The sequence below is a fragment of the Capricornis sumatraensis genome, chromosome 2 (genome assembly GCF_032405125.1).
Source record: "Capricornis sumatraensis isolate serow.1 chromosome 2, serow.2, whole genome shotgun sequence".
NCBI lineage: Eukaryota > Metazoa > Chordata > Mammalia > Artiodactyla > Bovidae > Capricornis > Capricornis sumatraensis.
The window spans coordinates 220,338,989-220,442,121 of NC_091070.1; the positions used below are offsets into that span (position 1 = coordinate 220,338,989).

Below are 103,133 nucleotides of genomic sequence, written 5' to 3' on the forward strand. Positions count from 1 at the left end.
GGCTGCAGTCCATGGGGTCATGAAGAGTCGGACACGACTGAGCGACTTCCCTTTCACTTTTCACTTTCATGCATTGGAGAAGGAAATGGCAACCCACTCCAGTGTTCTTGCCTGGACAATCCTAGGGACAGGGGAGCCTGGTGGGCTGCCGTCTATGGGGTCGCACAGAGTCGGACATGACTGAAGTGACTTAGCAGCAGCAGCAGCTTAATATAGCAAATTAGAATGATTAGCTCTTGAACTGAGCTTGCATTCCCAGAATAAACCCAACTAGGTCATGGGGTACTAGCCTTTCTATGTACCCCAACATTCAATTTAGTGTGTGTTGCGTGCTACGTCGCTTCAGTCGTGTCTGACTCTCTGTGACCCCATGGGCTGTAGCCTGCCGGGCTCCTCTGTCCATGGGATTCTCTGGGCAAGAATACTCGAGTGAGTTGCCATGCCCTCAGTGAAATGTTACTGAAGGTATTTGTTCCTGTGTTGAGGAAGGACATTGGTCTGCGGTTTCACAGAACGTCTTTGTCCAGTTTTAGTGCGTAACACTGACTACGTGAAAGGACGTGGGTCTCGTGGTGCAGGGCCGGTGCACCCGAGGGCACCTGGAGCTGCTGGGACAGGCGCCGCCAGTGCGGAGGGAAGCAGGGACACACCCCCGTGATAAACGCCACCGCGCACCTCCCACCCCTCAAGCCTCTCTGCCCTCCCTGCCTGGCCACTGGGAGGCGCGTGCTATCTCCAGACACTGCTGGACAGCTGGCCCTGCGGCTATAAGGCCCCAGCAAACAGACCAACGCACGAGTAAAGCCAAGCGGGCACCCACGTGTCTGGGGTTGCATAAAGAGCCATTTTATTTCTTAATTGGACAGAGCTTAAGTGCACACACACGGGACAGGAGCCGAGAGCCTAACACTTGGGTTCAGGACACCAGGGGGACTAGTCGTTACGTCAGGATGGCAGTCACGGTGCAGGGACCACACAAGCACATATGTACAAGCCACGGGGGACTCGGGGGCTGGCCGGCCGCAGGAGGCCTGGGTCTGTCCCAGGGCATGAAGGAGGGGAGGGCTGGCGGGGACCGGCGTGGCAACCCCCTGCACGCTGTAACCTCGGAGACGTTCAGGGACCCTCCTTGGGTGTCTTGCCTCATCCGGCCCAGAGGCGCTGAGGGGGACCAGGGCTGACAGGGGATCACCACAATCACCCTGCTGCGCACGTGTGTGTGCGCACGTGTGTGTGTGTGCGTGCGTGCGCACTGTCAGAGAACAAAACGCTGGCTTATTACGAATAGTCACTCAGAGCACCGAGGCCTTGAAGCGGACAGGTCTCAACACCCGCCTCTAGCCCCCAGCCTGGTCAACGGGGCCCAGACTCTCCCTCCCGGGGCTCCACCCAGGGCCGCTGTGGAAGGCATGCCTCCTCCCTGGAGGAGCCGCCGCCAAACTCACGGCAGCTGCAACCCGAGCAGCCTCAAGTGCCCAAACAAAACCTGTCTGAGAGAGGTGGCTTCCGGCATGCTTCCCTCCCCTCGAGGACACAGCTCGACCTCACACCTGACCTCCCCACCTGCGCCCACCCCCTGGGGACCCCCGGGGCCTGCAGGCGGCCCCCCGTGTCACAGATGGCCACCTCTGCTGGCTCCAACGGCACCCGGCCCAGGAGAGCAGCTTTCCCGATGCGCAGATGGAGCTCTTGGGCCCAGGCCAAGAGGAGCTGGTGTTGGGCAGGGGACACCCTGAGTGTCAAGTCCCCACCGGGAAGGCAGGAGGCCAGGACACAGTGGCCGTGGGGGCCCCCGTGGCCGTGGGGGCCCTGGACACGGGCGAGTGCCTCAGGCCTGCCCTGCGCAGCAGGGGCTCTGCAGGCTGGCTGGCCCCAGGCACCCTGCCCCCAGACAGGGCCATGGACGCTGACGAGGCCGCGGCCTCAGGCTGGCTGACCTGAGGGGCCGTGGCCCGGGCCCTGCGCCTCAGTCTCCCCGCAGGACAGCGGGGTGCTTGGGACTGATCCCCAGAGCTCACCCGCGCGTCCTCCCCTGCCCGCAAGCTTGGCTCAGTGATGGTTCTGGAACGGCGTGCTCTCTGCGTGGCCTCTGGGGGCCCCGGGGGGGCTCAGGGCCCCAGTTTCTGCACGGCGTTCGGTCCTAGTCTAGACCCTACGCCTCTGCCACCTGCTCCGGGCGCTGTGGAGTGGCCGGGCCTTGTGCTACGGCTGCTCTCCCCTGAGCTGAAGAGGGGCTGGCGTGTCTCTGGGAGGAGGAAGAGCTCCTCAAAGACCCCGGGCCAGTGGGTTCCCCGACCAGACCCTCAGCCCGGGCAACCCTGCATGGTCCTGGGTGACCCTCAGGCACAGATTCTGAAGAGGGGACGAGACAGGTACTGTCACAAGAGGCCAGAACCAGACCGGGCGACACCCTAGGACACAGGAAAAGGTGTCTGGAAGATGAGTGGCCCAGCACTGGCACTGGCTACCCACACTGACCGCCTGGAGTCTCCCCACCGGGACCCCTGAACACTCCTCTCCTGGAAACAGAGAGGCCCACGGCCTCCTCCCCACGGCGACCCGTGGCTCACCCCGAGTCTCGCCCCTGCCCACGCTGCCCACAGCTCCTCGCCGCCCGGAGCACTCGTAGACCCAGCCCCGCCCCCGGCCGGCCCAGACACCAGGCACCACCCTGACCCTCTCACCCCAGACCGGGCGCCTGGGCACCCCCGCCCGCTCCCAGGGATGCGCTGCCAGCATCCCCGACGGTCGCGGCTCAGGGGCTGCCTTCTGGGTGAGATGCACGCCCTACTCCTGCTGGAAGGGACACACCTGCGCTGCTCGGCCTTCAGGCGTCACACCCGACACATGTGCACACACGCACACACACGGGCCCCGGGACCAGGCCTCAGCTCCGGCCGGGGCAGTGTATCCCCGTGGCTCCCGGAGGGCCGCCCCGACCCGTCTGTCCCCAAGAGGCTTGGGAGGTGTGTGTGGGAACAAGGGCGCGGGTCTGTCTGAATCCTACAGGTCTACGTGAAGGCATTAGAAATAAATACTTATAAATAGAACACAGTCTTATCGTTAATGTCTGAGGGGACTGTCTCAACGTCACTAACTAGTGTATGTTAATTATAAGTCTGTCTATGCTTAAAAAAATATGAGAACGGCAGCGACGCCCCGTGACTCCTGCCCCCCGTCTTTCCGGCACCTCCCAGCTCCTCCCACCCGGGGCGCCTTCTGCAGAAAGAAAGGACGACACGCGTGGCCTCTGCTGGGACAGGTCGTGTGGCAGGTCCCAGGCAGGGCGGGCGTCCCAGGAGGCAGGCGGGGCTGGGCGGCACTGACAGATGGTGACGATGACGGGAGGCGGGGCCGGGCCTGCGGGTGGCTGGGCTCAGACCCGCATCTGGGCAGACCTCCTTCTGGACAGCTTGGACCTGCGGGCCGGGAGGAGCAGCGGTCAGGGGGCCATGGGCGCCCTCAGGCTGGCGTGAGGGGCATTGCAGGCACGCCCCTGCCTCCCCAACCGCCCGGGAGACGTACCCTCTGACTCCTTCCCCTGGGACTCGGTGGGAGCAGCCCCCCTGCCCCCACAGCCTCCTTTGAAACGTCCCCCGCCAGGGGCAAGGCTCGCCCACCCGGAGCCTGGTGGTCCCAACACAGAGGGCACCTCCCACTGGCCCTCCATGGGCGCTGGAGGCCTTGGGGACCCACATGTGGGGTGGCCCTCCATGGGCGCTGGAGGCCTTGGGGACCCACGCGTGGGGTGGCCGCCCGTGGGCACTGGAGGCCTTGGGGACCCATGCAAGGGGTGGCAGCCTGTGGGCACTGGAGGCCTTGGGGACCCACGCGCAGGGTGGCCGCCTGTGGGCACTGGAGGCCTTGGGGACCCACGCGCAGGGTGGCCGCCTGTGGGCACTGGAGGCCTTGGGGACCCATGCGCAGGGTGGCCGCCTGTGGGCACTGGAGGCCTTGGGGACCCACACGCGGGGTGGCTGCCCGTGGGTGCTGGAGGCCTTGGGGACCCACGCGCAGGGTGGCTGCCTGTGGGCACTGGAGGCCTTGGGGACCCACACGTGGGGTGGCCACCCGTGGGCGCTGGAGGCCTTGGGGACCCATGCGAGGGGTGGCCGCCTGTGGGCACTGGAGGCCTTGGGGACCCACGCGCAGGGTGGCCGCCTGTGGGCACTGGAGGCCTTGGGGACCCACACGTGGGGTGGCCGCCCGTGGGCGCTGGAGGCCTTGGGGACCCACACGTGGGGTGGCCCTCCATGGGCGCCAGAGGCCTTGGGGACCCACGCGTGGGGTGGCCCTCCGTGGGGGCCCGTACCGTATGGTCCCGGCCAGCAGGGGGTTGAAGGCGTACAGCCAGTCGTGCATGTCCTTGTCGCTGCTGGCCTGCAGCAAGATGCCCCGGTGCTCCGTGCACACCGCGAACGTGTTGGGGGTCTGCAGAGGGAGCCGCCGTGAGGGGCGCCAGGCCTCCCCGCTCAGCCCGGGGCGGCCGCGGCTCCTCGGGGGTCGGAGGGGGGTGGTGTCGGAGAAGGGGCAGAGAAGGAGGCCCGCGGGAGGGCCAGGGTCCTGACCTCCCGTCCAGACACCCCTGCAGGCGGGCCACCCTGTGCCTCTTGCCCCGTGGCCACGCCCCGGGCGGCCTTGTCACTGTTTTCCGTCCCCAAGGGCCCCTCCCCAGGCCCAAGGCTCAGCTGTGTGCTCGGCCCGTTAATCCCTCCTCTTCTCTGAAGCCTGAGCCCTCGGCAGGGTGGGTGTGGCGGTCAGGCTGAACTCACACCCCCCACCTTGGGGAACCCCGGGCCCCAGCCGGGAGGACTCAGAGCTCCTCACACACAGGCCCAGGCCACCGCCTGCTCGGAGAGGACCTGGGCAAAGCCCAGGGGCAGGAGGCTGCTCTTCTGGGACCCGTGCCCTGCTGGGCCTGCAGGGCTCCCGACACCCTCTGTGGGTGTCTCTGGAGGAGGAACTGTGTCATTAGCCATCAGATGGGGCATCCTTGGGACCAATGCTCGACCCACCCCTCACTGGTGGTTGTCACCAGGACGGCGCGCCCCACGGGTAGGCAGAGTGACCCCGGAACGAGAGAGGCTGACCCCGACACCCCCACCCGTGAAGTCCAGCCACACTGCTTCGGCCGAGCAGTGAGAGGACGCGGCCTGCGGGGGACTGGGCCCGGCTCCCGCCCTCCCCGCCAGCCCGCGGCCGCGGCACACCTTGAGCATCGCCTGCTGATCCTCACTGTACTCCACCTGGGCGGTGGACAGGTTGAGCACGAACCGCTCCACGGCGTCCTTGTCACTATTGTACATGTAGGCGTAGGGCCGCCGCACCACCACGAAGCGCTTGGCCCAGCCGGCCGTGTGCGGCTCCAGGAAGTGCAGGTAGCCCTTCTTGGAGACGATGGGGCTGCAGGGTGGAGACGAGTCAAAACTACCTCTCCAAGGCCTCCCACCGGCCCCGCCCCCTCCGCAGCCTCCCACCGGGCAACACCCCCCACCACGCCCCTTCCACAGCCTCCCACCGGCCCCCACCCCCGAAGCCTCCCACAGGCCCCACCCTGTCCACGGCCTCCCACCGGGCCCATCCGTCCAGGCTCTGGGCCACCCTCCTGTCCTCTGTATCAGCTCGTTTTCCACCTCTGCCCTAGGTTTGTGGGGGGGCTTAGTCTCCTGACTACAGCACAGAGCTGCCCCTGCCCCACATGAGGTGGGTTGGGTGGGGGGGTCTGCTTGCCCCCAGCACTGCCCCTGGTCAGGGCATGGTCTCCTGACGCCCTGCACTGCCCCTGCTCAGGGGTGGTCTCCTGGCTCCCAGCACTGCCTCTTCTCAGGGGTGGTCTCCTGGCCCCCAGCACTGCCCCTGCTCAGGGGTGGTCTCCTGGCTCCCAGCACTGCCTCTTCTCAGGGGTGGTCTCCTGGCCCCCAGCACTGCCCCTGCTCAGGGGTGGTCTCCTGGCCCCCAGCACTGCCCCTGGTCACGGCATGGTCTCCTGGCCCCCGGCACTGCCCAGGTCGGGACGGCTGCTGTCCCTGCAGGAGGCAGAGCTGGGGTCCTCAGGAGCCAGCTGGGCAGGGCCCTCACACACCTGACGCGGATTTCCTGGATGTCAGGCACCAGCAGGCGCTGGGGCTCCTTGTCGGCTTCTGCTGCCCGGGCAGGGGAGGGGGGCTTCTTGGCATCCACCTCGGGCAGGGGCTCAGGCTCCGGGCTGGCTGGCCGGGAGCAGGGTTGTGGGGTCCTGGGGGAGCAGAGTGAAGCCCCTGCAGCTCCAGGAGGCACCTGGAGGGCCGGGGAACCTCGGCCAGGCTCCCCAGGGGCCAGCGCCACCCCCGGGGCAACCACTGGGGCACCCACCGGGGCCCACCCGCCACCGGCTCCTTCTCCAGGGGCACCCTGGCCCCCCACCCCCTCCCAGGAAAGTGGCTCCCCGTCTCGCCTCAGACCGAGGCTGACTTGGCTTCCTCAGGGACCATCTGCATGGAGGGAGTGGGTGGTCTGCGGCCCGGCCAGCGGGGCCGACGTGCTGGCCGAGGCGGCCTGTCTCAGGATGGGGCCCAGAGGGCTTCACGCCTTTCTCAGTCAGAGGAAAAAGACCCCAAGGAGCTACAAGATCTGGGGGTCAGACACGAGTGGTGTCAGCAGGGGGCCCCCACGTCAGCAGAAGTCAGTGGACCCAAAGGGCCCCAAGTCTCTGCTTTGTCACCCTATTCCATCTGCCGCTGGAAAGGGCTTTCGCTGAGTGTTTTGACCTGTTCCCAGCCTCATGGAAGAGCGTATTTTAAATTTACTCTTTAGCAGAAAGTGGCCTGGAGGGGCAGCAGGAGCCCTGCCCCACTGTGTGGCTGCCCCCAGATGCCAGCGCCTCGAGCTGCCCCGCCCCCGCCGTCCAGCCCCCTGACCCCCGCCATCCACGCCTGGAGCCGTCCCACCCCCACCCCCGCCGGCCGTGGTCCACTCATGCAGGCCCGGCCCACACCTACCTCAGGTCGGCAGCCCCATACCGGCCCTCGATCAGGGAGGGGCAGGTGGAGGAGGGGGTGAGCGTGGTGGCCCCCAGCGGGGACATGGACGGGTCCCGCAGCAGGGTGACCGACATCTCGGAGAGCTGCAGAGGAGACGGTGTTCTCTGAGCCAGCGTGGGGCCCCCGTGGGGGTCACCCCCCACCTCAACTGCAGGCCAGACCCTCCTGCCCACCCCACCCAGGGCTTCGGGCTCTGCCTTGGGGGAACCAGAGGACGCCTGGGTGAGGACCGAAGAAGGTGCAGCCTCGGAGCCCCAACGTCAGCACGTGTAGCCCCATGGCCAGGGCAAGAGGAGCTCCGGGCAGAGGGAGAGGCCAGCGAGAGGGCAGAGGGCAGGCCGCCCGCAGGGCAGAGTGAGGGCGTGGGCAGGACCCCCCGGAGGCTCCGTGCAGGGCAGCACAGGAGCCGGGGGGACAGGCCGGAGGCTGCCGGCCCCGATGCGCCCCCGGGTGAGGACTGAAGCCAAGGAGGGGCTGGACTCGCCCAGGACAGGCGCAGTGGGGTGAGGCCAGGGCGGGCGGGGCTGCTACTGGAGACAGTGGGCAGAGGAGGGCACCTCGCTCCTGCCCTGCACGGGCCCTGGCCTCCAGCCCTGAGCTCAGAGGCATCCCTCTGGGGTGGCAGAGGGGTGTCCCTAAGAAAACCCGAGTTCCCTCTCGGCGCCGACAGTCCCGCGGGCGCCCCACCCCGTGCCCACCTTGCTCTCGCTGGCGCTGATGCAGACGTGGCTGTGGGTGTACTCTCTGTTGAAGGAGTGCGTGAGGAGCCGTAAGCACTGTGGGCAGAGCAAACACCCGGTCAGGGGCCCCCGGGACCTGGCTCAGACGTGGACGCAAGTGACTGGCCGAGGGGCTGGGCACCCCAGGAGGAGGTGGGCAGCACCCCACCTCTCCCAGGGGGTAGGGCCATCTGAGGAAGCCTCCTGCGGCAGGCTGGTTAGTGCTTGGGCAAAGGAGGGGGTGGGGGCACACGAAGTGCAGGAGGTCTTCCCTGTGGCCCACCCAGCGGCAGAAAGGGCCAGCTCTGGGGGAGGTGGTGAGTTCCCCGTCAGTGTAAGTATCCAAGGGGGGAAGCAGGTCACCGCCTGGGGGAGGAGGCTGTAAACAGTCCCTGAGTCCCAGTGTGGGTGGGGCTGGGTGGGGACGAGATCAAGGTGACTCCGAGGCCCTCGTTCTCCCAGGTCCCCCGCCTGCAGGCCGGCTAGCCACCCACCTTGAAAGCCAGCTCCCGCTGCCGCTCGCTGGGCGCCTCTAGGGATGCCGGCCGGGCCTCAGCCGTGAGTGGGGAGGAGGCGCTGGAGGAGCCGGGGGCCTCGGAGTCCTCGCTGGAGGCGGGGGACAGTGCCTCAGGGCCGGGCCGCTGGGCCGCCTCCAGCTTCTCCCGCAGCAGCAGGTAGTGCCTGGTCTTCTCGACCTGCGTGGGGCATGAGCACGGCTCACCCTGCGCCCGCCGGGTGGGGGGGGGGGGGCAGCATGGAGCCCGCAGACCTGCCCGCGCCCTAGCGCAAGCGGACGACAGGCTCCGGGGGCGCACCCTCGGAAGGACCCAGAGCGTGGAGGGATGCGGACCCGACGCCCTCTTTCCACCCGCTGCCCCAGCCGGCGGCCAGTGCCTGCTGCTGGATGCGGGCTGTCCTGACCGGGGCCACCGGAGGGCCTCGCTGCCCCCAATTCTCTTCCCAGTGTCTTTCCCGTCTCCGCTGCACGCCCCCAGTCTGCGGCTGGACCAAGAGCGAACGTTCCACCGGAAGCTGGAGGCCATCATGAGGCTCTGAGTCCCGTGACAAGCGGGAGAGCTCGAGAGTGCGGTTGGGGCGGGGGCAGGGATCCGGGGGCTGCCGGGGGGCCCAGCCCTCACCTCCTGCAGGAGACTCAGCTTCTCCAGCTCCCACTGGTGGTCCAGGATGAGGCTGTCGCTACGTGGCCGCCAGCCCGCCAGGTTTTCCTCGCCGCGGACGTAGGCCACGGACGTGTCCAGCACTCGCCGGCGCCGCCGCTGCATGCCTGCACGGGCCGCAGACATGGTGTACCCTGCGGGGGCTGTGCCCACCCCCACCGTCCTCCAGCCCCACAGGGTCTCCGGGTGAGGGGCTCCCCACACAGCAGCATAGCCAAGGTCACCCGAGTGTCCCCTGTGGACCCTTCTCTCTGACCCCCACCAGCAGCTCCCCCGGCCCCGGCCCCAGCCCCGGCCAGAGGGCGCAGGGCAGAGGGTGCAGGCCAGAGGGTGCAGGGCAGAGGGCGCGGGGCAGAGGGCGCGGGGCAGACACCTACCTGGGCTGCCCGCGTCAGCCACGTGGCACAGACTCAGCTCGTACACGCCCGTCACGCGGTTGCTGCGGAGGGGGCGTTGTTACCCGCGTGGTGACGGCCGGGCACCCGTTCACCATCATGTGCACTCTGGGTGCGAGCCCTATGGCCGCACGGCAGGCAATGGGGGCTGTGGTGTCAGGGTCCCCGTCCCAGACCCCCGCTAGGCCCCCTTTGTCTTGGGACCTCTGACTCTGCCTAGGGCACCCCACTAACACGCTCATGGAGGGGTCCCACAATCCCAAGGCGACCTCCTGGATGACAGGGTCATGGGGTCATGGCCATCCAGGCCCCCTACGCTCTTTCCTCCCGGCTGTGGCCCCCAGGGCGGCCGCCCACAGCACAGGGTGTGCGGGTATCACTGAAGGTGACCAGCAGGGACCCTGGGTGTCCCTGCTCCTGGGGCGGGGTCCCTCCACTGCCTTCCTCCCCTCCCCCAGGAATGCAGAGAGCGGTCAGAGTGCGAGAGGGCACTGGGCCTGGGGTCTGACCTCCGGGGTGCTGGGAGGCCTGGCTCTGCACACGTCCCCGGGGACGTGCCGTCCAGGGTCCCTCTGTCCCCACCCACCCTGTGCTCAGTGTTCACCCTGCCCAGCGACAGGGCCCCACGGCCGCTGGGGAGGAAGGTCACCCAGGACCACCCATGGGAGCCCCAGAGTGGACACACAGGCCTTCCTGCTGCACCTGGCAAGCAGACCCCAGCTCTCTCCTGCCCCACAGCACAACATCCGTGTCCCCACAAGTGCGGAGGCCTCCCCCGCTGGTCCAAGCGAGATGGGCTAGAGTGCGCTCCTGGCGGGCTCACCTCTCCGAGGCCCGCAGGCTTCCACTGCCGAACAGGTTGCGGATGGAGCGCGAGGCGGGCAGCTTGGCATCTCGTGAGTAAAAGACCATGCAGAAGTCCTTGGTGATCACGGCCGGCTGCGCGCAGCTCTCCATCTGCAGGGCGGGGGGCTCAGCACAGGCTCGCCCGGGCCGGCCCAGCCTCTCCTGGGGCTCAGCACAGGCTCGCCCGGGCCGGCCCAGCCTCTCCTGGGGCTCAGCACAGGCTCGCCTGGGCCGGCCCAGCCTCTCCTTCCGGGGCTCAGCGCAGACTCGCCGGTGCCGACCCAGCTCCCTGGCCTCTCCTTCTGGGGGAGGCCCAAGAGCTGCACCGCCCGCAGCCCCAGACCCTCCCCTCCCCCATCCCCGGGGCAGCCCCAACACAGGTGAGAGTCTCTGGCCCCGTCTTGAACCAACTCCGGCTGGAGATGCCAGGTGTCCCTGCAGGACACCCCGACATCCCAGACACGGGCCTCAGTCTCCTCACCATGCAACTGGGATGACACACTGCCCAAAATGTTTGTGAAGATCTGACTGGACCCTGTCTGTGCACCCATGGGTCAACCCTAAAGGCCACAGGAGTGCGCTGCTGTCTCAAACAGCAGGTTCTTTTGTTTTCCTGAAGCTCCAGGGTGACAACTGACACAGCGGACGCGTCCTGGGGTCCTGCTTCAGTGATACCCTGCCAGTGTTTGCTCAGCCTGAGCAAACCTCATCCCATGGGGCAGCCACACTGGTCCCCACGTTACAGCCACAGTAGCTAGACTCTGGGGGCAGGGAGGCAGGGTGGCTGGGTACTTCTGTCTCTACCACCCCGCTGGCTGCTGCGCCAGTGAGAAATGCCCACAGCCCCAGCTTCCTCCTATGCTTCCAAAGGAGTCGCAGCCAGAGACCCTTGCGATGGGGAAAAGGAGGCTTCTGTTCTTGTGCTGTCTGGAACACAGATGCAATGTCTGGTGCTGCTGCACCCGTCTTGCAACCCCAAGAACAAACCCACACGCTAAAGGTAGAGGAATTGACTAATTCTGAGCATTCCCACTAAAAGCACACAGATTTAACTCAAGGACTCAAGAAGCCCTCTGAGAAAACAACAGGGTTGACTGGGGTTGTGTGGGACTAACAAGCACCCTTACTGTCCGTTGTCCGGCAACTCAGGCTCGGGGAGGGGGGGACAGGTGATTTGAGGGGAGGCCCTGGGCATAGGTTTCTTGCCTCGATATAAGCAGAGAGGGTCATGTAAATCTTCTCTCTGTAAGGGGTGACCCGGTTCAGCAGGAGGGAGTTGTGCATGGAGCTGTCCCACGCAGCCTCAAACTGGTAAAAGGTTCTAGAAGGAAGCAGAGATGAGGTAGAAAGATGACGGAGCGTGGTGCGCTCTCAGCGGGGACAGGGACATGCAGACGGACACACAGAGACAGACGGACATGTGGGCCACCTCCAGGGCGAGCCGCTGGGGGCCAGGGTCCAGGGAGGACAGACCCCTCCTTACTCAGGACGAGGCTGGGTTGGGGGCCCTAGAGAGCTCTGGGCGCCACCCTGGGGGATGGGAGGTTTCAGTCCAGGGCTCTGGAGCAGAGGCGGGAATGGGAGGGTGGAGGGGAGGAGAGGCGAGGGACCTCCTGAGCCTGAGTAAGGAGGCACACGGCCTCTCCCTGGACCCGAAGGGAGCCTGCCGGGTCTGTAGAGCTCTCTGCGGCATCTCCTCCCCAACTGACCGCCCTGGGGGATGATGCTGGGGGTGGAAACCGGGGCGGCCCCCTGAAGACAACACAGCCTCTGTGGCCGCAGCCAGACCCCACAGAGCAGGCCGCGAGTGCTTCTGTCTGTCCCCAGTGTCTAAGTCAGAAAGCAATGACCAGAGCAGGAGCAAGCGGCCAGGAGCCCACGCTGCGGGCGGCTGGGGGCAGCCTCAAGGGCCAGACCAGTGGTGGCCTCCACTCCTGGCCGGCTTTCCTGTTACCCAACAGTAACAATCATCCTAAACCCCTGCCTCACTCCCGGCCTAAGAGTCGAGGACTGTCACTCATGAGCTGGGAATCTGCCTCAAGCCCTAGCGTGGCCGCTCTACGAGCCCTGGCAGCCCCAGATTCTCCGGTTTCCACCCCGCATCTCCACGAAGACACGGCAGAGAACAGGTCAGCGCAAGCGGGGCGCCGCACACGCCCCCACACGGCCAGCCCCGCCCAGGGGTGTGGACGGCAGGGCAGCGAGGCCGCGAAGGCGCCGCCCCTTCTCCGCGGCACAGTCCGGGGGCACGGGATAAGCAGCGGGACAGGACAGGGCCAGCGCCGGGCATGTCACGGAGGCAGACCCACGGGGAGGAGGTGAGGACAGCGGGGGGACCGGAGGGCGGGCGGGGACACTGAAAACCAGAGAGGGCGGGCCAGCGGGCACGGAAGAGAAAAGTGAGCTGTACCTAGTGTCACTTCCGAACGAAGCGCTAAGGCGGAGGCGGCCAGGACACACGGACACACACAGAAAAGACCACACGTCAGAGCGGGCGCCGCCACCCGGCCGGGTACACGCCGACTGGCCTGGAGCAGGCAGGCGCTGCACCGCGCTGCCCACGGGGCTGCTGCCCACCATGCCCGGGGCCAGACACCACCCCGGGGGGCCCACTGAGTCCACAAGGGTGAGGGGGCCCACGCTGAGCACACGAGGATCGGCGGTCCACTCTGAGCCCGGGGGGCCCCACTCTGAGCACACGAGAGTGGAGGGGCCCATGCTGAGCACACGAGGCTGGGGGTCCACTCTGAACCCCCAGGGGGTGGAGGGAGCCCACACTGAGCACACGAGGGGAGGGGCCCACTCTGAGCACACGAGGGTTGCGGGGGTCCACTCTGAGCCCCCTAGGGGTGAGGGGGCCCACGCTGAGCACACGAGGGTCAGGGGTCCACTCTGTACCCCCGGGGGGTGGGGGAGCCCACGCTGAGCACACGAAGGTGGGGGGCCCACTCTGAGCCCCCGGGGGACCCCACTCTGAGCACACGAGGGTGGAGGGGCCCACTCTGAGCACACGAGGGTTGCGGGGGTCCACTCGGAGCCCCCTAGGGGTGAGGGGGCCCACGCTGAGCACACGAGGGTCAGGGGTCCACTCTGTACCCCCGGGTGGTGGGGACCCCACTCTGAGCACACGAGGGTGGGGGGCCCACTCTGAGCACACGAGGGTTGTGGGGGTCCACTCTGAGCCCCCGGGGGATGGGGGGGTCCACTCTGAGCCCCCGGGGGGTGGGGGGTCCACTCTGAGCCCCCGGGGGGTGGGGGGTCCACTCTGAGCCCCTGGGGCTGGGGGGAGCCCACTCTGAGCCCCCAGCCTGGGCAATGCAGATACCCCCTTCCCCATGTCCTTGGGTTTGTCCCCAGCAGGACCAGCTGGGCCAGAGAGATGCCCTCTGTCCCCGGGGCCCCCAGATGCCCCAGCTCTGAGAGGCTGGGCCAGTGGACAGAGCCAGAGGCCCATGGCAGCCCAGCTCGAAGCAAGATGCCACTTCACAGCACATGACCTTGGGCCGTCAGCAGACACACCACTCCCTGCTTCCTGGTCGGATGGTGGTGGTCACTGTCCTGCCGGCTAAGTGAGCCGGTGTGGAGCAGAGGACAGCGCCTGCGCAGTGTGGGTCACTAGTCCTCGCCTCAGACGCTCCCACTGGCTCAGCACCTGGCTCAGTACTGCCCCGTCAGCCTGCCTCACATTTCGCTGAAGGGCACCGAGGGCTTCCTTCCCTCGGCAAGGGCTGGGGTGTGAGGGCCCAGCCCGCCCCAGCAGGGGTGACCAGGCGGTCACACAGGGGCCCCTGAGCTTGCTGGACAGGCTATGGGAGGCACTGACTCGTGCCCCCTCAATGAGATGGCAAGAAGCTCAGACCCAGCGGGCTCAGAGGGAGCCACGGTGTACCCAGGCGGCAACTGGGAGGTGGGCTGACCCCTGCCGGCCCCCGTACCCGAGCAGGCATCAGGCCACCCAGGAACTGCCATCCCCCGGCCCACAGCACTGCTCCAGCAACACTCAGCCAAACCCCGGTGCCACTTTGAGGGGGATGGGTGGCCCAGACATGGGGACTCTGGAGCCACAGCGTCCGCTTCACTGAGAACTGGTCAGGAAAGCAGATTCTGGGGCCCTTGCACAACGGAGGCAGAGATGCCGGGTGGGCCGCCTCGAGGGCAGAGAGTCAGCGCTTCACGGTCAGCTCGCCCATCATCCCGCAGACCCTCTGCACCCAGGCATCCTGGGGAAACTCTGAGCCACAGCAGGGCCAGTCCAGCCGCTCCCTCGGCAAGGCCACAGGGCCTAGTCTGCCCTCCCAGCCATAGGCTGCGCTCCGGACCCCGCTTCCAAAGGGGCGGGCGCGCAGGCTGCACCAGCAGAGCCCCCCGCCGTGCGGAACGTCCCCACCCGCACAGCCGTGCAGTCTGCACGCTCCTCTGTCCAAGACCCGGAGGCTCGGCTGACTTCCTGACCCCAGGTGAGCCCTCCAGGCGGGGAGGAGGTCCTGGATGAGGGGCCCTGCCTGGTAGCCTAAGGGGTCAAACAGGGACCGGGCGACAGGACCACCCCAAGTTTAATTCTGGGACAGACAGTGTGAGGCTCAAACAAGCAAGGACCCACATGGGGAACACTGGAAACTCAGAAGTTTTGTTGGGACTTCCCTGGCGGTCCAGTGGTTAAGACTCTGAGCTTCCACTGCACAGACACTGGTTTGACCCTGGTCAAGGAACTAAGATCCCACATGCCAGGTTGTAGGGCCAAAATATAAAAATGATTAAGAAGTTAAAAAAAAAAAATTGTTGACAAAGAAAATGTCATGTGTTGCAAAACATCCTCTCCATCTCATTTCCTGTTCAAACAGTGTGACTTTGTGGCCTGCCAGACAGGGTTCCATTCTCCCGGGTCTGTCATGGGAGCTCCTTAGCCCTGCCTCTGCACCCTCTCAGCATATTAAAAAGCAGAGACGTGACTGTGCCAACAAACGTCTGTATAGTCAGTTATGGTTTTTCCAGTAGGCATGTATGGATGTGAGAGTTGGACCATAAAGAAAGCTGAGAACTGAAGAACTGATGCATTTGAACTGTGGTGTTGGAGAAGACTCTTGAGAGTCCCTTGGACTGCAAGGAGATCAGTCCTGAATATTCACTGGAAGGACTGATGCTGAAGCTAGTGCTCCAGCAATACTTTGGCCACCTGATGGGAAGAACTGATTCACTTGAAAAGACCCTGATGCTGGGAAAGACTGAGGTGGGAGGAGAAGGGGACAACAGAGGATGAGATGGTTGGATGGCATCACCGACTCAATGGACATGAGTTTGAGCAAACTCCGGGAGTTGGTGATGGACAGGAAGGCCTGGCATGCTGCGGTCCATGACGTCGCAAAGAGTTGGACACAACTGAGTGACTGAACTGAACTGAACTGCACCCTCTTGGGGCTGGAGGCCCTGGGGTGCTCAGAGGCTTAGGGGCTGCCCGGGGGGAGGTAAGAGAATCTCAGGGCTCCCAGCAAGACCCCCTGGGCACTCTGAGTGTGACCACCACCCCTGCTGCGATGGCCTGACAGGGCTCATTCAGACAACTTCTGACAGGCGTCACAGCCGTGGGCGCCCACGGGCAGGCCCAATGGGCAGCCTAGTGCGAATGGGTCTGCTGAGAATCTGCACATGAAGCCCCTCCCTCGAGGTGTCAACCAGAAACGCCTTAGGCTCTGGGAAGTACATTTCTTGAAAGAGTCACCTTTAGAAGTGGCCTAGGACTCAGGGAAGGAGATCCGAGCCCCTTGAATCGCAGCCCTCCTATCCAGTGGGGACCGTGACCACAGGGCGCAGCCAAGCAGCTAAGAGCAGGGGGGCGGCCTCAAACCTCAGAGGCGCAGCTCTGTGTCTGGATGCGCGTTTCGCGCAGCCGAGCGGCGTCTCCTGCCACGCAGAGCAAGCACTCTGACCAGAGGGACGGAGGGAAGGCAGGACCGAGGGGTGAGGGGACAGATGAGCTCCTCAGCAGGCTCTGAGCCTCCTGCAGACAGACTCCTGTTCAGTCTTTAATCCTCCTTTCGAACAATCGCAGAACGTGGCTCACATGTGACGGATGAATGAGTGAATCAGTGAGTGGGGTCGTGTGCCATGTGACGGGTGAATGAATGAATGAGTGGAGTCGTGCCCCGTGTGACGGGTGAATGAATGAATGAATGAGTGGGGTCATGTCCCATGTGACGGGTGAATGAATGAGTCAGTGGGGTCGGGTCCCATGTGACGGATGAATGAATGAGTGGGGTAGTGCCCCGTGTGACGGGTGAATGAATGAATGAGTCAGTGGGGTCGGGTCCCGTGTGACGGATGAATGAATGAGTGGGGGTTGTGCCCCGTGTGACGGATGAATGAATGAGTGAGTGAGGTCGTGTCCCATGTGATTAATGAATGAGTGAGTGGGGGTCATGTCCTGATCACGGGTGAATGAATGAGTAGGGTCGTGTCCCGTGTGACAGATGCATGAATTATTGAGTGGGATCATGTTCATGTGATGAATGAATGAGTGAGTGAGTGGGGGTTGTGCCCCATGTGATGAATGAATGAGTTGAGTGAGTGGGGGTCGTGCCCATGACGGATGAATGAATGGGTGGGGGTCGTGCCCCAGGTGATGAGTGAGTGAGTGGGGGTCGTGCCCTGTGTGATGAATGAATGAGCGAGTGAGTGGGGGTCGTGCCCCAGGTGATGAATGAATGAGTGAGTGAGTGGGGGTCATGCCCCAGGTGATGAATGAGTGAGTGGCGGTTGTGCCCCAGGTGATGAATGAGTGAGTGGCGGTTGTGCCCCGTGTGATGAATGAATCAGTGAGTGAGTGGGGGTCGTGCCCCAGGTGATGAATGAATGAGTGAGTGAGTGGGGGGTCGTGCCCCAGGTGATGAATGAATGAGTGAGTGAGTGGGGGTCATGCCCCAGGTGATGAATGAGTGAGTGGGGGTCGTGCCCCAGGTGATGAATGAGTGAGTGGCGGTTGTGCCCCGTGTGATGAATGAATCAGTGAGTGAGTGGGGGTCGTGCCCCAGGTGATGAATGAATGAGTGAGTGAGTGGGGGGTCGTGCCCCAGGTGATGAATGAATGAGTGAGTGAGTGGGGGTCGTGCCCTAGGTGATGAATGAATGAGTGAGTGGGGTCGTGCCCGTGTGATGAATGAATGAGTGGGGGTCGTGCCTCGTGAGGGATGAATGAATGAGTGGGGTTGTGCCCCAGTGTGATCAATGAATGAGTGAGTGGGGGTCGTGCCCCAGGTGATGAATGAGTGAGTGGGGTCGTGCCCGTGTGATGAATGAATGAGTGGGGGTCGTGCCCCAGTGTGATCAATGAATGAGTGAGTGGGGGTTGTGCCCCAGGTGATGAATGAATGAGTGAGTGAGTGGGGTCGTGTCCCGTTGATGGTGCAGCAAACAGGACAGAGAGGAGACTCTGCAAGTTCCCAACCCGGGCCTGTCCCGGGAGGCTGGGGCAGCCCTCAGGGCACCTGAGCCATCTGTCTGGAGAAATCCGACCCTGTGCCTGGTGGGAGGGGTGAGGGTCACCGTGGACCACCCTCCTCCCCAGACTCAACACCGCCTTACTTTGGAGGGTCTCGCGGCCCCTTTCTGCCCCGGGCACTGGGACCCCCGGGGCAGGAGAGTGAGCCCAGGTAAGATGCATGGACGGGGTGGAAGGTGGAAGATCTGGCCTGCTCTTCGTGGGTGAGGCTGGATCACAAGCTCTCCTCCTCGCTCCTCACTGTGAGAGTGAGATCCCCGCATCTCAGCAGGGCTCCTCTGGAACACGGGTGTGGTTAGCATTTTAAAACCTAGGCTCTTTGCTGAGGAGGTTTGTGCTTTAGGAATGTTTCAAAGTAAATGCTAAGACTCTAGGGAGCCCTTTGGACTGCAAGATCAAACCAGTCTATCCTAAAGGAAATAAACCCTGAATAGCCATTGGAAGGACTGATGCTGACGCTGAAGCACCAATACTTTGGCCACTTGATGCAAAGAGCTGACTCACTGAAAAGACCCTGATGCTGGCAAAGACTGAAGGCAGGAGGAGAAGGGGTCGACAGAGGATGAGATGGTGGGGCGGCATCACTGACTCCATGGACAGGAGTTTGAGCAGGCTCCGGGAGATGGTGAAGGACAAGGAAGCCTGGTGTGCTGCAGTGCATGGGGTCGCAAACAGGTGGACACAACTGAGCGACTGCTCAGTTGGCATGAAAATAACCACACCACACACGTTAATGACGTTCTGCCTGCAGGGCCCCTCCTCAGAGCTTGTCCAATTCATCTCATTTAGTCTCACACGCTGAGGCAGCCCTCACAGAGTCCCTGGCCTAGGAGATGGACCGCAGGCTCCAGAAGTCCTGCCATGCGTGCACATTCTCATAGCCAGCCCGGCCAGCTGGTGCAGACATCCGGGATGGAACCCTCTGCTCATCCCCAGAACCTCCCACCAGAGCAGTTTCCTGCTGCATGAGGCAGACCCTAGCCCAAGGCTCAGGGCTCTGACCCCTTGCCCCTCCCAGCTCTCTGGGCCTCGTCTTGCAGGCCAAGGCCACTGGGGGCCCACGAGCCCAGCTCTGCACTTGGGGGCTGGAGTGAGGCCCTTCTGCAGCCTGGGGGCTGGTGCTAAGGCCCTGCTGAGTAGGAGTCCCCATCCCCATGGCCGTCCCCTCCTGGCCACGGGGAATGTTTCTACTTCATGATGTACCTGCAGGGGGCGTCCTGGACCAGCCTGAGCACGTCTCTATCACACGGGGCTGGCTGTGGACACGCAAACTGGAACAAAACGCTCACACCCCTCTGTGATTGTACTGATGGACTCATCAGGGAAACAGCCCCGAAGTCTGGTCCCCTTCAGGGAAGAACCCAGAGCTCTCTGACAACAGGCAGACTGCAGGCTGCAGCCGCCATGGTGGGCCCAGTTTGCTTCCAGGACCAGCTGGCAGGCTGCCACCTCCAGGAAGCCCTCCAGGCTGCCCAAGAGGGGCAGGTCCCTGCTCTCTGGGCCCCGCAGGGATGTGACCCTCCTCTAGGGCAGCCTCACCGCAGGTCTTCCTTGACAGAGTCCCCGCCACAGCCAGCCGCCTGTGCCCAGGGAGGGCCTGATCCTGCCCTGGGTGCGTGTGCCCTGGGGACACGCTGACAGGAACCACAGCCTGCTGACCACCCCTTGGGGCCTCAGCTAGAGCTGCCCAGGGCACAGAGGGACCTTCCGGACCAGCACCTCGCGCCACACCTGACCTCGGCAGGCTGGCTGGCGCCCCGCCCTCTGCCCTGGGCACCCCTAAGAAGGGGCAAGAGTTGCCCCGCGCCCCTTCGAGGACCAGGTGTCCTCACTGGGGGCCTTCTGCTGACCCCCCTCCTCTTCCAGAACAGAGACCCCAGGGCACCAAGCTCTGGCCACAGTCGACAGGGCCCAGAACAGACTGCGGCCTCAGGGACAGGGTCCGTAACAGGGACTGCAAGACCGTCCACCCTGGGGGCCTCCAGGACCCTGCACCCGGCCACCAAGCCCAGAGCCCAGGTGGGGAGAATCTCCATGCCCGGCCCAGGAGCCCGTGACTTGGGGGCTGGTCCTGGGACCACCCGGGCGAGTCCAGAGCCGGGCCCTTCGCCCCTCACCACCCACCCGCGTCCAGAAGGGCGTGTGGCGGCCACGCCAGGAGCCTGGCTGGGCGAGGGGCCACACCCGGGGCAGTGGGGCAGAGCAGGGAGGGCTGGGCAGGGCCGGGCCTGTCCGCCCCCTGTCCTGCACCCACTACACACCCCCTTTGCTCTCTCACTGTGCGGGCAGGGGGCCGGCCAGCCTGCATGCGGGCGCCTGCTCCTGCTAGGGCGAGGAGGGGGCATTGGCAAGGCTCGGGGGGCGGGGAGCGGGAGGCCAGCCAGCGTCTACGAGGGCAGAAACTACCAAAGCAGCCAGGATCAAGAGTGGAGGACCGGTGGGGGGGTGCTCAGCCACGGGGGAGGGTGATGGGGAAGAAGCGGTGTGACAGGGAGAGGAAAAAGGAAATAAGACGGGAGGAGAAGACGGCAGAGACAGACGAGGAGGTGAGCGAGTGTGGAGGGGCGCCCAAAGCTGGAATGAGATCTCGGGGCTGTGGAGTGGGGGCAGGCTGAGAGAAACCAGGGGCACGGATGGTACCTAGGCATGTCCGAATCAAGAAACTGCCTGCAAAACACAAACAGTCACAGGTTAGTGGGGGCGGGGGCCGGGGGGCAGCGGCAGCGGAGCAGGCGGGGGCAGCGCGGAGGAGTGTCCGCGGCGGGCGGCGGCCCATCGGAGCCGGGCGGCCGCACAGCGCGGGGACCCTGAGCGGGGGTCGGGGGGTTGGGGGGCCGTGGCAAAGCGGGTGGGCAGCTGAGGCGCGGGACCCAAGGCTGGCCTGGGTCTCCCAGTGGGGAGAGTGCCTGCCCTGTCACCCGCGGAGCTCTGAGGGCGTCAGCCGGGGTCCGGGGGACAGGAGGGTCCTTGAGGGGGCTGCTGGGAGGCCAGCCAAGCCTCCGCACGCTGCCTGCCTGGGGCCGCCTGCTAAGGGGGTCCCCGAGACTCTCCCCTGGGTGGGGCTCGGGTCAGGGCCGTGCTGGGGTCTGACAGAGGAGGAGGGGGAGCCGAGCAGGGCCAAAGCAGCTGCGGGCAGGGACTCTGGTCTGGGGCTTCCTGTCGCCCCCAGGGGCCCTGACATCCAGCACTTGAGCTGGCCTCTCGTCCTGCCCAGGGCACAGGCCGGGCCCGGCAGCGACGGGTGCTCTGACTTCCAGGAGCAGGGCGAACCTTTTCAGCCAAAGCCCCACTGACCTGAGGTCCAGCTCCCTAAGCTCCCCAGGACGTGCCCCGCAGCCACTGTGCCAGCCGGAGGACAGGAGCCCAGAAACACGGTCCCAGAGGCACCCACACCCTCCTCCTCTCTGGTCCACGCGCCTTCTACCCAAGAATGGAGGCGTTGCCAGGACAAAGGGAGGGTCAGAGGCTGGGGGAACACTGAGGTCACTCTCCAGGTCCCCAGGGGCACTCGGCATGCCAGAGCCCTCTCTGGTGACACGGGTCCCCTCAGCCCTACCCCCGGGTCCCAGTCTCGGAGGCCCATGTCCCCACAGGCAGCCTACACGGAGGGTGCTGGGCTCTCTGCCACGACCCCAGGGTGCATCCTCACAGCGACGGGCCTACCATACGTGCTGTACCCCACTTCCCATAAGCCCAGCCTGCCTGTCATGGTGCCCCCACCCTCGAGAGAACACCTCTCAGCATCCTCATCCAACCCTCCCTCCTCTGGACACGAGTGCAGGCTGTGTTTCCTATAGAAGGTTCTAGGGCAGGGCTGGAACAAGCCACACCTGCCCCTGCGGGTCACTGCCCACTCTCCGGGGAGTCTGCAAGGAAGCCCAGCTCTGTCTGGACCAAGACCCTTTATCCTTACGGATCCAGCTCCCCTGGCAAAGGGGGCCCCACCCGCTCCAGCGCACCCAGCCCTCAAAACACTTCCTGCAGACAGCACAGGAGCCCATGGAGACGCCCGCAGCTGGAGCTCGGGGTCAGCTCTCGGCTTCTGCCTCTTAGGCCAGGTCAAGCCTTCAGGACTCGGGAGCCCCCTCCCCATGTCCCCACACCCCCAGAAAGCAGTGTCTCAGACAGAGCCAAGCTTACCAACGTCCCCCCAGGAAGGTGGCTCTGGCAGGGAGCTGTCCGCCCCAGCCTGGCCCCCAGAGGCCTCGCCCCCAAAACCCCCAAGCCCGGCAAACCCCGTGAGGAGGAGTGTGTGCCAAGCCATGCCGTTGGGCACATCCCCACCCCAGGATGCCAGACCACTGGCCAGCTTCTCCCTGAGCTCCTCCAGGACCCTGGGCCGCAAGGACGCCTGCCAAAGGGGACATGGGCCCACAGCAGTGTGGCTGGGAAGTCCGGCCCGTTCACCTGCTCACTGCCCCATGCTGCCTCCTGCCCGTGAGAGTCCTGAGGACAGGACCCAGCTCCTCCGCCGGCAACGCCCACGTGCCTCTCCATCTGGTGACCGACCGACAGCTCGCCAGGGGCCCCTCCCTGCACCACCTCCTGGAGGGCCAGGAAGAAGGGCCTGGAGAGCTCAGGGCCCAGTGCAGCCAGGCAAGCCAGGTGGGGGGCTGAGAACACACTCCGGGCCCTCTTCCAGACAGCACCGACCCCGAGCGGACTCACCGGTCATCCTGGGCCGGGCAGATGTATCCGGATGAGAGGATGCTGAGCGACAAGATGTTAGGGTCGATCAGGGACTCGTCCGTTTCCGGGGTGTTTCGGATGCGACCTGCGGGGAGGGGGGTGGGCCACACGTCACTTCCCAGGAGGGCAAGCAGGCACCAGGTCCCCGCTTTCCATCTCTGCCTGGGCTGGAGCTTCCAGCTACGAGGCCGTGCCACAGGGTTCCCCACACGGCCACAGGGGCACCTGGCTAAAGGCAACACCGAGAGGGGCAGGGAGGCCCACGCAGGGTCTGCAGTTGGAATCAAGACTGATGGGAGAATACCAACAAGCTCAGAGGCGCAGGTGACACCACCCTAGTGGCAGAAAGTGAAGAGAAACTAACTAGCCTCTGGATGAGGGTGGAAGAAGGTGGTGAAGAAGCTCTCTTGAAACTCAGCATTCAAAACACTCAGGATCATGGCAACTGGCTCCATCACTTCACGGCCAAGAGAAAAAGTGGAAACCGCAGATTTTATTTTCCTGGGCTCCAAAATCACTGTGGATGGTGACTGCAGCCATGAAATTAAAAGACCCTTGCTCCTTGGAAGAAAAGTTACGACAAACCTAGACACCATATTAAAAAGCAGAGCCATCACTTTGCTGACAAAGGTCTGTATGGTCAAAGCTGTGGTTTTCCCAGTGGTCATGTAGGGACGTGAGAGCTGAACCATAAAGAAGGCTGAGCACCAAAGAATCTATGCTTCTGAACTCCAGCGTTGGACAAGACTCTCGAGAGTCCCTTGGACCGCAAGGAGATCCAACCAGTCCATCCTAAAAGAGATCAACCCTGAATATTCATCGGAAGGACTGATACTGAAGCTGGAACTCCAGTACTCTGGCCACCTGATGTGAAGAGCCGACTCTTCAGAAAAGACCCTGATGCTGGGAGGGATTGGGGGCAGCAGGAGAAGGGGATGACAGAAGATGAGATGGTTGGATGGCGTCACCGTCTCGATGGACATGAGTTTGAGCAAGCTCTGGGAGATGGTGAAGGGCAGGGAAGCCTGGTGTGCTGCAGTCCCTGGGGTCGCAGAGTCAGACGTGGTTCCATGACTGAACAGCGCCCCATGCGGGGTCTGCAGCTGCGCACGGTGCTGCCTGTCAGTGGGCGTCCTCCCGCAGCCTAAATTCTGAGCTTCTTGGTTTCTCAGCCATAAATAACTCTTGCAATATCTCCCCGCCCCAGCTGATAGGTTCCAATCACCCAGCCTGGGACTCACAGGCCCTCCTACTCGTTGGAAGAGGACATCTTGACAAGATGAGAAGGAAAAAATGCTTCCACTCTCTTTATACTTAAAAAAAAAGAAGAGAAACACTATCTGAATCAAAAACGTCTCCTTGCAAGGGCTATTTCCAGCAAAGCCTTCTAAGACGCCTGTACTTGTGGTAGGGGCAAGGGGTGACTCTGGAACTGCCAAGAGTCAGGACTCCCACCTGCGCCTCCGTTTCCCACTTCTCGCCCGAGTGCACGTGCCCAGTCAGACAGTCGTGTCCGACTCTTTGTAACCCCATGGACTCCTCTGTCCCTGGGACTCTCCGGGCAAGCATACTGGAGTGGACTGCTGTGCCCCCCCCCAGGGGGTCTTCTCTCTCTTATAGCAATGGTTAATTTGATCACTCCGCCTCCTCGAGGAATAAACAAGTAGCACTGAGTTTTCTCTCTTAAGTCAGAGAGGAGTCACTGGGCCTCTCCCCAAGACCACATCTGCAACAGGGGTGTGTGCGCTCATTCTGTTCTTCTGATTTGTGTGGAAAGACAGCACGGAATAGCTGAAATGAAACGTTTGTCCCGGGGATCCCAGAACCCTGCGGTCTGCGATCCTGACCTACTGACTCAGGACGACGGGCCCCCGTCACATCCTTGCTACTACACCCCCAGAGCCACTCCCCAGCCCCAGGGACACTGCCCTTGGGCTAATGCCCACGGCCACAGCAATGCCCGGGGCGAGGCCTCGGAGGTCCCTCAGCTCCAGGGCCATGGGGTGGGGAGGTGGCTTCATGCTGAGAACAGATGGCAGTCCGTCCTGGGAGGGATGGCGGTCCCTGTCTTTGAATGGAAACTGGGAAGACAGATTCTTTGCAAAGAGTCAGTAAAGGGAACATTTCCAAGATGGAAGAGTTCACGGCAGGAAATTACAGACCAAAAGCATCTAAGCCCCTGGCACTGTGAGCTGAATTGGGTCCCCTCAAAGAGATGTGCTGTGGTCCTGACCCCCAGAACTTCAGAACGTGACCTCATATGCAAACAGGTTCTTGACAGATGAAAGCAGTTGAGACGCTGTCATGCTGGACTAGATGGGCCCTCATCTAAGTATCAAGCCCCGTGAAGACAGAGGATTGGGGTGACGCGTCCACAAGGGGTCCCCACAAACCACCAGAAGCTGGAGGTGGGGAGGAAGGACTTCCCCTGGGGCTTCAAGGAAGCATGGCCGAGCTGCTGACACCCTCATCACAGGACTTATCCACGAGACGGGATCAACTTCTGTGGTTTCAAGCCATCCGGAGTGCGTGACTTCCTCACGACGGCCCTAGCAAGCTAGCGCGGTGATTAAACAGAAGTCTGGAATCACCACCTGAGCCCCTGTGCCCCTCTTCAGGTGAGGGGCTGAGGCACACGGAGGTGAAGTGGGTCAGCGAAGACTGTACACCAGCAGCAATGGGGCCGGGTCTGGGGCTGAGCGCGGCCCGTGTTCCCCCCGCCCACCCAGCCCACACTCACCCACCACCAGCTCCCGCACTTCCTTCCAGCGGATGTGGCTGCCCGTCTCGTGCAGAAGGGTCACGGTGATCCGTCTCTGGATGCCCTGCCAGGCACCAGGGGAGAGGACACGGTCAGACGGCTGGACGGCCGGGAGGGGCGGGGGTGGGGCCGGGGTGGGCTGCGGGGTGGGCGGGGCATTGAGGTCTCCGCACCTGGTGGAGCAGGAAGGTCCCCATGCACGGCATCCCGCCACGGTGGTCCACCACTGCCGGGATGTAGCTGGGAGAGAGGTGGCAGGGCTGAGGGCGTGCCTGGCCGAGCCCTGCGAGCGCAGCACAGACAGCCGGCCCCCCGGGCGGAGCAGAGGGCAGGGAAACACCACCCGCTGCCCTAGGGCCCCCCCTCCCCGCACGTCCCGCGGACCCCCGCCCAGCCCTGCGTGGGCAACACCAGCTCCGGACTCACTCGCCGTTGGCCTCCAGCTCGCAGATCTCGAAGTAGACCAGCAGGTCGTACTTGCAGTGGCAGGGGCCCGGGCAGGGTCGTGCCAGCGTGCTGAGCTTGGTGGCTGGCACTGGGGGGACCGGGAGAAGACGCAGCTGCAAACTGGCCGCTCGCGGCTGAGGGTGCGCAGAGGAGGCGGGGAGCAGAGCCCCAGCAGCGGCGAGAACATCACCCTCCACGGGGACGACCGGCAGGCTCCACCCCGGGGTGCGGACGGGCCTCGGCCACCACCCCGGGGGGAGGGCGTGACTGCGGCTCATCCATGCCAGGAGGGAGAAGCCAGCAGCCCCACGTACCTGGGCACAGGTGGTGGCTGGAGCCACACCTGCTCTGAGGCCCCACGACCCACCCAGGACCCCTCGGCCACGCCAAGCACCTGCTTCCAGCACAGAGAGGCCCCAGCCCTGGGCCCCTGCCCTATACGTGTGGCCGCTCCCAACACACAGGCTCCATGCCCCGGGTGCCCAGCCACTTGTGCCCACAGCCCCTCTGTTATGGGTGCCAGGTGCAGGCTGACCTCCCAGGGCCCTTCCTCCAGGGACCTCCCGGGCTCACCCACCTCCAGCCTCCCCCCGCCCACCCCGGGAAGCAGCTTCCGGGCCGGCCTTTCCTCTCAGACCGTGTCCATCCTGCAGGTTCAGTTCACAGGGCCCGGTCCCCTGGGAGTCCCCGGCCCTCATCCCCAGCTGTGGGCAGCCTCCCGGATGTCCCTCTGTGGCCCCCGCTCTGTTATGGAGTCCTGACTCCATGGGGCCTCCGGAGGGCCAGCGGCGGGGGGAGGGGGCAGGGTGGTGCCAGGAGGCTAGGGGGCAGGGACGCCCCCACAGGACTGCACTCCGCCAAGGGCAGCCAGCCCACACAGGCACCCCTGCACCAGGGAGAGCCCCACCTACCTGGCTTGGACAGCGGCATGACCCGTGGGAAGTGGCGGCGAGAGGGCCTCAGGGGGCTGTGCGGACAGAGGTGGGGAGAGTGACCATGAGTGACCAGAGGCTGGTGCCCCTCCCACGGGGCCTGGGAAAGGCCTGATCTCAGGCCTCCACCAGCCAGGGAGGAGGCACCCTAGAACCCGAGGCCCCCCGGGACGCCCCAGGAAGCCCTGGGGATCCAGGCAGGCCCCTCCCATCCCCAGGACAGGCGAGTCCTGGAACCAGCCCCTTTGGCCTGCCCTGCCGACACTCGCCGTGGGTCCTGCACGTCAGTGCAGAGGGTGCCCAGAGGCAGCAACAAGGGCCGCCGCTGCCCTGAGGCCTACGGGCTGCCCTCCCCACACACATGGGGACCCACCCTGAGAGCCCCAGGCGGGGGAGGGAGCAGGGCCAGTTGCCCCCGTCCCACTTGGGGGGTGGAGGACGCAGGAACAGGGCACGGGGTTGCCCTCACCAGCCCCGCGTGGCTTCCCTGGGCCCCGGGACACGACCGAGGTTCTGACAGCGCCCCTCTGAGACCCCTCCTCAGCCCTGCAGGGCCGGCCACAGACAGGGAGGTGTCGGGGGGGCACACGGATCCAGAACCAGCACACCAGGCCTGTCTAGGGTGCAGGTCAGGCCTGCCGGCTGGGAGGCGAGAGGCCCCGACCCCCTGCAGCAGCCCGGCCGGGCCGGCCTCCTGACCTGAGCACGTCCTTGCAGAGGGGCGGGAATGGGTGCTGCTGGTAGTGCCCGAAGACCTCGAACACGAGGGGCTGGCTCTTGATGTACTCGATGAAGGACCTGGTCACCTCCACCGCGATCTGGTCGGGGGGCGGGACAGTCAGGGAGGGGAGAGCTCAGCCTCTGTGGAGCACCCAGCACCCCAGGCTCAGACCGGAGAGCCTGGGGCTGACCTCGCCTGGGTCTGCCCAGCCTGCTCCTCCACAGGTCCTGTGGACCAGCCACTGCGGGCCGGCCCAAGGGCTCTGGCCCCAGGACTGAAGGGCTGAGGGCCCCTGGGCTCAGCTGCTCTTTTAGATCACAGAGCTGGAGGATGGGCCTCTGTGACCCCCTTCGGGGTCTTGTCCACTCGCCTGGCGTTGTGGGTTGAACTTTGTCCCCCCTTCTCCGACCCACCCCCCACCACCCGCGTCCCATGCGTTAAAGCATGTGTGTTACAGAGGGGTCTCCACAGAGGTGACTGAGCTAGAATGAGGTCGCTGGGGACCCACAGGCCCAGTATTCTTGTAGGAAGGGAACACTTGGGCACAGGCCCGCACGGGACACGACGTGAGGCTACCAGGGAAGGCGGCCATCTACAAGCAGGTGGCAACTGGTTCTCATCACAGCCTCAGAGGGAGCGCAGAGCCCACCAGGCTCTCGGTCTTAAGCCTCCGGGGCTGAGAGGTGGGCGGCCCCTGGTTGAAGCCCCTGGGCTGACGGGCCCTGCTGGGCCACCAGGGAAGGAACCCGTGCAGCACCCTGGCAGAGCTGGCCCCGCCTTCCTGGCTTAGAGACCACCAGAGCCCCTCGTTCCTGAGGGGCAGGACGGGCCACAGTCCACAGGCCCTTCTGAGCCAGGTCGGGCTGGCTGCTCAGGGCACACCCATAGCGCAGGTCCAACTCACACTGGCCGGCTGGGCCCCTGAGGCCTGGCGACCCAGCGGCTTCGGTCAGGGCTGTTTCCCCGCCTCACAGCACAGTCCCCTGCTCTCCTGACACCTGGCTCGAGTTGCGGGTTGAACCGTGCCCCCACCGTCTGCCAGTTCTTCCAGGCTGGGGGTTCCCTGGCCTCTCCGGCTTCTGCCTGGGCACCCCGTGGCCCTCCATGCGCCCTACCCTGCCTTGCCTCATCCCCAGGACCAAGCCAGGGCGGCCTCACTGGGCCCCCAGACCCTTCACATCCACATCCAGCGGAGGCTCGCGGCAGGGGCCCTCGGGGGCTCTGGGCTGCCCCCACCTCCAGTCTTAAGCCCCCCAAAACCCCTACTGCCCAGCAGGAGCACGCGTGCCCCCACCTGGAGCCTGAGGGCCTGTGTCCTCACGCCCAGCCCAGGGTTGGTGCGCAGGAGAGGGAGAAGCTGGGACCGAGTGAAAGCAACTCGGGGGTCTCAGGGAGGCCTGCAGAGCCAGGGCCCCGGGAGGGCGGGTCACAGCGGGGGTCGGGGGCCCTGAGGACGTACGTTTTGGACGTGGTAGAAGCCGAGCGGGGGTCCCCTCCCCGTGTTCTTCAGGGGCTCCGTAGAGAAGGCCTCATCATGGCGATGGATGAAGCTGTGAACCGGAGGAGGTGCGAGGTGGGTGCAGGGCCTGGGCATGGGCACCTCAGCCTCCAGGGGGCCACCATGTGCCCCCACCCCCTGGACCTTGCCAAGGCCCACCCGCACAGCCTGGGTACGAGGCTCACTTGAACTGGCAGAAGATGTCAGCATATTCAGCAGAGATGCTGGACGCTTGCAGGACGGTCACGCGGAAGGTGAAGGTGCTGCCCAGGCCGAGGTGGTCCAGGGCGGCGTCCAGGGGCCCGTCCAGGGCGGCTTTCTCGGGACTGTCCAGGAGGCTTTCCGGGGTCACCGCTGCTGGGAGCAAAGGGCAGAGGGGCATGGAGGGACCCGAGGGGCTGAGCCCGGGCTTGGGAACTGGCCTGCAGCACGCGTGCCGGCCAGGAGGTGGGCCGCGGAGACCCACCTGAGCAGGTGTTGTTGTTGACCTCGTCGGCTGAGGGCCCAGAGTCTGCAGCCTGGCCCTGGCCTTCCACAATCCGCAGCTCCTCCTGGGAGGTCCCTGAGCGGGACATGCCCACCCCAGGGCAGGACTCGGCCTGGAACTGTGCAGGAGGGGGCGGGGTTGGACAGAGTGCTGCCGGGGAACCTGAGCACCCACCCAGGCCCGCCTCTGCCCACCCAGGCCCGCCCCTGCCGTGGGCGTACCCCTCCCCAGGCCTCGTTCTTCTCAGGGCTATGTTAGTCTAGGAAGCGGGAAAGGAAGGTGGGACACGTCTCTGGGGTTCAGCTCTGCCCCCACCCCGGCCAGGACCCCTCCCTCAGCTCCCCCCTCCCTCAGCCCCGCCCACCCCAGCCAGGACCCCTCCCTCAGCTCCGCCCCTGCTCCACCCCCTGCTCCCTGGCTGTCCTGGGCGGGACGCAGGGAAACTCCCCCAACTGCTTTCAGCGTCTGGCCAACCCCGCCACCAGTTGCCCACAAGGCCCCCACCGCCCCAACTCTGGGCCCTCCTGGCACTGCTGGACGCCCCGTGCCTCTCCTGTGAGGCCCAGCACTGATGACCTCTCTGAGAAGGACTGGGGGGCCCTGGGCCCAAGGCCTCAGAGCACCGAGGTTCAGGCAGCCGCCTGGGCTGGGAGGTCCCGGCTTGGGCCTCTCGCCCGAGGGCAGGAAGGGCGCCTGCAAGGAAGAAGCCATCCTCCCCCATCCCTGAGGCTGCGCAGGGCTGGCGGCCGGGTGGCATCTGTGGCTGCACCACTACCTTCTCAAAATGCTGGTCGTCAAAGGAGATTTTGGCTGTTCCCGACTGGCGGACGCCGGAGCCATAGTCAGGGGCCTCCTCATCAGCTGAAAGAGGATCAAGCAGAGGGTCAGGCCCAGCTTGTCCCCAGGCAGGAGAGGACATCCAGGCTGAATGCTGGCAAGGGTGACGCGGGAACCAGGTGGGGCTCCGACCTGCCTGGGGGCTCCCAGACATGGCCGAGGGGCCCTGAATGACCAGGGCGTGTCCCGGGCACCCTGACCGCCCGCCTCCGCTGCCCCAGGGCCCAGCGGCAGCCACGTTGTCCGCACAGCCGCTCTGAAGGGGCCGTGAACTCTACCTTGTCAGAGCCAAGCTTTCTACCTCTGCTCCCCACCCCTAAGTCCTGCCCCCAGACTCAGCTGCCTCCGGACCCCTCTTCCCCCTCCCCCATCACGCAGCTGGATACTCAACACCCCACACGCTCTCACACCCCCTTCTTCCCAGTGTGCAGGGTTCCCTACTGCCTGGGACAAAACCAAACCCTTCTGCCGCCTGAAGGCCCCTAGTTCTAGCCCTTCCAGGCCCCCTAGCCCCCAGCTCCAGCCACTGTGGCTAGACGCCACTGCAGGAGACTTCACAGATGCCAGGGGGCCCCGACCCTCTGTTCTGGGGCCCTGGCTGGGTGCGACCACCACCAAGGTGTGCACCCTGGCTGCCTGAGGGCCCAGGGCTCTCTCCCACCACCGCCCAGGGTGGCCCAGGGCTGGCACAGGAGGGCTCCTGCTACAGCAGGGGGACGAGGCAGGGGTGACCATCTCCTCCAGCTCAGCCACCACGTGGGGGACGTCGGGTGTGGCCCAGACACACGCAGCACTGACCTGTCTACGAAGCGGCCGGCCAGGTGGGCCTGCTCTACAGGGGCCGAGGGGTCAGGAAGGGCTAGGAAGAGCCCGAGGAGGACAAAGCACCCAGCGGGCCAGGGTGCCCTCAGGGGAGGAGGGCGGCGCTGGATGCCTCAGCATTGCCATCACCTGGCTCGTGCCTAAAGCCAGCCCACCCCCAGGCTCCCCTTTCCAGTCACGTCCCCAGGGCCCTCAGCACCGCGGTCACACGGCTGGAGGAGCTGGAAAGAGCGCTTGGGATCGTGGAGAAGCAATACCCACCACAGCGGTCGAAACATTCAGAGTGTGCACACACGGGCTACCCAGCGGGCGAGCAGGCCCCCCATGCTGCTCACGCTCGGTGCCCCCGTCCTGGCCTGGGCCCTTGACAGCCGCACATGGGGCACCCAGAGTGCCCGGGCCAAGCCTCAGGGAGGGGAGGAAGAGGCCCGAGGAGACACCAGAGGCTGGAGGCGGAGAAGGGAACACGGGCCACCACAGTAGAGGGACCCTCTGGCCGAGCAGTCCCCCACACATCCTCCAAGCATCTCTCCACACTCCTTTCTAAAAAGCTTCACAGAGGACCCACTTTCAGAGGAGCAAACCCAGCAAACCCAAAGCCCTCCTTGGGGTGGCTGTCCCCAGCCCGGAGGAGTGGCCAGGAGGGGACCGGGCAGTGAGGGGTGTCTGCTTCTCAGTGAGGGGCTGGACCAGCTGGCCGGCAGTGGGGAGGGGCTCACGGCCTCTGGGGACACAGGTCAGCACCTGACCAGCCATGTGCTCCAAAGGGGGCAGTGCTGTGGAGTTGGGAAGGCTGGGGGACCCAGGGCTGGAGTCTGCACACCCGTCCTGGGGTTAAGACCGTGGTGAGAGCTTGGGGGGCACTTCTGCACCAGGCTGGGTCTGCAGGCCACCTGGTGGGGCCCCGAGCCAGAGAGGGTTCAGCCAGCCCCGGGCTTAGCCCGCGAGACCCTGAAGGCCCCAGCCGACCAGGAAGAGCCCCAGGGGCACAAGCCGAGTACCGGGCAGCAGGGCTTCTCTCATGGGGAGAGACGGAGGAGGCTGGCTGCACGCAGACCACCACAAAAGGCCGCGGAGGTCTCCCCCTGCCCGGGTGTCCCATCGGGGGAGGGACAGACCCCGCCCAGGCCACCTGCACGCACCTGAGATGGCCTGGACAGCCACGCGCAGGAAGCCCTTCACCTCGCCCTTCTCGCTGACGACGGCCACGCGGTGCACCAGCGGTACGGGGTACAGCAGGTTGCTGAGGTACACGAAGGCCCTGGGGAGGGGAGAGGCTGCGGTCAGGGCCGCCCGCCGGGCACCGCGCCGGGCGGCGGCAGAGGCGGCAGGGCGGGCTCACAACACAACACTGCAAAGCAGAAGGGAGCGGGCAGCCAGGCGGGGGCAGCCGGGGGGGGGGGGCGGGCAGGAGCGGGCAGGGCAGCGGGGCGGGAGGACGCAGAGGTGAGGGGCGGTCTGAGCAGAGGACAGGGAGGAGGAGGGCTCAGCCTGCTTCAAGGACGACGACCAGGGACCACCTCACTGACCTATGACCCTCACGCTGGTGTCGATGTCCCCCCCCTGTCTCCCCTGCCCGTTTCCCGGGGGCCCCTGACACTCGTGGACCCCACAGAGGGCCTCGGATGACGAAAGGTGGCTCAGGGCTCCCTGTGAGCCTCTCCAGGAACACAAGGGGCGAGAGCTCCATGACTTCAGCCAGAGCCCAGGAGGAGGGCCGAACAGAGCCTCGAGAATGCGCCAGACACTGCAATGCTGCCTGGCACGGCCCCACCAGCCCCAGGGCCGAGAGCCCCCCTCTCCCGGCAGCTCAGCTGTGTGCCCAGCTAGTGCCAGGACAGGCGGGCCAGAGGCCACGTCACCCCGTGGCACCCCCTCCCTGAGCCGGTCGACCTGCGGGGTCTGACAGGCAGCGAGGACGGAGCCTGTGCTGCCCCGCGGGTGGGCAGCTGAGCACAGCTCCCTTCCGGTCAGGGTGTCCTCCTACCCTCCTTGGGCCATGCCCTCTTTGAGGTGTGTCCTCCTCGGGGGGACCCCCTCTTTGAGGGAGCACCCTGGTTTCCAGCTGCGCTCTGCCCTCCACTCCAGCCCAAAGGCACAGACCTGGCAACCCTGAGCTCCTGGGCTGGGGGGAGTTCGGGTGTGGTCCCGGGGGAGGGGCAGGGTTTGGAGCCCGATGGTGGGAGGTGCTGGAGAGGAAGTGCGGGGGGGTGGTGAGGGGCCCCAGGTGGGGACAGAGGTGTGGGCAGTTGAGGTGGGAGTCTGGGCACTGGTCTGGGTGGGGTGGGGGCGCTGGGGGACAGGAGGAGAGGTGTGTCGTCCGTCACCCCGCCCCTCATCCAGGCTGGGGTCCCCACTCTGGACATCCCATGGCCACAGGCGGGGGGTGGGGCTGCCCCCAGGGCCCTGCGTCCCCTCTCCGGTGGGCCCCTGGCCTGGCCACCACCGGCCTTCCCCCGCCGGAGGTCAGGACTCTGCGCGCCATCCTCGCTTGTCCCTCAGCTCTGCCTCAAGTCTCTCTGAAACCCATCACCCGGCCCATCAGCCCTGGCCTCCCTCCTCCCCCAAGGCCTCCACGGCTGCCAGAGGGGACCTGAGGCCCAAGCAGACGCCACCCGCCGCAGCCTCCGAGCTCTCTGCATCCAACAGACACCCCAGCCCCTGCTGTGGGCCCAGCCCGGTTCTGGCCTCACGGCCCGGTCTGTCTGCTCCCTCTGTGCATGGCCACCCACGTCTCAGCCTCCGGGCCGTTTTCTGCACAGCTCTCCCCATTGGCCCGAATTTACCAGTAGGCCCAACCTCTGTTGACTGGTTTTGCTTTCTGGGCCCTTGAAGGCTGAGCCAGGCCCCAGACGTCCCAGGGTGCGGCCTTCCAGGGCCTGCCACCGCAGCCCCCTGCCCCCCAGCAGGCAGAAGCCCCCTCCCTAGCACAGCGCCTCTCTGAGGACGCCCTGTGGCCCCTTCCTTCCGTGCGCTCTCTGGATGAGGGGCATCTCTGCCTGACTGGGGGCGCGCGGGCACTAAGGCCCACTGCGTGGAGCAGAAACCAGCAAGAGACGCTGGAGTCCGGAGAACGGAGGGCCTCGCCCAAGTCGCAGAGGGCATTGCCCAGCACCCACCTCAGACAGGATGGGGGGGCCTCCCCTCCCAGGCACCTGGGCTCCTGGCCCAGCTTCTCTGGTGAAAACTGGGGGTCGGAGGGGGGTGGCTGTGAAATGAGCCAAGTCACGGGGTCCAGAAGGGGAAGTGCAGGGCGAGAACTCAGGCACAGAGCCGGCTCAGCTCCCCCGAGGCCCAGCCGCCCCGCCCTGACCCAGAGGGCTGAGGGGACTGGGTGGGGCAGCCCCCAGGTGCCGGGCCCAGTCAGCGCTGCCCTCCAGCCCTGCCTGCCCCTGGGCACAGCCTGCTGCAGAAAGCAGAGCCCCAGGCGCCAGGCCGGGGGCCTGCCCAACCCCCTGCACCCTGCAGGGGCCCACAGGAGGACCCACGGGGAAGGCACGCTGCCTCGGTTGTGGGCTAGTGAGGGCACGATACCTTCCTGAGGCAGTGTCAAGCTGTCCAAGGGCCACCAGCCAGGAGGGTCCGCCAGACTCGGGGCCGCCTCCTGGAAGGCTCAGGGGGCAGCCCCCCAGGCACTGGCTCCCAGCTCCCTGATGGCCTCTCGCAGCGCCCTGCAGGGGACCCGGGACCACCCCGAGGGGCAGTGAGGGAGGGGAAGCAGATCAGTCCTCCTCCCTCCTGAGCCCACGGAGGCCAGGACTTAGGCAGTCACAGCAGGCCTGCGGCAGCCGGGCGTCCCCGCTCCCCGATGGCCCCGCGGCTACACACACCCCCTGCGGTCTCCCGGGGGCGCCTCCTGCCACAGGGCCCACGCATCGAAGGGGGCTGCACCCCGTGAGTCCTAAGGCTCAAACCACCCCACTGGCAGCCTGCCACTGAAAGCTCCAGGAGAGAAACTGTGCGTGACAGCCCCCACGGGCCCACCCGGCCGGTGCTGGAGCCCCCAGCACCACGCAGCAGGCGGCTGGGGTCCCCTCTACTCACACCTCAACACGGACGCTGGGGCTCCCTCCCCAATGGCATGCCTCAGCTGGACTGGGGGCAGCATCCTTCTAGGGGCTCAAACACAGCACTGGAGGTCTAAGCAGGGGTGCTGGGGCTGGCGTCTCGCAGGTGGAGACGGAGGCCCAAGGACAGCAAGGCTGGGGGCAGACGCTCGGCTGGGGTGGGACCAGGCTCGCTCCAGGACAGCCCCTGGCTGTGGGCACCACGCCCCAGCGCCCACCGGCTTACTTAAGGTTCGTTAGGTAAATCCAGTCTTTCCCGATCTCAGGGGATTTCCCCACATCGGAAAGGAAAGAAAACCCAGATGCTTAGGGTATGCAAAACGACAGGGCTGGGGGCTTCGAGGGCCCCCTTGCTTGGAGGTTGGGGTTTCACAGAGAAAAAGACGCCTGGAGTCCACCGCCACGCTCGCCCTCTCTGAACCTCACTGCCGGCTGTGGGGGGAACTGGTCCCCAGACTCCTGCGGGCACCAGGCAGGTTCGCACACAGATCAGACGCAGCCCTGGGCAAGGGCTTCCAGAGGGCACGGCAGCCTGGTGGGACCCTCTCTCCTTGCTGCCCTTCATCCTGGGACAATGACACCGCCTTCACCCCGAAGGGACCCCCGGGCTTGGCAGCCCCTGCCCCTGGTGCCGGCAGCAGCCTCAAGGGCAGGGGGCAGGAAGACCCCAGGCCCACCCTGACCAACGGGGAGGGGAGAGGGTGGGGCCCGAAGGGTAGAGGCCGGGCCCTCCAGACGCCCAAGTGGACAGCAGCGCCCACCACCCCGGGGGCTGGAGCAGCCTGGTCCTGTCAGGAGGACCCCTCCGGCCACGGCGCACACACCCGCACACGGCGGCCCGACGCCTTGCTGGAGACCATTCGGGCTGAGCGGCTTGGCCCGCAGAGCACACCCAGGGAGCTCGGCCTTGCCGGCCCAGTGCTTTTCCGCCGGACTCCTGGATCCTACACTTGGTGGGGGGCACGTGTCCTCCTTCCCCGGGACAGTCCATCCCAGACAGTCAGCCCCTCACCCTCCTCTCGCTGCGGCTTCCCTGCCCACCCCCCTTTCTGAGAGCGAAGGTCCAGGCGGGGAGGATCACGGGCAGACTGAGCCCACAGGCACCTCCTCACCCCGGGCCGGCCCACCCCACTCCCCAGCGCAGCGGCACACAGGCTGTCCCTGGACTCGGAGGAGGCCCCCGCCGGGACCCCGTGCTTGGAAGTGAGGGCACCTTGAAGCAGGCTGAGACCCGCCGGAGACAGAGGGGGCGGCAGAGGTGGGGGCCGGGGCGGAGCGTGGGGGAGCGGAGGAGGCGGCGCTAACCACGAGATTGGTGAGGTGCAGACCCATGCTGGGGCCACGGAAGCCTTTCCGGAGGGAGGCAAGAGTGGGCGCCCCAATTTTGCTTAAGCTTTGGAGACAGAGCCAGCGGCTACCAGGAGGATAAAGGGGACCACACACGGGTCCTCCTCAGGGCTGGGCCTGCACAGCTGCTGCGCGGGAAAAGCCAATTCTTGCCAAACCAGAAAAATCAGGACGTTTCCAAATGAAGCCCCTCGCAGACGGCCGCGTGGGGAGCTGGCCTCTCGTGCGGCTTTGGCTTTGGTTGTTTTGTAACATCCCAGATCACGGGGGGAGTGTCGGAAGGACCCAGCTCTTTCTGGCTGAGACTGCAAGAGCCCACCCCCGTTTCTCCCAGTGACCCCACACCTGCCTGACACCCGGCTGCCCTGGCCCGTGCGGCCAGGCTTTCTGAGAGGCCTGCATAGGGCCAGCCCCGGGGGTCACACCTTCGCTTGGGTCGGTGGGGCAGGAAGCTGGGCTGGGGCATCTTAGGAGACAGCCAGGGGGCCAGCAGCCCCCGGTCAGGGAGACCGAGTCAGAATAAATCTGCGACCCCCTCGACAGAGCCTGCTTCCTTCCCAGAGGAACCAGAGGAGCTTCACTCCAGCAGCTGCAGCCAAGGGCTCCCAGCACAAGCCCCGTTACCTGGGGGCCAGCCTCGGCACCGCTTCGGCACTGGTGTTCCAAGGCCAAGACTCCCAAAACCTCCCCTCAGCCTAGCCCAGGAAGCAGTCCCGGACTCCTACAAAGGCTGCCATTAAAGCTATCTTCCACCTCAGCAGGCAGACAGAAACGTATCAATTCAGTCTCTGTGAGCCGAGGTTTCTACTGCTACAGCTAGGTTTCTAGATCTCTCCTCGCTTCTGTCCCGTGGTGATAAAAACACAGACAGACTGTACTTGCCCCATCTGCCTGCAGAGTGAGCCCTGAGCCCCCTCCTGGACCTGGTCTCTCCCCTGTCGAGAGCCCTTAATCCCTGCCTCGCCTCCACAAAGGGCACCTCCCTGGAGGGCACAAGGCCAAGGGCGTGTCTCCAGTGCTGACAGCCTGAAGGTCAGGAGGAATGGGGTGTTCTCGATCTTAGATGGAGACTGGCTCAGAGAGAGGCCAGGCTGCCTGGGGCTTCAGAAGGAGGCCCTCCCACTGCCAGGCTCCGCCCTTCCTTCAGGAGTCCCCTGCCCCCCGACGGCCTCCTCCAGGTTCCGCTCCCCTCCCCACGACGGTGGCCGGGGGGCACTGGGAGCAGACCCGGCCCTCTGTCTCTTTTGGAAAACAGCAGAGGGACGGACAGCAGCCTCAGCTGCTGGGTGAGGGGGCGCAAGGGTGCCTGCCCCCACTTTTCCAAACGCCCCGAGGCCCCTGCATAGGGGTGGGGGCTCCCCCCCGGGGTTCCAGAGGCCGCTCTGCAGAGACGGGGCCCCTGCGTGGAGCCTGTGCCCCGGGGCGTCCTGCCTCCTCTGTCACTGGGCCCCCACCCTCCCGGGCTGGGCCTCCCCAGGACAGCCAGGGGCGCTCTCGTGACCTCACCCGCTCCCCGGGGGAGGCCAGGCCCTGCCTGCCCCGGCGCCAGGGTGGCGCCCTGCGGTGGCCCACCGTGCCCACAGCAGTGCTCCTGTGCAAAAGAGCTGGTTCCTTCCCAGCATGCCGTCCTCAACCTCACCAACCTTCCTACTAAACTGAACAGGGGGGGCCGGTCGTAAAACGGGTCCCGGCCGTCGCACAGCACGTGCTCCGGAAAGACGTCGTCCTGCAGGTCCTCCTCCTCCTCCTCCTCCTCCTCCTCCTCCTCCCCCACGCTCTGCTCCTCGGCAGGCTCGGTGGCGTCGGAGTCGGGGCTCGAGAAGGTGGGGGAGGGGGTGAGAGCAGCCATGCGCTCGCTCATGCATGTGTTGAGAAGAGGGTAGCTGTTGCAGCCAGAGACGACTGAACTGGGGTTAGTGCGACAAGACAGAGAGAAGTTAACACCGGCTCCTCGGGGGGGCGGGGCGGGGCGGGCGGGCGGCTGCGTGTGGCCCGGCCGACGCACAGACCACCGAGGGCGCCGCCTCCAAAGATGAGGTGGCCCAGGTCACACTGTCCCCAGGCGTGGACACACACGCACAGCCCCCCGTGGGGATGGTGTGCAGCCCCGGAAGGTCCCAGCAGGTCCCGGCAGGTGTGGTCCTGGCTAGGTGTGGCCAAGGTCGTGGCCGCGTTGAAGCCTCAGAAACCATGCCCCGTGGGGGCAGGGGCTAGGTGCAGCCCCCAGCCCAGGAGGCAGGGAACAACAGGCTGGACTCTGGGCTCTGGGAGCACTCACGCCCCACCGGTGACCCAGAAGGTTGACCAAGCCCCATTCTCACCCGTGGACAGGTGTTGCCTGAGGGCTACGGCCCCGAAGCGGGGGTGGGTGGCAATGTGGAGACCCCCTCCCCATCAGGGCCCACTGGTGTGTGGAGAGGAGGACGGGGTCGGGGGGAACTCAGACCAGGGAGCACCAGGGCAGGGGATTCGGCGTGGAGGAGGGCCAGCACCCACCTCGTGTCGGGGCCAGGGCCCAGGCCCTCGCCACCCACCAGTCTCCCAGCCTCTCAGCCCGGCCGGAGGTAGACACCCACCTGCCCACCAGCCGGAACCAGGGAAAGCGGTCGTAGAAGGGGTCTCCCCCAGTCACCACGTTGTCACAGTCCTCGATGACGCTGGAGGGCACCTCAGCCGCCCGGTCATACATCTCCCGCATCAGGTCCAGCCGCTGCCTGCGGGGCAGAGGTCAGCGTGGGCCCGGGCGGACCGTCCTGCTCAGGGTTGCCCTCGGCTCAAGAGGGTTTGCCAGACAGACCCTCCACGGCCCTCGGAATTGGCTGACCGTGGGCAAGTGGCTTGAGATTCAACACACGTTCACCACACACTTCTCAACCCCAGTGACAGCCGCAGGGACCAGCCAGGGCGGGGGGGACCCGGACTCGGGCATGGAGCCCCGGGAGCGGGTGAGCGAAGGGCAAGTTGTGACAGGACACGAGAAACAAGGCATTTCCCGTCATCACCCTGGAAAAGCAGCAGGCGGTGGGAGAAACACCTGTGAGGGATACTTCCCTCGGGGGCCCAGGTGCAACAGGAAGGGCCTGGGGGCACATTCATCTCCCAGGAGTGGCTGCAGCTCGGAGGACAGGGGCAGGTGCGCCTGTAAGCATACATGGTTGGTGAGCAAGTGCCAGCGGGCCTGTGTGTGAGGGTGAGCGGGGCCACGTGTGTAAGTGTGCATGGCTGCGCGTGTGAGTGCGTCTATGTTCTTCGTTTTCTGTGTCTCGTGGTGTTCTGACATCTCTGGGGCCTCACTGCCTGAGGAGATCCTTCCCCCACAGTGAAGACCCCCCCCGTTACCTGGCCCAAGCCCACTCAACCCGCCAGTTCCCCTGCCCTAATCTCCAGGTGCAGGGCCAGGCCACCAGGCAGCCCTGCCCCAAGCCTCCAGCACTGTTCTAACCGGCCGGTCCTCACCGTTCACCTTGTCCAGCTGTGCCCACGAGCGCCTCGAAGAGGCCGTAGTGAGACCCCCCTTCGTCCCCGACAGCCCTGTGCCTCCCTTGCATGCGGGTGTCCCTCCTTCCAGGGGAAGCTGAGCAATAGTAAACTTTTCTCTCGGGGCAAAGCCCTGCCCAGTCACCTTCACCCAGGAAGAGTCAGGTGCACGTGGCAGGGTGGGCGCGTGGGGCCCTGGAGGCAGATGGGAGGGCAGACTGGCTGTCCTCAGGGGACCTGCCCTGCTCTCCACCACCCCCAGGCTTTGCCTGAGGCGGAAGAGCCCCTGCCTTCCTACCCCCAGCCCCTCGCCGCCCCTTCCTCCAGCTTCAGCCTGGCTTTGGCAGAGCCGAACACAGATCCTTTAATAAGCCTGGATCCTGCATACTTTCTTCCAATTTAAAAAGACCCTGAAACAGGAAAACGAGCCGCCAGACATCCGCGTTCACTCCGCTTCCCGCACACCTGAGTTTCTCCAGCGTCCAGTAGTGGGTGGCCCCGTTCTTCTGGTCCTGGACCTCCACGGCCACGATGGTGCGCGGGAAGGGGCGAGTCTCTCGGTCTTTGGCGGCCTCCGGGGGCAGCAGGTCAGGTGGCAGCGGGGAGTAGAGTGTGTCCGTGAGGAGGACAAACTGGAACTGGACCTGTGCGCGGTGAAGATGGCACCTGTCAGCCCCTGGAGGTGGAGCCCAGCCCCAGAATAGCCTCCTGCCCGCGGCTGGAGAGGAAGCTCCGCTTCCCCCACGCTCCAGCCTGCCCACGCGCTCCCCTTGGTCAGTGCTGGCCTCCTTTGAGCCACCCAACTTCCTAGGGGTACAAGTCAGGGGCCTCCCGCCCCCTGGCAGGGAGGCAGAGCCGCTCAGCTGGGAGTCCTACGGGGCTGGAAAGGTGCCATCGAGGTGCAGAGGGCATGGTGGGGGCGTGGCGTAGCAGGGCGCGGGGCATGGCATAGCGGGAGCGTGGCAGGGCGTAGGGTGTGGCGTGGAGGGGGCGTGGCATGGCGGGGGCGTGGCAGGGTGTGGCGTGGTGTGGTATGGCAGGGCTTGCTATGGGGTGTGGTGTGGCGTGGCATGAGCGTGCTGTGCGTGACAGGGGTGTAGCGTGGGCGTGGCATCAGCGCGGCTTCATGGGCGCTCTGGGGGCGTGATATGGGGGTGGCGTTGCAGGGAGTGGCATCAATGTGGCTGCATGGGCGTGGCGTGGCATGGCGTGGGGCGTGGCATAGCGTTGCGGGGGCGTGGCATGGCGGGGCTGGCCCACCTTCTTCTTGAGCTCCACGCTGATGGCGTTGGCCTCCTTGAGGAATATGGCGTTGCCCCACAGCAGGTCCCGCAGCGATGTGAACTGGTACCACTTCCACTTTCGGAAGGCCCACAGTGCCAGCTCGCATTCCCGCTCGGTCCACTGGACTGTGCAGAGAGGCGGGCCTGGTCAATGGGGGGCGAGGGTCTCTGGCCCCCAGGGTCGCACCAACTGTCTGGGGCGTTCGGGAAGGGACCGGGCAGGGAGACTGCCTCAGGGAGCGGCCCTTGGGCCCCAGAGGGACCGCCGTGCCCCCGCCGTGAGCGCGAGGGCCTGAGGGTTAGGCCGGAGCTCAGCAAGGACTGGGGGCAGCAGTGGGGCGGGGGCAGGAGGACGGGCTGCGGCCTGGTACTCCGCCCTCCACCCAGATAGATGAGTCCAGACAAGGGCGTCCTAGTCACATCTACGCAAGGGGCCAACCAGCTGACCCAAGGCCGAGCTGGATGTGAACCCTGCCTGCGGGCAGTCCTCCGCCCGGCAGCTGCGGTCAGCGGCGGGCTGCCCAAGCAAACGCTCCCAAACGGAGCAGAGACCTTGTCCCGGGAGGAGCACTAGCGCCCCTCGGGCAAGACAGGCTGGGTGGACGCAAGGTGCCCGCACGGGACCCTGCCCCGTCCTCCTCGTGCTCCAGGCTGCCTCCCCCAGAACTGCACGTGTGTGCACACGTGTGTGTATGTGTGTACGCGCACAGGTGCCTTCCTGCTGCAGCACAGCCTCCCAAATCCTGCCTGCAGATCGGGGTCCCCCGGGCAAAGATGTGGGCCAGCCGACCTGCAGGGAGTGGCCCCAGGCCCCTCTCCTCAGGGAGACCCCTCCCCAGCCCCAGGCCGGCCCCGCCCGCCCCTGCGCCGGACATGACCCCTCACCTTCATCCTCGGGCTCCTCCTCCTCCTCGTTCACCTCGGGGTAGTACCTGGAGTCCATCTGCTTCTGCAGGGCCTCCAGCTTGCTCTCGTAGTCCTGGGCACAGAAGCGCGCCTGTGGCTCCGCGCGGAGACCAGCCCCCTGTGGCCCTCCCCACCGCACGTGGGCCCCCCAGCGCCTGCTCCAGCGGCTGCGCGAAGGGCTGGGGGAGCAGGGACCGCGGGTGGGGGCGCCTCACCAGCCGCTGCTGCTCCAGCAGGTAGGTGGCCTCCTCGCGCTCCCGGCGATACTGGTCCTCCAGCTCCTGGAGCCTGTAAGAGCACCGGGTGAGTGCGGGCGGCGGGCGCGGGCGGCGGGGCCGGGAGGGGCAGCCTCGCCCACCTCTGCTCCATCTCTAGCTTCATGTCGATGCCCTGCTTCTCCAGCAGCTCGCGCTGCGCGAAGGCCCAGTCCACGGGCTCGGCCGGCGTCTCCGCGCAGGGCGTGCGCTCGCGCTCCTGCCGCGCCTGCTCGGGGTGGTTGAACCGGAACACGTGGCTCTTGCCCATGATGATGCGGTTTCCTGGGGGACAGGGGCGGGGCCGAGGCCCGAGCTGAAGAGCCTTTGGTCTGGGGACCCTTGGAGGAGGGGAGGGGAAAAGGGAGGGATTCCCCCGAGGTCCCAGCATCACCCTCCCCAGGGGGGCCCCAGTTGTCTGGAGCCAGCCCACTGCCCCCTCTGCCCAGCGTCCCCCTCACCAGCCCCCCGCGGGGTGGCCTTCTCCCACACCAGGACCTGAAGGAGCCTCCTCACGCTCCCTGAGCCTCCGCTGGGCCCCGCCCCTCCCAGCAGCAGTGATGTCTGAGAACAGTCGTGGAACATCTCCACCATCCCATCCTCTCCACAACCCCGGACGTGCCACTCCCAGGCCAGCCTGGCCTCCTGCCCCGTGCCCTGGGCCCAGAATCCCCTATCTGAGGGCTAGGCTTGGCCCCTCTGCTGGGCACTTCCCTTCCCAGCTGGATGGCAGCAGAGCAGGGGCCGGCATGTTTCCAGAGCCAGGCTCCACCCTGTCGGCAGGACCCTCCCAGGCACACAAATGCCCCCAGGGCAGTGCCAGCTCTCCCGGGACTGTCCTGCCTGGAGGCAGGGATCTCTATAAACCTCCTAGTTTCCTTCTGACTTTCTCCAGGAATCACAGCTCTACTCTGGGGCCGCAAACTCAGCTCAGTCCCACTCCCCATAAGAGGCCCCCAGCTTGCAGGCGGCTTCTCCTCCAGCCCCTGAGATCCACTTCCCTCCCAGCCCAGGCCCTGCCCTGAGCCCGCGGGCACTGATCCTGAAGTAACATGGGAGACAGAAACTGCTCTCTGGACCTGCCCTTGCCTGGCTCAACCAAGCGGGGACGCCGGCCACGGGCGGCCCCACGAGGCCCCTGGGTCCAGGATGCATGGTGTGTCCCCCTCAAGGCATGCCAGGACCACAAGGGCAGGAAGGGCCGTTTGGAGCAGCCAGAGAGGTCTGGATGTCAGGCTTGGGGGTGTCCCCTCTGTAACCCCAGCTGGGGCAGAGGGAGAGTCCCTTCGTTCTTAGCAGAGTCACCAGACATGATGACACGACGGGCTGTCTCGTGTCAGCTCAGCCGGGGAGCCGAGCCGGGGAGAGTGCCCTCGTTCTCTGCAAAGTCACCCGGACACAGTGACACAACAGTCCATCTAACGTGGCAGCTCTGCCGGGGAGCCGAGCCAGGGAGAGTGCCCTCGTTCTCAGCAAAGTCACCCGGACACAGTGACACCACAGTCCATCTAACGTGTCAGCTCAGCCGGGGAGCCGAGCTGGGGAGAGTGCCCTCGTTCTCAGCAAAGTCACCCGGACACAGTGACACCACAGTCCATCTAACATGTCAGCTCGGCTGGGGTCCTGAGCCAGGGAAAGTCTCTTCATTCTTAGCAAGGTCACCCGGACACAGTGACACGACGATCTGTCCGTGTGTCAGCTCGGCCGGGGAGTGGAGCCCAGCAGTGTGCTCGGGCATGGATGTAGGCGCTGCTGGGTTGGGGGCATGTCTGTAGCTGGGGTGGCACCTCCAAGCGCGTGACCTCAGGACAGGAGACCACCCACAGGACGTGACAGGCCTTGCCCCTTGGGAAAAGGCCTTAAGAGCTAAACAGAGACGTTCCTGAGGAGAAAGTTCCACCCGCGGATTGCAGACCTGTCTGTCCAGCCCCCACCACCTCCTGAGCCAATTCCATGGAATAAATCCCTCGGTAGATGGACAGACAGATACAGCAGTATATACACGTGTGTGCGTGTGTGTGTACATATATCTTCCTCCTGCGTGTTTACACGTGTGTACATACATCTTCCTCCTGCGTGTTTACACGTGTGTGTGCATACATCTTCCTCCTGAGTGTTTACATGTGTGTGTACATACATCTTCCTCCTGCGTGTTTACATGTGTGTACATCTTCCTCCTGTGTGTTTACACATGTGTGTGTACATCTTCCTCCTGCATGTTTACACGTGTGTACATACATCTTCCTCCTGTGTGTTTACACGTGTGTGTGTGTACATACATCTTCCTCCTGTGTTCACACGTGTGTACATCTTCCTCCTGTGTGTTTACACGTGTGTGTACATCTTCCTCCTGCATGTTTACACGTGTGTGTACATACATCTTCCTCCTGCGTGTTTACACGTGTGTGTGTACATACATCTTCCTCCTGCGTGTTTACACGTGTGTACATACATCTTCCTCCTGCGTGTTTACATGTGTGTGTACATCTTCCTCCTGCATGTTTACACGTGTGTACATACATCTTCCTCCTGCGTGTTTACATGTGTGTGTACATACATCTTCCTCCTGTGTGTTTTATAACACCAGGGCACGAGGCCCATCCAGGGGGCCAGGGTGCAGGGGTTTGGCAGCCTACACCCCGGTGGCTGCTCTACCAAGGCCCCCCTGCATCCGGCCGGGGCACTGGGACAGGGCCCCTCATGGAGTTCCACCTCAGCGCTGCCGCCAACAGCCTTCGCCCACCACCTCCGACCCTACGGTGCAGCCGGGGCGCCTGCGAGCTGGCCAGGTGCCTGCAGCCCCACAGCCTGGGAGCAGGGGGACACAGGCGTGGGGAGTGGGGCGACCGCGCCCCCGCTGTACCTGACCGCAGGACGCTGGGCTCCGTGACTTTCTTGCCGTTGACATAGGTGTCCGCCCCTTCACAGGGCTCTAGGGTCACCACAGCTGCAGGACAGGTAAGGGACAGAGAGGAGGACTGTGAGGGGCTGACACCCTGGCTGTCTCCCCGAGTCCAGCAAGCTCTCAGTGTGGGGTGGGGTCTTGACCCTCCTGGGCACCTGGCACCCAGCTGTGGCCCCCCGCAGGCGCCTCCTTCCTGCGGCACCTCGATTTGGCCTCAAAGAAGCTGGAGGGGCATCTCAGCCCCTCACAGGCAAAGGAGGTGATACATGGCAGGGAGGCTCTTGTGCCCCAAGTCAGGGCCAGGGAGGCCGTGCCAGGCACCCACCCTGCCCTACGGGGTCTCCAGGAGGGATGGTCCTGGAGTCCCAGAACCCCTCCTGGCTTTGTGTCCACCCCCCGAGGGCAGGGAGGGAGAGGTCTGGGGACAGAATTCTGGGAGAACACAGAGAAGTCAGTGGTCTGCAGCCCCGAGGCCAGCCAGACGCCCATCAGGGAGCGTGCACTGAGCTTGGGGGCGTGGCTGCTGTGACAGCAGGTACCTCCCCGAAAAGGAAGCCTGGCAGCGGTGACAGAGACCCAAGGGCAGGCCGACCAGGCAGACGGGCAGATGGCCACTCCCAGCCCGCGGGAAGCTGCGGCCTGAGAACAGTTGTCCCCTTGATCTGGGCTCACTGCCCTGCCACCCATGAACACCCCGACTGGCCCCCAATCTGAGGAGGGAGCCCGGGTCCCCAGCCCAACTGTCCAAGCGCCTTTCGAACCGGGGTGGTTCCTGGCACGACTAGGAAGCTGGAGGGGGAGGCGGTACCTTCGCTTCCCCCGCGGGAATCGCTCCGGAAGACACAGTGCTCCTCCTTGATGAAGTGCCCGCTCAGAACAATGTCCTGCCGCTTCTCCGCGTCCTCCCGGCCCACCCTGCGTGCAGCGGGCCGTCAGCACCGCAGGCGCCGTGCACCATGACGCTGCCCACCGGCCCACACCGCCCCCGCAGCCTCCTGGACACCCAGCCCTTACAGGAAACGGCTGGAGAGCACACGAGCAGGGGCTCAGGAGACACCCCCGACACGGCCTGGCCGCGGGGAGCCACACTGCCCAGAGGGGCCCACAGCATCACCCCCAGTGCGCCGCCAGGCTCAGCGCCCCTCCCCGTGCCCCGCCGACCCCTACCTGGTGGTCCCGTCCTTGATGTAGTAGAGCAGACACTCGGACATGAGGGGGTCCTCGTTCAGGTTGACCAGATGCGGCGTCTGGGGAGACAGGGGCCACCTCTCTTGGGGAGGGCAGGAGCCTGACCCTGGCCGCCTGCTGCCCTCTCTCCCTGGGACCACCAGCCCTAGGCCCGGCCTCACGGGGACACAGTATCCTCCAGCCTGGCCGAGAGGACCGGAGGAGACTCTGATGGGGACCCCGGAGGCTTGGGGGCAGCACTCGGGGCCGCTGGACCTCTGGAGGGGCTGGGAGTCCAGCTCTGAGCACTGGAGGCACACGGGGCTTGGATGTGCAGGGCAAGCCTGGGCTCCGTGGGGCCTGGGCCTGGTCCTCCACTAAAACAGGACCTGAGGTCCCCCTCCCAACCCAGGGGCTGAGGCCCCAGGGGGACCCAGGAGCCAGGAAAGGGGCGAGGGTGCCAGGCAGTGGGGCTCGGGCCCTGGAGGCCGAGGAGCAGAGAGGCTGCGAGCCTGCCGGGTCGGACGCTCCCCGCCTGTCCTCACCAGGGGTCTACCAGAGCGCGAGTCACGGCCAAGGGGAGCGCGTCCCCCGCGGCCCTGTCTAAGCACTGCCCACCCCGTGCCCAGAGCAGCCGTGGCAGGCTCCGCTCCTCCTCCTCTGCTCTCCCTCAGAGTCTCTGGGCCCCAACACTTCCCGACCTCCACCCCATCCCAGCAAGGACTCTGCAGCATGGCAAGGCTGGACAGCTTCCTGCTTCCCACCTGGCTCCTTGGGGCCAGCTGTCCACACCCTCACTACAGACCCCTGGGGCCCCCCAGTGATTCAGCTCAGGGTCAGGGCGACCTGGTCATCAGACACAGGACAGACCATCTCCAGCCACCCTGTTCCCAGGAGGGTGTCCTGCACGTCTCCAGAGGAGACGTCTCGGGGGGCCTCCAGGGCCAGCCCCCTCCTGGGCAGTGTCCAGGCCTGGGCCACCAGCAAATCCTTCTGCCAACAACGAAGCCAAGAGACTGCACAACTGGTGCCCCGAGGGCATGTGTGCCCCAGCGCTGCACACTCCCCAGGGCAGCCCAGGGACGGGGCACCCCCTGTGGACGGGGCATACCCCAGGGATGGGGCAATCCCGCAGGGACGGGGAATCCCCCAGGGACGGGGCGTCCCCCCAGAGACGGGGAATCCCCCAGGGACTGGGCATCCCCCAGGGACAGGGCATCCTCCCATGGATGGGGCATCCTCCCAGGGACGGGCACCCCCCAGGGACGGGGCATCCTCCCAGGGACGGGGCATTCTCCCAGGGACAGGGCATCCTCCAATGGACAGGGCACCCCTCCCCAGGGACGGGGCATCCTCCCAGGGACAGGGCATCCTCCAATGGACAGGGCACCCCTCCCCAGGGACGGGGCATCCTCCCAGGGACAGGGCATCCTCCAATGGACAGGGCACCCCTCCCCAGGGACGGGGCATCCTCCCAGGGACAGGGCATCCTCAAATGGACAGGGCACCCCTCCCCAAGGATGGGGCATCCTCCCAGGGACGGGGCATCACACCAGGGACAGGGCATCCTCCCATGGACAGGGCATCCCCCCATGGACGGGGCATCCCCCCAGGGCCACGGCATCCCACAGGGATGGGGCATCCCCCCAGGGATGGGGCATCCCCCCAGGGAGAGGGCACCACTCCCATGGACAGGGCGCCCCACCGCAGGCAATGAATCCCAAACAAAACTAAAAACCTATCTGGACAGATGTGAAGCACCCCAGGGCGCCACTGGCCCCCGCCCAGGGCCGCAGGCACCCTCCCTCCTGCCTCTGGGCCTCCGCACATGCTGCTCCCCGGCTAGCGGGCAGTGCAGACACAGCCTGGGGGCCCGGCCCCGTCCCCAGGGAGCAGCCACCCTGAGGGATGGGCCTTCACATGGGCACCCGTTCTCCTCTTCCAGTGGGGCCCAGCGGCACAGCACTGGCTTCACGTGCCGCCAGCTCCAAGACAGGCAAACACAGGAGCCCTTTTGTGAGATAAAAAGTCAGCCAGGTGCTCCCTCGCTAGAGAAGTGGCAGGGCCAGGGCCTGAGCAGACTGCCACTGCCTCCAGGAAGGCTTCGGGGCTTGAAGCGTGGTTCCTAAGGGCTATAAGGGTCTAGCGATCTTTGGCAGGGGAGGGTGGGTCTGTGTGCTGGAACCACAGAGACTTTTCCCAGTGCTCGTGCACTGCCCCACCTGAGCTACGGAACAGGGGATGGGGCTTGGTTCCATGTGAGGTCCTGGGCCATGGGCAAGCCGGGCTAGGTGCAGAAGAGGAGTCCCTGCTGGGACAGCCGGGCTTATTTCGGCTAACCTCCAAGCGGACAGGTGGCTCCTGGCCCGTGTCCCCCAGCCCTGCCCTGCAGGCTCCTGAGGGGGTGCTGGCTCCCCCTGTTTCAGGAACCCGGTCTTAACCTAAGGGGCCCAGCCGACCCCTCAGGCAGCTAAGTGACCTCCCTGACATCCTTCGGCCAAAGAGACCTCCCATGGTGAGCAGCGGGAGGCGAGGGGCCACACAGGGAAGGAATGGCTGTGTGTGAGCGTGGCCGGGTCCCCAGAGCCCGCTTCCCTGCCCCCAGGAACAGACAGCTGCCGAGGGCTGCAGGTCCCCTTTCCGTCCACGCTGGGGCAGCCCAGAGAATGGATCGGCTCCTACCTTTTTGGGAGAGAACACCCCCAGCGTGCCACCGTCCTCCCGCATGGCCACGCCCATCTCGGCCAGCAGCGCTTCCCTGGGGGACAGAGTGAGGAGTCAGCACCCACACAGGCTTTCATCTGGGCTGTGGGTTCAGGTGCCCCTTGGAGGGACTGCTCCCCTGAGTGGGGGTCAGGTCAGTGGGGCCACTGGTGACAGGCATGGGACCCCTGACTGCAAGACCGCAGAGCTGGGCACAGTGTCCCAGCCCCCACCTCCCACCTCTTCATTGGGGGGCCAATCCCAGCCCGCAGCTCCCACCTCTCCATCAGATGGCCTGGTCCCAGCCCGCAGCTCCCACCTCTCTATCAGGTGGCCTGGTCCCAGCCCCACCTCCCATCTATCCATCAGATGGCCTGGTCCCAGCCCCCCACCTCCCACCTCTCCATCAGATAGCCTGGTCCCAGCCCCCCACCTCCCACCTCTCCATCACATGGCCTGGCTCCCAGCCCCCCACCTCCCACCTCTGCATCAGGTGGCCTGGTCCCAGCCCCACCTCCCACCTCTCCATCAGATGGCCTGGTCCCAGCCCCAGCTCCCACCTCTCCATCAGGTGGCCTGGTCCCAGCCCCACCTCCCACCTCTCCATCAGGTGGCCTGGTCCCAGCCCCACCTCCCACCTCTCCATCAGGTGGCCTGGTCCCAGCCCCCCAGCTCCCACCTCTCCATCACATGGCCTGGCCCCCAGCCCCCCACCTCCCACCTCTCCATCAGATGGCCTGGTCCCAGCCCCACCTCCCACCTCTGCATCAGGTGGCCTGGTCCCAGCCCCCCACCTCCCACCTCTCCATCAGGTGGCCTGGTCCCAGCCCCACCTCCCACCTCTCCATCAGGTGGCCTGGTCCCAGCTCCCCAGCTCCCACCTCTCCATCACATGGCCTGGCCCCCAGCCCCCCACCTCCCACCTCTGCATCAGGTGGCCTGGTCCCAGCCCCCCAGCTCCCACCTCTCCATCACATGGCCTGGCCCCCAGCCCCCCACCTCCCACCTCTCCATCAGGTGGCCTGGTCCCAGCCCCAGCTCCCACCTCTCCATCAGATGGCCTGGTCCCAGCCCCACCTCCCACCTCTGCATCAGGTGGCCTGGTCCCAGCCCCCCAGCTCCCACCTCTCCATCAGGTGGCCTGGTCCCAGCCCCCCAGCTCCCACCTCTCCATCAGGTGGCCTGGTCCCAGCCCCAGCTCCCACCTCTCCATCAGATGGCCTGGTCCCAGCCCCACCTCCCACCTCTCCATCACATGGCCTGGCCCCCAGCCCCCCAGCTCCCACCTCTCCATCAGATGGCCTGGTCCCAGCCACACCTCCCACCTCTCCATCAGATGGCCTGGTCCCAGCCCCCCAGCTCCCACCTCTCCATCACATGGCCTGGTCCCAGCCCGCAGCTCCCACCTCTCCATCAGATGGCCTGGCCCCCAGCCCCCCACCTCCCACCTCTGCATCAGATGGCCTGGTCCCAGCCCCCCAGCTCCCACCTCTCCATCAGATGGCCTGGCCCCCAGCCCCCCAGCTCCCACCTCTCCATCAGATGGCCTGGTCCCAGCCACACCTCCCACCTCTCCATCAGATGGCCTGGTCCCAGCCCCCCAGCTCCCACCTCTGCATCAGATGGCCTGGTCCCAGCCCGCAGCTCCCACCTCTCCATCCGGATGGCTTCCGTCCGCCGCAGCTTCTCCTCCCAAGTCTCGTTGAGCTCAGCGATGATCTTTTCTGTCTCCTGGGAAGGGAGACAGAAAAGAGTGAGGTCAGGGTGGGGGCAGGCAGTGCACAGAGGCTTCGGTGCCAGGCAAAGGGGAGATGAGTAGCCAGGGCCCGGCACCCCAATTCTGGTCCGTCTAGGCAGCACCAAGTCTGAAAGATCAAGGTGAAGGGCTGAGGGTCAGCGTGTGCAAAGGAGGCGCGTCTGTCCTGTGGACAGAGAAGAGCAGGGAGGCTGACTACACCTGGAAGAGAAACAAGCGCACGTAGAGACGCCGAGTCGCTGGTTCTGGGGCTCAGGTGTCCCCTGACCGCAGAGAGATGGATGACGCATCCCATTTCTGCGCCGTCTCCCCTCTCCCTTCCCATCCCCCAGCCACGGTGGGACCCCCACGTCCTTGGTGGAATCCCACACCGCAGGTGGAACCCAACACTCTGCTGGCCACCCAGCACAAGGGGGCCTACGCCCCAGGGTGACCACACGCCCCCTCATCAGCCTGGGTCTGGCCCCTGCGCCTTTGTCCCCTGAGTCCCTTCAGTCCCCATGGTCTGGGCTCACCGTCCACTGCTCACAGCTGGCACCAAGTACCCATCTGCTGAAGGAAGCCAGTAACCAGAACCCTACAAGCAGCTCACCTATGGCCAGCCGGGGGGTGGGTGGCCATGCCAGGGCGGGTGCGAGCATGGAGACCCAGGAGGGGGCGCAGAGGCCCTGGGACGTCCGCCCGCCCTGGTCAGCAGATGGGCCCCGTGATCCTGGACAGGGAGCACTGGGTCCCTGGGCGGGCACCAGCGGGTCTGAGGCCAGGATGCAGCCGCGCCCCCTGGCACTGCTCATGCTGGCTCTGACCCTCTGCCTGCAACTGTCCGAGAGGAGGGGTCTTGGGCCCCGTGCCCACTGCCCGAGCCCGGCCCTGCCTCACCTTCAGCCTTTCGATGGCCTCCTCACTGCCCGGGGCAAACAAGATGCGCTCGTGCAGGCTGGACACGGAGGCGGCGCGGCTCGACAGGGCCGAGAGTGAGGACGAGGGGCTCATGCCCACCAGGGCGTTGGTCACTGTGGAGAGATTGTCAGGGGCTGGGTTCAGCTCCACCCCGCCACGGTTACGGTTATTGTTCTCAAGGTCGGACACGTCTATGGGAGGAAGGAGGGCAGACAGACGGGAGGAGAGAAAAGAAAGACCAAGTTGGGAAAAAGCAGGAGAAGGGTGGGAGGAAGGCAGCACACGAGGGCCAGGGGCTGGGCGCCCAGGCGAGCGCATGCGAGGCCACCCCCGCCGCCCCCCGCCCCCCAGGGCCTCTGCTCCCCTACCCACTCGCCTAGGCCCCTGCCCTCCCGCCCCCCGCCCCCTGCTGTCCCCACCCGGCGGCGCCCTGAACCCAGGCCCTGGTGCTCATCCGCACCTGCTCCACCACCCCACGCGCCCACTGCGACCCCGAGCTGCGGGGGCCGGGCTGCGCTGTCAACCCCACTGAGCGCCCTGGCAGAAAGTGAGCTGTGGGACCTCCAAGGGGGGTCCCGCTCCTCCACTTCATACACTGCTCTGAGACCCCCGCGGCTGGGAGGCGGGGGCTATGACACCCCCTGGGGCGGGAGGTGCCCGGGCCCCTCCCAGCAGAAGCAGACACACAGCAGAGCAGCGGCGAACGTAGGGCAGCACGGGGTGCCGGGGAAGCCAAGGGCAGCCTGCGGCTCTTGGGTGGGGAGGGGGCACCCAGCTGCTCTCCTGCCCAGGGCCAGCGGGAGATGCAGGCCGGAGGGGCCTGGCAGCAGACTCCTGGCATTTCCGAGGGAGGGGGCTTGGGCTGGGTGAGGTCAAGGGAGGCCGGGACAGAGCCAGCCACCGAGCTGTCCTGGCCTCTGTGCTGATGTTCAGCGTTTCCCAGGCCTCTAGAAACATGGGGGTCAGAGCCTGACCTCAGCCATGCTCGACCTCAAGAGGCCTTGGCTGCCCCGGGCCTCCCCGTTGCCTTAGTCGCCCAGCAGACATGCGGGTGAGCCGGGAGCACAGCCCGCAGGGCGCGTGAGCAAGAGGACACTGGTCCTCCAGCCCCAAGGAGGGGAAGGCTGCAGAGAGGGTGCGGCCGCCCCGTGCTGCCCTATGCCTGCGGGCCGGCGGAAGCGGGGTGCACAGAGAGCAGGGGATACACACATCTGGGTCCTCCGGGCACAGTGCTGGCTGCGGGGCAGGCGTGGGAGAGACAGAAACAGAAGACCAGGTTTGCCTCCAGAGGGCGCGTCCCAGGCCGGGCCTCAGGCAGGGCGGTGGTCCTCGGCGGGAGCGGGGCGGCCCGGCGCCTCCTGCTCACGCCGCTTCCAGGAAAGCCATTGCTGGCTTGCTCGGTCCAGCCGCAAACCCAAACACAAAGCCCGCCAGGTCCCTCCAGGATACTGGCCCCCCCACCCAGAGGCTACTCAGCCCTAGAACCCACAGCAGAGCCTGGGCCTTGGGCCAGAAGGGCTGCCGTCGGTGGGTGGTGGTCCCAGGAAGGAGCCGGGGCCACAGCCCCACTGCCCTGCAGGGACAGGCGGGCACAGACACTCACTGTCGGTGATGTCGCCCAGACCCTGGGCGTAGAGCAGGTCCCGCAGCCGCGTCACCTCGTCCTTCAGCTCTCGGATCAGCTTGTTGTTGGGGTCCTCGTTGATGACGGCATTGCAGCGGATCTGCTTGGCCCGGTCAGCGTACCTGGGAGGCAAGGGGCACTGGGGGCTGTGCGCCTGACGGCCGGGGGCACCAGGAGCCCTACCTGCACCCACCTGCAGGGGCACCAACCTACAGGGGCTCAGCACTTGGGGAAACCAAGGCCCCAGGATGCACAGAGCAGTCTAACCTGCACCCCAGCCCTATGTATTCCCGGCCAGGAGGCGAAAATGCCCAGCCAGGCCACTGAGCAGCACCCTGGCCAGCGGGACCTGCAGACACGCCTCTCCCCGGGGGCTCATTAAAGACCCCCCGTGGCTCCATGGCCCGCAGGTTTGGGAGAACCACTCAGCCAGAGCACTGCTCTCCTGGCTTCGTTTCGGGGGCCCGGGGCCACTCGAGCCCACAAGCGATGGGTCACACAAAGAGGCCCATGAGGTCCTGGGGGCCCTGACGGCCACTGGAAGCCTCGAGGGGCCCAGCGGAGCCGGCCACCTGTGGAGGCGCCTGGAGGGTCCGCTCCTGCCCACCCCCAGCCCTCTCGGGACACACCTCAGGGTGCTCAGCGTCTCGTCATAGTTGATGTCCGCGGGGCTCAGCGCCGCTACCATCGCGGTCCTGGAGTTCCCGCCTATGGGAAGAGACCCGGTGGTCCCCGCCAAGGGTCAGCCCCACCCACCCGTCCCATCTCCCACCCTCCTGGTGCGCCCCACAACGGGGCACTGGGAGGGAGCAGACAGCAGGGGGCCGGCCTCCCTCCCAAGCCAGGCACCTGGCTTGCTTGTCTTCTACATAAAAAAATGTTTTTCTCACATTTAGGGTCATGTTACAACAAGCAGCCACCCCGTCCGTATGATAAAGAGGCACGTTGCGGGGGTTTCATGGCATTTACTAGCGGATAAGGACTGTTTCTGTCCAATAGAGATTTCACTTTGGTCCCTGTCATCCGGGATGTGTTTCCCATCAGACTCCCGGCCTGGGCCTCCCAGATGCGGCGTGAGGAAATCGCCCTGACTGCGTTCGCCTCTGGGCAGTGGGTCCTGTTGGGCCAGGGCTGGGCGGCCCCAGGACTGGTCCTCGTCCTGCCCTTGCTGGGGCTCTGGACACACCGACCCCAGGGACCTGTGTCCTGGGGCCGCGTTCTCAGGGCGCGGCCCCCCAGGGATGGCAGGCTGACAGTGTGAAGGACTAGGGGTGCAGTGCCCACCCTGGGGCAGGGCCTGGGCATGGCCCCGGGGGAGGGGTCAGGGGACAGGACACACACTCCTGCGACTCTCACCCCCGTCTCCCACCTGCCCTCTGCCCCACCAGGAGGCCTGGCGCTGCGCCCGATGCGGCCCACACCAGAGACCAGCCAGGCTGCTTCTGGGGGTCAGGGTCACAGCTCTTGGTAGCCATGCAGACAAGGAAGGCCCCAGAGCCCCAGCCATCCGCAACCACCTGGGACTCAGCTTACCCTTCTGGACATCAGTCCCCCCAGCCCCCACACCCTGCTGTAAGGATAGGCAGAGAGGACCCCAAGGCCATTTTGGGCGGAACACATGGGTGTTGGGCTGTCTCAGACTCCATCTCCCTCTCACTGGCTCAGAGTTCAGCTGGAGGGAAGGGCGGGGAAGCAAGGCAGCTCTGGACAGCCAGCAGGGCTCCCAGAGGTCACAGATGGCGGGAGGCAAGTCTCTGTGACGGTCAGGGAGCCACCGCCCCGAGCCAGGGGCACCGACAAGGGAGCTGCAGGTCTGCGGCCCCGAGGGCCACCTCCCCCCAGCGTGGTGGCGTAAACCCACCGCTGACCACTCCTCCTGGTCCCCCGGGAGGAGTCCCCGGTCTCGCCGCTCAGCCAGGGAAGGATGGGCGCCCTCCGAGACAGAGTGGGGGCGAAGGTGGCACCCCGCGGGTGTCAGATCCCAGGCCGGGTGAGTCCTCACCTAGGTTTTCCCGGAGGAGCCAGGTCAGCACCGAGTCTCTGTAGGGAATGAAGTCTGTCTTCTTCTTTTTCTTGTTCTGTTGGGGACAGGTGTCCAAGGTCAGCCCTGAGCCCACCTGAGGTGGGGTCAGGCCAGCACGTACGGGATGCGCGGGCTGGCTGCCCAGGGCACGCGGCTGGGCCTGCCCTCATGGCCTCTCCCTCCAGACCCTGGGCGCCCTCGCTGGGACTGGAACTGAGGACCTGCCAGCACGTTCCTCAGCCTTCCCCTTGTCTGTCCCAGGCCCCTCGGGAGCCACACAGACATGGCTGCTGCTCTTTAGGCCTGGGGAGAGCCTGCAGGACCGAGGGTCCTGGAAGGCCTGGCTGTGGGGCGGGGGCTACTGAGCGGGTTTGAGAGCGTCGGCCCAGGGAGGACTTCCTTTGCAAGCTTGGTGGTGACGGCGTCGATGTCCACCTTGTGTTTCTGTTACTCACTCCTCAAGGGGGAACCTCCGCCGCCTTTGTCAGACTCGTTCCCACAGTTCACGCCCCCTGGTCACGCTGTCACCCCATGAGGGCGCCTAGCTGGCGGCTCCCTCACAGGCTCTTCCCTCTGCTCCGTCTGCGTGGCCCGAGCACCTCAGCCCCGGAACCTTCGCCCCCCTGACCCTCACTGTCCTGCCTGCCACCCGGCCAGCCCCGCCAGCTGCTCCCTACATGGCAGCCCAGGGGCGCGTCCAGATCCGCCAGTCTCCACCAGCCCACAGCCAGCCTGTGGCTAACTCCCACCACGTCCCAGCCAGCTGCTTCCTGACGCCACTGGGGAGCAGGTCAGGCCGGGCCCTCGGGCCTCATTACCTGTGGGCACCCCCGCTCCTGCGTCCAGGGCTGACCCTCAACTGGCTCCTCAAAACCATGTTGCTCAGCTCCTGGAAGTCACCACAGCGCCTGACAGTCCCGTCCTCGGTCCTCCACGTGGCTCCTCACACGGCTCCCCCCGCTCCACTCCTGAGCTACTCGCCGGCTCATCACGCAGTTCTCCAGTTTCTTACCTAAGCTCCGCACCTCTTCACAGAGTCTCTCATGTTTCCCCAAACAGCTTGTTACCACTTGTCACGGGGTCCCTCACTGCTCCTCACAGCCCGCACAGGTCACTCACACACGTCCACCCATCTTCTCACGCATCCCCACACAACTCCTCACACGGTTCCTCTCAACTCACCACAAGCTGCGCGCACACGTCCCTCACTCCTCACAGCATCTCGCACACTCCTCTCACGTCTCCTCAGCTCCCCAGAGTCCACACGATCCCTCACGATTTTGCACACAGTTCCCACACGCTCCTCACACCTTCGTACACCGCCGCCCTCGCCGGCCCTCGCGCTGCTCCCAACACCGAGCCACAGGGCTGCCAGCGGCCTGAGCCGCTCCCCGCTCTCCCAGCGCCTCGCGCCTCCTCACGAGTCTCCGCACAGAGCGGGTCCCATCTAGTCCCTCGCACGGGCGCTCCATGGTTCTCAAAGCCCCTCCGCAACAGTTCCCGCTGAGCCGCAGTTTCACACGCTTCCTCACACAGCTCCACACGCCGTGCCGGACTTCCAGCTCTGCACACAGTTCCCACAGCTTCCACACACACTTGCTCGGACTCCCCGAATCCCTCCGTCTCCTCACAGGGTCACGTGTTTACGTCCCTCGACACGGTCCACACTCACCCACAGTGCTTCAGCAGTTGCACTTGAGTTGCCTCACACTTCTCCACGGGCCCTGACAGCTGCCCAGAGCCTCTCTCGGTTCCTCACAGCTGTTCACACTGTCCTGTTTCCCGCTCTCTCTCAGCCCCTCAGAGCCCCTCGCAGCCCACTTCTGGGTCGCCTGCCACGGCACGCGCCCCTTCTCACGGCTCCTCACACACATCCGCAAGGCACCTACGCAGCTGGGCTTGTTCCTCTCAGATGCTCGTGTGGCCCCTCTCCTTCCTTCTCACAAGTCCTAAGCCCGTGCCCTCCCCTCACACTAACCAGCTCTTCCCGGCTCACGCCTCAGGCCTCAGGGCTGCACAGCGGCACGGTGGCACTGCCTGCCCGCTCGGCTCCTCCACGACCCGCAGGCCCCGGCCCTGGGGCTGCCTCTCCCGTGACGCCCCCCAGGCCACGCCGACAAGAGGCCCCACTCGGGTCACGCTCACAGCCCAGCCCTGCCCTTTACGAGGCTCACCCCTGTGCTCGCCCCCGCTAGTTCACAGTGATCTCCGAGCCTCCTGCCGCCTCTCACCCACCCCGCAGCCTGCTCTCCACTCACGGGCCCGGCCCAGCTCCGAGCAGGACTGCTGTGGCCTGGGCTCCCACGGCCTCCCCCTTCCCCACCAAAGGCTGAGACCTTCCCCCAGAAGAGGGGAAGTGCTGCTTACCTTGTTGGGCCCCGAATCCTGCAAAAGCAAAGACAGAGCCTGAGGACAGAGCTCTGGGCCTGGGGCGGAGGCCCCAGCTCTGCCCACACCCCCTGGCACCCCACTGCTGCCCGTCATGACCGCCGGCCCTTGCTCTGCCCTCAGCCCTCAGAGCAGGATGGAGCAGAATCTGAGTCCACACCCCCACACATCCTCCACCAGGCCGAGCCCTCACTCGAGGGTCTCCGCTCCTCCTGCTGAGCAGCCTGGGGGGCACCCAGGGTCACAGCACCCAGAGCCCAGGGCCACCCTCAGGGCCCGTGAGGGAGATGGCACGTCCCGGTCTCACAGGCTCCAGGGAACGACAGGGTCCCGGCTCCACCTCCAGCCGGGGACTCCGTCCCCACACTCTGAGGCTTTTCTGTGGGCCCAGCCCCACAGCACGGACAGGGCCGGGACAAGGGGCCACTCCCAGCGTCCCCCACCCCCACCCCATCCCCCGGGCGGCAGCACCCGGGGCCCGCTTACCATCTCGGCCAGCGCAGAGATGACCTTGCCCAGGGTGGTCAGGGACTTGTTGATGTTGGCTCCCTCCTGCATGGGGATGACGCGGCCGGGTGTCGCGTGGGCCCTCGCTCCCGTGGGACCCTGACCTGAGCTGAGCTGCCCTGATGGAGGCCCAGCGCCCAGCCCCCCGGCCTGGGGGACCAGTGAACCCTCCCGCCCTCCCCATCCCACGATGGCAGGACCAAAGCGGGTGCAGGAAATCAACTCCCCTTCCCTCCACCCTTTGTGGCTGCCCCCACTGGGTGTCGGTCCATTTTCCTCTGAGCTGCTGTCTCCCCCTCCCCTCAGACCACCCAGGTGTCAGGCCCCACTGGGCAGTCGGTGGTGGTAGGAGCAGACCCTCGTGGGGGTGGCCCTACCTTCAGGCGTGTGCCCTTGGCCCCCGTGGAGTCGGCCCGCTCACTCCCAGCCAGGTCCACCAGGCTGATCTTGCTCACCTGTGAGGACACGGGCGTCACACGCAGGAGCTGCGATGCCCAATGGGGCCCGTCCCCCCGGGTGCGGCCTGCAGGGCCCGCCCTCCCGGGCCAGTGTTGTCCACCGTCAGCTCCTCCTGCTCTGCCGTGCGAGCCCACTGCCTGGGGAGGCTGCGCCCTGCCCCCGCCCCCGGCGCCCACTGCCCCCTGCGTGCTGGCTGCTCTTCACCCACACGCCACCGTCACTGCCACCCACTCCACAGGCCAGGCTCACTGGATGGTGGGATTTGAACCCAGCTCCGGCAGCCCCTCCGCCACAGGTCAGCTGCCCTGTGGGGGCGCAGCTGCTCCAGCAATGGGTAGGGACCCCGGCACTCGCCCAGCCTGGGTGGGCCGCCACATGCTCCTGGGGGAGGCCCACGCCCTTTGGAGCCACCGAGGCTGCAGGCAGGACCCCCCCAGTGCCCAGAGCCTGAGGGGCGGGAGCGGCAGGCAGCCCGTAGCCAGCCTGGTGCAGGCCCAGTTCTGCACTCCCGCCCTTCCAGGCCCCCGCAGGACGGCGCCAGGCAGAGGCGACCCAGCATCCTCAGGGACCAAGAGGCCCCTCCGCCGACTGTCCCGGGAACAGGGTCTGGATGGCAGGGTGGGCGTGGGGGCCGTTAGAGAAAACAGGGCACTCAGGGTCAGGGCCGCGATGGGCGCCCGCCCTGCTGCCCCTTCCGGCACCCGCAGTCTGCATGTCTGGCAGAGGCCCCAGGAGATGAGGCCCCTGTCCTGGCCCACTCACAAGGCCAGGGCGCGTGGGAGAGGCCTCTGGGGGTGGGGGCGCGGCGGGCAGCTCAGCACAAGCTTTCCTTTGTGCTCACAGATGCCAGCGCCCACAGTCAGGGGGTGCCCCAGCCTGCACCACGGCCCACGGTCAGCCTGTGACGGGCACCCACTCAACCCAAGGCCCCCAACTCCACCCTGGGAGGGCCCTGAGGTGTCCCCGGGCAGCAGGGCTGCCCTGCGCTGCAGCCCAGGGGACACCCTTCCCAGGCCCCGTGAGCTCCACCATAACTGCCTGGTGGGAGGCTAATCTAAGGTCACAGCCCCTCAGTTGAGTCCCCCCACTCCCAGGTGGCACCCAAGGCTGAGATGAGGGGGCCTCTCAGGCCTGGCCGCCTCTCCTCAAGGCCCAAGCTGGGCCGTGGACGGTCAGCGCCCCGTGAAGGCGCCGCCTGCACCTTGCAGGCTGATACCCAGCATGGCCTCCTCGCCCACCTGACCGGCCGCCCCGCCCGCCCCACCCTCACAGCCGGCTCACTTTCTCTGTGGTGATGTTGGTCTCCGCATCATGGCGCTTCTGCGTGAAGATGATGTTGAACACGGCATGGGAGCGGCTGCTGGTCTCGTTCATGTTCGTGGCCGCCACTGTCCTGGGGAACAGAAGCCACATACGGTCACTTGGCGCCCCACGGTCGGACGTGAGGGCTGCTGGTGGTGCCAGCCTGCTTGCCGAGGACATGAGACGTCTGCCGGGGCCGTCTTGTCAGAGCTCGGGCAGAGCCCTCGCCATCTGCCCACCTCGGCCACAGTAGCTCCTGCAGCCCCCAGCTCGAGCCTGGCACTCAGGGTGCCATGACTGGGGGGTGGTCTCTCGGCTTCCAGGGGTTCAGCAGAGCCCAGCTATTGCTCACTCAACGCCTGGGGCAGTGGTCTGTGGGCAGTGGTGCAGAAAGGCCCCCAGGAAGGGAAAGAAGGGTCCACTGTCATACCCCACCCCAGTTGCTCCAGGAGAAGGCCTGAGGCTGCCTGACCAGAGGCTAGTGTTGGACCCAATGCCACCGACATGCAGAGCCCCTGGGGAAGCGCAGAGGCTGGGCTCACTGCCGGACAGCTCCCCGCACAGAGAGGTCCCTGCCAGGCCACGGCCAAGTGCTGGGTGTCGCCTGCAGACCCAGTCTTCCTCACCCTCCCGGGAGCCCCTGGGTGGCAGATGGGCGGCTGTTGCCATGCAACCCGGGCAGACCCTCCTGGGCTGGGAGGTCCAGGGCATGGCAGCCACGGAGACCAATAGCTTGTGGCTGGCAGTGCCTTGAGGCTGGCCCTCTCCACACACCCCGAGAAGGCAGAGCTGGGCCTCACAGCCTGGCCCCACCCAGGGCAGCCATCGCCAGACCCTCTAGGAGGAGCAAACCCCACGTAGGTGAAGGCGTCCACAGCACTGGGCGAGCTGGAGGTCCCTCGCAGGCTGGCATGTGCCCTAAATGGCCTTAGGCCCACCAGGGGCCCCGGACAACCCCCATGGGGACACCAACAGGCATCCCAAGGCCCAGTCTCCCTCGGAGAGACTCGAGGCTGCGCTTGTGGTGGGGTGGGGAGGGAGGGTGGGTGCGTAACCCGCACACACCGGGCCTTGTTCCCTGAGTCCATGAGGTCTTGGATGTCATTGTAGGAGGTGACCGCCAGCTTGGACAGGTCCTCCACGTAGGGACCCAGCAGCGGGTGCTCCCGCACACGCAGGTTGCCCTTGTTCTTGGGGTTCAGGAGGTCACGGACACGCTCGCAGTAAATCTCCATGTAGCTGACCTGCAGGACAGAGTTGACATCAGGGACCCCCGAGGTGGGGGAGGCAGGGTACAGCATGTACCCAAGTCACCTGCTGGGACAGGGCCCCTCCTGGAATGTGTAAGCAGAGGTATCAGGCCACCCCCACCTGCCTGGCCCTCCCCACCCACAGCCATGCTGCCAGCTGGCCCAAGGAGGCCACACTGGCGCCACTTTGGCCACAGCCCAGCCCCAGCCATGCAGCTCCGACGACTAGCTGCTCATGAGCGCCGTGGAGATAACGCTGCCCCTTCCAGTGTCCAGCACAGGGCGGGCAGACTTGCGGCATGCGTGCAAGGATGGCAAGATAGGGGCGCAGGCCAGTGGGAGGACTGGCTTTAGGTCAGAAAAGCCACGCTCCAAGCGACAGGCAGTGGGGAGCCCTACCTCCACGGAGTAGGACATGTTATCGTTGGTGGTGTCGTTGATGCGGGAGAAGAGGTCCTCACAGAGCTGCCGGGATAGAGGATGCAGTCAGACGCGAGGCTGGGCTGTCCCCAGAGCCCTGCTTCTCGAGGTGCTGGGCTCCTGCACCCCAGCAAGGGTTCTGCTCCCCAAGTGCCTCCCACACACTCACGGTCCACATTAAAGGCACTGAGAAGGCCTGCAGCCAAGGAGTCACTGTCTTCTGATAACTCAGGGGACCCCCGGCTGACACCTCATCCTCTCCCGCTCCTCCCGCCATCCTCACCTGCATGGGGTCGAGGATCTACCATGCCGCAGACCACCTGAAATTCTCCCCTCCCTGACGAGTCCAGTACTGACCAGGTCAGATTTGGAGACCTGGCTAGCGGGCACCTCATGTCCTGAGCACCTCTCCCTGCCTGGACCACCAGCCCTCACAGCTCTCCCCAGGAAAAGCTGCCCCCACCAGCAGTTGTCCCAGCCTTCCCGTCATGGGTATGACCGCGGTGGGCGCTGGCCAGGGCTGGGCAGCTCCTGCAGCTCCACATCCACGGACCTCGGTCTTCCACCTTCGCATGCTGCCTCCTGCCCAGGCCCTACCCTTGTCCTGGTTTACCTTCCTTCCTGGTCCCTGCTCTCCGGGGGAGCCTATTCCGCCCTCCCCAGGCCTCACCCAGGCCCCGCCCTCCCCGGGCCTCGCCCCGCCCGAGGCCCCGCCCACCCAGCTTCTGACCACACCCCATCTGCACAGCTTTCTTTAGGCCCCGCCCCACCCCAGGCCCCTCCCCAGCCAGCTTCGGACCACACCCCATCTGCGCAGCCCTCCGCAGGCCCCGCCCCAGGCCCCAACCCGCCGCCGCGTGCCTGCGGGATGATGCCCTGCTGGTCCTTCTCCTGCTTGCCCATCATGGTGTAGGACTTGCCAGCCCCAGTCTGTCCGTAGGCGAAGATGCAGACGTTGTAGCCTTCGAAGGCGTGCTGTAGCATCTCCTCGCCGATGTCGCGGTACACCTGCTTCTGGGAGGCGTAGTTGATGTCTTCTGGCTGCAGGAGGAGAGGGGAGCCGCTGCAGGAGGCTGGGGTGCCGAGCTCTCCACCCGCCAGGGTCACTGAGCGCCCGCATCGCCCCAGAGGCCTCCGGGGCCAAGGCCAGTGCGGCGGGGAGGACACCTGCCCGCCCACCCCCTCACAGGACACCTGGAGAGGGGAAATAATCTGGGAGGGGGGCGGCTTCCGGAGGGAGCGGTAGGAAGGGCCATCAGGCTCGGGCCGGACAGAGTGGAAGAGCATCTCAGCAGAGGGAACAGCGTGTGCAAAGGCTGGGAAGTGGGAGTGCATGACGCGGTGCCTGAAACCAAGCTTGGTGTGGCGGCCGTGGAGTGACAAGATGGGGCTGGAGAGAAGGCAGGGTAGGAGCTCATGGGCTGCGCTATCGCCCTTGGACACTGTTCTGAAGACAGTGGTCTCTTTAGGCAGGACTGGGAGAGGAGGGGCTGGAAGGTGAAATGGGGAGCCCTGGGACCAGGCTCTCAGAGATGTGACCCAAGGCGGGCCCGGGTCCAGGGGCAGAGGGCCTGGACGCCTTCTAGGATGCAGGAGGCTGGGGGAGGCAGGACTGGACAGGATGGAGGAGGTGGGGGGTGAAAGGCCCAGAGGCCTTCCAGGCTCCCAGGGGAAGTGGAGTGGAGGGCGTGGGCAGGCCAGTGTCAGAGGGGCAGGCTCAGCTTCGGACACTGAGCTTGGGATGTCTGGGGAAGAGGAGAGGCTGGTGGGCAAGTATACAGCTCAGACCCTGGGAAACTGCCCCTGGTGGGCTGACAGCCCCTGGTCCCTGTCACAGCAGGGGACAGTGCCCCTGGCACCTGCACTATGACCTTTCACACACAAGGCAACTGAGGAAAGCAGGCCCCTCCCCACGGGCCTCCACCTAGGCCCACACCACCCGCATCGGCCCTGCAGGGGACCGCATGGGCCCCTCACCCCACTGCCTCAGAGAGGTCAAGGGACTGGCGGATGGCCACACAGCAAGCAGGGCGGAACTGGCTTCCACCCCACCGGAACCCCAGCCCTGGGCTTACCGACGTGTGTGACCAGTAGGAGTAGTCGAAGCTGAAGCTTTTGGGTGTCTCCTTGGGCTGTTTGGGGTTAACGATGGCTGCGGGGAGGGAGACAGACATAATGCTTAGCGCTGCCCTGCAGGGACACATTGACCCTGGACGTGCCTGAGAGGAACCCCAGGGCAGGGAGGCAGGGTCCTCAGAGGCCTCTAGCCTCAGAAAATCCAGCCCCCTACCCCGAAATGGGCAGGGATGAGGCAGATAATCCTCTGTCAACAAGGCAGTGCAGACCGGTCCCTCCGTGCAGGCACCAGGCCAGAGCGCAAGCCCACGGCCCATCCCCTCCTCCTGGGTCCACACTCTGCTCGCCTAGCCAGCCCTGGCCTCTCACGTCCGTTCTGCACACATGTGCCCTAGGAGGCCCAGAAGACCGTCAGTCACAGCCGCGTCCTCGCTTCTGTTGGGGCCCGTCACACTCGTGTGCTTGTCCACTTCCAGGGCGTGCTGGCTGTCCCTCTGCGGGGACACCACGCATTCCTGCTCCTGCAGGGCCTGCGTGTCCACTCTCGGGGGCCGTGGGGCTGTCTTCAGCTCAGCTCCCCCCAGTCCCCCTCCTCCACCAGCCACACCTGGGCCGGCAGGAGGCAGCTCTCCTGATGAACGAAATGTCGGTTCATCAGGGGACGAGCAACACCGCTGGCAGGCCTGCTGAGGTCTGCGTCCAGCCCAAGGCCAAAGCACCCCAGGGATCCCACGCCCTGGACGGGCCTTGGGTCCTGGAGGCCTGGGCTTGGCCAGCAGCATGTCTGCTATGGCCGGGCAGCAGGCACTGAGGCTCCTGGGACACTGTCTTAACCCCAATGCCTGTGTTGATAGAGGACCCCAGGAACCCCTGAGAGCCCACCTGGCTGGGAACAGACGCCTCCCTGGGGCTTCACCTCCACCAGGAACTCGGGCCGTCCTGGTGGGAGAGGGCTCCAGGGCCCCAGGCCACTGCCCGCCACGGCATCTCATCTGAGGAGCGCAGCACCCTCCTCCCTGTACTTGGAGATGCGGGCCATGCTGCCCACCCCTCGGACCAGCTTTCCTCAGCTGCTGGGGGCTGGGGCCCTCGCCTTCCTGAGCTCCAGGACCCCACACCCTGCCCCACCAGCCCGTGTCCTGGGTGACCTATAACTCTCACTGAGAGAGCAAACCACACCCCTGCGACAGGCTGAGTCATGTCCCTCAGAATTCACACGTCACTGAGTCTTGACCCCCCTCAGAATTCATACATGGAGTCCTGACTTCAGGACTCGGGATGTGACCTTATTTGGAGACAGGGTCCTGGCAGGTGGGACTGGTAAGGAGGAGGTCGCACTGGGGTTGGATGGGCCCTGATCCCACGGGGCTGGCGTCCTTTTTCTAAGGGGAACGTGACACAGACACACGCGTGGGGAAGGCCGTGTAAAGACGGAGGTGGAGACCGGGACAGCGCTTCTCCAGACCAGGAGACACCAGCATCTCCAGAAACCGCTAGAGGCGAGAGCCATGAGGAAGGCTGAGTGCCAAAGAAGTGGTGCTTTTGGCCTGTGGTGTTGGACAAGACTCTTGAGAGTCCCCAGACTCCAAGGAGATCAAGCCAGTCCATCCTAAAGGAAATCAACATCGAATATTCCTTGGAAGGACTGATGCTGAAGCTCCAATACTTTGGCCACCTGATGCGAAGACCTGACTCATTAGTAAAGACCCTGATGCTGGGAAAGATTGAAGTGGGAGGACAAGGGGACAACAGAGGGTGAGATGGTTGGATGGCATCACCGACTCAATGGACATGAGTTTGAGCACACTCGGGGAGATGGTGAAGGACAGGGAAGCCTGGTGTGCTGTAGTCCACGGGGTCGCAGAGTCAGACACGACTGAGCAGCTGATCAACAAGAATAGGAGGTGAGCGAGGTGGGGAGTAGCTGCTCCTCCCCTCAGAGGGAGCACCTTGATGTCACAGCCGGTGACTTCCTGATCGGGACTCAACAGCCTCAGGACCTGCTGTCTAAGCCGCCTTGTCGGCAGCAATGGGGCCTGCACCCCAACCCTGGCCACCCCGGCCTTGACCGGCTCAGCAGGCAGGTCCCCTACTGGGCACTCCGGAAGGTCTTGCTCACGGCCCAGGTGTCACCAGAAGCCTGGTCCCTGTGGCTGATCCGGCTCCAGGCCCCAGGCCCTGGGTTTGAGGGGTTCTAGGTGATGGCTCAGTACCCTGGGGAGGCTGGTGGGAGGGAGCAGGCGGCTGACCATCACAGCCCTTTCTTTGGAGCCGAAAGGGGGTCACGTCATCCATGCTGCCTCCAGGAGCAAGGCTGAGAGGAGACCTAGCTGCCCGGGTTTCACCTCCTGCTGGACGTGGGGATGTGGCCGCCAGAACCTCAGCACAGATAATGCCAGCGCCGTGGAAATGACAATCACAGTGCCCCCCAAGTGCACACAGGCCCTGGCGCCCACCAGCGCCCCAGCTTGGCCCACCCTGTCGCCCCACCCCGCCCAGCCCCCTCTCCTTCGCTGACCGCAACCCCTGTCCCCCTGGTGCTGACACTGTCCTGGCGCTAGGGTATCTGCCTGCACTGGGACCCCCGGCCCCCCTAGGGACAGGGCACAGACACGCTCAAGGAACCTCGAGTGGGCAGGGGATAGCCTGTTGCCAGGGTCAGTGAGCGGGGAGTGGGCCTCAAGGAGAGCCCGCCAGGGAGACCAGCGGGCAGAGCTGCTCTGGCTCCAGACCTGCTGACACCTGCCCCTCCCACTGGCACAGAGTCCGTGGTGTGACTGTGACCCCACCCTGTTCTGACCCCGGGGTCCTCTGGTGTCCCCATCACAGACGGTCCTGGGTTCCCGGGGGACTGCCCTCCCCAGGGTCCAGCCCAGGCCTGCTCTCCACTGATGCCTCTGAGCCCTCACCAGGGTGACCTCCCTGGGCCAGGGGGACACGGCAGCACCCACCCGCCAGCACCCGTGTGGCCTTGTGTCCCCTCTTCCTGAGGCTCTGAGGAGGGGCCAGGACCTGGGCTTGTTGGGGACTCAGCACCTCGGCCCCTGCTGCGGGCACACGGGGGACAAAGACGGGCGCCATGGGGCGAGAACATCAGGGCAGAGGCTGAGCTAGGATGAGCCGCTTTCTCAGAGTCTGAAGGCCCCACGCACCAGCAGCAGCCTCCGCTCCTTCTAGGAGCATGTGCTCAACACTGAGGAGTTCCGTGAGTCTGTGGTTAAACCCCGGGGGGCTTGGAACCGACATGGGGACAGTATTTACACCACGGAAATGGGCAAACAGCGGGTGTGTGTGAGACTGTGTGTGTGTGTGTGTGTGTGTGTGTGTGCACGCGTGCACACCGGACCAAGTGAGGTCTAGTTTAGCAACAGGCCACTGCTCACCACCTGCGAGATTTAGAAAGTGGCCTCACTGAGATGGAGACGGAAACATCCATGTCAGGGGTCCGGGGACTTTCTCTCAGCATCGGGCTCATGTCAGGAGGCTCTCCAGGTAGCAGGAGGGGTCATCCTGCCCAGCAAGGCCCCCCCGCCCCCAGCAAGGCCCTCTCGAGGCTCTGCCAGCCATGGCCCTTGTCCCTGGCCCATCTAGTTTCATATCTGTGTCCCCACGGGAACATCACCCCCAGGGCAGTGAGGGCCTCGGTCCTGCTCCCCAGGCCTGATGTTGGGGCTGCTGACCAGGGCCCTGCATCTGACACCATGTGTCCAAGCCACTCCTCCAATTTACAGGCCCACAGCCATGTCACCAACTCCTGGCCACACCCATGCTCCCTTCTGTGGGCTCCCAGGCCCAGCCTCACTCTATTTGGAGCCCAGAACATTCTAGAATAGTGATGGCAAGTGGGGCCAACTTCTCTGAGGACTTGGGTGTTGAGAATGCATGCAAGCTGCTGGTCAACAAGGGCCTTTGTGCAACTAGCAGGGTCTGTGTGGGCGGGGGAGACCATCAGGGGGGTCCCGATGGACCTTCCAGAACAGCAGTCCATTCCCTGAAACACACAGCAGGCCCAGCTAGCCAGGGTCCAGCCTTGCAGGCAGGAAGGCCAGGCTGGGTGAGGGCCTGTGGGGCCTTGCAGGGCTGGAGGGCCTGGCCTTGAAGGCATCCACCCCGCACAAGCACTGGCCTGGGTTGAATAGCGTCCTCCCCAAATTCATGTCCACCGGAACCTCAGAATGCGACCTAAGACCTTACAGAAATAGGGTCCCTGCTGTAACAACTTCTTCAGCCTCAAGGGAGCCAGACTGGACAGACCGCCACCCACATGGGGCCAGGCTGGAGATATAAGAGGCCCAGGTCCTGGACGGACCCTCTGCCCGCATGGGGGCAGTAGCTGGACAAGACCTCAGCTTCCTGAGGAGGACGCCCAGAAGTGTGTCCCGCATGAACAGGTCCCAGAGAGCTGGGCCCTGTTCCTGCAGTGGGCACCCGCTCACCAACACCCCTTCCCAGCTTCTGTGCCCCCACACTGCAACCAAGGACCACCTCCCAGGTGAGCTCTTGGCACCCGAACCCTCACCTCAGCTCTGCTTCCGGGCAGCTGGTAGAGACAACGCCACTCATGAGAGTCGCTATGAGCCCCCGATGCAGCTGGGTGCCATGCTCAGCAGGGCCCCTTGCAGGCTCCCACTGGGGCCTCTACAACATGCCCCAGGGCTTCCGCAAAGCCCTCCAGCCCAGAACCCCCTTTCACAGAGTCCAGTGGCGCCCCAGGACACCCCCAGGACAGAACACCTCCAGCCATGCCCGAATCCTCAGCCCTCACAGCCCCGACTGCGCCTCCCCTGGGGCAGACCCTCCCTCCAACACTGCGGACGGCAGAAGTTGACCCCCACCCCGTCCCCACACTCCTCCTACAACCTGAGGACCACGGGGTGCAGGTTCCCCACGGGGCTGCGGGCGACAGCTCCCGGTGCAAGCTGCCCGCTGAGCCTGCCAGCCACACAGCCGGGAGAGGACGACGCATTCCCGCCTGACACCAGGCGTGGGGCTGGGCTCCTGATCAGCAGGAGGTGACCCAAACACTGGTTCCACTTCCAGGGCCCCAAACGCGCCTGCTGGTCCCCAGTGTGAGAAGCAAAGATGCCTGCTCTAGGGGTTGGGGTGAGGGGCCTCCAGGTGTCCAGCAACACCCTGCTTCTCAGTTTGGGTGGGGCTGAGTGCTTCCCGGAAGCACATACTCTGTCCCCATCCCCAGGAGCACACACCCCATCCCCTCTCCCTGGGAGCGTGCTCCCAGGGAGTGTGGAGAAATGGGGAGATGAGAAATCAAGGACCTTGTGTCCTGGACTGAAAAGTACCCTCTGCAAATTCACATCTCCCCTGAACCTCAGAATGGGAGAAACAGGGTCTCTGAAGATATATGTAGCTGTTGAAATGAGGGCACACTGGATCGGGGCTGCTCCTAAGTCCAGCGGTCAGTGTCCGAACGAGGCCAGCAAAGACCCAGACACACAGGGGAGAAGCCCCGTGAGTTCGGAGCAGGGGGAAGGGCGTGCAGGCGTGGCCGTCGCCGGAGGCCACGGGAGGCAGGCGGAGCCCTCCTCCGGCACCGGCCCTGTCAGCACCTCGGCTTTGAACTCTGGCCCCAGCGACTCCGAGAGAACACGCGTCTGCGCTCTCAGCCACCCGACTGGCGGCCTCTGCCCCTGCAGCCCCAGGACCCGTGCGCCCGGGCCGGTGCGCAGCACTCACTGCTGGTGCTCCCCAGGACCCGTGCGTCCTCAGCCGCCCGCCTGGACCTCCGCCCCGCGGCCCCAGGGCCCGCCCAGCACTCACTGGTGGTGCTCCCCGACATCTGGATGATGCACTTGGACTCGCGGCTCATCTCCCGGGAGTTGAAGGGGCGGACGCGCACCGCCACCTTCACCGAGGCCCCAGCCATCTCTGCGGCCCCTGCGGGTCACTTCTGGCAGCGGTGGGAGTCCTGGCGAGCAGGGGAGACACCTGGGGGAAAGGGAGATGTGAGTTAGAAACAGTGCCCAGAAAGGTGCAGCAGGTGTTTCTGGCAATGGAACCCTCTCTGGTCCAGCCCCGGTGACACCTACTCGGAGGACCAGTCCAAGAGAAGGAGGAACAGAGCGGGCGGCTGCGGGCGAGAAAGGCCTTGAGTTTTAGGAAAGACAGTCAACCGGATGAGAGGAGCCTGAGAAAGCGGCAGCCTAACAAGTACTCTTGCCTGGAAACTCCCAGGGACGGAGGAGCCTGGTGGGCTGCAGTCCATGGGGTCGAGAAGAGTAGGACACAACTGAGAGACTTCACTTTCACTTTTCACTCTCATGCATTGGAGAAGGAAATGGCAACCCACTCCAGTGTTCTTGCCTGGAGAATCCCAGGGACTGGGGAGCCTGGTGGGCTGCCGTCTATGGGGTCGCACAGAGTCGGACACGACTGAGGCGACTTAGCAGTAGCAGCAGCAGCAACAAGAAGCAGGTAATTCACTCCAGGAGCCGGAAGGACTCCAGGTGCCTCTGGAGGTCACTGATTGAGTGGGACTGCCCAAGGGGACTTAGTGAAATGCACATGGGGGAGCACCATGCGAAGAAAAGACGGGGTCGGCGAGCTGAGGACCGGGCGAAAACCACCAAAAGGCAGGGCTTCGCTGGTGGCGCAGGGTGCCGGGACCGCAGCCGCCAGTGCAGGAGACCACAGGCAATGTCCTTGCCCACAGCCTCAGAGGGAGCCAGCCTGCTGACTGACCCCTTGGTCCGGGACATCCAGCCTCCAGACTCAGAGACAATACACTTCTGTTGTCTAAGCCCTCAATCTGTGCTACTTTGTGACAGCAGCTGTTAGCTCCAGCAGAGTAATGAAGACCCTGAGACCCCCACCCCTACCAGCGAACATCCAGGGCATGCCCCCACCCCAACCCTACCGCCCCCACCAGGCAGGAGGCCAGAGGGTACCCTCAGGGAGACTGAGGCTCTGCAGCCTGGGGCTCTGAGGACCAGCTGAAGGTGTATGTGAAGAGCCCAGTGAGATGGCCGGCAGGGGGACCCCAGCCTCCACTCCTGCTGCGGGGCTAGTGTGCTGGCCGCCAGGGGAGACTGAGCAGGATCACACCCTCTATCGAGACACACAGAGACTAAAACGAAGAGGGGGGCACAGTAGGAAGAGATGAGGCAGGAAAGTGTCAGTCGTGTCCGAGTCTCCGCAGACTGCAGCCCTCCAGGCAGGAATACTGGAGTGGGTTGCCATTTCCTCCTCCAGCGGATCATCGCGACGCAGGGATGGAACCCAGGTCTCCTGCATTGCAGGCAGGTTCTTTACCTTCTGAGCCACAAATTTTAAAGGCTTTGTAATTCATATTCTCAGAAAGAAAAGCTATCCATGAGCAAGTGAAGGATACTATTTTTTAAAGGAACTTTTAATGAGTAAGAAAGAGGTCTTGGAAATTAAGAATATGAAAACAGACCTTTAAAAGTAAATGAAAAGCTTGGAAATACAATTAAGTAATTTTCCATGCGAAAAGAGAAATAAAATTTGAGGATCAATGAAAAGAAACTGTTAAAGAAATAATTCAAGAAAACTTCCCAGCATTGCCAGTCATGAGTTTCCAAATTCAGAGGTCTACCTACCCCACCTGCTACAAAAGGTCATAAACCACTGCAAATGGTGAACTTTCAAGAGTTCCGGGCTAAAGGGAAGATTCCACAGAGAAAGGCAGGCCACAGAGGAGGGAGACTCAGAATGGCACCATCACCTCATGGACAGTGGAGGAAGAAATACTTTCAGATTGCTGAGGAACGGCAGCAATATTCAGCCTAGAACTCTGACCTCAGGCAAACCACAGCCGGGGGAGGGTGAAAGGGAGACCCAGGAAGACTCTGGAAGAGGCGGGAACCTGTGCTCCACACGTAAGGAAGACGTGGGTGGGGTCCCAGCCAGAGGACGGTGAAGGGGTCCCAGGAGGGCCCTGGGGCTGCCTGGAGGGGGACACCCCCAGTCAGAGGGCAGTGGAGGGGACCCACTCAGGGGCAAGACAGCGCTGCAAGGCCGGAAGGGTCTCCCACGCAGAGAAGCGTCCATCCGAGGGTTTGATTAGAGATCAGTGATGAACCCAGGCATCAGCTGTCAGTTATTTCTGATAACATCTACAAGAAGGAAACTGTAGGCACTTCCCTGATGGTCCAGAGGGGAAGAATTCGCTTTCTGGTGCAGGGGATGAGGGTTTGATCCCTGGTCAGAGAACTAAGATCTCACATGCCACATGGCAACTAAGCCCGAGCACAGCTAGAGACTCCGTGAGTCCCGCAAAAGATCCGTGTGATAAAGGAGATAAGCCCCGAGGAAGATCCGCATGATAAACGAGGTCCACATACAGCACCCAAGACCCTCAGCAGACTGATGCATGTTAAAAACAGCAAAACACAAGCAGAGTGCACTCGAGCAACAGGAGAGGCTGCTCACAGTCCTGCTGTCGTAAACAACACACTATACTAATCAGCTCACAGGAAGCATGGCAGGAAGAGGGAGAGAGGTGTCGACGGTGCAGACAAGCTGACTGTCCCAGAGGGGAGCTAAACGGAGCAGACAGACCAGGGCACAGGGACTCCAGGGTCGGGGGCACGGGCGGGGCTGCTCCTCACGGAGAGCCCCCCAGCCCCCACGGAGCTCGATGCCGCGTCCGCAGCGTGTCACTTTGGTACTATTTTAGGAAAAAACAGGAGAGAAAAGCCAGAAAGGAAACTGAGGTTTGGAGACCCACGGTGAGACCCGGCTGGGGGCCAACGCCTGAGGAAGGAGGGCGGGGGCACGGCCAGGGTCGGCCGCCACCCAGGCGTGAATGCGAAGCTGGCCGTCGCATCCACTTGCAGGTCACACTCACACGGAGCAGGCAGTTGTCCTGGGGACTCAGGCCCTGGGCAGGCTCCTAGCTAGGTCTGTGCCAGCTCGACAGGGCTGACCCACCCTGGGCTGGAAGCCCACAGGCAGGAGGTGAGTAGACAGAGCAGCGCCCGAGACTCGGATGAGGTGGGAGGGCAGGCAGGAGGGGCTTGGTTTCCAGGCTGAAAAGGTGGGAACACGGGCAGAAGCAAGGTCTGTATGTGGCAGGGGGGGCCCATCTGATGCCCCACCCTTCCCCTTTGGGAGGGTGGCCCACGGGCATCCACTGTCCACACGACACGGGGCAGCTCCCAGACTCCCAGGAGGGGGCCCTGGGGCAGGGCAGGACCTGCACACAGAGCATCTGCTTTCCCCAGTCCCTCCCCCTCCCAGGGGGCGCCTGGAGACCAGCAAGGACAAGTGAGCTCTGTCCAGTACAGCGGGCTGAGTCCCACTCCCCTCCACGCCACGGTCAGGGTCGGGGTATGTCCAAGGGGAGCGGCCCGGAGCCCTGAGAGACCAGGAGACGGGGGGTGTGGTGAGGTGTCACCCCTGGTTCCAAGGCGGCGCCACACGGGGCCGAGTGTCCCTGAGGACAGCAGCCTAGTCACTAGCACGGGGCCAGCTTGTGACGCAGGGCACAAAGAGCCTCAGCCCCACCTGGCAGAAAGGCAAAATCCACCGGAACCAAGTGTGCCCCAAGGCGCCTCTGCAGAGGTGTTTCATCTCCTCCCGAGCTCCTCCAGCCCCGACAGTGCCCCTGCCCCGGAAGCCCCCGAGGGAGGCCAGTGCCCAGAGCTGCCCCCAGGCAGCCTCAGCAGCACAGAAGGAAGAGGGTCGGGCAGACACGGGCCATCAGGGACCACAGGGGGCCAGTCCTAGGGGACTCAGCCCAGCCGGGAACCTCCCTGGGACTCCTCCCCAGAGCCCGAGTCCGGCCACCAGCCCGCATGAGAGCCAGCACGAGTCCCCACCTGCGACGGGGGCAGTGACCGGCTGGGCTCTCTGCAAGTGAAAACGACCCCCGCATGGCCGGCCTTTAAGTCACCAACAGGGCAAGGGCATTCACAGCAGGTTGTCCGTGCACACCCTCCCCGGGGCTCCCGCCGGCAGCCACGACTTGGTGTGGTCTCCAAGCCAGTAGGAAAGGGGGCAATTTACTCAGCAAACCAAAAGGGTGAAGTCGACTGCCCTAACCAACAGGACAGACGTCTGCACAATGCTGCCTGTCCTAATTCGCGTAGATCCCGGGCTCGAGCCCCGAGGCCACGCCCAGGGTGGAATCACGCACGCTACAGGGATTCGGCGCAGGCCTGGGGTCAGGGCACGTCCCGGTCCTGCCTTTATCTCAGCTGTGTGACTCAGCCCCTGGGCCTCGGTTTACCCATCTGCACCATGACCAGGTTGAGGAGGTTGACCCCAAAGTGATTCCACTCTGGGGTCCCGGACCTCCAGGGAGAGTGACTTCCCCAGGGCTGCAGGGAGAGGCCATGGCCAAGTCACTTGGAATAAGCCAAATGGGGAACAGCTTCCCTAGTGGGGAAAAAAAATGCATGATTTTTTACACATTATTAAAACAAAACGTAGGTAAATCACTTAGCACAAGGCCTGGTGTACGGCAGGAATGAAACAGAAAGCTGATACAAATTTCTAGTAAGTAGGAGCTTTTCCTTCCCCAGGGCTGCAGGGCAGCAGCCGATGCCATTGCTGCTCCCCCACGGGGATTTGGGGCTGAGGAGGGGCTCCCGGCAAAGGGGAGGGGCAGGCTAAGGAAGGCGAGCTACCGGTCACGGCAACGGCCGGGAGCTCCAGGAAACAGGCAGCCCGGAGTTCTGGGGGCTCCTCCTCATCACTGCTATTCAGCTGTTCAGTTGCCAGGGCTCCCCTACTACTGTCTGAAATGAACCTGATGCCCGTTAAGTCCTGAGCCTCCTGTCACCAGGGGCATCCAAGTAGAGCAGAGGCCTGGGGTCTCTTTCAGACCCTCCCACACTGAGGGTCCGTGACACCTCCACTTCTGAAAAGATCTGCTTCAGCCTCCCCTGTAATCATCACCTTCTGAAGTCTGACCAAAAGACCCCCTTCCAGGATGGGGGGGCACCTCTGTGCATGGACCCAGGACCAAGAGCAGGAGGGGCTGCAGAGACCCAGGTGAGACCCAGAGAGAGACTCTCCTCTCTCTACAGACAGGGGAGGGCATGGGCAGGGCTGGGGTCAATCCTGCAAACTCCCAGGGCCAGCTCCTTGGTGCCCCAGGACTCCCCAGAACAGGCTGGACAGGAGCAGGACTGTCCTCTCAGGTGACATAGCTCATCCAAGGCTACAGGGAGACGAGAGAGTACCAGGCTGGCCAACAACCAAGGCCAAAAGCTCGGGACATGAGTGAAAGCCCAGAGGGTGGGGGCCAAATTCGGGGGCTGGACTCGCGCCAGCTCCACCCCACAACCCCTTCCAGCCAGCCACCTGCGTGCCTCCATCCACACACCATGGATGTTTCTTCAACACTCTCACCTTCTTACGTCCATGGATGGCCATCCAACCTGGACTGGAGGGTGTACCTCTCTGAGAATGCATGTTGCCTTATGCAGGAAAATCTCTGCACTTTTGAAACTGAGAAAAGTCTTAGGACATTCTGGGTGGAGTGGGAAGAGTACAACAGGTGGTGAATTCCTAGTGAGAATGCAAACTAGGATGAGGATTCTAATACACCTTCAGCAAGAGGCCCTATACGTTAAACATAAAGGCTGGGCCCTTTGAATATGTGATCCCAAGTCCTAAAACAGGTGATAATTAGAAACAAAGAAAATATTTATGAAAGATGTTCAATTTGATAATGCAAAATTTTCAGTTCTCCCCAGATTTAGCTATATTCATTCAGTGCAATTCCAATAAGCAAAATATTCCAACAGGATTTTCAGTGAAATCTGGCAAGAGTTTGGAAGAGAGTTTTGAAAAAGAAGAAAGAGGGGAGCACGCCCTACCAGCTATCGTATTTACTCTAAAGCTGCAGTCGTTCCCAAAGTCTAGTGGTGACGTGAGAAGAGAGGAAAGTGGAAACATGAAGCTGGGCCACACACACAGGCAAACCCCAAATCCACCAGTGATAAAGCAGCGTCGCAGGATGGGATAAGGTCGGTTTTGGACAACTGGCTAAAGAAAGAAGAGCTAGACCTTCGTCTGGGAAAGCATTTACGAGAACACACAGGAGACTCTGCTCATGGCCCTGGGGGGAGACCCGTGCAGCAAACAGGAAAAACAAAGGAGGGCCTGTGCGTCCAGGTGGGGGAGCAGGAGGAAGACGCTGGTTCCCTCCTCCCCCGCCCCGCCGCCTGCCCACCCCAGCGTTCACAATGGGAGGAGCCACACACTGTTTTTAAATCTGCTTGAAGGAATCTAAGAGCTACAGATGCCACACAGACTGGCGGGCGGAGATTCCAGGATGGGGCTGCTGTGGGGCAGGGGACGACTTCCCCAGCACATTCTCCCCCAGCGCTTTGCATTCCAGTCACAGGCGCGAGGCTGGGAGTCCGGAGTCTTCCCACGCAGAGAGCCGTTGCTGAGGGTGGAGAACCTGCAGAGCTTTTAGGTTGAGAAAAACAACACTTAAGAGGCCAAGATCCCAGGAGAAAGACGCAGAGACTTAAATGGAACAAATGGTTAGTTCTCCCCTTAAGACACTTGCCAAACTCCAAAGGCAGGAAGGGCGGAAGTTTCAAACTCAAGCAGAAAGCCTCTGGAAATCAATGAGAATTCTCCCATGGTCTCACGTGCCAAGGAGACAGAGGTCAGAGTTCAGGTGCCCTGGGAGAAGGAGCCTCAGCAACCACACCAGGACCTGATCTGAAAATCCTGACAGGCACAGACTGTACAAGGAGGGCAGAACCACAGGTAGGATTGTTGCTGTTCTTCAGTTGCTAACTCTTGTCCGACTCCTTGAGACCCATGGACTGCAACATGCCACGCTCCCCTGTCCTCCACCGTTTTCTGAAGCTTGCTCAAATTCATGTCCATTGAGTCAGTGATGCCACACAACCATCTCATCCTCTGTCGTCCCCTTCTCCTCTCGCCTTCAATCTTTCCTGGCATCAGGGTCTTTTCCAATGAGTCAGCTCTTCACATCAGGTGGCCAAAGGATTGGAGCTTCAGCTTCAGCAACAGTCCTTCCAATGAAGATTCAGGGTTGATTTTCTTTAGGATTGACTGGTTGGATCTCTTTGCAGTCCAGCGGACTCTCAAGAGTCTTGTCCAGCACCACATTTAGGAAGCATCAATTCTTCAGTGCTCAGCCTTCTTTGTGGTCCAACTCTCACCTCCCTACATGAGTACTGGAGAAACCATAGCTTTGACTTGACAGACCTTTGTCGGCAAAGTAACGTCTCTGCTTTTCAATACGCTGTCTAGGTTGGTTATAGCTTTTCTTTCAAGGAGCAAGTGTCTTTTAATTTCGTGGCTGCAGCCACCATCCTCAGTGGTATTTTGGAGCCCAAGAAAATAAAATCTGTCACTGTTTCCACGTTTTCTCCATCTATTTGCTATTAAGTGATGGGACCAGATGCCACGATCTTAGTTTCTTGACTGTTGAGTTTTAAGCCAGCTTTTTCACTCTCCTCTTCCACCCTCATCAAGAGGCTCTTTAGTTCCTCTTCACTTTCTGCCATGAGTGGTGTCATCTGCATATCTGAGGTTGTTGATGTTTCTCCTGGTAATCTTGATTCCAGCTTGTGATTCATTCAGCCTGGTATTTCCTGTGATGTACTCTGCATAGAAATTAAATAAGCAAGGTGACAATATACAGCCTTGACGTACTCCTTTCCCAACTGAGAACCAGTCCATTGTTCCATGACCGGTTCTGATTGTTGCTTCTTGACCTGCATACAGATTTCTCAAGAGGCAGGTAAGGTGGTCTGGTATTCCCATCTCTTTAAGAATTTTCCAGATTTGTTGTGTTCCACACAGTCAAAGACTTTAGTGTAGTCAATAAAGCAGAAATAGATGTTTTCCTAAAATTCCCTTGCTTTTCTATGAACCATAGGATATTGGTAATTTGATCTCTGGTTCCTCTGCCTTTTCTAAATCCAGCTTGTACATCTGGAATTTCTCAGTTCAAGAACTGCTGAAGCCTAGCTTGAAGGATTTTGAGCATTACCTTGCTAGCATATGAAATGAGCATATGAAATGTTATGGGGAGGGAGGTGGGAGGGGGGTTCATGTTTGGGAACACATGTAAGAATTAAAGATTTTAAAATTTAAAAAAAATGTGAAAAAAAAATAAATATAGTGGAGGATAAAAAAAAACAAAAAATAAAAACAAAACAAAAAAAGAAATGAGCACAATTGTACAGTAGTTTGAATATTCTTTGGCATTGCCTTTGAGATTGGAATGAAAACTGACCTTTTCCAGTTCCATGGCCATTGCTGAGTTTTCCATATTTGCTGGCATATTGAGTGCAGCACTTTCACAGCATCATCTTTTAGGATTTGAAATAGCTCAGCTGGAATTTCATCACCTCCACTAGCTTTGTTTGTAGTAATGCTTCCTGAGGCCCACTTGACTTACACTCCAGGATGTCTGACTCTAGGTGAGTGATCACACCATCGTGATTATCTGGGTCATGAAGATCTTTTCTGTACAGTTATTCTGTGTATTGTTGCCACCTCTTCTTATCTTCTGCTTCTGTTAGGTCCATCCCATTTCTGTCCTTTATTGAGCCCATCTTTGCATGAAATGTTCCCTTGGTATCTCCAATTTTCTTGAAGAGGTCTACTATAGTTTTTCCCATTCTATTGTTTTCCTCTCTCTCTCTCTCTTTTTTTTTTTTTTGCATTGTTCACTTAAGAAGGCTTTCTTATCTCTCCTTGGTTATTCTCTGGAACTCTGCATTCAGTTGGGTATATCTTTCCCTTTTCTCCTTTGCATCTGCTTCTCTTCTTTTCTCAACTATTTGCAAGGCCTCCTCAGGCAACATTTTGCCTTCTTACACTTCTTTTTCTTTGGGATAGTTTTGGTCACTGCCTCCTGTACAATGTGGCTAACCTCCATCCATAGTTCTTCCTAGTTTACCTCTAGACAGCGTATTAAAAAGCAGAGACATCCCTCTGCTGACAAAGTTCTATGTAGCCAAAGCTATGGTTTTTTCCAGCAGTCATGTACAGATGTGAGAGCTGAACCAACCATAAAGAAGGCTGAGCACCGAAGAATTGACGCTTTTGAACTGTGGTGCTGGAGAAGACCCTTGAGAGTCCCTTGGACTGCAAGGAGATCAAACCAATCAATCTTAAGAGAAATCAACCTTGAATATTCATTAGAAGGACTGATACCGAAGCTAAAGCTCCAATGTTTCAGCACCTGATGAGAGGAACTGACTCACTGGAAGACTCTGATGCTGGGAAAGATTGAAGGCAAAAGGGGAAGGGGGTAGTAGAGGATAAGGTGGTTAGATCGTATCAGTGACTCAATGGACATGAATCTGGGCAAACTCAGGAGATGGTGGAGGACAGGGGAGCCTTCTGTGCTGCAGTCCATGGGGTCACAAAGAGTCAGACACGACTTAGTGACTGAACAACAACAGTTATTTCACTGGCATTTCAGGAGGGAGAGAAGATAAACTAGAAATGACGACCAAACACTAAATTCTATATAATTCTATTTATATAACTTCTAAAACAGGCCAAAAATGCGCAGAATAAGCACGTTATTTCGCAATACAGAGCTCAACAGCGACAGTGACAACAAAACGGCTAGAGGGAGTTGAAAGTGGTTGGGCCCAGAGAGCAGAAGCTGCTGATTTTCAAGATGACTCTTGTAGATATATTTGATTCTTCTAAATGACATTCATGTTTAACCTAAAAATTATTTTTAAAATAATTATCAAGGGGTTCAGGGAAAGTGGGAGAGATAGAAAGCTAGCTCACCTTGATTGGCAAGTGCCATGTGGTGAAAACAAAAATCGGTTTTGCTCATTAAGATTATGGGGGGAAAGGTGAAGGAAAGACTCCCATATCTGGCAGTACGACAGATGAGATAGCCTCCCATTAGAAATCACCATGAAATTTGGGATATACAACAAGCATCAGAATAAAAGAAGGGAATTCTGGAAAAGGGGAGAAAGGAAAGGAGCTGGAACGAAAGTGGGGAGCCCATTCCACCAGCCCACCCCGGAGGAAAATGCAGCAGAAAGGCAGAGAAGTGGGCTTCACCTGCTGAGTGGGGGATGGGAGGCAAGACCTCAAGGACAAGCAGTCAGAAGTGGCACCAAGCGTCACAAAAATCTGGATCCTCTGGAAGCGGGGGAAAGCCACCGGCCATCAAAGGGACGTGGGAATTGGTCTGAATGGCCCTCAGCTCCTGTGGTGAGAAGGCCAGTGCTTCAGAGAATTTGAGGCCACAGGCCTGACCTCACACAGGTTTGGGTCTAAAATTCACAAAGCATATGTGATCAGGGAAGCCCAGGGTTGAGACATTCGCTCAGAGTAGTCTCAGGTGTTTGCACCCAAAGTATCTCACAAAAGCAGACACAGACCCTCCTTGAGAAGAGCTTCCTCCCTAGGCTCCCCAATATTCCCAGAGATGAAGATCAGCTAAATGGGTGCTCACGGTGACACACCACCCAACACCTGAGATGAAATTCACCACGAGAGTCAGGGGGAAAATGTAAAGAAAACATTAGATCCTCAAGGACCTCAGAGGTTGCAGGTGTCAGATTCAGATTACAAAATAAGTGCACTTAAAATGCTTACAGAAATAAGGAGGAATGGAAAAGAATACAGTAAAATATGGGGGGTAAACCATGCAGAACTTTACAAAATGTAATCCTTCACATTTTAAAGTTTAGCTGACGTTAATCAGCAAATTAAATGGAGCTGAACAGAGAATTAAGGAACTGGAAAATGTCTGGAAAAAAATTACCCAGAATGGTCCCAAAGAGACAAAATGATGAAACCCGAAAACCAAGCTTAGGGGCCATGCCACATGGAACAATTCACTAATTTATCATGGCAGGTTTAATGCACCTCTCACTAACTGCCAGACCAAGCAGACACACGATTAACAAGGATGGAGATGATCTGAACAACATAATAACCATGAACTGATGGACACATGCGCTCTCTCTTGCCCTCAAAAATCAGAGAAACACATTCTTTTCTAAAACACAGGGAACATTTACAGTATTTTTACCATGCGGACTCTGTATCAAATGGATCATGCAATTTGAATACAATGAAATAAAAAAATCAATAAAAGATCATTAAAAATCCATATGTTAAGAAATTTTTTAAAATAAACTTCTTTTTTAAAAACGTTTCTGGCCCTGACACGAGACATGCCAGATCTTAGTTTATCGGCCAGGAACCAAACCGGTGCCTTCCGCGGTGGGAGTGCCAAGTCTCAACCAGTGAACCACCAGGGAAGCCCCAGCATCCGAATAACCAACACACAAAAGAAAACACCAGTGCAGAGCTACCAATAAGCTCAGGCGTGAATGGTCACGAAGACGCTCCCAGCAAAACTGGCAGCAGTTCCACACCCAGCCACGAAGGAGTTAGCAGGACCACCCTCAACCTCCCACGGTAAACAACAGCTAGCAAACTGGGCAGAGCAGATGCAAATGGCTGCTTTCAGCGCGGCAGAAAGGCAGGAGAAACATGGGCATGAGCCCTACCATCACCAGCTTCTGCCCAGAGGCGATTTACAGACCGCAGGCACTGGCAGGGGGCACTTGAACAGCTCGGCAACACTGATGAGTTGAGCAGACGAAGGTCAGAGTTTGGGTAGGTGGCAGCAGCTGGAATGTGTGGCTCAGCATCTGGAAAGGAGAGCATTACCTGGTAGCAGAGCTCCAGAGACCTGCTGGGGATTCACTTATCTCACCACTGTTGCTGTTTAGTCACTCAGTCTTGTCTGACTGTTTGTGACCCCATGGACTGTAGGCTGCCAGGCTGCTCTGTCCGTGGGATTTCCCAGGAGAGGGGTGCCATTTCCTTCTCCAGGGGATCTTTCCAACTCAGGGATTGAACCTGCATCTCCTGCATTGGCAGGCAGATTTATTACCGCTGAGCCACGACGGAAACGTGTAGACTACCAGTCCATGCCCAAGTGGTCCAAGTAAAGAAGACTGAATAATTCCCAAAGCTCAAAATCAGCAGACATCTGTGCTTCCACCAGTCAGAATACAATTCTTTTGATCCCTCCATCCCAGATTCCCAGCCACTCAGTAGAGACCCCAGATGAATCACGTTTATTGTGGGCTTAACTATCCCTGGAGTGACATCTACCCAAAAGTAATTGTAGAAAAGCTGAAAATCAGGCCTTGAAGGATCAAATAAATCTTCAAACAATTGAACTGCCTAACAAAACAAAGCCAACATTCTTCATAGAAGAAAGCATAACTCAGATGCTCCACAATGTAGAAATGGCTCGAATTCAATTTTAAAAATGACTGCACACATGCCAAGTTGCAGAAGAAGGTGATCTATAACTGGGAGAAAAGGTCAGTAGGAATTAAAGAAACAGATTCAAAAGTTTAGAATTCTAACCACCAAAAGAAAATCAGAAGACTCAGATACTTCTATAAGGGAGTTCTACCATACATACAAAAAAACCCCAGATTTTTCCAATCTTATACAAACTATGAAAAAGAACAAGAAAAAGGGAGGGAAACAGAAGGAGAAAGATTATATCCCTAACTCATTCACTGAGGCTAAAATGACCTTGGTATCAAATTAGGTACAGAAAATTTAAGAAATTAAGATTTAGACCAGAAAGTTCAAAATCTAGCAAGAAAATAACAGAAAATAAAAAGGATAATGCGATAGGTTTATTTCAGGAATACCAGTATGGTGATATAATGGCTTAACATTAGGATAGCTATTAATAAAATTTACCACATGTCAGATTAAAGGGGAAAATAGGTCAAGTGAAGTTCTCCACAGATAACTGAAGAAGCACTCAATAATTTTCAAAACCCATTTATGATAAAACTCTTGGCAATGTGAGGATAAAAGAAAACTTTAATCTTATAATGCGTGTGTGCTAAGTTGCTTCGGTTGTGTCTCACTATGCGGCCTCATGGACTGTAGCCCACCAGGCTCCTCTGTCCAAGGGATTCTCCAGGCGAGAACACTGGAGTGGGTTGACATGCCCTCCTCCAGGGGATCTTCCCACCCAGGGATTGAACCTGGGCCTTCTTATTGGCAGGTGGGTTCTTCCCCACTGAGCCACTGGGGAAGCTGATCTCATGACACGTACCTACTAAAAATCTACCCAGATACCATCATTAATGCTGAAATACTGGGGACGTTTTCTGTAAATTCAGGAACAAGTTCAGGATACCTACTATCACCACTTTTGTTTACCATTGTAGCAGAGGTTCTTGCCAGAGTGATAAGGCAGGAAGACAGAATAACAGTGGCAAAAGATGGGCTGGAATAGAATAAAACAAACTGTCATTATATGCAGACCATCTGCTTATCTACACAGAAATCAAGAGGATCCATAGACAAATTATTTGAATGAGTGGGAAGGGTCAGCAAAATTGCTAGGAACCAATCATGTTGGTATGCACTAGAGACAAAGAGTTTTAAAAGTATTTTTTAAGGTACCATTTAAAGAAAACCCAAAAGTACAAAGTACGTTTATGGGAATAAATGTAACAAAGGATACATCATATAGTATAGAAAATCTAAATAAATGAAGAACTATAATCTGTTCATAAAAAAGAAATTTCAATATCTTAAAAATGTGTATTTTCACCCAAATGAATCAAAACATTCAGATGTAACTTCAGACAAAATCAGGTGGGTTTTTGTGTGTGAAACTGGACAGATTGCTTCTAAGAATTTCTAAATAGTAAGATACTACCAATAACAAGCTTGAAGAAACACAGAAGGTACAGAGCATGTCTGATAACAAGACTCAATATAAAACTGAAGCAATTAACACAAGGTGGTTGGGACAAGTAAGTCACCACAACTGTAACAGAAGGGACACCAGAAATAGGCCTGCACACACAGCCTTCTAACATCAGATAAAGAAGGCTCTGCAGACTGATGAGAAGAGAAAGGGGCGCAGAGAAAACTGGTGTCATGGACTGAATGCCTGTGTCCCCCAAAAGTCCTATGTCGAAACCCTACCCTCCAGTGTGACAGCATTCGGAGGCGGGGCACTTGGGAGCCTCGTGACCTTAGAAAGCTCCAAGGGGACTTGCTTCCTGTCTCTGCTCCCAGCCCTGTGAAGACACAGAGTCAGCCATCTGCAGCCCAGAAGAGGGCTCTCCCCAGAACCTGGCCATGCTGTACCCTGAGCGCGCTGGTGCCCTGATCCTGGCCTCCCAGCCTCAGAACTGTGAGAAAGTAGATTCTGCAGTTTGTAAGCCCCCAGTCTGTGCCGCTGTTCTCTTACAGCAGCCTGGACAGACTAAGACAACCGGCCAGTCATATGGAAAAATGCACAGTGAGATTCCCTTTTATACCCAAACAGATTCCACGTGGACTGAAGGTCTAAATGTGAATAATACAGTTTCAGAAGAAAACAAAACGTGTTCTCTCCATGCTCACCTTTAAGAAGGATTTCTAAGCCCATGGAAGATGCCAAAAAGAAAAGTCCAGGCATCAAAATACTATTAAAAGGAGAAGAGACGTCCACCCACGCAGCCATATAATCAACAAGGACTCACGAGCAGAACATGCAGAGAACAGACAAAGTCAAAGAGACACAAACGGAAAAAAATGGGCAAAAAGATATGAACAGGCAAGATATTTATTTTGCCTTACAGGACAAGATACTCAACCACAACAGTGAGTAAAAACGTGTTGTTTAAAACCACATCCATCAGGTCAACATTAAAATGTCTGCAACCCCAGATGTTGTGAGGACAGAACAACAGGAACTTAGGGATCATGGGGGAAAAGTTTGTTGGCTCAACCACTTTCAGAACAACAGGTAAGTAAGGCTGCAGACCCTGTGGCCAGCAGCTGCACAAGTGGAGATGTTGTGCATGAGCCCAGGAGGCAAGACGGAGGGAACGGAGACACCTAATTGTCCCCAGACCAGAGACCGCTCAGCCACACAGAGCGCTGTCCAGACGTGAAAGTGGATGAAGCGTCCTGGGGAATCCGACAACTCGATTCAGAGAGGAGCAGACAAATGTGCACGGTGAGGTCAGCCCACAGAGCCTCACGCCCTGGCGCACTGCCGAGAGCAGGGGAAACAACGGCGCTCCGAGAACGCTGACACTGAATTCAGGGCGGAGGGGACGCCCCAGGCCAGGGATCCAACCGACAGATGCTGAGGCCTCGGCGTGAAGCCCCAGCATGTCAGCACTGGGGACAGAGCCCTGCCTGCCTCTGCGGGCCGTGTCTGCAGGGCGGCTAGGGGCGTGGGCCTCTGCGGCACAGCAGTGCGGCTCTGAGGGGTGCATGGGCCCAGCGGGGGGCAGGAGTGGGGAGTGAGGCTGAAGAGGGGCCCTCCCTGGGTACAAGTCTGCCTGTAGAACCTCCACAGCAGTGGGGAGACTCTCACCCCCTCCCTGCCCCACCCACAGAGGCCCATGGCCACCAACACTTCTTAGGGTGAACACAGCAGGTTCTCCTCTGCAGAAATGGGAGAAAACACCCAGGAAGCACGGGGCCCTCCATGTGGGTGCGGCCCTTCAGATTCTGGCACTGGGGGCGCAGCTTGGCTCACAGCTGCCATCCCTTCACCTAAAGCGAACCTGCTGGCGGCACCCCCACGCCCCCCGCAAGACGGCGGGAGCACATCCACTCCCCAGCAGGGCCCCTAAGATGAATGGGCCAAGGCCTACCACGTGCATGAAGGGAGTAGCAGCTCCAGCATAAAATAAACCAGTAGAAAACAGGCCCTGTGAGAAAGAGAAAGCAACTCAACAAGCAATAAACCTCTCTAAACTTACTCAGAATGTTTCGAGAAGACACTGCATTTTCGAAACAAGAATAGGGTGCTACGAACTGGGAGCTCACAGAGACAAGGAAGATGGTGCTCTTAGTGATAAACTGTAGATGCTGAAACACAAAACTCCCCCAGAGAACTCCAAAATGAAGTCCAAAAATTGTCCGGAAAATAGGACATAAAGCATAAATGAGACAGAATGAGAGAAAACACCAGAACACCAAAGACCAACGCATGAATTCAAGGAAGAAAACAGAAAAAATGAAAGGGGAGAAGTGTGAACAAACGGAAGAACAAAGCCTGTCTTCCACTGAAAGGCCCCACTGAACACCAATAAACAAAAAAACCCACACCGAACCTGTCCACATGGCTGGTCAGGAATCCACAGATGAAGAGAGGATGCTAAGAGATCCAGGGAGGGAAGTCGAGTTGCTGACAAAGACTTCTCTTGAGCACCTGGATGCAGGTGACGGTGACAAAGCCTTCAGCATGAGTTAGTGACAAGGAGGGCCCCAGACGGAGCAGCGACCCAGTGAGAGGACAGAGCGAAGATGCTCTCAAGCAGCCAAGGACTCACCACCCTTTTCAGGAAGTCACCCAAGGATGTGCTCCAGCAAAAGCAACACAGGAAGCCAAGAAAGCAGCCGCGCTGGGGCCCTTCAAACAGAACTCCAGCCCAGGGGATGCAGAGAGCAGCAGGAAGGAGGCGGTTTCCGGGGCGAGGATGCCAGGAAAGAGGGCACTCAGCAGAAGAGAGGGAGTGGCTGAGAAGCTGGGGGAGGGGAGGACAAAGGCGATGCACCAGAAACCAGGGAGAGCTGCGCTCCACGCTGACCGGGCCTGGAGCTGCCGCCCTCCCGGGTGTGGGTGTGGAGGCTCCTGGCGGGGGAGGACCAGGGAGGGACAAGCCGGGGAAGGGCTGCAGTCTGTGTGCGAGTGTGTGTGAGGGTGTGTGTGTCAGAGTGTATGTGTGAAAGAGGGTGTGTGAGTGAGTGGGGGTGTGTCAGTGTGTGTGAGAGGGTGTGTGTGTGTAAGAGTGTGTGCACGAGTTTTTCGGAGGTGTCAGTGTGTATGAGAGGGGGTCTGTGTGCGTGTGAATGTGTACGTGTGGGGGGTGTTTCTGTGAGAAAGAATGTGTATGTGGGGGAGAGTGTGTGTGTGTGTGTGTGTGAGGGGGTGTGTATGAGTGTATATATGTGAGGGGGTGTTTGTGTGAGAGAGAATTTGGGTGTGTGGAAGAGAGTATGTGTGTGTGTGTATGTGAGACAGTGTGTGTGTGTATGTGAGACAGTGTGTGTGTGTATGTCTGAGTGTGTGTGTGTGTGAGGGAGTGTGTATGAGTGTGTGTATGTGAGGGGGTGTTTCTGTGAGAAAGAATGTGTGTGGGGGGGAGAGTGTGTGTGTGTATGAGTAGGTATTTGTGAGAGTGTGAGTGTGAAGAGTGTGTGAGTGTGTGTGTGTGAGGGGGTGTGTATGAGTGTGTATATGTGAGAGGGTGTTTGTGTGAGAGAGAATGTGGGTGTGTGGAAGAGTGTGTGTGTGTGAGTGCGAGACAGTGTGTGTGTGTTTATGTCTGTGTGTGTGTGAGGGGGTGTGTATGATTGTTTAGGTGAGGGGGTGTTTCTGTGAGAAAGAATGTGTGTGTGGGGGAGAGTGTGTGTGTATATGAGTAGGTATGTGTGAGAGAGAATGTGAGTGTGGAAGAGTGTGTGTGTGTGTGAGGGGGTGTGTATGAGTGTGTATATGTGAGGGGGTGTTTCTGTGAGAGAGAATGTGGGTGTGTGGAAGTATGTCTGAGTGTGTGTGTGTGTGTGTGTGAGGGGGTGTTTGTGTGAGAGAATGTGTGAGAGAATGTGACTGTGTGACCGTGTGAAAGCGACTGTATGTCTCCGGGTAGCCCTCCAGTCTGCCCAAGCGCGACGGGGAGCAGAGTGGAGAGTGAGAAAAGGCGGCCGTTGCTGCCCAGCCCCCCAGGAGCCCTGACAGGGTAGGAGCAGCAGGGCTGCCGCCCCACCCACCGGCGCCCTGTGGAGGCGGGGCGTGGAGTGGGCGGGGCCGGGGCGTGGAGTGGGCGGGGCCGGGGCGTGGAGTGGGCGGGGCCGGGGCGGGGCGGGGCTCTGCCCAGAGCTGAGCCGGGATTAGGAGAGTAAATCCCAGGGATAGAGAGGAGCGGACGGTGTGTCCCGCTCCGTCCGGTGGCACCTACGAGGCTGCCAGGGGGCCGCGAAGGGGTGGGGAGCCAGCTCGGGTGGTGTGGGTAGGGGAGCCAAAGCTCGCAGAGGGGCTGGGGGAAATGCAGAGGGCTCAGGAGGCTCGGGCTCCGCTGACTGCTGACCTTGAGTGTGCCCTCCCCGCTCCAACGTCTCCAACACAGCGGCCCCCTCACCGAGGCCCGGAGGCGCTAGGCTGGGGGCTCTGGGGGAGCCTTGGGGTCACCGCTGGGCCAGAAGCCAGGGTCCTGGCGGTGCTCCGGAGTTCAAAGGCAAACGTGCTCGGGTAGCTGGGGCAGGAAGCACGGGCCTGCCAGTCACCCCATCTGCCATCTAGCCCTCCCCCCACCCTGGGCTGCCTCTGCGGGTGGCGCCAGGTGGGAAGGGTCCCCTCAACGAAGGGGACAGCCCAGCGGCCTGCCCGTGTCCCTGGGCACCCCAGCGCGGAGTGCCTGCGGGAGGGCATGGCCCTCAGAGTTCTCAGAGGGGCGCCTGGCTGTGGGTCCAGGAGGCACACTGGGTAGGCACGGGGAGCCTGGGCCTGTGGGCCTAAAAATACTGAGTGGAGAGCGCTCTGGGGAGCACCCGGGACTGGGCATGGGGGTGACCCCAGCCAGCCGCTCTCCATCCCAGGGGAGGCGGCCCAGGCCCCTCCAGGCTCGGAAGGGTCTCAGGCCTGAAGCACTAAAGGCCAGGGTGGGGTTCCCGGCCGCCAGGCAGCAGGACCCGCGCCCTGCTCACCCACCTTGGCCGGCCTCTTTGAGCTGAAGGGGCCTGCTCCTGAGGCTGGGCACCCCCATCTCCACCTCCCACTCAGGTCTGTCCCCCCATTCCTGGTCCCTCCCCCAACCCCATCCCACCTCCGCAGGGCCCACTTCCCTGCTCTGCTTCCAAAGGATGCGGTCAGTCCTGGGTCAGCAGCGGTGAGACCCAGGGACTACAGGGGGCCAAGGTCGGTGGGCGGGGCCCCTCTGCCCGGTGTGTCCGGTATAACTCCCAGCTTGGCTGCACACCAGCCTCCACCTGGCTGTGTGTGGCCGGCCCCGCGGGAGGTCGCAGGAGGGCGGTCTGTGGGAGGACACGCAGGAGGGGCAGCGCCCGTGGCGGGCAGCCGCAAGCCCTCCTCAGGAGCCTGACTCCACACCGGACGCTCCGTCTCCCTGTGGACCACACCCCGCGGACAGCCCTCCGCCACCCTCAGCTCCAGGCCCAGCACGGGATGAGCTCCGAGTCCCCGCCCTGGCTGGGACCCGGCTCCTTCAGCTGCCTTCACAGCCCGGGAAGCAGACTGTCCCCGTTCACTCCGTCTCCCAGTCGGCGGCCTCTTTGCAACGGTCAGCCCCAGAAAGTTCCTGAGCCTTGACCGCAGTCGAGCGCAGGCCTGAGCCCCGACCCGGCCCGCAGCATCCTCCACCCTACACTGCAGACGCTGCAGGCGCCGCCCCCGCCTCGCTCCTGACCCCCGCGCCCCGCGGCCGCAGCCGGGGCGGGTGGCCAACCACACCTGCAAAATGGCCGCCGCAGGTACGGCCCCCGCCCCCACTCCAGACCCCAGCGGCTCGCTCAGGGGGATGGGCTCGCGTCCCGGTAAAGGCCCCCCTTATAGCCAGAGAGCGGGGGGTGGGGGGGGAGGCGGAGGCGGCGGTGCTGCAGAAGCGCGCGGGGCGACTCCCCGGGGTTAGGACGCAGACGGCCTTGCGCGCACGGGCCTCCCCGCACCACCGCCTCCCCGCAGCCGCCGGGGCCAGCCAGCCCTTTGCCCTAACGGTCTTCTAGCCCAGCAACGCTGGCATCCCCGGGAGGGGCGGTCGCCTGGGGTGGGGTCCGCGGATATCGGCGGGAGAGCCCCCATCCCCGGGAATGTGGGCGCGCATCGCGCCCGCGCCCGGCGGGCCCCATGACTCGGCATTCCCTCCTTCCCTCCCCCTCCCCGCCCTGCGGCCCGCGGTCCCCCCGCCCACCCAGCGCCGGGCAGACGGCTGACCTTCCCTCCCCTCCGGGATGCTGTCCGGGGCCCTCTCCGAGCGCGAGAGATGCCTGCTGGGTTTGCTGGAGAGCTAGGGAGGGAGGCGGCTTAAAGGACGAGCCAAAGGGGCTGCGCGGCGGCGCCCCTGTCACCGGAGCCCCCGCGCCCGGGGAGTGTCTCCAGCCGAGACGTCGCGGACCCGCAGCCCCCTCCCCTCCCGCCGCCGGGCCACACCTGTTACTGGGGCGCTGGCTGCATGGATGCAAGCTGTGTCCGCAGGGGGGCCCTCCCAAACCGTGAGGCTTTCTGGAAGGGAGAAGGGGTCTCTTGGGAGGAGGACGCGGCGTGGGCTGAGCGCTGGGCAGTCCCGGCGGCGCGCACCAAGCCGGCGGCCACCCCTCCTGCCGCAGCCCCCGCCCGCCCGCCTGCTCGCCGGTTTCGCTCTCCGCTCCAACATCCGCCCTCCCCCACCGCGGGGACCAGGACCTCTGCCTGCGCCCCGCCGCCCGGGACACCCTCCCCTCAGGCCGGGCCGCGCCAGCCGCGCCCCCTCCCGGGTGCCCCTTCTGCCCTTCTCCCTTTTGCTCCATCCCTCCCCTCCCCCGCTGGTGCAGTCCCAGCCCGGGCCGCATCCCGGGTGTCGGCTCCAGCCCGGGCGAGTGGAAGATCGGGGAAGCTGAGAGGGTTTATCGAAATGCTGCCTGCGCCCTCCCCGCAGCGACCCCGCCCGCGCCAGACCAGCGTCCCCCTGCAGCCGGGGCCGCAACCAAACGGCCTCTCCAGAGGGCCGTGCCTCTCTGCGCAAGAAGGGCGGACACCCCTGAATTTGCCCCATTGTTCTCCGCAGGGACGGGGGAGGGTCGGGGGAAGGGAAGGGGCCGCGCCGAGGGCTCCGGGCGCAAGCTTCCCGCTCGGGGAGCGTTGGACGCAGGTGCGGGATGCGGCCCTGGAGGCCCGGCGAGCCGCGGCCCTACCTCTCCGGCGTCACTGGCGGCGGCCGCGCGGCATTAGCACCGGCAGGGGCGCGGGTCCCAAGCGAGCGCAGAGCGGCTGCTGCTCCCGGGCTGCGCTGGGCGCTCTGACGGCGGCACCGCGTGACGGCTGCGGGCCCCCGGCCCGGCCCGCCCCGCGCCCCTCCCGCCGCGCTGGTTGGCTGCGCGCGGCGCCCGAGCCCCAGCCGCCAGCTGGTTTGTCGCGCGGGGAGAGGGACGGGCGTCGCGGCCGCCGCGGGGCCGGAGGGGGCTGGGGCCGGAGGGGGCTGGGGCCTGGGTGTGACATCACCGCTGACGGGCGGCGCCCTGGTGGGGAGGTGGGGGCCGGGCAGCGCGGCCGGGACGCTCCGCCCCCTCCTCTAGCGCAACCCCAGCTCACCGGGCAACCCCGAGGCCCCGCGACCATCCACCTGCATTTGCCAGCGTGCCCCGCGCGCCTGGCCCTCCCCAGCTCGGCGCCGTTTCGCGTGACACCACTCAATCCATACCTGCCCCACCCGCGATGCTGGCAGCACAAACGCGTCGACGATAAGAGACAAACTCGGGTGGGCTCCTCGCTCGGGGAGGGGCGTGGGGGTGTAGGGGGTGTGGGGACACGGGCTCCGAGGTGTAACAGGTGGGTTTTTCGATCGCGCCTGGCGTTTGGCCAGAGAATCGCAGGCAGCCCTCAGTGCGGGGATGATGCAACCGGCTGGCCAGCGGGCCTGCAGCCTCTCCTCCCGGCATGCCTCGGGGGGAGACCCCCACCATCCTCTGGCCCCCACGCCCCCGTCCCCCGCACCCTGTTTCTCCAGCTCAGCTCGTTGGGACCAAGTCACTGGCGGCCCTCGGTCCACACCCGCAAACCCCAGGCTTCGTCAGCCCCCCAGCCGGAAAGCAGGTCACCAGGGACGGACTGGCATCTCTGCCTGCCACCGGCCTCCATCCGCAGCCCCACCGCTGGGCAGTTTTGACAAAGCCTCGGGCCAGCTCACCCACCGGAACTGCGGTGACGTCATGCCGCCCCTTCCCACGCAGCCCCTGGCGCCTGCACCGTTCATCCCCAGGGCCAAGCCTCTGCGGCGTCCAGCAGGTGCCAGGCGCTACCCCAAGGGTGTGCTGGGTTAGCCATTTAATCCTCACCCGGCGCGTAAGGGAGATGCTTCGCCTCCACGTGCAGCGTCCGTGGGGGCCTGAGCCTTGAAAGTGGCAAGGGCGCAGGCACATACAACCATCCTACCCTCCAAAGCCCCAGAGAGCCTCTGTTTCCTGGAACTACGTGCCTAAAAGAGGAATTACTGTCCTTCCAAATTCTTGGTGGAAACAGCAGAACTCCGCGGGCCCCGAGGAGGTGACTCTTATTGCTCCCTCTGTTTCATACGTATCCCTCTGGTCAAGTGCTCTATTTCTTGAGCTAAATCTGGCATGTTTCTAGGAATTAATTAATCCATTTCACTGCGATTTTAGAATATTCTTATATCTACTGCTTTGAAACTTTAAACCATAGCTTTGTAACCCTTCTAAATTTCTGACCTTTTTACAGCCACAGAGCTCCTCCTACATCACTGCCTTAGCTGGGCCTCACGAAATCTGGATGAGCAATGTTTTCATTTGCTTCTTAAAATATTTACTTATTTGGCTGCACCAGGTAAATCTGACAGGTTTAGAATGAAGGTCAAGGAGCAGCGTGAGGAACTCCGCCCATGGCAAAGGAGTCTTCCTTCTGGCTGGAGGTTGCTGCTCTTCTTCCTTTCTGCAGACAGGTTTTGAAATGATCAGACCCGTGTAACAGAAATGTCCACAGCATAACAAACTTCCTTGCTTTCACCTCATTGCATTGTGGAAAGGAGGCCACTCTCAGAGACTGGGCGCCACACAGAGCTTGCGATCTAAATAATGGTAAAGTGATCCCACACCTTGAATGAATTTTCTGGAACGCAAGGATGGCTCAGTATTAAGGACTCTGCCAGTATAATCTACCATTCTAGTAAGTCAAAGGATAAAAAGAAATAGGATTATTTTAGATGTTGAAAGGCTTTTGACTGAAGGGCCACCCACTTTTTGGTTAAAAAGCAAGTAATTACACCCTTTGGGGAAAAGATGCCTTCTTCTTTCCCTCGAGGAAAAGCAGCCCTTCAGGGTCTTGGAGGATAAGAGTCTAGCCAGAATTAGTGTCTGGCTTCATTCTTCATCAGCTGTGTGACTCCGGGCAAGTCCACCAGCACCTGTGTCTGTCACCTCTCCTGCAGGTGGGATAAGAACAATGCCAACCTCCAAAGGCAGTGGTGCGGATTCGTGTGTGCAGTGCTGGGTCCGGGGCTGGGCACACAGCAAGCCCAGTACAAACAGCAGCTGTAATGGTGAAGCAGCAAAAGGATTCCCATTTAAAGAGGGACATGCACTCTTGTCTCTGGTTTATTTAGAAGTATCAGCCAATGCAATTATAAAGGGGGAAAAAATGTTAAAACATTGAAGCAAAAAAGAAAATTACCAATATTTGCAGATGATGTAATTCTCTACTAATAAAATTTCAGAGATGAGTGAAAAGCTATGGGAAGCAGTATGTTAATGGGAAGGTAAGAAAAATTATCACCAAGAAGACAACAGTTTCCATAAACACAGACCATAACCAGTTAGAGCTTATAATGGAAGAATCCAACCACAACAGTACTAAGGAAGGCAAAATGCCTGGAAATAGCAGGAAATGTGCAGGCTTCTTGTTTATAAAGAAAGTATATAGGAAAACTTTGAAAATCCATGCAAAGAGATCAATTAATGGAAAAGCATTATCTACTCTTGGAAAGGAAGAATTATATTGTTTAAGGTCCTGCTGTTGCTGCTGCTAAGTTGCTTCAGTCATGTCCGACTCTGTGGGACCCCATAGACCCCATAGCCCACAAGGCTCCCCAGTCCCTGGGATTCTCCAGGCAAGAACACTGGAGTGGGTTGCCATTTCCTTCTCCAGTTTAAGGTCCAGTTTTCCCTAAATTATGAGACTGCTGTGCTGCCTGCTGCGCTAAGAGGGCAGGTCAGTTTTTCTAAATTAAAGCTACACATTTGTTGCAATCTCAAGTTAAAGAAAACGCAAATGTGAAAGACTAGTGAGGTAGTTTGTTAGAAAGAAAAAGAGTGAAGAGGATTTGCCCAATTAGGTATTAAAACATATCATGAAATTTTAATAATTAAAAAGATGCCAGTATTAAAGGAGATAGATCAAAAGTTTATGATAAAGGCATCATTTCAAAAAATCTGAAGAAAATAGATGATTTTTATAACTGGTGCAGGATAGTATAGGAACTATATAAAGTTGGATCCCCCTTGTCACAACATCATGATAAATTCCAATGAGGTAAACATTTATCTGTAACAATGACATTTTAGGAGACTAGAATGCAGTGTGAATGGATGCACTCAGCATCTCGGTGTGGAGAAATCAGGATACATAAGCTGATTGCTCCAAAGAAGACAGAAGGACTACATGAAAATTAAGCATCAACTAATAAAAACAATAATTTTAAAAAACAAATATCTACATGGCCCAAACATCATAAACAAAGCCAAGAGACCAACCCCACCCTGGAAAAATATTTCAAAACATATGATGATGAAAGGAACTTCCTAAAGGAGTAAAGAGCTTATGTAAACCAATAGCAAAAACTGTAAGTAAGCACCAGAGAAATGGCCAGGAACTATGAGGGGATGAGGGGACACTACAGAAAGAGCTGCTCAATAAGCAAAGAGAGCCCTACTTAGAGAAATGCAGGTCGAAACAGCGCAATATTTTTCCTGACCTAGCGCACTGTCCAAAACGTAAATGTTCGGTGACACGTGTGTGGTGAGGGAGTGGGGAGATGAGCTCTCTGCACTGTGGCTGTGGTTGGCATCAGCTGTGTGATTTCCTTGAATGTGTCTGCATTTAAGGCTCCCTTTTCCTTGATTCAGTAATCCCATGGCTAGAAATTTGCCTACAGTATCTACTTATGAAAATTTCCCCCAAGAAACAAGATAAGCAAGGGGTTCACCCGTGGGCACTGGCTAAATGCATCAGGGTGAACAGGAGAGATTTCTCTGATGCTACTGAAAAGAATGTCTTAGAAGTTATGCGCTGATGTGGAAAGATCAGCAAGATGTTTGTTAAATTATTTAAAAGGAGCACAGGAGAGTGTGCATAATATATCCCACCAATCATAAGAAACTGTTAGCAGTGTTTGCCATGGTGGAGGCTACTGTTGGGGAGGGAAGCCAAGGATACATTCATATGAATATTCTTGTATATGTAGTTTGAATGCTCTCATCATATTTAAGTATATTTTTGTAGGTCAATGGCACTACCTAAGAGTAGACATTAAGACTCATTTTCATTTTTTACTTTTTGGGATACCATTCACAATACTAATAAATATTACATTAAATTGTTTAAGTTTTAAAAATCTTATCAAAGCTGTAGACTTCCATAAGGCTGAGAAACAGAGAAAGACTCCAGTTCATCTTGTTATATATAACGAGTTTTATATAACTCATTAAGTTATATAAAATTGCTGATGCTCAACTAGTTTTGACCATGAAAAATAGTAATTTTAAATGGTTTAGCCTTATAAGAATGTTGTAGAAAAAAATATATCACAAAATTCAAAAGACACAAACCAAGTCCTTGCAAAGAGGAAAGAAACAACCCAGGTGTCACAAACCAAAAGGGAACTACAAACTGTGGTGGTGGCTACACCAAGGTGAGCTGCTACAGTGGGTGGGGATGGTAATGTCTGGACAGCAACGGGGCGGGTGCAGAGGGGACCAGAGGAGTCAGGTGGATAAGGGGTCCAGCTGAAGGAGCTCTGTGGGCAGGATGGAAGGCCAGGAAAACAACTGTCCAACACGGGTCATCCTTGAGGCCTGAACCTACTTGAGTCCTCTGAGCAAAGTTGGGAAGAAAAGGGTTGGGCTGGGTCTCCTGCCTGGCGGGCAACCAAAATCTAGGCGAAGTCATGGCTCATCAGAAAAGCCATGGGTCGGTAGTAGGGTTGGGGGAGCAGGGAGCTAGGTGGAGCCTGTGACCTGTGCTTGAGAAGGATCCCTGAAATTTCAGAAGGAGGAATAGAGTATTGAAACAATATTTGCAGAAGTACTGGCTTAGACTTTTCCAGAATTGTAGATAGAAGTGCTTAGTGAGGAATCAGTATGATCCCAAGTAGGAAAAAGACCAAATCTGCAGAAACCAGAGACAATGAATGAATGAATGATGGAGTCAAAAGGCAAGTTACCAGGAAAGAAGCCACAGTCGGGGGTTGGGAGGGGGCAGATGCGCGCCTGCGGAGCTAGGTGGGAGCCCTGGAGGCGTTTGAGGGGACACGTGGAATTTGAACTGCTGCACTGTCTTAACCCGAGCCTCGTCCACCCAAGCCCTCTGCCGCGCGAGGACCACGGAGCATCTGCTTTTCTTACGGTCCAGGCCCTCGAGACCCCGCCCCACTGGAGGCCCTGCTCATTGGAGGCCTGCCCGTTGGAGGTGCAGTCTGGTTGCCTTGGCAACCCCCCGCGGCCGCGTTCCGGGCTTGGCGTGCCGCAGGGGAACGCGGTTGCCACAGCAACGGTGGGGCGTGTCCGGCCAGGCACCCGGAGCGGAGCGTTCATCACGCAGACGCAGATGCTGTTGCTCCTGAGACGAGAGGGCCCTTGAGGTACCGAGCCAGATGCGGAAGTGAGGCCAGTTCTCGGGGGGCTCTGTGGGCTCCAGCTGCCTCGCGGTGGGGTTCCAGATCCAACACCGCAAGGCCCTTGGCGGCACTTTCAGTTCAGTTCAGCCGCTCAGTCGTGTCCGACCCTTTGTGACTCCACGGACTGCAGCACTCCAGGCCTCCCTGTCCATCACCAACTCCCAGAGCTTGCTCAAACTCATGTCCATGGAGTCAGTGAGTGGAAACTGAGGCCAGAAAGGGAAAGACTTGCTCCAAGTCAAAATGCTGGTGTCCAGGCAGGATCCTGCCAGTCCAGCCAGGACCGTTTTCTTCCCAACACTGGCTGCAGCGTGTCCAGGCCCCAAGGTGACCTGTGCGTCCGTTTCCCTGATCTAGCGCATCCTGTGCCCACAGAGCGCTCCTATCTGGTGGAAGCCCACTTGGCCCCTGTTGATCCGCTGGAAGCCTCTGCCCCGCTCCACCACGCCCCACCCGAAGTCAAGCTCTCTCTCCAGTTTCTGCAGCCTTCCCATCCTCCGGAGTCCTATCTGGAAGCCCCTCCATGCAGCCTTCTGCCTTCCCCCACCCCACCCTGGGATGAAACCTCTCCCCGCTCTGAGCTCTCACTTGCTTCATCCTCAGAGGGTCTCATGTGGTTGTGTTTAAAGTGGACCCATTGCCCTCCTTGGGACTCAGGGAAGAGCAAAGCCAGTGTGTCCACACTCAGGTGTGTAAACTGTCTGAGAACCAGGCTGTCTGGTGCGTCCCACGCAGGAGAACACGATGGACCCCCCAGGCTGGTGGCAACACCCGTGCCAGCACCCAGGGACCTCAGCGATGGTGCAGACAGGACTCCTGCCTGACCCGCGGGGCTGCTGGGATGGGGCAGAGACCAGACACCGGCCACTGGCCTGAGTGCCGGGAGAGGCCCAGCAGAGACCCGTCACACACTCAGCACGGGCAGGGGCTGTAGTCCAGAACTGGCCGGAGACTGCAGTCCCAGGGCTGGACTCTGCAGCAGGCTGAGCCCAGGGCGGCCCGAGGCTGAGCACGCGCGGACACAGAGTGGCAGCCAGGCAGAGTCTCGGGCCCATGTTCCGACACCACTCCAGGCGCAAGTGACCTGGGCGCAGCCAACCTTTGTGTCACGATGCAGAACTTGCAAAGTGCGTCTTTGTGAATATCTGTGAATGTCTGAGCTCCTTACACACAGGCCCCTTTGCACAGGGAGGCACAATTGTCAACCCCACTTGCAGATGAAGAAACTGAGGCTGAGAGACTTGGAAAGGCCCTGGGGGTTCCAGGTGCCTGTGGTCAGCCTGAGCCAGACCCCTGACTGAGCACTCTTTCCACGACTCCAGTAGCTTCTCTGGGGCCAGGCAGCCCCTGAGGGGGTGGGAGGAAGCAGGCTCATAGGGTGACCGCCTACGCCTGGCATTGTTAATGGAGGCTCTGCTCAGCTGGACCCACGAGCGCCTCCCCGGGAACTGGGGCAGGGCCGGGGTGCAGCCCAGGAGTCTGAATCTGCAGGAACGCACCTGCACCCCGCATCCTCAACTCCATGTTGCTACAGATCACGGGGAGGAAGGCTCAGTGTCGTCAGACTTTATGAAGAAGGGAACCGACCTGCAATATAGAGGCAGTGCTGAGTCCCAGACCTTGAACCTAGAGCAGAGCTGGGGGACCCGCAGCCCGTGGGAGAGGAGGCAGGCGAGGCCCCCGGGCTTCGGGCTTGAGAGGCCTGGGGGGACCTGCCCTGTGTGTGGACAGCTCTGTGGGCGCTGTGCGTGGGGCGCTGGCAGCAAGCTGCTGACTCAGTGTCTGGCCTGCAGCAGCTGGCAGCCAGGCGGCTGGGCTGGGCCAGAGCCCATTGTGGGGGACCACGTCCACAGGCCAGCTACTGCTGGCCGCTCCCTCTGTGACCCAGAGTAGGAGGAAATGCTGACCTTTTAAAGGTCGATCAAAATCCCCAGCACCCCACTCCGGCCCCTCCACTGGTTCCCCTCCTCTGTGCACCTGCAAAGACCCCACAGTCTCTGAGCTATGTCTGGGCTTTGGGGGCAAGGGCACAGGAAGGGGATCCCTCTCTGTGTCCTGAGCATGTTACTCCTTGGGAGGGCTGCTCATCAGGGCCTCCTGCTGCCCACCGCAGGTCGGGGTGGGAAGGCTGGGACTCCCCAGTGGAGCAGCAGGGATTCTGCCAGGGGCGGGGGCTAGAGCAGGTGCTCTGGGGCTCAGGTGAGGGTGTCCCGCCTGCTGCTAGATGCTGGCGGGGGCGGGGAGACACTGTCCTGCCCAGGGCAACTTTGCAGCCTTAGAGAAGACAGAGCCGTCCTCAGGAACTTTCTGCCAAGTGGGACGGGCTGCCGCGGCAATGTCCAGGGGTGTACAGGGCACCCCGAACCCCTGCTTCTTCACTCTGTCCCTGGAGGCTGACGGCTCTGGGCTCTGCTTTAGTTCCAGCCAGTGGGAGGGTCCTGCAGGAGGTGAAAGAGCAGGAGGAGAGGGTGGGCTGAACGGCGGCAGGTTTCCCTAGCGTCTCCTTTTCAGAATGCCCACGTGGGACTTGGGCTGCCACCCGTGCTGAGGACTCTGATTCCCTCGCCAGGTTCTGGTGTGGAACCTCCCTGTGCCCCCCAGGACTAGCAAAGACGCCCAACGCCACTGCCTCCTGGGGCTCCCTCCCTCAGGGGGTGCTTAGCCCTGCCCCCCACCAGAATAAACATCTCTTCATGAACTGTCCGCTACGGCTGCCTCAGAGAGTTTCCTGCCAGAACCCTCACCAACCCAGGCTGTGGTGTGCTTAGTGGCTCAGCTGTGCCGCCTCTGTGCCCCACGGACTGTAGCCCACCAGGACCCTCTGTCCATGGAGTTCTCCAGGCAAGAATACTACGTGGGTTACCGTTTCCTTCTCCAGGAGATCATCCCGACCCAGGGATCAAAGCTGCGTCTCCTGCATTGCAGGTGAATTTGCTTACCACTGAGTCGCTGGGGAAGCCCAGACAATGAGTAACAATAACAAGATGCAACAGAGAGTACAAGAAAGGGGTTAAGGTGAAACCTGATGTTACGAAACAGAAAGCACACAATTTTTAGAAAGAAAAAAGATGATTGGTTCTTTGAAAATGAGAAGAAAATATAACTACGGAAAAAAATGTTTAAAATGCACCATTTATATAAAAAGTGAAAATCTAAATAAAATCGATAGCTTAGTAAGAAAATATTACCCCACCAAGACTTTCTCATAAGGCATTATAGACTGGATGCTTATGCCCCAACAAATTCCTATGTTGAAACTGTAACCATGGCATAAAGTGGTGTTAGGAGGTGGGGCCTTGGGCAGGTGACTGTGGCCAGAGGGTGGAGCCCTCACGAAGGGGGTTAGTGCCTAGAAGAGAGACCCCCGGGGGCCCCCCACCTCCCAGCACGTGAGGACACGGAGCCGTCGGGCGTCTGTGAGCTGCAGACAGACCTCGCCAGACACCAGATCTGCTGACGCTTTGGCCGTGGACTTCGAGCCTCCAGAACCATGAGAAGTAAGTGCCTGCTGTTTACAAGCCCGCGGCCTGAGACGCAGGGAGAGAAGCCCTGAACGGTCCAGTCACGCGGGGGGAGGGCAGACGCAGCAGACTACCCGACTTCCCTCACACAGGCTCGGGGGCAAGTCCTCCCAGCTCCTCCAGGAATATCAGGCGTGTTATTTATAATGATCTAAAGCAGAAACAAACAGGCACCATCCCTGGTTTGTTCTCTGAAGGTAACACAGGCCTGAACAGCAGCACGAAAGGAAGACTACGGACGAACATCGCTTTCTAACGGAAATGCGGAAATCCCAGGTGGCGCTGAATAGTACCGCTGTCTTGACCACGTGGAATTTGTTCCAAGAATGAAAGGGCGGTTCAATATTCGGAAATCTTACGGTGAAATTCACTGCGTTAATAGTATAAAATAGGAGAAATCATGGTATATTGATCAATGCTAAAAATACATTCGATAAAATTCAAGTTACTCCTGATGCGCATTCTTAAATTCAGAATAGCATGAATCTTCCTAACCTCAGAAATAAATCAATCAAATCTTAACATCAAACACTGCCTCCACAACTCTCAGACATGGTGTGTGCGTGCTCACTCAGCCGTGCCCAGCTCTCTGTGACCCCATGGCCTATTAGCCCACCGGGCTCCTCGGTCCACAGGAGTCCCCAGGCAAGAATACTGGAGTGGATTGCCATTTCCTACTCCTGGGGATCTCCCCAACCCAGGGACTGAACCTATGTCTCTTGCATCTCCAGCATCAGGAGACAGACTCTCCACCGATGGGCCGCCGGGGAAGCGCCTCAAACATGGTGCCCTCCTCTGTTTTCAGTGTGATATTTACACGTCCCTGAACTTGCTTCAGTTGTTTTATTTTTTCTTTTTTAAATTAGGAAAATATGATAAGACATTTACAGGAGACCTGGAAAATACAGAACAAAGTCACGTATAGTTCTGCTCTATATTGCAATTGTCCGTTTTATTTATTTTCTTGTTTACGTCATGTCTTCCGTGGCCGAGGAGTTCATTTGTCTTGTTCGTGGTTGTGCACCCAGAATCAAGAACAGTGCCTGGCATGAAGCACAGGCCAAAAAGTATTTGATGAATGGCTGAATAAATGAATAAATAAATATTGGGAGGAACAACTCCACATATTTCCAGAAAGGCTAAAAATCAAACAAGGATGGATGGTGTTGCTGCTCAAGTTCAGCATGATTATGATTCTTCTATTCCATGTGAAGACGAGAGAAAGCAAATGCCAGATCCGTGTGTGGAAAACAAGAAAGTCACGCTGTTCAGATGAGATATTTTCACTACTTAGAAAATTTAAGAAAACAAGGAATTTAGTAAGGTGGCCAAGTGGCAAGTCAACCAGAAAAAGCTCCAGCTGTAAATGTGAGCGAACGCAGTGGTGAGAAGGATTCTCTGGGAGAAAGGCAGATGACCAGCAGACACAGCAAACGCTAGAAAAGGTGCTCAGCCAGAAGTCACAGTTACGGCAGTAATGACAGCACGCATGGCCTTCAGACCTACGAGCACCCAGTCTGCGCAGCCCCAGGGGCGGCCGCCCGCCGCCCTGCTCAGGGGCTGTGGTTCAGAAGGTGAGTGATGACACCCGGGGTGTCACCGAGAGGACACCACAAGGACAGTCATCGCGGAACTGCTCAACACCCCAGAATGAGAAGCCCCTGAGTGCACCCGCGGACGAGTGGGTGAATGACGTGTGCTGCGCTCCCGCAGGAAGTGCTCCCAGGCAGGGTGAACGGGCCAGACCTGCGCACAGTTGCACGGATCAACCCCCAAACATGCTGAGTCAAAGAGGCAAACGGCCAGTGTTCACCAAGCGCGTGTGATGCTTACCCATTGTTTACCATCCACACGGGCAGAGTCAAATGATGGAGGCACGCGTTCAGTTCTACTGACCTTGGAGCCAAGTTTCTCTGGGGAGGGAGGAAGGAGAATGGGATCAGGGAAGGGTCATTAGAAGCTTCGGCTGTCTGTGAGATAGTCATGGCTTTGGTCATTAATGAGCTGTGAATTTTACACACAGCAAATGCTCAGATGTGTGCCAATCAGTTTTCACAAATACTCAGCAAGCCAGGCCCCTTCCCGCCGCTCCCAAAGGTTCTCACGTGTCCCTCCCCAGTCCATTCCCGCCCCAGACGCGACCTCGGAGCTGATATCTAGTGTCAGAGGTTCCTTTGCTGATTCAAGAATCTCAGTAAATGGAATCATGCTCTTCCATGTCTGGACGGTTCCAGCACAGTATTTCTGAGCTTCACCCACGCTGTTGAGGTATCAGCAGGCTCTCTCTTGTCACTGTTGAGTAGGGATCCCTTCTGTAGCTCTGCGGAAGTTTGTTTGCCTGAGTCCTGCTGACGAACATGTGGGTTTCTAGTCTCTGACTAATATTAATAAAGCTTGAACATTCTTAAACAAGGCTTTGGAGAGGACATATATTTTTAGTTTCTCTTGAAACTAAAGGGGAAATGCTGATCATAGAAAAAAATGTGTGTGTGTGTGTGTGTGTGTGTGTGTGTGTATACTTTCCAAGAAACTGCGGTAAACTTTTTCACTTTCATCGGTAGTATAGGAGGTTCCACTTACCTCACAGCCTTGCCGACATTTGGTAGTGTCAGCCTTTTTAATTTTAGCCATCCTATCTTCCTTGATAGTTCTTTGATGATGAATGATAAGCACTTTTCATGTGTTTATTGACCACTTGTGTATGTTCGTGTGTGTGTATGTGAGAAGGTGGTTCAAGTCTTTACCCATTAAAAAACAGTTGGATATTTCTCTATTATTAAGTTGCAGGACTCTTTACGTAACACGGATGCAATTCATTGGAAAGCCGTGTGTGCCTCGACTGTTTTCTACCAGTTTGTGATTGGCCTGCTTATTGTCTCGATGGTGTTTTGATGCGGAGGAGCGTTTCGCCTCTATGGAGCTCTCTCTCCCTTCAGTCTGTGAAGTCTGTGAGCGTTTGCTCCTGTGTTCCTGTGCTTGCTTCTAGCTCTCACCTGTTTGCTGTCTTTGCTTTTACTTTTAGGCTCGTGATGCAACTTGAAATGGTATCCAGTGGTCCGAGTAGCACTCACTGAGCCTTCCTCCCCCTGGCCAGCCACACTGGCCCTCGACAGAAGCCGCTGGCCGTGTGTTTTGGGCCCGTTATTAGACACTCTGTTGTGCTGCACTGATTAATTGGTCTTTTCCTTTTTCCAGTACCACACTTTCTCGATTACTGAAGGCATCGGTATATTTTATTGTTTTAAAAAACAGGATCTGAAGCAAAAGGAGGAAAATGTTAACATTTGTTAAATCTAGTGGTGGGCACAAGGGTTTTGAAGCCTCTCAAAACATTTAAAACATAAACGTGTAATGGAAGACAGGTCCC

General features: G+C 61.4%; 1 protein-coding gene across 18 annotated transcripts; it reads right to left on the reverse strand.

The window, feature by feature from the left end:
* Nucleotides 1-3,376: 3,376 nt before the first annotated feature.
* KIF1A (kinesin family member 1A) lies at nucleotides 3,377-69,541 on the reverse strand. 18 transcript variants are annotated; one of them, XM_068963844.1, is made up of 48 exons: nucleotides 69,436-69,541; nucleotides 63,657-63,733; nucleotides 62,443-62,622; nucleotides 61,561-61,626; nucleotides 60,977-61,155; nucleotides 59,891-60,002; nucleotides 58,528-58,605; nucleotides 58,130-58,195; nucleotides 57,623-57,640; nucleotides 55,235-55,310; nucleotides 53,862-53,940; nucleotides 53,212-53,354; nucleotides 51,588-51,721; nucleotides 50,604-50,683; nucleotides 48,932-49,007; nucleotides 46,250-46,329; nucleotides 45,891-45,997; nucleotides 45,041-45,124; nucleotides 42,282-42,462; nucleotides 42,139-42,211; nucleotides 41,903-41,996; nucleotides 40,995-41,143; nucleotides 40,200-40,378; nucleotides 38,834-38,971; nucleotides 37,901-38,140; nucleotides 31,986-32,104; nucleotides 29,960-30,045; nucleotides 29,164-29,302; nucleotides 28,883-29,051; nucleotides 28,659-28,749; nucleotides 27,178-27,296; nucleotides 26,458-26,513; nucleotides 25,526-25,634; nucleotides 25,273-25,339; nucleotides 25,079-25,163; nucleotides 22,318-22,423; nucleotides 20,290-20,316; nucleotides 11,364-11,478; nucleotides 10,135-10,268; nucleotides 9,294-9,355; nucleotides 8,878-9,023; nucleotides 8,233-8,433; nucleotides 7,718-7,795; nucleotides 6,978-7,102; nucleotides 6,083-6,235; nucleotides 5,211-5,403; nucleotides 4,313-4,431; nucleotides 3,377-3,419 (listed from the first exon to the last, which is right to left on the reverse strand). In XM_068963844.1, exons 1-48 carry the CDS (start codon nucleotides 69,539-69,541, stop codon nucleotides 3,377-3,379), a joined length of 5,337 nt encoding a protein of 1,778 aa, XP_068819945.1. The 18 variants fall into 18 exon arrangements, with proteins under 18 accessions (XP_068819945.1, XP_068819943.1, XP_068819954.1 ...); XM_068963842.1 differs by having other exon boundaries at nucleotides 37,901-38,164; XM_068963853.1 differs by lacking the exons at nucleotides 20,290-20,316; nucleotides 37,901-38,140 and adding exons at nucleotides 12,568-12,591; nucleotides 52,818-52,844.
* Between the last annotated feature and the right edge of the window lie 33,592 nt (nucleotides 69,542-103,133).

What these genes read in the sequence shown, in the direction of transcription:
- KIF1A (XM_068963840.1), bottom strand. Translation starts at nt 69,541, where the DNA reads ATGGCTGGGGCCTCGGTGAAGGTGGCGGTGCGCGTCCGCCCCTTCAAC. An exon ending in ATCAAGGACGGGACCACCAG is followed by an intron (nt 45,998 to 46,249) that starts GTAGGGGTCGGC and finishes CGCTGCACGCAG; the next exon opens with GGTGGGCCGGGAGGACGCGG. An exon ending in GACATCTTCTGCCAGTTCAA is followed by an intron (nt 28,750 to 28,882) that starts GTGAGCCTCGTA and finishes TCCGGTTCACAG; the next exon opens with CTTCATCCATCGCCATGATG.